Raw genomic sequence first — 105,907 nt, forward strand, 5'->3', positions numbered from 1 at the left:
TAAAATGGGCGAATCTGGCATTAGTCCAAATGCAAACAGTGCGCCAGAATAAACAGCCGCTCTTCTTACATTAACCAAGACAACACGTCGTTAGAGAAACATCTAAAATAATTCGTTTTCTTAATATTCTGACTGCGGCTTTATTGTCCAATAAAAGCAGTGCAACACAACACACAATGTAAGCTGCTAAACTAAAATCCAACGCACTTTCCAAAAATAAACAAAAAATCTTTTTACACTTGTTTGCATTTTCCTCTCGTTGCAATTAGAACATGCATGTCTGCTTTTATACAAAACCAAAAACAAATGTTTATAACTCCTTGTGTGTGATGTTAATAAGTAAGCTGCACTGGTTTCCTTCATTTTCATGCAGGTTTGATATGAAACCAAAGCGGCCTTCATCAAATTTAAAAATGCGCAACAACTTCGCATTAAAACTGTGCCACGCGTCGCAAACACCCTCTTTGGTGGAAATCTGAATAAAAGTACTCACGGATGCACTGAGACACAGGGGTATAAACACACCACAAATAATCGAACGAATATAAAAAATGTAACGTTGCCTCAAATCCTCCTAGAGCGCGAGCCTAGCCTTTAAAACTATTGCGGGTTGCCAGATTTATATCACAATCTCTCTCCAAACACGTTGGTGCACCGAGTCCACGCTCAAACCAACTCAAATTGTAAAAAAAACATTTAGAGCCTACATACTGAGAGCCGTTTCCAGAGGTCGATATAAATACAAATAACACGTTGAAAGGTATACACAGCCCAATCAGGCCTGTGGGAAGATATTTATTTGACTGTTAGTCTAATTAACCCATTTAAACACAGCTATGAGAGTACGTACATTTATATTTACAATTAAATACGAATTTAAAATGAAATTCTAAATTACACGTATTTAATTGCTAAATTGACGTGGTCACGTAACTAATTAAGGCTCTCGTTAAAAAAGTGGTTTATATCCTGTGACATGGAAACTGTTAATGCCTCTCGTTAAAAAAAATTTGTCATTTTAATTTCAGTGGGTTGAGGTGAAATATCTCTTCCTGGCAACACAGCTCGTTCAGGGTCACCTAAGGCAAACAGACCTCTACATAAAACACTAACCCTTTGGCTCACTAGGCCTTATGAGCTACAAGAAGGATAAATTTAGCTGGTTACATTTGTGAGTTCCCAGCCCTGGTTCCTAGAGGACATGCTGTAATACACATTTCTTGGTTTTGCATATGCATGCTGTGCATAATTAAATGGATTGGCTGCAAACTACAATATACATTCTGTATTTAGTACCATTAAGGGTTCCACTGAAAAATCATTAAAGGTTCTATGTAGAACTTAATTATCTGGTTAGTCATCAGCCTTGCTAGTGGTAAAAAAAAACACATGAAATGCAGGGGTTTTTTAACCAGAATCAGGGTTGAGAATATTAAATAACATTAAATATCTTACTACAGAAAATGACTACAATTAATAAGTAAACAAAGTCTCCTGGTTGCGGTGTACATAGAACTGATAGATACATAGAACTGATAGATAATAAAAATTGAAGCATTAATTTTAAACACAAACATAACACTGAAAGAAAAAAATAGTTTTCCTTTGCCAATTATATACAAGGGCTTTGTCATGACATTAGAGAAATGAACATAAAGTGATTCAGGGGATAGTATGGCTTAGTGGTTAGCACATTTTCCAGGCACCTGTAAGAATGGATAGTGTGATTCTTGCCTCTTACATGTTCTTATGTCCTTTGGGGATTTCCTCTGGCTACTCTGGTTTCCTCCCCAGTCTAGAGATGTGTTTTAGGCTGACCAGCATTTCTAAATGGTCTGTTATGTGTGATTGAAAACAAACTTGTTGGCAAGACTGAGGTGAAATTATAATTGAACACAGAGAGGAAGTAAGTTTATATCCATTAAGGTATGGTCTCTAATGGCTTCTTGAATTGTGCTTAGTGTGTACGTGAATACAAAACCAAGTTTCAAAGTTAATAGGCATGTCTAAACATTTTATACTTTGAATTGTTTTTTTTCTGCTGTCCTGCTTGAACCCTGATAAGAGTTATAAAGATCCATTTGTCATAAAAGTATTGGGGAATTTTTGTTTAAGTTTAATTACCCAATGTGGCCTCCAGGTGGCAGCAATTAACCAATTTAAAATATGGTTCGTCAGACCACCACTAGGAGCAGTAGTGTGTTCTTCAGTGTCACTTGGCTGTCAGTAATAACCAATGTTTACAAACGGTCTTAAATACACTAAAGCCTTCTTTAGGGGTTCTTGAATAGTTTAGTGTTCTTAGCTTCCATAAAAGGTTATTTTAGTATCTTAAGGGTTCTAGCTAAGGGTTCTAATTCAGTGAAATCAAGTCAGGATTTGAGTCTTTCAGGGATCATTTAGGGTGTAAAATTCTCTGTTCAGCTCCCTGATATCACATGGTTTGTAAACGGTACCAATGACAGCTGGAAGAACAAAACCCAGAATCAAATTAGACATGACAGACTTGCCCCAACTCCCCACTCCACAGAAACTGGCACGTGTCCCCATCAGCTTCCCCCAAATATAGATTAAACTGAGAACATCCTCACCCCTCCTTCCAGTCGTTACCCCATTGTTATCATGCAGTCCCACAAGGTCTTTCTTCCTCCCACTCAGCCTTAATATAATCTCAGATTTAGCATTTTTTACTCTCTGGAGGAAACATGCACACCATTTGTCTTTGTCCCGCTCTTCTCTCACATTGTCCTGTCTCTTTACACAACAATAAAAGAGTTGAGATGAAGATTGAAAGAGAAATTAGTCCCTTGACCGATAGCTTGGTGTCAATCTGGCCATGTGTTATAAGACTGTCCAGCCATGCAGTCAGAACCGCAGCAACAGTACTGCATGCGACAGGACGTCCCACTCAGCAAATGCATGTGACATAGCCGTTTTCTGAATATAATGAGTATTCAACAGACTCCTATCTGACAGGTGTCTCCCAACGGCAGGAGACTCTTACCACTAGGCCTTTGGATGGATGCTCATTACAACATGGCCAAGAGAAACTCACTGTCTGTTTATTTTTGCAAATGTGGTAGAGGAGCTAAATGCAGAACATGTCTATAGCAGGCCCTACCTTGTTGAGTATGTAGCCATTTCTGTATTTCCATATCATAAACAGTGTATATACACAAACAGTATTGACACTGTACATTATCTATAAACAATATAATAGGCTCAGCTTGCATAAGAGCATTAATATATAAGCACATACTGTATAATAGCCCTTATAAGCAGTACAGCCACACTCAGATGTAAATTACACCATTTCCCCACTGACATATGCAGTATTTTTATTTAAAACAAACAAAACTCTAGAGTCAAAGACTAATGCTTTTGCCATTAATACTATATTGTCTGTTGTAATAGATGGAAACGTAATGTGTATATATAAAATAAGTAGCTCAGACTCACACAATATCTGGAGCAAGTGTTTAAATCCGTGAAGCAATCATAGAAAGCAGTTCCACATATTATTTGCTGTTTTTCTGTTCTAAAAAGTACCACTGACCTCATACTATGCTAAAAGTGGGGATTGGTAATGGTTTATTTCGAGCAGTGGGTTGACATGAAGACATGGTACAGTATTTTAAGAAAGCATATGGTTTTAACCAACACTTGTGGGAGAAGCTGTAACTGGCCACATAGGCAGAAACATACTGGTGTCATTTAGCTTTTATTTTTTATTTTATTTTTTTTACACAATCTAATCATACACTTGCACATGCTTATTTCGTGGATGTTTTTTTTTTCTGAGAAACTTTCAAGTGGTCAAGTGCCAGTTATGGGATTGGAATTCAAATCCATCTGATCTCTAGTACCTTAACCAATGAGCTATCACTGACAACAATTTTTTAAAACTTGTAATGACTTCTGCTATATTTACTGGGTTTCTTAATAAATATTATGACAGATCAACCCAAATGTAGCCCTAAATGAAAGTTGTCATTAATCTGGTACTGAGTGGTTGATGATTGGGCCATTTAGCTACGGTTTGGAAGGCTGAATGTTCCTGGCAGTCAGGAGAATGAGATGATTTATGTACCACCTGCATGGTGCCCTGGTATGACCTGGCATCCTATCTAGAGTGTATTCCCATCTTGTGCCCAGGATCTAACCAAGATAAAGTGGATTGAATGAAGAAGAATATATGCATAATGATGAATACAGTATATGTGTAACAAAAAACTTTCTTATGTTCAGATGTTCAGATGTTTTGTATTTATTGTTTTTTTGTTGAAGGCATCATGCAGTCATTCATATTTTTTTTTGCTGTTCTTTCCAAACTCTGTTTAAAACATGAGCAGCATGTGCGTGGGAGGTGGAAGTACTAGTTTCCAATACCTGAGATGGCATAAAGCATAATATGACCCTTTCTTGTATTTCCCGGTGTCACCAGTTTACTAACTGGTCTTCATATCAATGTTTCTCTTCACTCTTCAGCCTGTTTGAATGCCGGCATCACAAAAGAGCCCGAGGCATGCTGGGTAAATGGGTCACTGTCTGTAGACGCCTTGTTTCTTTTCTGTTGCTCATTTTGTTTGCTCACCACAGCTTTTTGTTGGGTCCTGAGCTGTAACTCCTCGCCAAGTTCTGCTTCAATAGCAGTAACGTCCTAAGCAGAGTGTGTGTAGATGTGTACAGAGCCTTTATATCCTCACTTATCCACTCATTACTGCTCCTTCATCTTTGTTCTAGTTTTGTTCTTTTGCAACACAATACCACTTGCCAAATTGAATATATTCCTACACAAATCCAACGATCGGTTGGGAATAGCAGTCTTATTTGCATTTGTTAAAGATTAATACAGAGAGGATATGTAATAAAGGTAATTAGATTAAGCGTTGTGCCTAAGGGTATGACAGCAGTGCTCTGCCTCTTCTGCAGGCACAGTCAAAGCCCAAGCAACAAGTTTGGCTTCTTACAAAGGATTGTGTGCATATTTGTTTGAATGCCAAATCATGATTCCAGCTTCATTTTACTAAATAAACTTATCACATAGCAGCATCAAACTGTATTTGTGATGATAAAAATCTAGAAAAAGCAACACCAATCCATACACTTGAAAAATGTTTTGTCTTTCTTTCTTTTTTTTTTTAATCTTTGGTGGTTCCTGACCTGTACTTCTCAAGCAACATGAAACTACAGGACTACACAAGTTACCTAAAATGAAAAAGTTTTTTCATACAAAGCATTATGCAAGTCTTATTCATGTGTGTGACATTACCTGTGTGTGTGTGTGTTTGTGTGTGTGTGTTTGTGTGTGTGTGTGTGAGATAGAGAGAGAGAGAGAAAGAGAGACTGTATGGTTAAACAGTGAAATCTACATATAGATTAAATAGTTAATATATCACTATGATCCATGTATACTAAATCAACTGCACATGTCTTTTGTGTTAACCTATTCTATAAACTGCCCCAAATCAAGATAAACGTTTTGATTTTATTGCAAATAAAAGGTTACACGATGATTTCTGTGTTACATTAAATGACAATGTTACATTAATATAATAGTTATTAATGAGCTGTATTTTGCTCGCACTTAGCTGTTGATAACGTTACACACACACATTTGCCTTCATGAACATACACATTCACAATCTACTCTGAAAATATTGGAACAGCAAGTCCTTTTTTTCTTTTTGTTTTCACTATACACCAAAGACGTTTTTACATCTAGATGTATTAAACAACTTACAACATGGCACCTTTTGTTTGAACCCACTCGTTTTTCAAGTGAACACATATATTGGATGTAACTGACAGGCGTTTCTGGTTAAACAGGCGTTCTCTGTTAGTCTGATTGTGTGAACAGTTACTGCTGTAGCTCTGAATATCTACTCTTAGTAATAATAATAAGCAACCTCCACAGGACAGGGCAGGGGTGAAGCTATCACAATCCACTGTGGGAAGAAGACTTTTAGTGCTGCATTATATAAGCCATACCACGATATATGAACCACTCATCAGCATTAAAACTCAGAAGGCCAGATTAGATTTCATAAAGAAATCCAGAGATAAGTCACAAAAGGTCTGGAAACACAATTAACCTCAACCATAGTGAAGGAAAGTCCAAATTGTTGAAATAGAAATGATCTGGTCATGATCTAAAACATATGAGCTCATAGGTCAAACATGGTGGAGGAAGTGTCATGGCTTGGTCTTGCATTTCACTTCCTGAAGAGGTGACTGAAGGGAGAACCCCCCAAAGCAAACAACAACTGAAAGAAGGTGCAACACAAACCTGGAAAAAGAATTAATAATAATTAAATTAATGAAATTGTGTTTTAATTAATGAAACATGTTCTAAAATATTTAGAATGTGTCTAACTTGCCTTTTGATCTTAAACCAAAATAAATATAGAATATAGCAAAAACAATAGTTTTGGAAGGAACTGTATATTAAATATCCTGGAATATTCTCACATATTTATTTATCATAAAAGAAATACCAAAATAAATTTTAATGGCACGTCTAGGTCCAGTGCAAGGGCAAAGGGCAAGTCCAGGACAAAACCAATGGGTCTTTCTCAGCCACTCTCTGGTCAGTTGAGAAGCAGTCATTACTTTTGATTGAATAGCCTTGTAATGCAAGTTTTTCCACATAGCAAGATTATCAGGGCAGCATTGTTTCTATGCTGAATTCAACTACGTGAGAGATAAGAAACCTAACCTTCCTAAACTACCAAAGACCCTCATAACTAGTTATAACCTTTCAGGAGTCTATGGGGCAGGGTAAGACCACATTTTGGTTCCTCTGTTCCGCATCTTTCTCTGTCATGCTGAACTCTTTCCCTATATGTTTAAATTCTTTATTTTTATGTTTTGTTTTTTTATTATCCACTTCCTTTTTGTGCTCAGGCCACTGTTTTCCTGTATGCTGCTGTGTTGCTCAATATGTGTTGGTGCTATTATGTTAAGATTTAGTTAGAGAGTTAGAGAGATTTAGAATGAGAGTTTAATTCTTAATGTCAAATGAACCAGTAAGTGAATAAAATAATTGCTTGGATCTGATGCACAAATATGTGTATGGGCATGACAAAACTGTAAAGAAAATGTAATTAACTGTGGTTTTTATTTTTATTGCCTCAAGGTTTAGAATCTCTAGAGTGTATTGTAGTTTTTAATTCACTTATTGTACACTTATTGTTAAGGAAATGATCATCAGTGAATTGTGATAAACATATAATATATGTAACAAAACTTGTAGTGATAAAACAATAAAAATGTTTTGTGTCTAAAGGCTTTTGTGTCAAAGGGCAAAGAAACATATTAAGATTATTCATGGAGATATGCACAAATTTGATACAGAAATGTGTTTGAAAAACGTTGGTGTCTTTGTGTTCCACCAACTACTCAAGTTTTTTTAAGTGACATTTCCATAGTTGAATAATTTTGCATCACTTATATCCCATTCACAATTTTGAGATGCCAATCAGCCTACAGTGTATGTCTTGGACTTGTGGAGGAAACCAGAGTAACCAGTGGAAACCCCTGAAGCACAGGGAGAACATGCAAACTCTGTGCACACAGGACAGAGGACAGAGGTGGGAATCGAACTCCCACAACAGAGACACAGGGCAACAAAAAGACAGATATTATAATTTCAAATGATGGAAATGAATGAATGGCGGATTTGTTTCAGTGCAGATCTAATGCCTTTTCTCTGCAGCCATCTGTCACTGAGTTTCAGCCATATTTGCAGAGTTCCAGGACAAGGACACTGAGCTCCATCCATTATTTATCCTTCTTTATAATTCATAGTTTAGCTACGTGCTTCTGTGAAACGAGCTATCAGTAGGTATATGAACATAGTGAGCAGGTAACTTGTGCCTCTTTACTCCCAGGCAGCTTCAACTGTGTTAGATTAGTGCAGGGAGAAAGAAAGTGCAAAAATAAAATAAACAATTTGACAGGAAAGGAGGGGTGCACTACCAATAATTCAAAAATGAAAATTAAAAAAAAGTTATTCTCCCTGTTTTATTTATATGTATACGTGCAAATACAATAGCCCTCCTCCTCCCTTTACGCTCTCCTGGGGCTCGCCATTCAGAGGCAGAGCAGCTGCTCATCTGAAGAGAAAAAAAGGAAGTGGAGGTAGATGTAGGGAACTGCAGCGTGTAGGGAAGTCTGAAAAGTAAGGCCAGGAACAGGAAAAGGGGAACTCTGATATATTTACAATGGCTGTGTAGAGTTTGATTTCTATGAAGCCTATCCATAATGAGTATATTGCCCCTCCATGCTTATATAACATACACCCCATACTGTTATAGTTATAAAATCCCTATCATTGACATTAAGGGTACTTTTCATGTAATTTTGAGGTAATTTCAAACAGCTTGAACCAGATTCCTTGTGTGTGCAAAACAAACTTGGCCAATAAACCTGATAATCCAAATCGGTGACATTAAAGCATAAATACAATTCCCTGTGATTTGTTCAATCATTAATACTCCCAGTTAGCAGGAATTGTATTTTCATTGTGCAGTACAAACTTTATTCTTATAGGATTTTGTGAGGTTTATGTATTGTTAAGAATTCTAATCAAAACACACACACGTTTTCTTCCTGCAATAACATTTATTGATTAATCTTCAGTAACAGCTTTATTCCGGTGAGGGTTGTGACTCCTAGTTTTAGATCATTGCTGGTTTCTGAGATGGGGAAAAATAAGAGTTGATGTATGTCTTTGTTCTGTTTTAATCCAGTGTGTGTCTCTGCTGCTTGGCATCTGCTGATCTTCCCATAGTGGGCCTGATGGGTAATTTCCACAGTGCGAGGGGACCAGCTGATGAATGAAGGGGTCTAATAATGGAGACCAAATTCTAAGAATAATATGAGAGAGAGAGAGAGAGAGAGAGAGAGAGAGAGAGAGAGAGAGAGAGAGAGAGAGAGGGGCCGGGTTTTCTTTTTGTTTGGGGGTGGAGATAGAAATCAAGTGCACAGAGAAAATGGTGTCAGTTGATGTTGCATGTTTACAGAAATGGAAAGGGAGGTGTGAGTAACTAATGAGATGCAGCATCACCTCAATCTTTATTTATCTTGCATCCAAAACACCTTGCTGCTGAGGTCAGGTTCTATCCCAAGCAACAACAGTTTTCTCACTGCAAGGTAAATTTTCACCCAAACGAATACTAGTGCATTGTATTTATTTCTTTTTAAGTTACCTTTTCACACAGAGCAAGGTTCTACAGATCACTGAATATAAAACATACTTAGAAAATATAGAACATTTATGCAAAATCATCAGCAATGAGGAAATGTACAGTGTGGTAACTGTATATCTCAGATTATATATTCAGAGAGAGAGAGAGAGAGAGAGAGAGAGAGAGAGAGAGAGAGAGAGACAGAGAGAGAGAGAGGTTCAGCTCTGACTGAGTATTAGTATCCTGGGTTGGCCTTTGTGCCTCCTGAATACATGGAAAGGAAATGGTGATTAAAAATAGATGTTGTTCTATGAATACATGGTAGAAAGAATACAGTGGTGGATCAGTTGCAATTTACCAATCATAAACATGAAACAATCAATGGTAGCCTTAAAAAATATATAGAACTGTGTGAAGCATGTACTTGACTCATTATGCTATAGTTTTAAGACAGCTTAACAACATCACTAAAAAGTGAGAAAAAAGTTTTCTTTTCACTCTCACTCATTTTCTACCGCTTATCCGAACTACCTTGGGTCACAGGGAGCCTGTGCCTATCTCAGGCGTCATCGGGCATCAAGGCAGGATACACCCTGGACAGAGTGCCAACCCATCGCAGGGCAAAAGTTTTCTTATTATTGAAAATGTTACTTCAAGATATTGAGTAATAATAAGAAATTAAATATTTTACTGCAATAAAAATGGCTTTATGGCTTTTATATGTTTTTGCAAATGAATGATAACCTCAGCTCACAATTGGCTAATCTTAGCAAGAGGGTCCATAAAGTAGAGCATTTCTTACTGTGAAAATTTGACATGCCTAAAACACCAGAGGAAGCTCTAATTATATGTTTGAGGAGCTCTAGAGACTTCCTCTCTTTAATGGTGGCAGCATTAGAGTAAAATCAGACAGAGGAAGAAGCCCTCGGTTCTTTTTGAGGAAAGTCATTGAATACACATGGCAACTTGACTCTTTACAAACCAAAACAATAGTTGATAGCCTAGACTTATTTATTATGTTTTACTATCAGACAGTTAAATACTAGAGGGAAAAAAGAAGTTGATTGATAGAGCTGCTGTAGCCAAAAGCAATATTTATATCCCAAATGTGTATTACTTTAAAATACTTTAAAAGTATTTTAGAAGAGTATATTTCTAACATTTATAAAAAGAAGATGCTTCAAACTGATATTATTTTATAAACTAATAATGGCCTAACACTTTTTGACCATGCTCATTATGTCTCATAATAAAGAAACATCTGTGGAGCCTAACACACAAAAATACTTGCTAATATACATTAGATTTTTGAATTTTTCATTTCTTCTTTACCCACTCCGGTTGTATTTCAGCCTCATGCCCTGTGTTATTGTTGATAGGCTCCTAATTCAATGTGAAACTGATTATGAGAAAGTGGTTACTGAAGATGAATTCATTAATAACTTAATGAACCAATCAATTCTATGAATTTTATTGATACAAAGCCATATATAGATACAAATGAGAACGCTTTTTTGGCCCATATGCAGTAAAATATTTTCGTTGTAACAGCTTTTGTCATTGTTGTGATAGTCCAGGTTTTTTATGTTGTTAATTACACATTCATGGATCTGTCATGTCTCTCTTGCCTCTGGCCACAATTACATAGGCAGTATGGAAAACTGCATGTTTTTCTGTTCCATGGAAAAAAATCCTCAATAATAGCAGACCTCGAAAAAAATGACAGGTGATGGTAATTTGAGTTGATCAACGGTTGAGGTTGTTTCCCTCAAGGACTGAATTGCTTTGTTTACCTGAGTTCTCTGTTTCCGCCTATCACTGTTCAGTTTGGGTCTAGGTCACTGGAGTGCTTATTGTGCTAGACCCAAAGAGACCTGAAGATTTAAAGAATTAACTGCTGGCAAGATGGTATGAGTTTGGTCTAGACATGCCATTTTCCTCTAACTGCTCTTACATTTGAATTCTATTATGAAACTGAATTTCCTAACCAAGTATTCAAGTGTAATTCAATAATGAATGTGAAAAGAACATTTGCCTGGCTGAGATGAAATGATCTCAGACCAGAGTGGCAAGGTTTCTTCAACACTATCACGTCTATCCACAAAGACGAGTGTTTCATTAACGTAATTAACACTCTAAAGCCAAAAAATTGAATCACTATTTTGCATAATTGGTGCCACCTTTGTATAGATAAAAACCAGTGGCTGTGGATTAACCCGCTACCTTCCCATCCCCCTACTCATCCCCAACCCCACTATTCACAACACTGGCTTGTCTCCAATACACAATGGGAATTGTAGCTCTGGAGAGTGATGCTGTTTTCTATAGACACCCATTTCTACAAGCAGGATTTACTCTTCTCAATAATTATAGGATAAAGAGGAACTTCCCTGTGGTGGCTCTATTTTGGATTGTTTTTCCATCATCATTTTGGCAATTTTGTACATTTAACTTGTTATCTGATATTCAGAGCACCGAAAACTGTAAGAAATGTCCGTGTCCCCAACGTGTCCCATCTGAACATGCATTATATCTCATGTGCACATTTTATATGTTGAACTTTACGAGCACACTGGATATCTACTGCACTTTCAGTCATGGGTGCAAAGTGGCAAAACTTACAAACTCGTGCACTATATAGTGAATAGTGAATAGGGTTCAGTGTTCTGTCAGTTGAGGTAGGCCTCATGGACATGACGTCACCCAAAGAGCAGTTTCGGGTTCCCACCGCAGCTGTTTCTTGTTACCTTGGAAACTTGGCTGCGTCCTCCGAACTACAAAACGACCAATGGCTGGATTTGGGCTGTACTATGTCTTTAATGGGGGTGTACAAAATTTTGGGGCTCTTAAAGTTGAGTATTTTTCCTGCTTACTAATATACCGCTATTTTTACAGAGTAAAAAAAACTCGTTCTGGTATAGGTAGTAAATACATTTTAGCATAACGGTCCACATTTCCACCTAAATAAAACTGCCCGTGGTGGTACACTCCCTGCGGGAACTTAGCCGAACTTTTCATAGCCGGTGGCTTTAAACAAAATGTGACGGTTTTGTGCACGAGTTTATAACATAAATTATATTTATATAGTTTTTCACTGTTGGTTTATGCAGACGCTTCTGCAGCCTCTGACGGGTGAGATTAAGTTTTAATTATTAATGTTTTTCATCATCATTTTGTTGAATATGAAAATGACTGACTAGTTAATAAGTAAATAACGTTCAATGGCTGATGGCTTGTGAAATAAACAGTACTTATGTTGACACCCCAAGTAGCTACATGGTCAAGCTATTTATTGTATACTACAGAAAGTTTGGTGTCTGAACGCTGGATTTAGAGTATTTACACTGGCAAGTTTGCTTAAAACGTTGTATATAGAGTGAACGCCCAGTAACCTCAAATATTCAGACCTACACTGAGCTACACACAGGTCCTAGTTTTAAACATAATGTGTAAGTATATTGAAGCAGACAGAGTGGAGGAGAAGCTCATCTCTGCTCTTCCCTACTGGCTTTAGGCCACAGCTTTCTCTCAGGCTAACAAACACACATGTCTGTATTTAAGAGTCAATGTACTGCTTTCATATATTAGTTTTTATTCATTCATTCATTCATTCATTCATTCATTCATTCATCTTCTACCGCTTATCCGAACTACCTCGGGTCACGGGGAGCCTGTGCCTATCTCAGGCTCATTGGGCATCAAGGCAGGATACACCCTGGACGGAGTGCCAACCCATCGCAGGGCACACACACACACACACACTCTCATTCACTCACGCAATCACACACTAGGGACAATTTTCCAGAGATGCCAATCAACCTACCATGCATGTCTTTGGACCGGGGGAGGAAACCGGAGTACCCGGAGGAAACCCCCGAGGCACGGGGAGAACATGCAAACTCCACACACACAAGGTGGAGGCGGGAATCGAACCCCGACCCTGGAGGTGTGAGGCGAACGTGCTAACCACTAAGCCACCATGCCCCTCTTATTAGTTTTTAATCATGCATTAAAAACATTGCTTTTTTTTTGCATTTACTTCCATGACACTGGTACTTTCAGTTGTAATTTCAATGTTTATATGAAAAGTTAATCAGAACCAAACATTGAAGCCTTTTTTCCCCTTTAATCTTTAATCAGAATGCAATGAATTATAAACATCCTATATACACAGAGGTTGGGCAGTGTTTGAATATTTCACTGTCACAGTTATAATAGTGTCACTGGCCAAGTGTAAAAAAATATAGTAATGGACAGGAAAATTATCAGTTGCAGGTCTAGCTGACATGAACACATGTTACTCTGCAGTATATTATTACTTTATTATTACATTATTATATTGTACAATGTGACAAGTAATGACATTAAAAAATGACTGTAATCACACAGTCTAATTCAATTTTGTGACATTTATTTCAGAGTAAATAAAAAATCCTTGATTACAACATTGATAATAATTAAATATCGATAGGCAAGCTGTATGCTAATGTAAGATGTATAACCTACAAACACACTGTGTGTGTGTGTGTGTGTGTGTGTGTGTGTGTGTGTGTGTGTTTGTCTGTCTGTCTGTCTGCTATGCTTGAAAGGAGACAATAGTGTGGTTGTGGGACGTTAATGTGCAACCCATGCAGCCACAGTGTCAAATATGTTTGATATTGAAAGCTTTAGAAGAGAATTATATATGTAAATTCCTGTGTTTAGAGATTAAGGCTAACTTTGTGGCCTGTACTTGTACTCTGAGTAACCAGAGTTAAGTCTCAAGGACTTTACAGGCTTTCCTCAATCGAAACTGACCGCTATTTCATAACCTCAATATTGCTTAAATTATTCCAGCGATTTTATTTTATCCTGTCTGGGTTCTGACAGGAGGTCATTGATCACACGCTTATCTCTGTCTGCTTCTCTCATCTTGTTGCTCACTCCGTAGCAATGTTGTTATTTCACATGTGCTGATGACTTTGCTCTGAGCAGCTCAGTCCTGGTGCTAATGTCTCTGTTTTGGAGATAAGCCTTTATCAGGCCCTTGTGAAATGTTGGATATTCTGTGACACCCTTGTTCTATTCTCAGAGACTCCTTCTGACATCATGTTTACCAGCTCCCCCCCAGGTTTCTACTGACTGTAGTTCATGATGAAGGTTGCCTCATAACGCTACTTTCCTTGAGGCATTTTGAGCAGGTCTTAAAAGTCTACACTCAAAATAGACGGATCTGTGGGGATTCCAAGATTACAGTGTAGGTTACTCCTTCCATTCTTCTTTTACCCCTCTGGAAATGTTTACAGACACACAATCTCCTCCAGTACCTTATATTACCCCTACCCTAAACTACAGCATTTAATGAGCTATCAGTATTGTGGAAACGATTAAGGCCTGTTGGAATGAATATTTTGTATTGTAAAAAGAGCTTAATTCCACAATTATCTTCCTGGCTTCCTGGCCTTAGCTGCACCTTTCCCCAACACACATGAAGCCTGTGTTTTTAAGCTTCAACTTGCACAACATAACATAGCAGCTGAAAGCTTCTGGAAAGAGCTGTTTTTTTTATTTTGAACAAATTTTATCAAGAGTTAAAATCCTGCCCTATTATGTTCACCTAAAGTGTTTGTATAGTTCTACTCATCAGAGATGGAAAAACTTTATGACTAATTTTTTTAATTAAGGACAGACAAGATACTGTTGCTTGGACCCCTAATTAAATACAACTAATTAAATACATCTGGGGTTTCCTGTTGTCTATTGACTGGGTTAGAAAAAGTAATGTGGATTCTAAAGAATGCACAGATAATAAATATCTCCTGATAAACAATGGGATGACTTTGTGCTGACAGATTAAGTTGTCTCCTCCACAGCAGTGCTCACATATCTCAGACCTAATAGGCACTGCTTATTATGATGTGGTTATGACATAATTTAAATGCCCTTGTTCATGTGCTGACTTTACTCGTTCCAGCCATATGGGTTTAGTCTGGGAATGTATTCTGGAACCACACAAGTTTTTCCATTGGGTTTATTTTTCCTGATCTGATATACCCACGCATACATATGTAGCCTGTAAGTACTCTTAAAAAACAAAAGGTTACAAGTTCCATAATCAAAAGCTGTCAGCATTCAGGTGTGTTTGTTGCTTTTATGGGCCTTAAGGAATTTAGCCGTATGCCAGGGGTTCTCAAACATTTTGCAATCATTAACCTCTCATCTAATCTATTGAAATCTAAAACTTCAAATAGGTTCATTAATTAAATGTATGCAATAATATTCTGTCTATTTATCAGAGAAAAAAAAGCTTTCTGCATTCATTCAAGACAAGTAACCAGGCTAATATATAAATCAGAATCAGGTTTATTGGGTTTGTTCCAGCTGTTTGGTTCCAGCCATTTGTGACTCTCAAATGTACAGACATAAATATCACTATACTATACAAGACAATACAGACGGTGTGATACAATATAGACAGTATGATTATTAAATATGAATACAGAATATATGATTGAGTTATGTACATAAAGTGTGAGAAGTGCATGGTAGTGCAAATAACAATATTATGCAATATTATTCTTTTTGTGCAGTATGCAGCAGCAGTAGTGTGTGTAACATACACGGATGATGTGATTACTTACAGTTCTGTTAATGCAGTACTTATAGATATGAAGCAGGGAATATAATTATGGTGAGTTGTTAATCAGGGTGATTGCCTGGGGAAAGAAACTGTTCCTGTGTCTGGCAGTTTTGGTAAACAAAGCTCTGTAGCGCCTGCCAGAAGGGAGGAGCTGAAAGAGGTGTCCAGGGTGTGAATGGTCAGTAGTGATTTTTCCTGCCCGGTTTTTGGTTCTTGTATGGTACAAGTCCTGGTGAGTGAGCAGGGGCACCAGTTATTTTTTCTGCTGTTTTTACTGTGCGTTGCAGTCTGTTTCTGTCCTGTTTTGTTGCTGCACCAAACCAGATGGTGATGGATGTGCACAGGACAGATTCAATGACTGCAGTGTAGAACAGCATCAACAGCTTCTGTGGCAGACCATACTTCCTTAATTGATGTAGAAAGTACATTCTCTTCTGGGCCTTTTTGATAAGGAGTTTATGTTGCACTCCTATTTTACTTCTTTGGAAATGGTAGTGCCCAGAAACTTGAAGGACTCCACATATGACACAGGGCTGTTGGATATTGTGAAGGGGAGTAGTGTTGAGAGGTCTTTCCTAAAGTCCACTATCATCTCCACAGTTTTGAGGGTGTTTAGCTCTAAACTGTTCTGACTGCACCATAGCACCAGATGCTTCACCTCCTGCTGGTATGCATACTCATCACAATCCTGGATGAGACCGATGAGCGTAGTATCATTTACAAATTTCAGGAGATTAACAGTTGGGTCACATGAAGTGCAGTCATTGGTAGTGGAAGAATAGCAGTGGGGAGAGGACACATCCCTGAGGAGCCTCAGTGCTGATTTTACAAATACTGGAGGTAACACCTCCCAGTCTAACCTGTTGTTTCCTGCCTGTCAGGAAGCTGGTGATCCACTGATGGATGGAAGGGGGTATAGTGAGATTTAGTTTGGAGTTTGGAGTGGAGAATTTCTGGAATTATTGTATTAAAAGCCAAACTGAAGTCGACAAAGAGAATCCGGGCATATGTCCCTGGGCAGTCAAGGTGTTGCAGAATGTAGTGCAGCCCAATGTTGACTGCGTCATCCACTGAACGGTAGGCAAACTGTAGGGGATCCAGCATCCGTTCTGTTACAGTCTTTAGGTGGGCCAATACCAGCTGACAGGTCTGTAGTCATTCAGTCCAGTGATGGAGGGTTTCTTGAGGACCAGGATGATTGTGGAGATTTTAAAGCAGGAGGGGACCTCACACAGCTCGAGGAAGGCAGGAAATTGTGAGTACTGTCTTTGATAATGGAATGGTTTAATTTCTACCTTTGTTAGAAAGAAAGAAATTAATGCAGGAAGGAAAGAAGGAAGTAAGGACGGATGTGAGAAACATAGTTGTAGCCAAGCATGAACTGGGTGATTAAGAACTCACCTTTTTTTCATGTTTGTATTGGTGTCATCACTTAGCCTGCTCTGGTTGGCCCCATTAACCTGTGTGTGAATGAGTGTGTTTTGTGGTAGGAAACAGACACTGATGCACCTTTGATTTTGAAATTAATGTACACAACTCTCTGTATTTGCATGTAACCACAATGGAGAAACTATCAGATCAATTGACATGTATGTTTATTCAGATGTAAACCATCTGTAGCTTATTCTTCTACACTGTGTCTTTTTTACCCCTTTCCTGCTGTGCTCATTGTTTGTCATTTCTGTTTAATGGCCTAATGTGTATTCCCTGAGAGCTAATGTAGTAGTTTGAAAGGCATTACTTGTGTAATGTTTGCATTACTTGTGTGGAGATGTAAGGGGAGATACCCATGCGCAAAACAGTCTGGTGATCAGACAAGTGTGTGTGTCTGTGTGTGTTAGAGCCTAGAGCATGGTCTGTGATCTTCTGTATGAAAGATGGGTTGAAGCAGTAATCCTCCACCCAGAGTTTTTTTCTTTAATCCCCTATTCAAAGAGCCTGCCATTCCTGCACTGTTCAGATGAATAACTCGGTCTAAAGGCAGCAGGCACTGACAAGCTCCTGCAATAGGACTGGCTATAAACATCTCAGCAAGTTGTAGAGAGATGAAATTACAACCAGAGTGTGAGGAGGTTGGAGTTCAGGGGTCAGTGAAGCTTCACCTCCTGCACTGAACTTGATAGCATGGTGAGCAACTGAAGATGGAAAGTGTTGAAGTGTCCTGCTGTTATGTAACCAATTAATTTTCTGTTTTTGACATGCTGTAGTGACATTTCATTAAAACTCCACTGCTGTGTATTTTTCTGCTGTAGTGCTCACTGTTGCGGTGAGCTGTGACACGTCAGGGATGTTTTGTTCTGTCTGTCGTGGCTCCTGACACAAAGGGGAAGACGGGAGCTGCCAGCCAACTCCTCAGACAGAATTACAGACTTTCTCATTGATATCTGTTACTGTAGCCATGGGTATCTGTGATTTGTTCCAGTTGTGTGAGTCATATATGAGCCCCTGGCAATGACAGTGTGGGTTTCAAAGGCTACTCGATGAAGAGGAGCATTAAGACATTCATACCTGTACTTGACATATATGTGGAGGTTAAGGACTGCTTTTAACTGGCTACCTGGCTTCTAACTTACTACCTGGTAAATGTCAGAATTACTGAAATGGTTTAAAGCTATAATTCACACTGTGGGGTCTCCCAGGGGTCCATCATGCAGCTCTAGGATGTCCCTGGACTTTTTTAGGTTTGTTTTAATTCACTTGATGGTGGTGATTACCATCCACTTGTGTTAATGCTGTTATAATAATTAATTAATTATTATTAATCTACAAGTCAAAAGGTTAAAAAAAATCAACTTTAATCTAACTGCAGTTTAAAAAATGTTAGTAGCAGGATTAATGTGACGGTTCTGTTGTGTACCTCAGTGAAAAATTTAAAACTGAAAATCTCTGACTCAAATAAATATCAAGGAACACTCAACGAAATTGAAATCTGTGCTTGTCATCATTAGAGGTCCTTGTTATTTCTTTTCTTCTGAAAGGGGTTCCTGTTTGCAACAAGAAGTTTTTAGAAGCCGAGGTTTAAATGAATAGATTTGTCTTGAATGCATACATTTATATGCATTTCCTTCTGCACCCATATACATAATAACTATTTGGACATATCCTGCCCTATATTGATGAAATGACCAGTTTTGTGGAACATGAGCAGCTTTCTAGAAATGGATTTAACTGGTAAAGTACCTGAATTTTCTCAAACACACACACGCACACATACACTTCATTTTATCAGGTAAATCCTTAGAGAGTCTGGACAGGATTTCCTTGTAGCAACACTGCAAGTGTATTGTTTCCATAACTCTTCCCCAACTTCTTTGATGAAGCCGTCTAACTCTGTTGTATCACTTCCTTAACAGTAACACAGAGGTAGAAAGGTGCAGGACGATCTGGAAAAGACTGCTGAGCAATGTTTTGGGAAATGACTGCGTAGCTGTAGTGAGAAGATAAACAGAGACTGTGGAAATCAAGGGAGCAGTATGACTACAGGAAAAGTGGAGGTTTGGACACATGTTGTTGTAGTCCCTCTTGTCATGTGCCTACTAGGAAGTGGTCTTCCTGCCTGTACTTGAACAGACAAGCTGATTGGGTAGGCTGGGTGGAGTCGGGGAGAGCAAAAAGGAGGAGTATTTGAGTTCTCTTCTCAGTTACACGCTCAACTCGCTCACATGCGCTTAACAGCTTCAGTGTAAGGCAACATTCAATAACACTGTCTGCTCTCATAAGGACATTACTCTTGTGGTCTCAGCTGACAGATTTTCACACCTCCTTTGGTAAGTTGCTGCACAGAAAATAGACTGAATTAAAGAATAGCATTTACTGCCATGGTTTAAGAATATTGATGGTCAGATGAGCATGCATGTCTTAAAAGTTTTTTTTCTATTGATAATTTTACAAACTTATTTTAAGCAGTGGAAGAACTAGTATACATTGGTGTAGAACACTATAGATCTCACAGATGCCACAAACACTGTTTCCAGAAAGTTAATGGGTTTTTCTGTACGATCGTTGAGGGCTGAGTAACCGCTTAATGAGTGAGCCTAAGCTATTGCTCATTAAGCTCCACTTTACACGAGGTGACAAAAGCCCTCCGTCCTCAATCCAGTGTGTCCTTGGATTGTTCTCACGTGAGCCTTAGATTTTATTTTTTTGTTTGGCAGTTTAGATTTTTCCCATTTAAATGTTTTGTGCACTTCTTATTTCTTGACTATTTAGGAAAGATCCTTGATGAGTATTAACAATATCCAAAGAATGAGTCAGGATGAAGGAACTCTGTGTGTGTGTGTGTGCTTGTGTGGGTATATCTTCCTGCTCATATGGTCAGGAAAAACAAACGGAAGCCCTCTGTCACCAGGGCATTAGTCTCTGAGAAGCTCTTTATAAAACTGACTAAACCGGGTTAAATAGTTGACTGATGTTTGGGTGTCTTGTAAGTTTTGTGTTTTCAATGTCTATGTGTTTTGTGTTAACAGTTGTGTGTGTTTGTGCTTGTGAGTCTATAGTGAGACTATAGGAAGAAGTGGTTATGATGATTGTTGTGGAGATAGATAAAGACCATTCTCTAAGACTGCCGTGACGTCGCTGGGGAGCTTGCGACACTGCCATAGCTTTATGATTACATTTTGACTATAAATGGGATGTGTGTCATTACATGTGTGTAACATGTAAGAACATGCATCATTGTTGACATGAATGTTTTTTCTTCTAATGATGACATACAAAATATGTAATTTTGTGTCTATTCTTTAAATTTCTGTGGCTTTTTCTGCATATTTTGAGGCTTAGATGGTGAAGTGCAGAGTTTGAGCAGCACAATATGTCATTATTTTAGAATTTCTGTCACTGAGTTAAGGCTTGTGTGTGGAACCCATAAGCACTGCATTTAGAAATGACATGATGGTTTTATATATATATATATATATATATATATATATATATATATATATATATATATATATATATATATAGGGTCCAGAGAGAACATCTTGATTCAGAGAAGATGCAAACTTACTAACTGTCCTCTGATGGATCGCTCATCTGACTGTCTTTTCCAGTGTGGCTTCAGGTAACGTTACTGATGAAGAATGACACCCTGATGGATTTGGCATCACAAGAGCTGAATCAGATATTTTTATTTCTGAAAGCCTGGAACCATGTGATAGAAAAGAATGGGGATTATGAGCGGAATGTGCAGCCGTGGGAAGGGCATCAAGCTGGCTTATGTCTGCACAGTCAAAAGACAAGTAGAGGCTCTTGTTCTACTTATCAGAATCTGAATTCTAGGATCTTTTGTTCTGTTTTTTTCAAAGTGATGCATTTCCCCCCTAATATTGACAAATGCCTATCAGAGCTTTTTTATTCACACAAATGGTTGCATAGGGCAGGGGGGGTGTCGGACCTCCTGCACTTATTTGCTCCAATCTTATTAAAGTCTGATAATAAGGAGAGGCTGTAGCAAGAGGATCACTTTCTGCCATGTCTGTACTAATTTTTAATTTTCCAGTGACAGGCACAGTTGTGTTCAGTTCCACATGTACACAACGGTGTTCATGCTTGGGGCACAAAGATGAATGACAGTGAAGGCTGGATAATACTCTCCTCTGTGTCAGGATGCTTGTGGAATTATGAATATTGAGAAAGTCCCAAGGGCTTAGACTCAGGGGGCTGTGGGCTGTTGGGAGGACGTTGGGCTGCACACTGTTATAACTCTTTGGTGCTCTAATGGTCCTGTGTTCAAAGTTTATTTTGTCCTGCTGTTAGCGGAAGGAGTTGTCCTATTGTATTTGTGCTGCATATAAGAAAGGGCCGTTTACTGATAAAGAGACCACAGTAAAGATGGCTAGGGTTATCTGGTTGCCTGCTTGAGGCACCAGGCATTGGTTACTGTGGGAGTGGTGTGTGTGCGTGCGTGTGTGTATGTGTGTGTGCGTGTTCCATCTGGGGCATTAAAACTGTCCTTCATCAAGCACAGTAAAAGATGGAATGTCTCCCGTGGGAGATGTTACCAAGCCTGACACGCTAGTTTACACTTAATGTTACAGTTATAGCTTTCTCCACAGATCAATCTTAATTTTCAGTTAATGGGAAGGATAAAATCGGTAATTTAGCAGCTTTAACCCTTTAATGCTTGAAATGATCTTACAAAACTATGGTGAAGCTGTAGCAGATTCATCCATAATGGGTGTAACCTGGAATTCAATTTTGCATTGGATTGAAAAATATTTCTGTGTTTCCATGTTGGAGATATAGTAATAATTATGTTTTAAAGGTAAATGAAGTTTATTTCAGAAGGAAACACACCAAAGTGTGCAACACAGTGTGCAACACAGACCCACTGGCATAAAAAGTTTCAATGATCAGCAATAAGTGCTGAAGGCATAGCGTGAGGCCCCACAATGTAGCCTGATAGTTGACTGTGAGGATTGTGTGTAAAAAGGGTGATCAAAGTTATCACTGTTCTTGATAGAGCTAGTTACTGATAGAGAGAAACGACTCCTAAAGTTTGTGTTTGCATGAGAGGTCACATTCTCTCAGTCCTGCAGTGCATTCCACCTGGCTTTAATTTACACGTTCTCTCTCTTCTTGCTTCAGGTTTCATTAGCTAGCCAAAAAATGTGAAATTTGAAATAATGTTCCTCCTTAAGAGAGAGTACGGTAAGTTGAGGCTTGAAGAAAGTAGACATCAGCGGTTTGTTGGATGCGCTGTGTGTTTCCCAACATGAGGGAGTTGTGTTTGTTTTAAACAGAACTCAACAGAGAGAAAAGAGCCAATGTCTAGTCTGTGCCACTGCTAGGTCCAGATAATGATTCACGTGTCAATAACTCTCAAGAAACACACACGTACACACACATGCAGGAATACACAAAAACACACTTCAAACCAAAACAGCCATTCTCTCTGACCTTAGTAGTAGCCTACTAGCCTCTGTTGAAGCCATTTATCTATTATTTTTATTCCTCATCATTTAGACAAGGAATTCCCTTATAAAAAAGAAATATGTAAATAAGTAAGTAAGTAAGTAAGTAAATAAATAAATAAATACTGTTCAATTCCCAGCTGACATTGTTTTCTGCTACTTCTGCTTTTATTTCCTGTATTGTATTTTGTTATTATTGTTGTTCAAATGTCTCAGATTATGTCTGGCTTGCTCTCCTCTCCAGGCTATAATTGATAGAAATTGTAAAAGCACAAAGTCTCCTCATCGTACCTTATAATTACAGCATGCAGTTTCTCTCAGCTGGAATTTATGTGGTCATTTTTTTCACTCTGGTTGTATTCTGTGAGGTTGACTGATGGTATCCCACTGTTTTTATTGCTGATTTTAGTCCATGCAGTGTCACACTTTCCCTGTTCAGACTTCAGCTATAAAATTGTTGTTTTAATGTAAATTGGTGGTTCAAATAATATATACAATACTCATATATTACAGATGTGTTTTGCATTTTCTAAACATTAAGCTATTTCCTGGAAACAGACATCTACTGTACCATTAAGCGTTTAAATATAGGGATTAAACAGGAAGATTTAAGAGGTAGTTTTCTAATGCAGATGGAAAATACATTGACGTCTACTGTATGTTTGGGGAGCTGAATGATTATTACAGCAACTTCAGGAATTTGCTGATGTCCTTTTGTAAATATCTGACAATGGACAATTAGCATTTGAAAATGTTTTAGATTTTGGGAGAGATTATGTTCCTGTTAGTCCTGGATGATACTCTAGGCTTTTTTTTCTTCATCCATTCACACTTCTATAAATGCCCAAACTTGGCCAGTGACATCATGGACATTTCCACACAGTCCAGTTCATTCCTGTATGTTCGAGTCTGGTCTTGACAGGCTTATTATATGCCCAAGTCTTTACCTGTGTCTCTAATGTTCCTGGATCTAAGAGCAGTGATTAAGGTACATATTGCACAATAATGTGTGAATGTTGGGGTGGGGATATTTGCGAATCTTTTGTTTTTGAGTCGCACTTTTGAGTCAGTGTTTTTAAAACAAAAAGAGGAAAATGGAATAAACAGCAGTGAAAATAAAAAAGCTGAAATATAAATTTTATGTCTGTACATTGTGTATGCTACATTCTAATGGCATAGAGATGGTTTGGCATTGAATTGTGGTATTTGTGTAAGTCTTCCATGATGGTGGACATAAAACACTGAGTGTGTCAAAGGGTGTCAGGGTGCTAAGTTCGTGTCAATATGAGTGAGTAATTGCATGTTTGGGTCTCATCTCTCTCAACAGTTCTAGCCTGCCTGGATCCCCAGCAAATGCTCCTTCTATTAAAAGCCTTGCCACTGAGGGACAGCTGAACATATTTGAGTGTATATGTGAAGCAGTCAGTAACTGTTCACTCAGAGCTATCCTCAACTGCTTTTATATATTCTTTACCTCCACTGTTGGAGCTGCTCGAAGGTACAATTCACATACAAGTTCGGTTTCTATAAAGAAAATACACATCAGATCTGACATGCGTTTGTGTTGCTTTATTTGGTAATTAAATCCTGAGACTAGTCTTAGACTTTTGTACCTTGTACTCTTGCTTTGTCTCTCTCTTTTTATATTATATCTGTTTGTATAAGGATAAGAATGGCAAAAGAAAAGGCCATTGAGTCTGTGATATAGTTTAATTCTTCAGTAAAATAACAAAAGAGAAGAGGGCGGAATGGAAAGTGAATTGATTCTTGACTTTATAGGAGCCATGTGAATATCAGGATGAAGCGACTTCAGGAAATATACTGGAGCTGGAGTTTAGGAAATATATCAGAGCTGAGTCAATGCTCATGAACATTTTTAGTATTTCCAGCTCTATGTCAATAAGCTAATAATGTGACAGTAATGTGCTTTGTGTAGATAATACACAAAGATAATATACAAAAGGAGTGAAGGAAAAGTAAAGGTTTCATTGTTTTCCCTCAAACATTTTAATGCAACTCAACATAAAATATTGCAGCTGTTTCCTCGTCCCTTTCCACCTTTTTTGTTCTCTTACAAAGTATTTCATTTGAATGAAAATTCAGTAGGCGTGTTTGTTGTGAGTGGGGGTGGGTGTGTACAATGGTCTCAGCTTGGGATATTAGCCAACTGGAGAGCAAATCTGTCTCTCCCACCTCCTTTCTTTCCTCTTATTGGCTGCTTGGTGAAACAGCATCTGGAGGCTCTGAGAGTGGAATAGGAGGAGCCAGAGAGTGCATTAAAACCAAGTATCTGTCCCATTTACTCTTCAGTGCTCCACTGTGCTTTACATGTGTGGAGCTGAGGCAGAAAAACAAGTTCTTTCTTTCATTTTTTTTTGCAATTCTGAACATGTTTTTTCTTTTCTTTTCTTTTCAGGTCGCCTCGGCCTGAAAAAGGGATCCTCAAGGATTACAAACTCTGGGGGATTTTATGGGACAGTGCGCATGTGTGCATGTTTAAGAAAGCAGCCTGGGACGCTGTTTTGCCTGCTTCAGCATTGACTTGACCAACTGCACTTACTGTGGTGGGTCACTTTTCAGACTGATGTGGAATGCAACCTCTGGCGACCCCCTTCAACAAGTGTTCATTCAGTGAGCAGCGCTGGGAAGAGCAAGGATAAAAGACAGGAGGTGACACAAAAAAAGAGCAAGCAATAACAGCAGGAGCAGATCACTTGAGTTAGGGCCCTTGGGTGGGAATTGGACTTAAAGTCAAAAGGAACGTGCAAGAAAAGCATCAACACAAAAGATCAAGAGCTGGACATTTGGAAGAACCAGGGGGTACATTAGACCATTAGCCTCTGTTTCACCCATTTTTGAAGTGCTCACTTTCACATTCACTGACCTATACCCAACATGCCCGTGGAGACTCTTCGTCCATCAGATGGCCGTCTGGCTGGAACACCTTTTTCCTCAGCCATGCCTCTCAGAATCTTAAACAAGGGCCCAGACTATTTCCGCAGGGTTCCTGAGACTGGTGTACGCAAGCTGAGCGCTGTCGAGCGTCTGGAGGCCGATAAGGCCAAGTATGTGAAGAGCCAGCAGGTGGCTCTCACCAGGCAGGAGCCCATCAAGCCCCCAGTCATTCGCAAGCCACTGATGTCTCCGGCCATGATGCTGCACACACCACCGGCCAGAAAAGTTCCACGCAGACCCTCAGACACAGAAAACGGGGGACAGGGAGCATGCAGGGCAACACCTCTCAATCTGGATGTCCTGAGCAACCTTATTAACATTGCTGATGGGCCCCAACCCTCGTCCCCTACCCCTAACTCCCCCTCTTCCTCAGCCATGTCTGAGCAGTCATCAGAACCTCAGCAAAGTTGTGGATTTAATGGGCATTTTCTGCTGAAGCCTTCTTCTTCTTGTACTTCCTCTTCTTTCAACAGCCACATCCAGCCTTCTATGGCTTCTCCTGCTCCAGAGCCGAGCCACAGGCCTCCCCCTGTGCCAGCCCGAGTTTACAGACTCCCTGCACAGGGCAATTACAGCAGCCCAAACCCTGTGACAGTGCGGCGGGTCGATGTGCGGCCACAAGCGGAGATCAGGAAGCCCCAGAGGATGCCGCTACAGCCTCGGTCCAAACCTCTACAGCCCCAGCCTAAACCCAGACAGACCCCACATCCCCAGGCCCCACCCCCCCACATGCCATCCTTCAAATCCCCATCCCTCCCCTCACACTCTCCATCATCCCCCTGCCTACCATCCAGCCCCCTGTTACTACGAGCAGGCATGCTCCCGCCAGCCTCACCAGCCTGTACCCGCTTGTCCTCTGCAAGCTCACGGGGCTCAACGCGCAGGCGTCCCTCACTGCACCGGTCCAAATCAGACCTGAGTGACCGGTATGCACGTGCCAATGCTGACCTAGAGCGCTTCTTTAATTACTGTGGCTTAGAACCCAGCGAGTTGGAGGGTATGGGCATGGAGCATTTTGGACGTGCCAATTCTGAAATCGTCTCTATTTCAAAGCTGCGCAGCGTCAGCACACCCAGCTCTGAGTGTGGAGATGAAGGGCACGGTTACAAGGAAGAAGAAGATGATGATGAAGACGATGGTCCTCCAAGGCCCAGTGAACGGGTTCCCTACGGCATTTCGGTCATTGAGAGAAATGCACGTGTCATCAAGTGGCTCTACGGGATCCGACAGGCTCGGGACTCTCAAAATATTTCCAATGTATAGTTGCCTCAGTGAAACACCAAAACTGGTGAGAAGGAAAATAATGGGGACAGAACAGATCAAACATGCCCCATAATAATGATGTCTTTTTTACATGCAATATATTTATTATGTTTTTTGAGACTCTTGAAGATATTTGTATTTGTATATTTGTGATCAGTATGGAGTATTCTCTATTTGCCTTACAGTAAGCTCAAGGATATTGGTTCTTGTACATTTAATTTGTTACATTATTATAGATATTTTGTCATGACAGCCCGTTGTTGTTTCTTTTGGCTGTGTTATTTGGGCTGTGATGATTTACCTCAAAGGGAAAGAAGACTGAAACAAGCTTTAGGTTCTCTGCACATTGACTCAGAAAATGAAAGTCATTTAAAGCAATAATTAAAGTACTAGATACTAAGAGCCATGAGAGTGTGATTGAATGGATGACATTGACAGTTGTGATGAACACAGAAATATTCCAGCTGTTGTTAATGCTGATAATCAGGTACTTTATTTCAGATGTAGACTTTTTTGAAATCAAGTATACACTGATATAGAAACTGTGGCTTCCTATATGTCAAGAGAACAATTGTAAGGGCTTAACAAGGTACTGTTTCAGAGAGTTAGCACAGCTTTATGAGATCCCACAGTCACCCAGTGACAGACAGAAATGTTGCAGCAAGCCACAGCTAGACTTGGGTCTAGAATAAAGACAAGGACTAGGAAGCACACAATGTCTAGTCAGCATACATTACAATAAGACATGTTTATATATATACACACAGATACAAAGATGCATGCACTCAAAGGAACTTCTGCACACTGACTACTGGTCACTGTGCAAGAGTTGTTTCATCAGCGTCTGGTGTGAATGTTTTCAAGAGACAAAAACGGGTGTGTTGAGATACGGCACTAGTGAAGTGCAAGACTCGATGATACTGTGAAGGAACTTTGAGCAGCTTTAAACGTGTTCCTTTAAACGTCTTTTTAAACATGGCTGTGATTTTGTCAGCATGTACAAGCTTTTGTTAGCATGCATGCTTTTATGTACAGGTGATGTATGAAAAGCCATTTAGTAAAGCACAGACACAACAGAAAAACATTCCAGCGTTAATGTTCAAAAACAATTTTTGGGTTTTATTTTTTGTGTTATTATTTGTGTTCACACAGCACTATTTCTCCCTGTCATATATCATTTGTAAGATGGGTGCAAGAGGCTGATACGAAATAGCCTGAGCGAGTAGGAGATCAGAAATCTCAGATATAAAAACATGCTCAAATCTCTTTTCTGCAGAGATGAATGCTTGAGGTGGTGAGATAGAAATGTTACATTGATGGAAGTGTGTAGTAATGTAAACTGTAGTAACATGACTATCTATGGACAGCTGTTTTTCACATTTTCCTTCTGCAGTTTTTAGTTTCAATTTTTCACCAATAGTGTAATGTTACAACGCAGCAAGCATTCAGGGTTTGCTTGCTTTTTTGTTTGTAGTCTAACTTTTTTTTACATGCTTATTGTCAAAAGTAAATCACTTGCTAATATTGCCTGTGTAAAAATCACATAAATAAATTCACTTAGCCATGTTCTCTGGGCAATGAAGTATGACTGGGTTGTGTGGTCAGCCTACTAAGTCATAAAAGACTGAATTTCTGATGTCTTCTAATGATCTTAATAAAAAGAAAATGTTTTGAAAGAATATGTATATGCATTTACTACATATTTACATTAAATTACATTTTACTACCTATTAACCCTTTAGAAGCAGAAACTAATCCCTGCTAATCTTTTAAGGATGAATATTTATGCAAGACATAAATATTGCCTTGGTTAAAGTTAATTTATGAAATCGATCAAGCTTTGACTGTTGACACTTATTTTGAGCAAAAAGATACTTCTATTCTATTGAGAGAGTTTCTCCCAACATTACAATTCTACTTGTATGAGAGCTCTCAGTTTCTTGGGCATTTGCTAACACAGCTGTTTTAATTGATAGTCAAGAGTTGGATGTGAATTATTGATCTTTGAATTAAATTATTGCATATATTTATATTTTAGAGTCTCAAAATACATTATATATGAATGTCACCATTCAATTTATATAGACCGTGCATAAAAAAGCTCACTGAATAAATGTGTAATAAATCTGTGCCCGTCCTGTGTGACCTAATTATCACATTTTGAAACACAATAGCCTGTATTTGAAAAAAGAACGTTGCTTTGACTTCTTTGGTTTGAACTTCAAAGCTCTGACAGTCTTATATGCTAATGGTTTAAAGAGCACATTAATGAATTTATAGCACGATGTTCTTCATTGTATATTTCATGCCATCTCTGGGCTTTGTCTGCTGCTGTACAGTAAGAACATGGACACTGTGCTTTTCTAGGATTCAGTGAAGCTGCTGTGTTTGACAGCGAGAGATCGTCCCCAAGGCTGCTGGTGAGTTATGTCCTGCCTTCTGTATGGAAGAGTTGATGAGGATGAGAAGAGTGAGTGATGTGACAGAGAGGAGTGATAGTAGGAGTAGGTTTACAGAGTAGGTGTCAGTCTCTGCATAGCAATGAGTTTAGTCATCCTGGAATATGTGGGTTTGGCCTAAATGAAGAGAGAGGTAGGAAGAGGTGAATGTTTTTCCAGTATGACAAATGCTTTCCTGTATATTACTTGTTTTGTATTATTAAGCAAAGTTCAATTCACATAATTCAGATGTCAATAAGGTTCCTGCTTAAAGGAACATATCCAGTCAATATAGCTGCCCTAGCCTGTGTACAATTCTAAATGACCTATCAATCATGTGGCTTAACTACTCTCTTAGAAAGAGCGAGAAGGGAATCTGTTTGTTTTCTAAAGGTTTTTCAATATATATTGAGATACATATTATAAAAAAGATATTGTAATTAAATGTGTTAGCATTTACTGACTTTTGGTGAGTAGTTTTTAGTGAACTTTATGTTTTTATTATAACATTGTCATGGTGACATCATAGATCATGTTATGTAAAAGTGTGTTCGTAAAATTCAATTGTATTAATTCATTACAATAATGCTGCCATTACATGATTGTTTTTGTGTTTGTGTTAGATTAATTATTTTATTTTGTGTAATTATTATTATTATTATTATTATTATTATTATTATTATTATTATTATTATTATTATTATTATTAGTAGTAGTAGTAGTAGTAGTAATATTAGTTTATTTTGTCCAAGGCAGGGCCTTCATCCATTCAGCCTGGAGCTTTACATCATTCTGGACAGGAGATGAATTTATATGAACTTTAAGTTTCAATACTATCTAGCTTCACTGACATCTGTTAAAGTAAAATACCTGACTATAACTCTAAAGAGTTTGCCATTGGCTTCCCAAAAGTCTGAAACCACATTGAAAATCTAGGATTTTCTTTCTCATTTAAAATTGGAAATAAAGACATAGTTTTAAGATTTTGAGATTTTGAACTAAAAAAGAAAATGTGGAAATCTGTACTAGTTCTAGTTCAGTATTTAAATGTAGACAAATGTGTGATATTGACCATTTTGACCATGAAAAAGTTAGATTTTCTGTCTTGACCCTTCCACTGAGTGTGTTCAGAAGACACTCCAAACACTTCAAGATGGATTTTAGACAAACTTGGAGTCTGTGTCAGCTTGAGTGCACATACTGTAATTAAAGCAAAAAAGGTCATACCATATGCAAAGAATTTTTAAAAAATCAGGTAAAAATATCTAAGATTCTACTTTTTACTCAATATGTTGCTGATAATATCATTAATGCTGAAAACCGGTCAAAGTAAAGAAGACTGCTGAACAATTTCTTGAAAACAAAAAATTATAAAACAAAATTACAGCATTTTTGCCAATAGTAATTACAAATAAGTACACAATCTCTTTTACATGACAAGACTAAGCTGAGCAAGTACTGTAACTGACTTTCTTTTCGCAATGAATAAATATGTAATGAAGTTGAGGCAACACTTAAGCAAAGGTACGGCCCATTATCCTGTTTCTGTTGCAGACAGTACAGGAAGCAGCCTCAGTTGATGTATGTCGCAGCCTGACACACTTACACAGACTGTCAGGGGGTGTATAGTGATAATCTGATTAAGTGCATGGGAAAAGAAGGCTTGTGTGGATGTGTGGATGTCTGTATGTGGGATACATTCAGTTCAGTGTTTTGTAACAGACTTGGATTGTGTATGAGTTTGAATGAAATAACATTCAGCACTAAACACACACAACACTGTAATTGGTTTGTGTCAGGATCAATGTGCTAGAGCATCAGAACTGGTATATTTACAAAAACCAGGATATTGATGGTTATGTATCATCTCTTGTGTATCATCTCTCATATTGTATAAAAATAATGTTGCCCCCATGATCCCAGCCTCCAAACATTCTAAACCCGGTACAATCTAAGATTATCGCCTTTATTAGATTCTTTAGTCATCTACCTCATACCTCCACGTTTGGAATTTCCCAGAAAAGAATCAGAAGTTTGGATGAAAAAATCTGTTATGTGTAGATACTGTAAGTGTGTGAGTCATGGTATGAGCTCTAAGACTCCCTCACACATAACACACACACACACACACACACACACACACGACCCAAGAGCAGAAGGTCTGTGAGTGGAGGAGGTGTTCACAGCAAAGCCTGCTCACTCTTTTATTTTTTTTTATCTATTTATGTTTTTTTTTTGCTGTGGAACGATTCATGAGAATATTCCACAGATCTTGGTTTCACAGGATCCACAGGAAATTTAGAGAATTTTAGCATATGCCTTCTTAGGATTAATGTCATATAAGGGGTTAGCAATTGAGCAATAGGGTGACAGTTCTGTTTTTCCTGGACTTTAACCTCAAAATGTTGCTGTTAACAACACCATGAGTTAGAACTGCAATTTGAAATACCAAATAATGTATGTTAGGAGAACCAGTTCATAAAGCTGTAAAGTTGTAAAGGGGCAGTCCCCATCATACACATGCAGTATATACAAATGGTACAGTGCAAATCTAATCTAATACCATAAACAAAAGCTAAACACAGCATGAGGCAAACAGAAGTAGAGACAATATTCTTTAGTGAAAGTACGGATATTGTGTCAAAATCGTACTCATTACAAAGTTTTCAGCCAAGAAATTAACTCTTGTGAAAATAAAACAATCTCTACTTTTAAAGGTACATAGGATCAAATCTGAAATATTTCTTATCCAAAAGTGTTAGATGTTGATATGTTTTCAAAGCAATTTTGCTGTTTTTTGGTGCCTAAAAACACCATTCAATCTCTGTATGTTTGCAATATCTGAGAAAAGAGGCTAACTTAGTTAAATAGAGATAGTTAAGCTAATGAAGTTCATTTTATACAAGTTTTTGAGTACACCATCATATTGAAATAGAGGCAGGGCCTCAGGTTTGTCGGTCAAATGGAGGCTTACTGGGTTCACACATGGGTTGTGTAGAAACTACATTTATAGCCTGTGAAGGTCACAGCACACAAATTGGCATGACTATTGAAAATAACTTTTCTACACTGATGAACCTGCTTGGCTGATAAGCTGAAATGACTGGATGCTAAAACTGAGCCCATTCATTTGATCTGTAATGCTCAGTCATTGGCTGTGTGAAGGAAGACATCTTAAATACTTGCAAGATATAAATACTGTAAAAAGATTTTGGAGAACCAAGTGATTTTCAAAGTGAGGTTTTGTTACTGGATGCACAAATGCACATTGGTCATAAAGTACACTAATAGAAAGGAAATTTTATAATCACACAATCTGGTGTCACCTGGGTGATTATAAAATTTCCACACACTTTTCTTTGCCACCATCATGCCTGGCTTGCATAATTTCATCAAACATATGCTATGCTAAACAAGGGAATGCTTAAGTGCAGACTCTATGGTTTACAGGACCAGGACCGTTGTAAGATATACAGTAAGGTATATATATATATATATATATATATATATATATATATATATATATATATATATATATATATATACAGATATACATACAGTAAGATATACAGTAAGCCGTATGTCACGTCTAAAAAATGTCTAAAAAAGAGTAAAGATCTGGAGAGGGAAATATTTAATGGCATAGATAATGTCTGTAGAAGGCAAAGGCCAAAAAATGCATAATTGACCACACAATGACAGAGGAAACATTTCTTTCCTTTTCCAATGCCCGAACCTTGTGGGATATTTTTCAAAATCTTTTTGAGATGTGGTTTTTGAGCTGTAGTTGAGCTGGAATTTTGCTATTTCTGAGACCTGGCAACCCTGAGCCTGAGGACCCCCAAATGCATAGACATTTTTATAAAAATTATTATAGTTACTGTGGTTTTGATTGTTATTCTTGATTGGTTGAATTGGTTTCTTGAATTGCATAATACAAAAGACACTCAGAAACAACTAGGTCTATAATAAGAAATAATCTCAACTTGGGTCTAATGGGTTCTGACAGTTAAATGTCCAGGAATAAAATATCTCTCCGTCTGTTTGCAGAGAGCATAACATCCACCTCAGCTCACACGTCTGTTACATTTACACAGAATTTGAGCAGGACAAATACAATAGCACAGCTCTTTTGGCTCCATTTGAGACACAGTAGCCAGAGAGCTTTATTAAACATCCAGGCTGTTTTCCATAGTTGTCTATTCCTGTCATGTATATTGTGAGTTCTTGTTGGTTTTTAGCCTAGCCAGCTTTTCTTGTAAAAAGTTGAGTTGAAAATAATATTTTTGGCCTTCATTGTTTACTGGCAATTGCTGATCTCGGCTGTTTTTTTTTCGTTTACTGCTATGGTTTCTCTCTTGTAATTACTTGCATTGTTATTCTGCTCAATTCTGTCTTGTTGCCCTACTTTACATTTTCCTTTAAAATTTTTTTCCTACTTTTTTGTTTCTCCAGACTTCAAGTCTATGTGGACCTTCAGAAACACGTTCAGTTCACTGACACACATCCTCTTTGTATGATATGTCATGATAAACCAAATATATGCCAAACTGACAGCAGGTGTTTTCTTAGATAAGAGGGGTAGAATGAGTAAATGAGTGTGTGGGTGCCTGTGTGTGGGTGTGTGTGTGTGCACGTGTGTATGTGTGTGTGTGTGTGAGTGACAGAGAAAAACAGAGAGAGAGGAAAATGAGAATCTGTGAAATCAGTATATTCGCCATGCTTGTTGCATGTCTCTGTATGTGTACTTTAAAAACTAGCAGGTTAAAATGTTGATGTTTTCCAGTCCTAACTCTTCTCCTTCAATCAAGAACCATGAAATGCATTACACCTTCTGAGGTGACACTCAGCTACCTCTAGAAATAACTTGACAACCTTTATGGCTGCATTGTTTGCTCCAGCAGCATGTCGAACTTCAGCTAGACTTGGCCTGAACATTGGGCAGCTGTCCTCTGTGTCCGTCCAGCTTATGACCTGTGTGTCTGTACAGTGTGGGAAACACACACAAAATGAAGCATATACAGTCTACAAGATTGAGACAGAAACAGCCAAAGGGAACATTGAAAAGCAATTCGAGACAGAGAAAATGAGGGACCTTTCACAGAGTAAATCCCTTCTCTAATTAAACATGTGAAATCTAGCACACTGTGTGCTCTCGCTAATGCGTGGAAAAAGACTCAGGAATGCTCTTGCCACTTTGGCAGCCACATCCTGCTTCCCTTCGTCCTTGCTTTATGAAGAGATGCACACAGATATGCACGCAAACTGTGTGCAGAACTTCCTTTATAATGCGTGAACTATTATTAAATGGACTGTATGAACATCTTGAAGAAGATTCATATATACATATATACAGTCTGATCACATGTTTTTTTTCAACATTTCTTTCAGCATTGTGGTTAAATTACTGAAACTACTGATTAGCTATTTAGATCCATTTCACTCTAGCATCTTATGCCAATTCTGTTCATCATTAATGTGGCAGGATTAATTAATGTTTTTTCAAGCTATTTTTTTCAGACACTCATCAATCTGTTTTAAACTTCAAAGCAACATTTATTTTCACATAAATCATAAATCTACACGTTTGATTCAAAGCAAAACATGGCAACACTCACTGCATCCATACAGTATACCATAAACACACACACACATGTACATCTAGTCCTGTTCATTTGTTGTTCCTCCTCAGTCCTCACCAACTCTCTTCCTCTCCCAATCACGTTGTAAATGGGGATGTCATGCTGTGAACATCTTCAAAAGGAAACGTTAATGTCTCAGAGGCAATGCATCCAAACTGGGTCGTTCCAGCATGCAGAAAATTTAACATTGAAGAGACTGGCCAGGCAAAAAAAAAAAACAACAACAACATCAGAGTGAGTCAGACTGGTGTATGCTGTTTGAGTGTTTAAGACTGCCATTGGCCTGGCAGGTGGAGTTTCCCTCTTAGGGGAAAATGAGCCATAAAGTAACTGTAGCATTTCTGTAGCACTGCATGTGTCTTTTCCTATCAAGCCCTAAATAGCAACACAACTGTCAGAACGTAAAAACTAGTCAAGGAGGTAAGTCCTTTGATCAGCTTGCCTGGAAAAAAGTCTCTTGATCTATGTAGCTGAATCATAATCCTGCATGTCTGCATATTCATGAGCACTCAAGGTCACTGCTTATTTCCACATGTGCTAGTGTGCAGTACCATGATGATATATCTGTTCTACACATTACGCAGTGGAGATCTGCCCATGCCATCTGTTTTTCAGCCCAACTGCCTGTTTGCAAGCACACATCCCTATATGTGATACTAGCTTGGCTGATATTTGTATACACTGCTTATTGATGCCTTTTATAAGCTTTTTGTGGATGAATTATGGAGTGCTTCTGGATATTCACAGAACGCTATAGGGACTGGACCACAACATGGACTTTAGGAACAAGGATAAAAGAGGATCAATTTAAATATATATCATTCTTAACAACGGTCATTATCACAAAGGAGCTTCATAGACATCTGGATATATATTAAGATCTCTAATGAGTAAACCAGAGCAGACAGTCTCAAGGACAATCTCACTGAGCTAGAAACCTTGAGAGGAACTAAACTCATCCTATTCACTTCTAGGATTATAAATCCTTACTCCATTAATTCACAGCTTGACACTGTGAAACAGTAAAGCAGTAGAGCATGGTTAAAAGGATCATCACTATTGGGCATCATTTTTATCTTTTAAATCTTTCATAAAAGGTTTACTTTGAAGTATAAATTATACAAGTGAGCTTATCCACTGAAGAATGAGTGACACTTGTGCATAAACCTTTGCTTTTGGTAAGTAAAACATATCCTCAGAAATATAAGGCTATTTACAAGTGTACCTCTATACTGAGAAATAACTTCTTCCCCAGAGACAAGACTGCTCCGATTCAGTCCTCAAAAAAATCCTTTATAAATTGAATCTGAACTGCACCCAACAACTGTCTGAAACAAGTGGCTGGCACACACAGCAACATGACACCAGTAAGCTGTACTGTAACATGGAGGTGAACCGCGGTCACATTTGCACCTTGCACATTGAATCTCTCATCTGGACAAGAAACTGTTACGTGTCATTAAAGTTAATGATCATTAAGAGATCATTAGAGAGAGTGCACAAATATGGCTGACCAGGCCAATCTCTGTTTGTTATATGCCAGGAATCCAAGAAGTTGACAGAATCAGTAAGAGCTGAAGAGCAAATGATGTGGAAAAACTAAGCTCTATCTATCCAAAACTTTTTTGCTTCTTGCTAATTGGGCGGACCAGTCTGTCCACTACCTCACTGCAAAGCCTGCTTTTAGTTTAGTTCTGTGCAAGAAGCCACACTATAGAATACTATGTGACTGAAGAGGTGTCTGTTACATTGCTACTATAATAGGAACAATGACGGTCTCAAGAAACCTCTCAAATGAGATCACACTCTCAAGGCTTACACTTCTTACTCTCTTAGTATTATAATTTTATTATAATATTTGCTTCATTGCACTGATTAAATAATAAATAGTATAATAGATAAATAACTAAATAAAGATAAACAACAACTAGATAAACAACAAATGGCTTTTTAAAATGGCATATTAAATGATATAAACCTTTTTTTAATAAACATTTAATGCTAGAATTACAATATGGACATATTCTGACGAATAGTTTTTGGCACTTTTGAAATGGATTTATGTTTGATCTCATGGTGAACGCCTTCTTAAAAACACAAAAATGAACGGACTCGTATACTTCATATTGATCATTTCTATTTGTAAAATAAACAGCCTTTAAATACATAAAAGATGTTTGATCTTTTATTTTGACTTATTATAGATATAATGTGCATTTTATAAAGTATTGTGTTGCTCTCCTGGGTGAGGCTTACTTATAAACCTTGAGCTATATTAAATGCTTCTTTCAAAAAGCTTATGTATAAGAAGGGTCTCATTCATAATGGCTGACTCAAATCCTGTAGACATTCAGGTGGAACAAAGGAAGGTGTGGCATGCACACAAGAGGACTTTCAGAATTCTTAATACACACAGTTTACCTTTTTAATAGAGGCACACAAAAAACCCACAGACAGCCTGGTGGCATTTTGTCTTGTGGTGAAGAGCACGTGGTTAGAAAGCAGGAAGAGACTGAAATAACAGTCGGTGTGTACACTTTGGCTTCAGGACTAATTGTCTTGTGTGTGTGTGTGTGTGTGTGTGTGTGTGTGTTTAAGGTCTGCTTTCTTTCTGTCATGGTCTACATCTGACCCTCAGTATCACTAACGTCATAACGCAGCATGTTGAGTCTGCAGCATGTGTGTGGAGGTCAGCGGGAGTAAGACATGAGAGCATATTCATCACTGTTTCTGGATCCAATAAAGCCTCTTTGTGTTTCTTGAACTTGTTATTTTGTCATCCTTTTCTATCATCTGTAACAGCATACACACTGTAAATTAGATATAATTTAGAGTTTAATAGCCTGAAAAGTTATAAACTTGACTCTTATGGTTCAGTGATCTTGGCTCTGTGCCTTGTGGTTTTGTTGTTATTCATGAACAGACTGTGCTACAGAGAAAAAAGAGACTGGGCCGACAGCAGCCTTGTAACCTGAGGCAGAAACGGGAGAGGTGTGGAATTTCACCAAGGAGATTTGTGCGTGTTTGTGAGAATGATTGAACTATTGCTCAGGTACTGAAATTAAGTAATGACAAAGGATTTTTTCACCATTAATGGCGTGTTTTGTAATGTTTAATAACATACACCAGGAAACTGCACTAGCTCTTACTAGTTCAATCCACATCCATATTCCTGTCATGTGACGTAATTGAACTGCCTGCTGCCCCATGCCTTCGTCACGATGACGTGGAGTTGACCTAATTTCTGGATCAAGTTACTTTGGATCTGTGTAAAGTGAAGCCAGACCACATTGTGCTCCAGGTTCTTCTTTCATGCTGAGGGTGATACATTTCTGGGGTACTGATAATGAAAGTTCCAGTTTGTCTCCACACCTCCCCACCCACATCCTCTCAGTGCCTCATCTTGAGCACCAAACAAACACGGTTGTCTGCCCTATCATCAGGAGTTTGAATCCAGATGATGTCACAGCCATCCACAGCCAAAGCTCCAAGTGTTCTCTGTATAGGAGGGATGGCATTACTCTCTCTGATGTGTCAATCATAGCAACAGTAGCCAATTGTGGCTATCCATTAGCTCATGCAGTGGAAGGGTAGTATCGCTTCCCTACAAGTGTGTTACAGTGTCTGGCGATGTGGAGAACAAACCAGTTTGAAAAGATGATGGTGGCTGTCTTCACATGTCTTAGAGGAAGCACATGTTAGCCTTCACATTCCTTGTTCAATAGCTGATGTAGGATAGGGAAGAGCTGGCCTGTGGGTGGGAATTGGCAGGTGACCAAATTGGGGAGAAAAAAAAAAATTCAGAAGTCTTGCAATACTGGTGCAATGATGCCAAAAGATTACTGTATGTTGAAAGTTTCAAATCATTTTAATGGATGAATAATGTGTAAGAAATTGTATTATATAGATTTATAATGTCCGGGATCCTCTCTGGTTAATTAGCAGTTAATTAGCAGCATATGTTCAGGGCTTAAAGTTTTTAGAAGCAACACGCTATCTTATGAAAGAAATGGATCAGAATAAGATTCCTATCAGATTCCTGTGTTGCACAAGCCTGATTGGGCCTGTTTGTCTGGCTGCAGCTATGTATATCCTGCATGTCTGTGTGGCCGTGCCATCCAAACAGTGAAATTTTAGAGCCAGCACTGCATTCATAGCAGTAAGAAAAATGTTCTTGTGATCCTATCTTAATGAAAATCAAATCATTGACTCATTGAAAAATGGACTCCTTCTCGGATAAGGAGTAACTAAGTACAAACAACAGTGCTTTAAAATGTTGAGAACTGTTTATGTTTTGTGCAGGAGAGGTGTGGCACAATTTGCTTGTACTGTAAAAAGCTTTATAAAATATTGAATGTGTGTTGGAATGAGCCCTTCCTGGTATCTATTGAATATTTCATTATAAAAACATCTTTTCTCTCTTTTGCTCTCATCATTCAATATGGATCTAGGACAGGATGTCGTTTATAGTAATGAATCAACCAGGAGAATTCTCTAACAGTTGCACATCATGAAGACTGAACAATAGAGCAGACATTTTATGAGGCAGCTTGAGAAAACCTGATGGATTTCACTGTGGCTTAAAACATTTCCCAAAATCTGGTTTTGAACAGTAACATAATGACAAGATTATGTGGATATGGTTACTGCTGATGTTATAATGTAATAATAAGGGATAACTCATTTCACATGTAAACTGGTCATTCTTTTACTGTTAAGTAGCATGTGTTCATATGTAGATTAAGAAAAAGGGCCAAATTTAAAATATAGTAACATCCAAACTACCAAAATTGAAACAAGTGCAGATGACAGAGAGATGCATCCATTCTTCGTGTTTAGACTTAATAGAGGCTGTGAAAGAGGATAGATAGATAGATAGATAGATAGATAGATAGATAGATAGATAGATAGATAGATAGATAGATAGATAGATAAACAAACACCATTTAGTTAGACATGGGACACAATGTAAATGGGGAAGTTGTGGCCTAATGGTTAGTGAGTCTGACTCCTAACCCTAAGGTTGTGGGTTCGAGTCTCGGGCCAGCCACGACTGAGGTGCCCTTGAGCAAGGCACAGACCCCCCCCCACAACTGCTCCCCCGGCGCCACAGCATAAATGGCTGCCCACTGCTCTGAGTGTGTGTTCACGGTGTGTGTGTTCACTGCTGTGTGTTTGCACTTTGGATGGGTTAAATGCAGAGAACGAATTCTGAGTATGGGTCACCATACTTAGCCGTATGTCATGTCACTTTTCACTTTCAAGCTGTGGAGTGATCAACCTAGCCATCTCACACAAAGTTGTCAGACTCTGAATATAGTGTACGTGATGAGCAGTTGTATGACTGTTATATAAATGTTTATTGTAACACTGATCATTCCTGAAGAACAGCTGCTTTTTCTGACTGGAGCCCTTTCTCTCACTGTCCACAATAACAGACATACATACCCTGCCTTTAGTCTCAGAGCCTACAGACAGCTGTGTGTCCCAAATACAATATGTAAACTCATCCACAGACATACTATGGCTGGCAAACACATATCATATCAACAAGCCTTTTCATTCAGGCAGCTGAATTCTGACTTGGTGAAATGTTGTCAGGCTTAGGCCATTTTCACTAACATGCCAGATGAGTATCGCTTACAGTCAATTCAGTAGGCTGTGATAGTGGAAATAAATCCTATTTTACTAGTTTATTAAAAAAAACTAGACAGTGAACTAATATATTACTGGCACCTTTTAAGTAACATGAAAAAAATAATAATGACATACAATTAGTGATATTTAAAGCTTAAACCGGTTAAATCACTAGTTATTAAACATAAAATTCTTCTCCTTTGAAGCGTAATTTCTACCAAAAAAACTGTTTGTATTGGATCACTGTTTGCTGATATTTTTTGAAGATGTCTCTGCAGAGAATATGAGACTTTTACTGACATTTGAGAGGGATTTTTAAATAATTTCTGATATTTATTCTTAGGTTTGTGCATTAGAACAGCCCTCTGCAATTCCAACCACAGGATTTCAACAGGGCTTATATCTGGAGTCTAAGATAGCAGCTGCCAAATATTGATTTTGTGTTCCTACAACCTTCAGCCACCAACTGCATACCAGCCCCAAAACATTGACCTGCCATCATATTTTACATTAGGTGTAGGTGCTTTTACTAGCCAGAATGTTTAAACCTTTTTCTCATCTATTGTTGGTCAAAAAATGTAATCGTAGTGAATATGTTTTTTAACATATAATCATTATATTTGTCTGTGGATGGCACAGGTAGCATTGCTACATTACAGCATTACAGCTCCAAAGTCCCTGTCTCAGTTCTGAGCTCAGGTTACTGTCTGTGTGGAGTTTTGCATGTTCTCCCCACACTCTTGTGGATTTTGTGAATTTTCCAGTATCTTCTCACCTCCCAAAAACAAGTACATAGGTCTATTAGCAAATCTAAATTGCCCCTCTGTGAAAATGAGTGTGTGTGTGTGTGTGTGTGTGTGTGTGTGTGTGTGTGTGTGTGTGTGTGTGTGTGTGTGTGCTCTGTGAATGACTGGTGTCCCATCAAGGCTGTATTCCCAGCTCATTTTGATTGTTCCTGGGATAGGCTCTGGATCTGGTTTCTAAAGATAAATGATTTTTTTTGTCAGTAATATTAAAGGGTGCCCATAATTATGCACTTGACAAGATTTGACCCAGTGACTTATTTGCCCTAACCTTCCAAACCTCAGTCAGATCATTGCAAATGTGAAATTAGCTTTTTATGGCTTTGTTCAATTAAAATTTAAATTAAGTTGAACACTGCGCACACACAGCAGTGATTAAGCTCAGCATGGTCATGATTCATACCCCCACCCCACCCCAACCCCCTTCACATACATCATTACACACACTTACACACATGCACACAGTGACATAAAGGCATTAAGGTCACAAATGTCATCTGAGCTCTAATACATATGCGTTCAGCTTTAGTCCATGCACCTAGCAGCGCAGATGAGGTTCTCTGTGGTTGCCACGGAGACCCTGCTGCCCCTCAGCCATTATAGTGCATTTAAGGGGTAAAAGAGTGATTGCCCTGGAGACCACAAGTGGTATGTCACACTGAATCACCCTTAATATCCAAATATATAGGAGCAAGGTTAAATATAAAGCTAGCAGGGCAAGTGGCTCTGTGGCAGCAGGCCTTAAATTGAGACAAGAGGCTCTGAGTTTTGTTTAGTTTTATAGCCATTTGTTTTGTATGATACTCACTTACTTTTATTGGGTCTTTTGTGCTAGTAATTGCATCAAGGCTGCCAAGTTTTTATCTACTCACAAAGAAAGCTGTTATTAACAAGGGACCAGCAAGCCACTGTTGTGTTGTTTACACTCATGCATAGTTGTCCTTGATGTGACACACTGTCTCTGAAGGGCCGAGCCTTATCTATCCACATATTCATTGTATCCAGGGTTAGGGATAGAGTAAACATATTTTACATTTCATTAGGCACTACAGTTGTGCTGTCAATGTGTTTATTCTGACAGCACTTCCGTGTTTATATAACCCCCTGTAATCAACATTAGTATCAGAGTAGGACCTGTAAGCACTCTAACACCCTCAACCAGCCGGTTTAAATGAAATTCTCTAAAGCAGCAGTGAAAGGCCGGGTTGTTCTTTAGGAACAAAGAGGGGTTAACAGCAGGTGGCCTGCTGCTGGGTGAAGCTCAGTGTAAAACGCACTGAGTGGCTGTGAGCTTCGCTCACCCAGTTGTAGATTTACAACTCTCACTCTATCAAGGGAGAGATCAATCTGCCCTTGTTGTCCCCCTGGTCCCAGCTCTTCTGCTCAGGGTTTATGGCTCCACAAGAAATAAACAAGGAACCAAGTTTTCTCCTAACTCAAAAAACATTTGAAAAAAAAAGATCCAAGCTTCAAAGAACTTTTCCTCTCCTGAGAAGATTAATCACTTTCCAAGCTGCTGTTATCCATTCCTAAAGAGTACTGAAGAGCCTTAATGTAAACACCCCATCTAATAATGACTGTACTATGAACCTGAGTGAACGGTTGTAGACTCAACAGTTAGATATGCTTAAGCATTAGAGAAACAGCAGTATTATTCTTTTAATACAGATATAGGAAGCATATTATCCAGAGACAGAGGGATGAAAGCTGATTTATTCGGTCAGGAGAAAGACAGAGCGGGGCTTTAGACGGTCTTCGGTAAACCTTCTGATTAAAGTGTCAGAGTGAAAAACGACATAGACACCCAGGTCAGCATGAGGGGGTCAGAAGAGATATAAACAAACCTTGCACACAAATAGAAAAGAAGATTGAGGACTGGAAATGTCACAAATAGAAAACTAAAAAGGGTCAAAGTAGAGCAGGAATATTATAACTTCTTGTAGTATAAAATCTGTGGGTCTTTAAATAACTGATACACTCGTATTGATTCTACAATCTAAAAGAGAAAAAAATTACTTAGAACATAACATGTAAGAATCTGTATAATTGATCATAACATGTAAAAAGCTCAGTATTCAGATATTTATAGGTTTGTGGTATGAGAAAGTGAGCTCACTGAAACTATTGTGTCCGAAGCCAAGCTTCAATAACGATCAAACACTCAGAGGTCCTTTAACTTCGATGTTTAAGGAAATATAGTGTTGAATTTGAAATCTAAATAAATTTGCTAGATACTGACCACAAATATGCAAGTAACTATATTTTTACAATGTTGTTAAATCAAAATTTATGCAAAAAAAAAATTGCAAAAACGCAAAGTGTATAAAGACACTTGATCGTATGATCTAAAGATTAAAAAACGACACCCAACAACACTGTCTACTTGTGTTATGTGATATTGTATTGTGGCGTGTTTAAATGATTTGCTGTATTTTATGGTCTCTTGGATATCAGTAACGGTAAATATAAGAAAAGAAAATGATGTTGTGAGTTAATGGACAGAGAGAGAGAGGATAGTATTAACTAGAGTGCTGGCTTTTCAACACTGAGATAGTGGAGGAAAGGAGGACAGTAGTGACAAAGATAAGATGAAAGGCAGTAGAGGAGAGATAAAACCAGGCTGTTTCAGGATATAAGCAGGCTTCTTCCTGTTGATTTAAGCCTGAACAAGTCACTGAGCCCCCACACAGGCATCAAGCTCCTGAAACAGCAAAGCCCGGGAGAGTGGGGGAAACATCGCTCTTCTAAATAAACAATGATCATAGTTACATAGATAAGATCTGTAGATGTGAATTTTACTGACTTTTCAATTTATACACCGTTATTAAAGAGATCCCATTTTCTGACCTGGTTCTCACATTCATCTCCACGGAGTGTCTGTTAGTAATGGTAATGATAACACATCAGACCTGATTTCTCCTGATTTTTTACGCTTTTCAGAGTATACCAATATCATGAGTGTGCAATATTGCCTAGAAGACATGAATTACATTACGGTGATAATGGGATTAACACAAGAAATATGGTGCAGAGAGGTTATGATTTTGGGATAGAGTGTGTATTTGAGAACAGGAAAAAGAGCAAGTGGACATGGCAGATGATTTCCACATGGATAAGCAGTTCTAAACATTGCTAGAACAGATATTTCTCTGGTGGCCAGTTTAACTGATCATAAATGCATTTCACAGCCTTATCCATTTGGGCATCCACATGAAAACGTCTCCCAACAGGGACTGGGTGGCGTGTATGACATTGTAGCAATAGATACAAATGCAGAGTAATTTGGCTTTCCTCTTCTCTCTTGCACGTTTTACAATTTCCTGTTTAGAGAATCGCAGCCTTGCTATCTAAATGAAATGATAAGTCTGCAATTGGGTTGATTTTTATGTGCGTGTTGCAGTGCTTTACCAGATTGCAGTCATGTTTACCTCATTTTTGCATATCTTTGAGATGCATAAGAGTGTGTGTTGCAGGCCATCGCTTGTTTAGTTTTAGGTCTTACAGGCAGGTCTGGATTGACTGATCTACTTCCTCTCTGTCTGTTGGATTAATCGAAGCCGTCAGTCCTACTGCCAGTCCTACCTTACTGCCTTTCACCATCACTCGTTCATCATTCTGCTTCAATGTCATTGCACACTGACACACTAAAAACCTACTTCTGATAACTTACTTAAATGAAAACTGATTTAAAAAATTTTGATTGTACATGCGGGGGCACAGTGGCTTAGTGGTTAGCACGTTCGCCTCACACCTCCAGGGTCGGGGTTCGATTCCCGCCTCCACCTTGTGTGTGTGGAGTTTGCATGTTCTCCCCGTGCCTCGGGGGTTTCCTCCGGTTACTCCGGTTTCCTCCCCCGGTCCAAAGACATGCATGGTAGGTTGATTGGCATCTCTGGAAAATTGTCCCTAGTGTATGATTGCGTGAGTGAATGAGAGTGTGTGTGTGCCCTGCGATGGGTTGGCACTCTGTCCAGGGTGTATCCTGCCTTGATGCCCGATGACGCCTGAGATAGGCACAGGCTCCCCGTGACCTGAGGTAGTTCGGATAAGCAGTAGAAGATGAGAGAGAGTGAGTGATTGTACATGCGACATTAACAATTTCTACAGAGCTCAGTTTCCTGTGAGAATATACATAAAACATATCATTTTAAAATAGTTGAAGTTCCGGATGCCCAAACCACAGTATACACATAGTAACTTCATTGTGTTTTACAATAACATAGCTTTAGTGTGTTTGGGATCAACCAGAGACTTCATTATTCAGCTCGTTGTGGTTAAACTCGTTCTGTTATTTCACTGTAAGTTTCTCAGGCTTCCTCATTTAGACCTCTGTCTGGCAGCTTTTCCTGCATTAGTTGCAAATCCTCACAAGACTCTGCAATCCTGCATTGTGTATTTTTTATGTCCAACTCCAGACTTTCAGACCAAAACATATACTCACACCAGGTCATCCTTGGTTTATCAAAAGCTGTCTCTCAAATCATACAACGAGAAGGCTATTCATCTTGGTACACTGTGAATAAAGGGCGAAGTCGGAGAAAAGATTATTTATAATCAGGCTAATAGTTTTTCATTGCATGTTTTGCTTTTGTTTTGTTGATCTGAAAGGTCTCTCTCTTTCTCTCTCTCTCGCTCACACACACACACACACACACACACACACACACACACACACACACACACACACACACACACACACACACACTCTCTATACAGAGAGGCATGCTAAATGAAGAGTTTTCTGTTGCTCTCTTTTTTCTTTTGCAGCCAGTTGGCTGCTTTTTATTATTTGTATCACCTCTGATGTGTCCTGTGATGCACCCTGATATATCACTGATGTATCCTGTGTTGAAGGTACTTCACCCACTACTGCAATCCCAATTTTAAAAAAAAATGTAAAGTTCACCCCGAAACACATTCAGTATGTTTATATTGAAATATTTGTTTAATGAGCTGTCATTTTCAAAAGTTTTGTTGTCTCTTAAGCATAAAAGAGCACACCCAGCATTTTCACTGACTTTTAATGTCATATTAACAGAAAAATATAACATGAAATTGGGGAGACAGCAAACACGACTCAAAGCAAAAGAATGCAGTGCAGCTGTATGATGCAATTGTGCTGAGTTACAGCAGAGACCCAGCGTGGGTAGTCTACAAGATGATGAGCACAATGGCACTGCAGCACCAGCACTATTAATGTGAAAGTTCAAGCTTTGATACCTTATTTATTGAGTGTCCTGATGAGGAGCTGAGCGCATGACAAGGCTTATTTTAGGGAACAGGCACAGGCACCAGTACTAGTGACAAGGCAAATGGCATGTAAGAATCTGTAGCCCTGAATGAAAAAATTGATTTATTTATTTATCTATTTAAATTAGTTTGTTTATTTATTTATTTAATAAAATGAAAGAAAAATAAACTATAAAAGGATCACATGCTAATTATCAACATTAATGAAAATCATTAATCGATACAAGTTTTTCGTAAACATTTTTTTCCAAAACATTCTAGTGACAAACCCGGATGCACTTTATTCTCTCATCAATACTACAAATTACTTGTGTGAAAGTTGTGTTCACAAGCGTTGCACTATGAGGATATTTGTCGCTTGTCTATTTTTTTCTGATCTTACACCGACACCTACTGGTGTATGTCAGAACTGCACCTGCTGTTGTATTTTCTACTGGGTTCGGAACACAAGTTGTCAGTTCACTGTTTCCCGTCGAGCGGTCGGACCTAGCTGCAGTTTCACACACCAAAATGGCGTCACGGGATGATTCGGTGAGGGAGTTTGTTGCAGTTACCGGTGTTGAGGAGGAGAGAGCCCGTTTTTTCCTCGAATCGGCTGGCTGGGATTTGCAGGTGAAACAGATTAAAGTTGCTTTTCGTGTATTATATCTGACTGTACGTTCTAAGAAGCTGTCACGCTCAGTAGGTAGCTAATTAGCTAGCACATGCTAACTAACCGGCTAGTGAATTGTGCAAGTCATTGTTGACGGGAAACACCCTAAATTTGAGCATTTTGTCATTAAAATTCACTAAAATTCCTGATAAAATAAATCTGCTCTCAGAAGTACTTAAACGCTCAAGGTAACTAGCTTATAAACATCCCAGGCGTTATAGATTGCTAGCTGTTTCAGCTACATTAGTGTCGGACGGAGCTTAAAGGTACGTTAATAATTTGTAAGGTTCTTGACGTACAACAAATGTTCGCGTTTGAATGATGTCGAATACTGTAAACAGTACGAGCAAAGTGTTCGTGTCTCCTCAGCTCGCCCTTGCCAGTTTCTTTGAGGACGGAGGAGATGATGATATTGTGACTCTTCCTCAGCCAGAAAGCGGCCTTGCGCCTCGATCCTCAGGACCAAGGTAAAGGGAGCTGCAGAGCTACTTCCAAATACATCAGCTTTTGTCTTTATATTCTTATTGAATTAATTGGTTAAAAAAAACACAATCTACCGATTATCACATCTGTACAAAACGCTTTGTCTCGTTTGCTTCTTAGTTTTGTTTGTTTATGCATCTATGTATTATATAGTGCCTTGCAAAAGTATTCATACCCACTGAACCTTTCCGCATTTTGACATGTTACAACCACAAAGATAAATGTATTTTATTGGGTTTTTATGAAATAGACCGAAAGAAAGTCCCACATAATTGTGAATTGGAATGAAAATTATAAATGGTGTCCAAATTTTTTTTTTTACAAATAAATATCTGAAAAGTGTGGTGTGCATTTGTATTCAGTCCCCTTTACTCTGATACCCCTAACTAAAATCCACTGAAACCAAGTGCCTTCAGAAGTCACATAATTAGTAAATAGTGTGCACATGTGTGTAATTTAATCTCAGTATATTATACAGCTGTTCTGTGAAGCCCTCAGAAGTGTGTTATAAGCACTATTCGGACAGGACTAGTTTTACAGGGGGTCGTTGGAGAAATTTCAGTTTCACAGACGTACTTTGTGATTTTAATCCCGTCCGAATCTGCCATGTCTGTCTTTTTCTCACACGACCTGTGTAAAAATTCCAGAGCAAATTACCTACAGTTTTTCAGCAAAATCGGCGCTCCTCCCGTCTGAATGCGAATGTCTGTGATTGCCGAAAATGTTTTTTTCCAAAACGCGTTTTCTTGTCTGTTTTGGTCAGCGTGAACTACCGTATTAACCCTAGCGCACCGGTGTTCAAGTTTCTGCTTTCTGCACACCAATAATGGATGTAAATGTGTTTGCTACCCTACCCAAACCTTGTGGTTGTGTATACAATTTTCAAACTGAAACTGAAACGTAGGTTCGCTCCAAACAGAAATTAAACCCAATGTTTCCTCCCGACTCCAGTGTCGTGCCGCTTTCTTTTTCGCTGCCACTTTACTATTGATCGGTCATCCACGCATCCTGGACATGTGGTCTTGTGCAACGCCCACATGTAAAACACAGACACTCCTACCTCCGTAATAAACACAGGGATGTTAGTCCCGTCCGAATCCATACATGAAATGACAGAAGTCGGCTGAAAAAAAAAAACCTCAAACGTCGTTTGGAAAACTAGTCCTGTCCGAATAGGGCTTTAGAGAACGTTAGTGAACAAACAGCATCATGAAGACCAGATAACACACCAGACAGGTCAGGGATAAAGTTGTGGAGAAGATTAAAGCAGGGTTAGGTTATAAATTAATATCCCAAGCCTTGAACATCTCACGGAGCACTGTACAATCCATCATCTGGATATGGAAAGAGTATGGCACAACTGCAAGCCTACCAAGACATAGCTGTCACATTTTTGTTTGTGGTTGTAACGTATCAAAATGTGAAAAAGTTCAGTGGGTATGAATACTGTTGCAAGGCACTGTATATAAATAACACTATTATAGTGTTATTTATGTCTACTTTTGAGTCAACAACAGCTGGAACCAAATTCCTTGTGTGTGTTTTAGCCTGATTCTGATTCTAATTTTCCATCAAATAATAAGCCCCTTCGTTCCAGAGGCACTGACTGCATCATAGCTCTCTGGCCCTGACCCCAGCCTCCAAAGCTGGGATATGAAAAGAAAAGAATTCCAATAATAGTCGTCTGCTTAAAAATCCAACTACATCATCATCCACATAACCTAAAGCTTCTACAGCAATTCCATATCTAAAGGATTGGGGTGGAAGCCTGGAAACCTACTATAGCTGTGTCTCAAACGATGTACTTTTGTAATTGCACTCTGCACTTATACTACGCCTTATGTACTCTGAGTTCATTAATGTGAATCAGTTGCTAGTATCAATAATACTTTACAGATGATAAAGATAATTAGAAACTGATTACAAACACAAGACTGCTTGACGTTTGTCTTTTGATATTGGTTTCCTGATTCTCCTTTAATCTGTCTCCCTTTCCCTGATCCAGTTGTTTTTCAATCCTGTGCAAGATGTAAGCCTTAATTGTCTTATTACTTATACAGGCTTATTTTGTGTATGTTTTAATCTAGTGAACACAGAGTGACTTCCTTCAGAGACTTGAAGCATGAAGATGAAGAGGAGAGTGATGAAGAAGGTCAGAGGTCAGTATGTGTATATGAACCGTTGTCACTTGTGGATTATAGCACATCCAGTAGGTAAATCATTGTGTTTTTTTGTTAACCCGGAAACCAAAACCAGGTGTTGAATAGGTCCAGTGAAAAAAATTTTTTTTTCAGAGCACTTCTAAAGGTTTATCAGTTACAGGATAAAAGCAATTGCAGTTGGATGGACCATTTTTAACCCCATCTAAGCACGTTGTGCAGATGATAATCTCTGGAGACCTACAATTTAAACATTCTGCACTACATTCAGCCACTACACTAGAAACTGAGTGGAGAATTTATTACAGTGTGCTGTCAGCTCTTCTGTTGTGTAATGTAATGTGTGTAATGATGCTCTTCATCCCAGATGATTGAATTCTTTTCCTACAGGTTCTTTGCTGGTGGTTCAGAACGCAGTGGTCAGCAGATTGTTGGTCCACCCAAGAAGAAGAGCACAAATGAGGTGGTTGAGGACTTGTTCAAGGGTGCTAAGGAGCACGGTGCTGTTCCAGTTGACAAAGCAGGCAAAGGACACGGAGAGTCTAGCAGAGCTAAGGTATCATATACTCGTGTATTGGGCATGTGCTGTGAACACAAGGCAAGTGACAACAAACCGCATCATCATTAAATTGTACGCACACTTTGTAGCATATCTGGGCAGCACGTGTAAAATGTTAAATTTGCTTAAAAAGTATTTTTATTCTGAATAAAGTAATGTACTCCACCACTGCATACTTCAAATAACAGTCCAACTAATAGATACTGAAATTTGTTAGAACTTTTTTATTATAGATTTGTACTGATTTTGTTTGTTATTGCAGCCTCGGATCTGATGAGTCTTCACTCAATTTCTGTGTTTCTGTATCTTGTTGTTTTGGCCCTCTCCTGCAGGCATTTGTAGGAGGAGGATATCGTCTGGGTGTAGCACCAGATGAGGAGTCTGCCTTTGTGGCTGGAGAGAGGAGATCCTTAGGCAGTTCTCAAGATGTAAGTCCACAATCTCCTGAGCTACAGTATAGCTTGCGCGCAGGGTTAATTGGGGCAGTCTGTGATGTCTTTTTTGTGACTGTTGCTATGATGCAGGTACATGTGGTGCTGAAGCTGTGGAAGACTGGATTCAGCCTTGACGATGGAGAGCTGAGAAACTACAACGATCCTGGGAATGCTCTCTTCCTGGAGTCCATCCGCAGGGGGTGAGTTTGGGATGTCTGTTAATTGATTAAATAACTGTGTTCACTGGTTTTTGACTTCAAGTTTAACTACAAATACATCTGGCTTCTTACTGTGTAAACTGGCTTTGTGTCTCAGGGAGATCCCTCTGGAGCTGAGGCAGCGCTCTCGTAGTGGGCAGGTGAATCTGGATATGGAAGACCACAGGGATGAAGACTTCAACAAACCCAAGCTTGCCTTCAAGGCTTTTACTGGGGAGGGTCAGAAACTGGGCAGGTGAGAAAGTGCTCTTTGTACGTTCCACTTTCCGTTCAAAGGTCAGTCTCTTAATCAGCATTCATAATGTAAATCAAGAATACTCACAATGCATATGTGAGATTCTGAGCTGAACATGTGTGTAAAATAGTTTTAGAGTTTTATTTTTAACGTTTTCTGTCGTAGTGTAATTATTGAGTGTAATTACTTATGGGCATTGTTACCTTTAACGCTATGTGAAGCACTCTTCAAGGTAACTTCTAACAAGGTTAGAGGTTAACCGGTATTAATATGTTATATAAAACTTCAGTAAAAATGGCCACTAAAGGGTTCCAATCTAGAGTTTATCATTTAATCACAAGGGAACATACAATATATTCTGCATATCTTATCCCTTTTTCCCTTTTTACATCCAACTCTTAGTGCCACTCCAGAATTGGTGTCTGTCCCTAGAATGGATCTGGGAAATCAGGCTGCGAGTGAGGCTCAGGCCTGTGCGTCTATCAACCTGGACGAGTCGCAGCCCGTCACCAACATACAGATCAGACTGGCTGATGGAGGACGACTGGTGCAGAAGTTTAACCACACCCACAGGTACACAGTCAAAACCTTCTACATCAATAATTGCAGTCAGACTGGCGTTCATGTTCTTAAGTATTCAGACTTGTTACTTTTTTGATGTCTGCAGTCTTTTTTTTTTTTCTCGTTTTCAACAGTACACAAAACAGTAATCATAACCAGAGAGAAAAACAATGTAACAATGAAAGTAATGAAAGTTTATTTAGAGAATTCAGTGGAAGTTTCAGTATGTAGTTTTGAGACACTCACAGAAGTTGTGTAGCCACTGGGATGTTGCGTTTGACTGTGTCAGCTGCCACAAACAGACTTGCAGACTTGGGGGCTTTTTACACCTGGTCACTTTTACAGGTTTTTTGTGACTATAGAGATAGTGGAAATCACCAGGGCTTCTGTCTGAGCAATATAAAAAATGTAATGAACTAAACCAGGGGTCGGCAACCCACGTCTCCGGAGCCGCAAGTGGCTCTTTCATCCCTCTGCTGCGGCTCCCTGTAGATTTGGGAAATAAATATTTAATTTAAATTTATTTTATTTTAGTTGGTTAGTTTTTAAAACATGTAATTCTAAATTCTAAGATTATGATGCTCTTGTAACATTAAAATAAACCGTGTTTAATTTGTTTATCGCTCAAAATATGCGTCATAACTGCCGACTTGCGTAATCCGATACACAGAAGCAGACGGCACTTTTTGTTTGCTGCAGCCAGCAAGTTAAAATTTTGATGTCATGAATACGAAGAGGACTTTAGACATTGAACATTTTATTTGAAAGTAACCTTCACCCCTTGTTAAGGTTAGTTCAAACTGTTCAAAATATTTTTGTTTGCTTGCAGAAATAAAATTTTGTTTACTCGGTAGCAGTTCTATACTTTCCATAAAGGTAAAAAACGATATATGCATTTATCTTCATTTATCTTCATTTTAGATGTCAAAAGGGTTTTGTAGCTCCCTGTGGGATTTTTTCTGTGGGAAACGGGTCCAAATGGCTCTTTGAGTGTTTAAGGTTGCCGATCCCTACACTAAACGCTAGAGAAACATGTCTTTACAGACAGCTGCACACTTAACAATTATGTTTATGTGCAGAAACATTAATGTATTAAAACAGGACATGAATATAATATCCTGTGTTTTGAATCCCAGACGGATCTACTGTCAGAGCAGAGCTGACCAATCAAATTAGAGAATCATTCAATACTGTGGTATAGTGACATTCAGTCAATGTGATACAAGATAAAAACACGAGTGTGAACAAGAATTTGTGGGATGTTTTCCCCTGAGCCTTGTTACTGAAACTTATAATAAAGTAAAAAACAATAAGCAATTATAACCTGTTTATTTTGTTTTGTTTTGCTTTCCCCTCAGGGTCTCTGATATACGCCAGTTCGTGGTGAACGCTCGACCAGCCATGGCTGCAACAGAGTTTGTCCTCATGACGACTTTCCCCAACAAGGAGCTGACGGATGAGAGTCAGACGCTGAAAGAGGCCAACCTGCTGAACGCGGTCATTGTACAGCGGCTAAAGTGATGGCGCCTTCTAGTGGCTATGTTTTATCACAGCACTCTGAGTTTCCTACTCAACAGGGGACACAAGGACTTGAGGACTTCTCATTAATTTTTTTTTCATTCGTGATATTTTTCTCTTTGGCAGTTTGTGATGTTGCAGTTTGCATATGACAGATGGTGTTGCAGTTTTGCATATGCAGTTTGCATACGACATAATAGAGTTTGGGGGGAAATTAAAAAGTAATTCCTATCAAATGCTTTAATGGAAGGAGAGAAGAATAAAGTTTCCCAACAAACCAATTAAACCGAAACTGAAAATAAAGCGCTTTCTAAGAGTTTTCACCTCAATGTTTTTACCTCAATATTTCTTAAGCAGTTCTACTGTTTTTTTTTTATTTCAACTTATTGTCTCTTTTCTGAATGCAAGCTTGTCTCTCACCATAAACTCCAGTCTCAACTCATAATACCTTTAGCCTTACAACCCAACACCCACTTCAGTGGACATCAAATTGAATTGCTTCAGTACAAAGCTGATGGTTGTTAACACTAAAATAGTTTATTTTAAATTGACAAATGCACCTTATCTGTCTTGTTGCCTGATTAAATATGCTATCAAGATAAAGTAGCTGTTTCAGAGTCGGCTTTGCTGTGCTGTTTAAACACATCGGCAGCTATGATGTATTCTATGCAGCCACTTGTAGAAGTTGGAGACACTGCGTGGTTGTGTGGTAATTCTGTGATTAAAATCTCTCTGTCTACCACTGGAGAGAGCTTTTCTTAATTTTTACTGGATTTTCACAGGGTGATGTTCATTCCTGCAAGTAGTGCAACCATATAGTCAATTAAATGTTAAAGTAATCGCTTCCATAATAGTAATTAAAATGTAAGTAAATATCACCATTCATTAATGGCTATTAATACAATATTTGAGATTATTGAGGCAATTCACAATAGATTCTGATTTTCAGTTATCTCTATATAATAGTCTTATTCCACTTTATCTATTGGTTAACTAATTATATAAAGGAGAATTATATCTCTCTAAAAAAATAAGAAAATCTTTGCTGTGTTTCTAGTTACGAACAAGGTTATCAGACATCTCGGAACCATTGTGAAAGAGTGGGCCTTTGAATACTTTTACATGCTAAAGCAATGACAAAAAAAGCATTTTACTTGTATTAAATATAAATCTATTAGCTTCTGTTTGTTAGCATTTACAACAGGACATAAAGGATATCTAGTATATGCCACAGACACCATTTTGGTTCCAAAGAAAAATTTTCTCCAGTTATTTCACAGATCTCAATACAGAAAAGATAGAAGAAAAAAAAAAACAGATTAACTAAGGCATTGCCTAAGCATCCGTTTATACTGTAGTACTCTACAATTAGTATTAATAGATTGAGCTTGAACCAGACGACAAGAATGCTCCCATTCATACAATACAAGATTTTTAATTGAGCTCTATAGCTGGAATGTACACAGAGTGCAGATTTTTTACTTTTTTATTTATTTTTGGAGTGTGGACAAGTTAGGGGTTAGTTTTCTTGGTTGTGTGAGTACTCACAGAAGAGGTGGACGTTTCCTATAGCAGTTTCCTAAACATTTTGCTGTCCAGTTTGAGGTTGGAAATTCATTTGATTCCACCAGTGTGTTTGAAGGTTCTGGAAAGGGACCTCATGATGATGGTCTATTGGGGCTGATTAAATGGTATGTTGCTGCACATTGAATCAGCTAAAGAGGTTTGATATGGCTGGTTTTGAGGCCTAGTGCATTGCATTAGTCCAGCGTTGAGATAACAGCAGGGTCAACAATGGAGAGATACTGAGAGTGCATTTAACTGACAGTTTATTTATCATCATTGTTTCTTTTTTTTTTTTTTTTTTTTTTTTTTTTTTTTTTTTTTTTTTTTATTATGCAAACAGACAATTACAATATTTACAGAAGAGAAATTAGATGCAAAATACGAATACAAAATACAATATACAAAATGTGTGTGTGTGTGTGTGTGTGTGTGTGTGTGTGTGTGTGTGTGTGTGACTGTAAGTGTAACTGGGTGTGGGAGTGGAGATATATGAATGAAGGAGCATGTAGGGAAGTACAACAGATATAAAATGTGACAGTATCAACAGTAATAGCAATAATAATAATAATAATAATAATAATAATAATAATAATAATAATAATAATGAAAAAACCCAATTAATAAGAAATAATAATATAGTATTAGCAGTAGTAGTAATGATAAACATATTTACAAATATACTCATGAAGGGGAGGTTAAAGGATCAGGAAGAGGACAAATAGAAATAGTAGTAGTAATAGCAATAATAATGCTGATACAGCCATTAATAGTAATGATAATAGTAGTACTTATAATAGCAACGATAATAATAATAATAATAATAATAATAATAATAATAATAATAATAATAATAATAATGGTAATATTGATACAGCTATTAATAATAAGGTATTATAAAGCTGCTTCTGATACCCCTCATGGCCCTGGCATAGTATAGACCCCCGCCAGCATCATATTACAATGGGCTATCAAGGTGAGGTGCTGCCGGGTCCAGGGTCCCAAAATCCATCCCCATCCCCAGCCGTCCCACACATGCCACGCTTACCCTGTTTGTGTGTTTTTTTTTTGTTGTTGTTTTTTTTTTTTTTTTTTTTTTGTTTTTGGCTTTCATTGTTATAATCATGATATGTTTATGTCAACTAGTGTATAATGCATTAAAAAAGCATGGCGTGTAGCATGGAACCAGCCCAGTGCAAAGCCCAGGCCGCCATGCCCGCGCCACACTTACCCTATGTGTGTGCTTTTATATATAGATATTAGCTATTTATAAATATATAAAATACACACATATATATATATATATATATTTTTATTTTTTTTTTTTTTTTATGCTCCAAATGAATGTGTGCACACCTCATCTAATATGTGATGCATTAAAACAGCGAGACAAGTGATGGGCCAACCGGAGATAAGAAATCTCAAGCATAAGTACAAGCTGGAGGGCGAAAGCCCAATGCCCCCGGCCCCACATCACACCCACCCACAACTAATCAGAACTGCACATGGCATGGTATGCCACATAGTATGCCACATCCAACCAGGGTCCAGAAGCAGCGAAAAAGAGAGAGAGAGAGAGAGAGAGAGAGAGAGAGAGAGAGATTTAAATATAATCTTATAAGTATTTTATTTATATTTGATATTAGTCTGTGTAGCTGCCTCTTCCTGACCCCCCTCCTCCCAATCATGTGTGATTATTGATGGGATTATTGATGGTGTTTCATTGAGGATGGCTTCAGACAAAGAAGGTCACTGGATTCATGACTGTTTGAAGTTAAAGAGAGATGACCAAGAAGGGTGTAATTCTGATGTACTATTTTGAATGGAGGTGGACAACTTTTCCATGGAGATGTACTCTATTAATAAATTTTTCCAAGTTATAATGTGTATGGTGTTCCTTGATTTCCAGTTCATGAGTATAGTTTTCTTGGCGATAGTTAGAGCCACTAGGAGTAATTGACTGTTTGTACTGTTTAAATTGATTATGGATACGTCACCTAATATACAGAGGGAGGGAGATAGCGGGATGCGACACCCCATAAGGTTGGATAGTGAGTCAATAACATTTTCCCAGAATTTTTTAACTGAGGTGCAAAGCCAAATAGCGTGTAAATAGGTGTCTGAGGTATTTTGTGTGCAATGTGAGCATGTTTCTGAAGTAAAACCCATTTTAAATAATTTCTGTCCAGTTAGGTGAAATCTATGAAGTACTTTATACTGTATAAGTTGTAAGTTGGCATTTTTTGTCATGAAGTAGATATTTTTGCAGATTTGTGTCCAGAAAGCGGCATTGGGAGCAATGGATAAGTCTGATTCCCATTTAGCATTGGGTAGGCTTAATGTGTTGTCTGATTTGGATATTATTTTATATATTTGACAGAGTAGTTTTTTTGGTGAGGTTATATTAATTAGTTCTGAAATTGGAGGCGAAAGGTCTAGATTAATTGTCTGAGTGTCGATTTTTGATTGAATAGATGATTTGATTTGTAAATATTCCAAAAAACAATTATTCCCAATGCCGTATTTCTGGACCAAGTGGGAAAATGGTGCCAAGTTGTTATTAAGGAGGATGTGTTGAAGTTGTGTGATGCCCTTATCTACCCATGTGCGTAAGTTTAGTGGCTTCTTATTAACTATAAAATCTGGGTTATTCCAGATCGGGGTGTATTTAGATGGTGCAAGAGGGGTGTTTGTGATTTGATGAAATTTCCACCAGGCTGTCAGAGCTGTGGCTATTGTTGGTGATTTAAAACAGTGATGCTTTTTGATTGTCTGACTATAGAAAGGTAATTCTGAAATGTTCATCTCTTTGCAAATTGACTGTTCAACATCTTTCCATGTGTTTTCTGATGGGTTAGGATGAATCCATTTGTATATGTTTTGGAGCTGATTGGCCAAAAAGTAGTGGTAGAAATGTGGTGCTTCCAGTCCTCCTTGTGTTTTTGGTTTCTGTAGTGTAGTCAGTTTAATTCTTGGAGTCTTATTTTTCCAATAGAATTTAGTGACGATTGAATCTAGTGATTTAAACCAGGTGAGGGTGGGTAGTGCTGGAGTCATTGTAAATAAATAGTTTAATTTAGGAAGTATAGTCATTTTAATTACTGATATTCTGCCCATAATGGATAGTGGTAAATTCATCCAGCGATGAAGGTCATCATTTATTGTTTTAAGTAATGGAGTAAAGTTGAGCCCAAACAGCTCTGACAGCCTGGGGGAAACATTAATGCCCAAGTATGTGATATAGTTAGTGCACAAAGGAATAGGTGATGTCTGGGATGTCACATCCAAGCTGTTGGAATGTAATGAAAGTATGGCTGATTTACTCCAGTTGATCGAGTATTCAGAGATATTTGAGAATGAATCAATGAGTTTAATCGTTTCTTGTAATGAAGATGAGGGGTCTTGTAAATATAGTAAAATATCATCAGCGTAAAGACTAATTTTGTGGTGCATGTTTAGTGTTTGAATTCCTTTAATGTAGCTATTTTGACGGATAGCTGCTGCTAGTGGCTCAATGAAAATGGTAAATAATGAAGGAGAGAGTGGGCATCCTTGTCTAGTCCCCCGTTGCAGTGTGAAGATATGTGATGTTAGTCCATTGGTGATGACAGTGGCTAAAGGTGATGTATACAGAATTTTGATCCAATTAATGAATGACTCCCCAAAACGAAACCTCTCTAATGTGGAAAACAGGAATTTCCAATTGACCCTATCAAAAGCTTTTTCTGCGTCAAGAGTAACTATGATGGTTTTGTTTTTTTGAGTTGATGAATAATGCATCAAGTTAAAAAGTCTGCGTGTGTTGTTGGATGAAAGTCTACCTTTGATGAAACCGGTTTGATCTGGATGAATTATAGATGGTGTGACTTTTTCTATTCTATGAGCTAGTGCTTTGGCGATGATTTTAACGTCTACATTGATTAGGGAAATCGGGCGATAACTTGATGGTAATGTTGGGAAAACATTAGTAAAGAAATCATTGTTTCTTATGTCACAAAGAAATACTAGTAAAAATTATAATCCACTATACTCAGTTATTTCTAAGCTATATACATGCACATTGAATAATTGAAATAAATGAAATAATTTCTGCCTTAAAGAGGTTTTGATCAGGGTTTATTCATAAAAATACTTGACATGTATATAGTCTGCAAGATATTGCGGTACAATACATTATCCTATGAATGAAGAACAAATATTAAGTTTGATTTTGTTAAAATATAAAATTGATAAAATATAAATATACATTTTCCTGTGGCTGTTTTATATTTAACTCGACCAGGAGTGAAGAATGACGCTACTCCCTTTTGCGCAAGTAAATGTACATGATTCCACTCCACATTAGCAAAGGCACACACAACCATGCCAAAATAAAGCAGTAACTAAAGTGTCCTGAGCTCAACTTTCTGGGGCCCTGAAGGATTTCTTTGTTGTGTAATGTATAGATTAGTATTGCAGTCAATGTTGTGAGACCTGCAAGAGAAAAGTAAAGAAAGAAATGATTACACAGACAAGATTTCATTAAGGAGACTTCACGTTGACTTTAATTGTGTAGCTTGCACTTAATTGGTAAAAATGTTCTGTTTCCTATTAGTAGGGTCCAAACATCTGTAACCACAATGAAAATCTGGATTTTTTTTCACACAAAACTGAAAATTTTAGAAATGATTTAAAACAAATTGAATACCCATTTCCATGTACTAGACTGATAACCATATTTCTTAAATCCACGCTCAGCTATAAGCAGGACAACTTCTAAATGTCACTAATTTTACCTGCAAATGCTTGACAGACTCCTGTAAGGTAGAAGAGGCCTCCTTTTGACATGATAAAAAGCTGAGCAAGGAAAATAAGAAATGAAATAGAGCAGAAGACTGCAGATAAGACCATCAGGACTTGGACAGCTTGAAGCCACTCTGAAAGATAAAGTTTAACACTTACTGTGCTTTCAGTCAGTAGAATAGCTAAAGAATAAAAAAGATTAGTTTATACCCGTCTCTTCTAATGAAGCACAAAGCCACGTCTCTGTTTCATTGTCTAGCCTGCAGTTGTACCAGATGTCTGACTTCTCTGTGCTGCTCCACACCCACCATGACTGAGTCAAGCAGGAGAAACACACAAAACTGTAACCAGGGACTGAGAATCATAATATCAGAGTAATCTCTATAATCATTTCTGGTGTACATATGAGACAAACAAAACTGGTTTATTTCTGCAGGCAATTTTTTTAAATAAACAGATATCTGTGAATAGAAGCTTTATAATTTTTAACCTTGTCCATGGTGGCAATAAACAGAAGTGCCATTGTGAAGAGATGTAGCAGGGTGATAAAAATAAGTAGGATGGCCATGGTCCCTCAGTCTGTAAATAAATGTAATATCCTATTTAACAAATAACTTGCTGCTGGAACATAGGATATAGTTCTTTAAATCTTTTCAAACCATTCTCACAACATCCGCTTACTACTAATAAAATACTGAATTCTTCTTATCTTAAAACCAGGACAAGTAATAAATACATTTGCACGGAAGAGTAAACTGTAAGGCACTCCTAAGTGTTTTCCAGTCTCTGGACTTATCTAGATTGTGTTGATTCACATTTTAATTAGAGGGAGAGAAAACAGTTGATCGCAGTCATGTTCTACTTCACAGTAGATCATGTGGTAACATGGAAGCTTTTTTGCTGGCTCTTTTTTCAAGTTTAAGTAAATCAACTTCTGTTCCAACACTTTGAACATTTCTCTTAAAAGTAATACTTTTTACATTTTTCAAAGTTTATTTAGTATTTAATAAATAATATAAAACTGTCCATTTATTTATTTACCTTTATTTTACCAGGAAACTAAAACTGTCCATAAGACTTACAGTCTAATTGTAGAGCTTGATTTAAATAACTTAAAAATAAACAACTTAATATAATATACCAATGATGAAAAGAAGTGCTGGCTCACCTGCAGTGATTACAATCAACAAGACAGCTCACCAACTTGGAGGGGGATATCCACTGAGTCCACGGTTTCTTTTCCGCTACTGTCCTTCTTTCAGTCTGCACTTTATATTTGCTCTGGTTGTTTGTCGTTTCCTATTTGACAGGAACAACACTCCCTTTACTTCCCTGCACTCCCTCACTTCTACAAAAATAGGCCAGGCTTTTAAGCAGGCCCACCCAGCTAAACGAAGACACACGAGAGCATCCACACGTCGTTTTGGCCCACCAGAGTTCCTCTGCTGAGCTGAAGGGCGTCATCATGGTCAAATTGAGCAGGGAAGAGGAAACACCTTTATTAGGAAAATTACAGGAACAACTGTGTTTATTTGTTCTAAATTGCACCAGATCTGAATCTGAAAATGTGAAACTTTGTTGTTGTTGACTAATGCAAAGATGTGACAGTGAATCAGCAATACTGTTCTTCTGATCGTGAGTAATTTTTCATAAACTGCAAGCCTTTCTACTTACCACGTGATTTCGCTTCATTCATACTGGTCAGTGTTTACATTCCAGCGTGTGATCGCAGATCAGATACCCGGACACATTTGTTACTGTCCTTGGTGACTTTAACAAAACTAACTTCACATGCTTTGACTGTACTGACTGGGATGTACTCAAGTCTTCCACCAACATTCTAAATAAGTACAGATACAGTAACATCATATATAAGTTCTTGTGTGGATAGCTGTGTACCATCATGCACCGGAGTGAGTTACAATGAGGACAAACCCTGGTTTACAGACAGACTCTGCATTCAAGAGTGGGGACAGAACTAGGTTTAAAGAGCTACAAGTTTAGCAAGGCTGGGAGAGAAGCTAAACAGCTGTACTCTGAAAAACTACATGAGCAGTTTTCAGCCAGTGACTCTGCTTCTGTCAGTAAAGGGTTCAGACAAATTACTTACTGTAAACCCACCGCCCCCACTCTGCTAACTACTTGTGTCTAGACAACAGCTTGAATGAGTTCTACTGCCGCTTTAAAAGTCAATGGGACAGTCCTGTCATCACTACCCCAGCAACACCAGCTTTCAACACCAACTGCAGCCCATGAGCCTAACCACCCCCACCATAATAGGAGTTAAGGCCTCCTCACATACGTATACCTCAATGGCACCCCCCACCCCAGCCTAAGCATGGCTTTCTCCATCACAGAGAGAGATGTTAACAGAGTATTTAAGAGACAGAAAACACGCAAGTTGTGGCCTAATGGTTAGAGTGTCTGACTCCTAACCCTAAGGTTGTGGGTTCGAGTCTCGGGCCGACCACGACTGAGGTGCCCTTGAGCAAGGCACCGAACCTCTTCAAAACCCGGGGCGCTGCAGCATAAATGGCTGCCCACTGCTCTGGGTGTGTGTTCACTGCTGTGTGTGTGCACTTTGGATGGGTTAAAACATAGAGAACAAATTCTGAGTATGGGTCACCATACTTAGCCGTATGTCATGTCACTTTCACTTTCAAAACAACTGGACCAGAATCTGTCTTCCCATCCATCTTAAAGCACTGTGCTGATCAGTTGTCTCCAGTGATCCCAAACATCTTTAACACCTCACTGGAGATATGCCATGTGCCAGCCGGGATCTAATAACTATAGACCTGTTGCTCTGACATCTATGATAATGAAGTACTTTGAGCATATCATGCTGTCCCACCTAAAATCTCCTGGACCCCATGCAGTTTGCCTGCAGAGCCAACAGGTCGATGCATTCAACATGGGCCTCCAATTCATCCTCCAGTGCCTGGACTCCCCTGGAAAACCCTAGTGGTTTTCAGCTCTGCTTTCAACACTATCATCCCTTCACTGCTACATGACAAGCTCGCCCAGCTGATTGTGCCTGACTTCACCTGTATTAAAGAAAATATGTCTGACTCCCGGGCTATAAATACTGGCTCACCCCAAGGTTGTGTTCTTTCTCGTCTGCTTTTTCTCCCATTATACCAACAGCTGCACCTCCAATCACCAGTCTTTCAAACTTTTGAAATTTGCAGAGGACACCACCCTCATTTGGCTAATCTCTGAGGGGGACGAGTCTGCTTACAGGAGGATGAATAACCACCTAGTGACCTGGTGTAGCAGGAACAACCTTAGCTCAACGCTAAGAAAGCAGTGGAGATGGTGGTAGATTTTAAGAAGAACCCAGCCCCCCTTCCACTGTCATTCTGTGTGAGCTACCTGGGAGCTATATGGGAACCCTCAGCACCCAGGACTTCAAATGGGAGTTGAACATAAACTCTCTAGTTTAAAAAAGCGCAGCAGCAGATGTTTTTATTATATTTATTTATTTATTTACTGATGTACTTTATGCAGCAGCTAAAGAAGTTCAACCTACCAAAGACAATGATGGTGCACTTCTACACCTCCATTACTGAGTCTATACTCACCTCCTCCATCACCATTTGGTAGGCTGCTGCCACTGCCAAAGAAAAAAGCAGAATGCAGAGTGTCATTCACTCCGCTGAGAAGGTGCTCAGCTGCAATCTACCACCTCTTCAGGATCTGTACACTTCCAGGACCCTAAAGTGGGCAGTTAGGATTTTGGCTGACCCCTCTCATCTTGGACACAAGATCTTTGAGGCACTCCCCTCGGGCAGAAGGCTGCAGTCCATAAAGACTAAAACTTCATGCCACAAAAATAAGTTCTTTCCATCCGCAACTGGCCTCATCAACAATATCCATGACCCAGCATGGTCTGTTTTTTGCCACCTTGGACATTAACAGACAACCCCACCCACTGTTCATATGCATTACATAAACTCTCAGTGCTCTGACTATTATAATCCACCTTCGTACCTCAAATTGTGAGCATTTGCTCTGATCCACCTTTGTACATCCTGCACTAATGTACAGTTAATTTTTCAGTTGTAATGTGTGTAAAATTTTTAATGGAACATTTCCATTGGCCACTTTGCGCATCCTGCATTAGTGTACAATTAGTGTTGCTATTTTTATTTCCCTCTAATTTATGCTTAATTTTATAACCTTTGTTTCTAATATTTATCTGCTTCTTTATTATTACAATGCAAAAAGCACACCAAGACAAATTCCTGTATATGTAAACCCTACAATACCAGGCAATAAACCTGATTCTGATTCTGTTTATTTTTTTTTTTGCTGTTTAGCATTGCTGCTCTGCCTGATACACTCTAACAAGCAGCACTCACACGACCACCATATCAGTGTCACTGCTGTGAATGTGAAATGGTCCACCACCCAAAACATTTCAGGTCCTAGAGAGTTCCTAGTCAACTGAAGGGTGGAGTAGAGAGGATGCCAAATTGTGCATAGCGACAGACAGGATGCAGTCAGTAATTTTTTTACTTTCAAAGTGGTAAACAATTAGTAGGTGTATCTGATAAAAGCTTAAAGAATCAAGATCATCTATTTTAGGTGAACATTTGGAGCCAGCTTGCACTTACAGTATGAAGAGTCACATTTTAGTGCAGAAAAAAAGAAAAGTCATGTTTTGACAAAATATTCACAAATATTCTATATTCAGGATTATCCTAGCCATTAATTAGATATAGTGCAAACAAACATGTTCCCAACTGATTAGTTTAATTGTTACACTTTATGAAGAACACCTGTACACACACACACACACACACACACACACACACACTCAGACAGCAGAACAATGCAAATGTATTATGCAGATACAGGTCAAGATTCAGTTACTTTTTCATATATAAGAATAGAAATGAAATACAAGAATAAAGAAAATGTGTGACTGCTGTGCCTTTTTTATCATGGGACGGATGTTGGTATCAGATTGACTGGTTTGAGAATTTCAAAAACTGCTGATCTCCTGGGAATTTCCTCCACAACAGTCTCTGTGAGAAACAGGTCTGTGGATGGAAATGTTTATTGATAAGAGAGGTGAGAGGGAAAGATTGGTTTGAGCTGCCAGGAAGGAAATAGAAACTGATACAATCACTCTCAATCATTATATACAACTGTGGGGAGGGGGAAAACATTGAACCTCACGGTAACTGGGTTACAACAACAGGAGACCACATCCTGTTCCCCTAACCTCAGCCAAAGCCAAGAATCTGAGGCTATCATGGGCACACACTCATTAAATCTGCCAGCTCAAGATTGGAAAAAATGAAAATACCACAAATCGTACATTTAAGTCATATTTTCACATCGCACATTTTAAGTCTCAGAGATCATATTTTCCTCATTCAGAGGGTGATGTGAATAGTAAATGAAACTATTGATCTGTATCTGGATGATTTGATGCATTGCACTGCTGCCATATGATTGGCTGATTAGATCACTTCAGGAATGTACAGTTGTTCCTATTAAAGTGGACGGTGAGTGTATAGTGTAGAATACTAAGAAGTAAAATATAAGAATGGATCTATAGGGATCTTCAGTGGTTGTAAAGCACAAACAGCAAAAGGAGTTGTTGCATAAGAAGGGGTGGATAAGAAGGGTGGATAAGAGGAAATATAATTAAGTGAAAATATAGAGTACAAGATATATAGATAATAGATGTTTCAAAATCTTTAAAAACTTGTAAAAAGTTAAAAAATATATAAAATTGGAAGTATTCAGCCAAGAATACATACATGTGAAGAAAGAAAAACAATGCACTCCAGTATTTAATTTCATGTTTTCATGTAGAAAGTAACTTATTACTAAAACTGAACATGCTTTTATGAATTAAAAATGAAATAATCAGAAATAAAATATAGACCTTTACTCTATGTTACTCTATTTTATTACTCTAACCTAAGGGTCCAGAAAGAATATCACCTCAATCTGCTTTCTAGTACAGACGTCCTAAGAGGCCCTGCATTATTATATTTATTCTGTGATATTGACTTAATTTTCTTATGATCTCTGCATGTACCCCTTTTTAATATGTATTGAATTATTAAACAGTTACGCCTTTATTCTCATAAATACTGTCAAATGTTTTGTGTTAACTATTAAATTAATTTAAATTCATTTTAAATTCATTTAAATAAATATTTAAAATATTTTAATAAAATATTTAAATTAATATTGTTTTATTTTTATTTAGATTAACCGTGCTTTCAGAAACAGAGGGTGGATTAACCGCAGTAAGGTCACTGTATTGTCTTTGACGATAAAGATGCAGACATCACAGACTCCTTCTTAAGTGTCGGACACTTATGAGGAAGTTGTCAATTAAATGAATCCCTGATCAAAGTAAAAGCACATGCGATCATCCATTTTACATTTACATTTACAGCATTTGGTAGACACCCTTATCCAGAGCGACGTTCATAAGTGCTTAAATCTCTAACATTGAATACATTAATGCTGGCTCACTAAGTTACAAACTTAAGATACCATGAGTTTAAAACATTTGTTCAAAGTTACAATGAAAAAGTGTCAAAGGTGTTTTTTGTTTTTTTTTTGCAAAAGATAAGGAAAGAAGTGCTAGTTGAAGTGTTTCCTGAATAAGTAGGTCTTCAACCGCCGCTTGAAAATAGCCAGTGACTCAGCTGTCTGGACCTCTAGGGGAAGTTCATTCCACCACCTTGGTGCCAGTACAGAGAAGAGTCTTGTAGTATACTTGCCTCTTTCCCTGAGAGATGGTGGAACCAGTCGAGAAGTGCTGGTAGATCGGAGGGTGCTGCTTTACTGTGCTTTTGCTGCCTCTACATGTTCTTATGCAGAGATCATGACAAAACTACTTTGTTATGTCAAGATCATGAGAAAATAAGTAGTGATCACGACAAAACAACTTTTGTTATGTCAAGATAACGAAAAACAGCAACAACAACAACAACAAAAAAGAAAAAGTAATAATGCATGGCCTCTTAGGACTTCCGTATTGTAGGAGGCAAAGGAGTCACATCGTTAAAAAAAGTCTCCACATACATACATACATACATACATACATTATATATATAATATATATATATATTATATGTATGTGTGTGTGTGTAAACATATGTACAGTGACTAAATATAAAGGCTATAAGATACACATAAATAAAATAGTGCAGATGTATATAAAGCACAATACTGTATGTGTAGAGGATGAGGAGTATAAAAAAATACAATATGTAATATGTACATTGTATGTATAATTGTGCAGAAGTTATATACAGTATTTTTTACAGTGTTCTAACAGTGTAGCGTATAGTTCAGTAGTGTGATGGTGGATGGAAAAAGCTGTCCCTGAACCTGCTGGTTCTGGTGCATATGTTCCTGTATGTACTTCTTGACGGAAGAAGGTTAAACAATTTGTGACTGGGATGTAAAGAGTCCTTGATGATTTTGTGAGCTCTGCACAGACATCTGCTGTGGTGAAGGTGTTCAAAGGCAGGTAGTGATGCATTGGGCGATTTTGACAACCCTTTGCAGGGCTTTACGTTCACACGCAGTGAAGCCTCCATAACATACAGTGATGGAGTTGGTCAGGATGTTCTTGGTGATGCAGCGATAGAAACTCATTTGAATTCTTGGGGACAGATGAGCTTTCTTAAGACTCCTCAAGAAGTACAGGCATTGTTGTGCCTTCCTAACCAGAGCTGACGTGTTCTGGTACCAGGACAGATCTTTAGAGATGTGAACCCCCAAGAACTTAAAGCTGGAGACCCGCTCTACCTCAGTTCCATTGATGTAGACCTGGGGAACATCTCCTGTTTTTAGATTTCCAAAAGTCCACGATGAGCTCTTTAGTCTTCGTGGCATTGAGGGTCAGGTTGTTGATGGCACTCTATGCTGTCAGACTTCGGATCTCTTCCCTGTAGGCCGATTCTTCGTTGTTGCTGATCTGGCCGACCACAGTGGTGTCATCTACATACTTGATGAAGATGTTAGAGTTATGCAGAGGAGCACAGTCATGGTGAACTGGGAGTAGAGTAGTGGGCTTAGAACACAGCCCTGTGGGATGCCAGTGTTCAGAATGAGGGTTGAGGTCTGTTGGTGAGAAAGTCCAGAATCTATCTGCAAGTGGAGGTGCAGATACCCAAGTCACTGAGCTTAGTGATCAGTACAGTGGGAAGGACTGTATTGAATGCAGAGCTAAAGTCAATGAACAGCATTCTGATGTAGGTGTTGTTTTTATCCAGGTGGGTGAGGGCTGAATGAAGAGCCGTGGAAACTGCATCCTCTGTCAAACTGTTCGGGCGATAGGCAAACTGGTGTGGTGTAGGTGGTAGGCCCTCAGTGAGGTGATTCAGAACCAGTTTCTTAAAGCACTTCATAACAATAGGGGTTAGTGCAACTGGGCAAAAGTCATTCAGGCATTCGGCAGCTGAGTGCTTAGGCACTGGTGTGATGGTTGTAGTCTTCAGGCGTGTAGGAACCGTGGCTTGGGCCAGTGACAGGTTGAAAATGTGCCAGTTGTTCAGCGCATGCTCTAAGAACACGTCCTGGTATGCTGTCCGGACAAGCTGCCTTGAGTGCATCCATTCTGCTAAATGCTGAATAGACGTCCGTTGTTGAGAGTGAAAGTGAACTGTGAGCAGTAGAAGAGTCAGCGGTTGAGGTGAAATATCCTATGCCTTGATTGAAATGAGCAAAAAAGTGATTGAGTTTGTCTGGTAGGAAGGCACTGCTGGTTGGTTGAGATCGAGGTGTCAGTTTGTAGTCTGTGATGGTCTGGATGCCGTTCCGCATGCGTCTGGGGTCAGAGTTGTGGAAGGGCTCTTCTATGTGGTTTTTTTTAGGTATGTTTGGCTCTCCTGATGCCTCTTTTCAGGTTGGCCCTGGCTCTGTTGTAGTCCGCTGAATTTCCAGATTTAAAAGCAGCATCGCTTGCATTTCACGTGTTTGACGGTGGTGACATTGTCGATGCACGTGTTGATATGGTCCCAAACAGATGATCTGTAAATGTCCATGTCTGTGTGAGAGTCCACTGCAGTCTGGTGGCTAAGAACAAAAGTACCAAAGTAAATTTACTAAAATGTTTTTCGACGCCTGTGGATTAGTTAGTGCAAAGGTCTAGTAATTTGGCGTTTTCACCTTTGTTTGTAAGAGGAAGGAGACGGCACTTTATGATGAATAGATGAAAAGAGATGAAAAGAGCCAGGATTAATTAATGTCTTCCTATGTACGCTATTTGGAATAAGGGCGCGGTTCATTGACGCTCCTGGTCGGTAGGGGTCAGTAATGTATCTGTTTGCGTCATCCGGCAAAGACGTTATTGGAGAAAAAGAAAACATCGCGACGTCAAAGGAAAAACAATGGCGGCTAACGGGCAGCAGTCGTCTCGAACTCAAACAAGACGGAGAAATCGTAGCAAAAACATATTGCACAAGATCAAATATGGACAGATAACAGGCTTGGGGATGACCCATGGCACACAGGTAGGAAGACCATGATTTATATCTGTTGTTGTTGCAATCAAGCGCCTGTTCCGCAGATTTCGGACTAGCAGGCCGCAGGAGCCCCGAACCCGAAGTTACTGCTTAGCTAACAGCTATTTAAAACGCCTTAACAAACACATTTACCTCACAATATTGACATTTAGTTGGAGTTTAAACACATAACAAAGCATTGTGTGTGTGATAGATAACGTTAGCGTGTGGGATTAGAACACAGTCGTCTGGTTGCAATTCTGCTTTCGCTAACTGCTTAGCTGTTTTGCTAACAGTCCTGACATGTCCAGTGTTTCTCAGTTTGGCTATATTAATCTTAGTAGATTATAATAATAATAATAATAATAACACGTATTGCATACGAAATGTATTCGAGGTTTGTAAATAATCGCTTTTAGCTATCTTATTAATAACTGCATACATTGTTGCAAAGCGTTAAAGTCTACAAAAAAAAAGACTTAACGTTGTAAGCTAACGCCCTTAAGATTAGTTCCGGGTGGCACGAGTTAGTAACTTAGAGTTACTAATAGTTACTAGTCGTATCCAATAGTTACTAGTTTCCTTGTAAGCGTTTGTGTCTTGTTTAAGCATCTCCGTAAAATTAATGAGGTCATCTGGCCTTTAACTAAGCGCAAATTTCGTGCATCTACATTTTCCAAGTGATTTCCTTTTGTAGTTTGTAGCAGTGACTTTACTTGTGCACCAGTTGCATGATTGAGTGTTAATCATCGTGTCCTTAGATCCCAGCGGGTCTTCTTGAGGAGAGAGATAAGAAAGCTCGATGGCAGGGAATCCCACTACTGCTGAGGAAACTTCACAACTGCAGCCACATAAACAGCGATCTTTCCAAGAGCCACAATGTGGTTAAGGTATATATAACAAATCCCTGTTAAAAAAACAGATCAGCATAAATATTTGTGTATGATTTTTGTATTCTTTTGATATGTTTGATGTTCGCAAACCAATACTGTTTTGTGGTGACGTAGGAGCTGTCGTCACTGCTGTCCATGGAGGCAATGTCCTTTGTGACAGAAGACAGAAAGACACCGCAGGAGTCTGTGTCACCGAACACCTACACCTTCGACCTTTTCGGAGGAGTCGACGTGAGTGATGCTGTACACGAACATTTTGACATGTGTTGTAAGCATTTTCTCTGCAGGTTGTCACATCATCTCATCTCTTCGTCGTGTGTGACAACGCTAATCTATTTTCAATTCAATTTATTTCAGTTGTTTGTAGAGATTTTGATGAGGCCCACTCTCTCAATACAGGGGAATGTTCCCATTAGTAAGTACCAGTAATTTAACATCATTCAAAAATACCACACAAATCTGCATGCTGTAGTTGTATGCATTGAGACTGGCTTCCCAGGTGTTTTTAAAAAAAAAAAAAAAAAGTCATATATTATTGTAGTACGTGATAGAAAAACCCACTGAGAATGATTAAAAAAATGCTGGCCTAAACACGGTTACTGTAACTACTTCATGTGTACAGCCCAGAAACGATATTTAGTATTTATAAAACAATTAATTTGCTGAACAGAATTGATTTATTGAATGTTTAGAATAAAATGAAGAAACTTGTGCAGCCTTGACACTTTTTTCTGTGTTTGCAGTGGGTGATGATCTCATCAAGGACTGTTTAAGTGTTCTTTACAATTGCTGTATATGTGTAGGTATTTTTACTATTCCTTTCATTTGGATATGAAGGTAATCTTACATTTCTGATCACAGTTGGGAATGCAGACGTTTCTTTTTTGTCTCTTGCAGACAGAGGGCGTTACCAAAAGTCTTGCTGCAAGGGACGACTTTGTCATGTTTCTTTTCACTCTAATGTCAAACAAAAAGACTTTCCTGCAGACTGCCACACTTATAGAAGATATAATGGGAGTCAGGAAGGTAAATTAACATACTTGTTTAAGTTAAGGAACTTACCAAAATGTAACACACAAGAACTCTAAATCTTTATATTCTTAGGAGGTTATTCGACTGGAGGATATTCCCAACTTGGCCGGTCTGGTGCAGAGCTTCAACCAACAGCAGCTGGCTAACTTCTGCCGTATCCTGTCTGTCACCATTTCGGAGCCGGACGCAGGAATGGATGATAAACACACCCTTTTGGCCCGCAACGCTCAGCAGAAGATAACCGCGTCTCCCTCACGTGCAGAGAGCAACCAAGGTCAGGGCCACATGCTAAACTAAAAAGCATATTTTGTAAAAGTATCTTATTTACATAAACAGTTTTGAAACAGTCGTGCGTTTGAATGAATTATGAAGCTTCAGGAATACATGTTAAAATGTTTTCCTCCTTTCCTCACATAAAGTAGGATGAAATATTGGCCCTGGAGGACTATGGATCCACATACAACACAATAAACACACAAGACCACATCAAATGTAAAGATCTGTGAAACTTCTAAAAATGAATAAAACTAGAGTTTCTTGGCTGTCTGCTGTCCCTGCAGTTGCACTACTAAATATCCCGGGCTTCATCGAGCGACTCTGTAAGCTGGCTACACGGAAAGTGTCAGAAGCTTCAGGCACGGCTGCACTACTGCAGGAGCTGGAGGACTGGCACAGCTGGCTGGACAACGCTCTGGTGTTGGACGCTCTCATGCAGATGGCCATCGAGGAGGCTGAGCAGAGCAGCACAGGTGAGAGAAGAATTAATGCAGCTTTTCCATCTACAAGTTTGGGGGTGGTGTAGGGGCTGGGAAATGTAGCGTCACCAGGAAAAGTGTTCTAAACAAGACAGTGTTGGTTGCTAGATACCAAACGAACATCTCCATTAACTGCTACATCTGGAAAAAAAGACATAAAATGTTTAATAAAGTAGTTCACGAGTGGTGTTTGTATGAGACATGCTGTTGATACAGTCTTCAATGGAGAACCACGACAAACTGTTGAGCTCGCGAAGGGGGAGAAAAGTGAATAAACAAGTGAAAAAAGCAGGACTCGCCAAAAGCAGGACTGGACAAAGCCATAAAACCATACACTACAATATTTTGGACTTTGTACTCGGACACCAATCAGCTGCTTAGTTAAGCAGCAACATGAATTCAGAACAGCGTTCACTCTGAAAACAAACGCTTCAGTTTCAGTTGCTATGCTCTGTCTGGTTACATAGTCATGTTAACAATGCTAGATACTAGGGATGCACCGAAATGAAAATTCTTGGCCGAAACCGAAAAAGAGGAAAGCAAGACCGAAAACCGACACACCGAAAAATTATGGCAATTATTATTATTACCATTGCATTTATGGCTATGACTGTGTACTAACCTTACTAAAATCAAGGCATTTCAATTGCATAAATTAATATTAAAGTTTCAAAGAATAAATCAATTACAAATTATGAAAATATTTATTTATAGCACATTGCAACAATGCACAGGATAAAATAAATTAAAATTCAAACTTAAATGTTTAACTTAAATGCACTCATGTGTACATTGAATAATAATGTACAGGCCCTCTGGCCTACTGAAAGGTTGTAAAATTAAATATGTTCTTTCATAAAAAAAGTGCACTCAGAACAAGTGCAACTGCTTAAAGATACAACAGTATTTTCACTGTAGGCCTACAACATAATAGTGTATCAAAACAAAGACTGCCATAGCCCATATGTTAACTGTAGAACTTTAACAACAACAAATTCACCAAGAATTGCAGATGTGCAAAGTGGATAATAAATATTTAAACACTAGACAAGCCCATTCTACTTCTTGAGGTAAAGTGGCAGGTTTTTCTTGATGAAGAGTAGCTTCTCTGCTTTATCACAGTGAAGTCTGTTCCTCTTCTCATCGAGAACATGGGCTGCTTCACTGAACAGTCTCTCGCTGTCAGTGCTTGTGCACGGAGCACACAATACTTGCGTGCCAACTTTGCCAGGTCAAGAAACTTTGCAAGAAAGTGGCCGTGATTATTTTTCCAGGAGACAAGAGGGTTATCACTTCTGGGGATGGGGACTTCAGACAGATAACCATCTAGCTGTTGAGTGCTTGAGCTTGTCGCCTGCCTGACATTTGAGAAAGATTTGAGAGTGTATTTAAATAGGGCCAGTGCATAAATTAAATGTGTCTAATTTAAAAAATATCTAGCAGAAATATGGCTACAATCTGATAGTCACATAGAAGCCTAAGTCAGAACAGAATAAATAGCCTACCTATTCTTATTTGAGGTACTTAATTGAAGGATTTCAGTGAACATATCTGACAACGAGGGTGCATGCCCCTCATCTGGTGCAGAGAGATGTCTTTTTTTTCTGCGCTCTGATCTCCTTCTCCTGCGCTGTGCGCTGCTCCCTCTCTGTCTCCCTGTGGGTTCTCTGCATCCATCGCGGTCTGGATCATTTCTCGTGCACGCTGCTTTATTTATTGCTCGGAGGGGTTTTGCTTTTCTGTACCGCGTTCCTCTCATATTCAACATGGCGATCAGGATGTTTAGATTTTAGGTCATAGATTAAACCCGACGTGGAGAAAGTCTTTGCAGACGCACCCCCTCTTGAAATTTCGGCATTACATGTTTTGCAAATTGCCATCTTTGTGGGTCTTTCTCAGATATACTGAAATACGTCCACACCGCAGACATGTTGCTTCAGACAAGCACGTGCAGGCTGCGGTTTCTGTTTGCGTCATCACAACAAACTGTTTGGGCCGTGTTGTTTCGGTGATCGAAGTCTTTCAGCCGAAAACCGAAAATGCACAAAAATCCAAAAAGTTTCGGTGGCCGAATATTCAGTGTATCCCTACTAGATACAAACCCTCTTATGTCACCATTCATTTCTCAAGTCTGTGGAAACTTGTGATCCAGCTATGAGAACTGGGTATGGAACCAGAACTCGAATCATTTTGTTGAAAAAGATCTTTGCAGACATTTAGTATTATTCACATGTTTATGCTTGGTGAAACTGACCAATTAATTTTTAAGAAAATATTACGATTGGTTAGAAACAGAACCATCCACTGGACTAGTTTAGCTTTTGTGGGCTGGAAATAAGCGCACATAGTTCAGGTGTCAATGCCAGTATTACATCAGTACTAGACATAACTATTACAAAGGTAATTTATCTGCAATGTGCATCTACATTGACCGTGACAGTATGAATCAGCCATCAGTAGGTGGAGAGAAAATGTCTCTTTAAATCTCTAACTCTAACTCTAACCTCATTACTCTCTCTACATCCACCTGTTTTCCAGAGTCATCTGACGAAGGCTCGCTTTCGTCAAGTCCTCTTAGGCACACGTTGCCTCAATCTATGAAGATCGTGCATGAGATCATGTACAAAGTGGAGGTTCTCTACGTGCTGTGCGTACTGCTCATGGGCCGACAGAGAAATCAGGTGAAATGTTTAGTCAAGCTTCAAATATTAGTGAAAACCTTGTGATGTTGCAACTGCAGCTGGAGTAACAGTAGCTCTCTCACACAGGTTCATAGGATGCTAGCAGAGTTCCGGCTGATTCCTGGCCTGAACAATTTATTTGACAAGCTGATCTGGAGGAGACATCCATCTAGTCACGTTTTACACAGACAGAACCAGAATTGTGACTGCAGTCCAGTAAGACTCGTGTCCTTGAGCTTGCACTTATTATAAAAAGAACCATATCGACACTTGTTTTGTTTCATGTGTCCTGTAAACGGATGTTGAAAAAGTATTTTGATGAAACCGTTGCAGCTTTGGACCATGTGTAATATATTGGAAAGGGGGTTTGTTTTAGCTTGCATATGAGATTACAGTGGATGGTGTCACTTAGAAAACATGAAGACGGCTCTGGACTGCAGTCGATACGAACCATTTTGGTGCGATGGTTTAGGACTAAATGCTGTTAGCTATACGGCTGCAGCTGCCACAAACAGTATTGCACTCAAGTCTCCATTGGTGAACAGTTAATAACTTCATTAAAATAGACTTCATGTTAAAACCGGATTGAATTTCTTAGGTATGGCATTTTGACCAACTGCACAATGTTAAATTGCATATCATGCCTACTGGAAAGATTTCATCAATCAGATCCAATCTACATATCGTCGCTGTCGGGCGGAATCCTCATATCTCCAAAACCGTTATTTTTCAGGAAATTAAAAAAACGATGTACCTTATCTGCAGTGCACAGGGTTTAGTCCGCTTTGCAGTGGATTGTCTTGCGCTAAATTCCTGTCCTCAGACGAGCACCAGAACTAGCGTGGGTCAAGATGTTTTTTTTTTTATTTGAGCCCAGTGTTTTGAAGACATTTACCTCAGAAGACGTGTTGATTCGTTGACACAGTTGAAGTGTCCAATGGAGTTATGAGATTTGTGCTCAAGCTATTTTCAAGACTTTAGATTGGTTAATAACTTGTAAAAATAACAGACCCACGTGGGGACTGACCAATAGCATCGATATGTGAAAAAATATGAAATTGACCAAATTTGGACATACGAGGTTTCCGCCCGACAGCGACGATATTCATTAAATTCAATTTAATTATCGTTAGCATAAAGAAAATACAGAAAATATTACCGCTGTAAAAACACAGTACTAAAGGTAATTAAAACTACTGACTTGTAGTGCAAGATAGGTCACACTGCAATACTGGAAATAAGGCAGTACACGCTGCAGAAAAATGGATAAATTCTAAATATTTGAAACTTTAATTGTGAAAGTAAGCAGAGGTTACTGTAGTGTTACTGTATATGAAGGTGCATGTTCTGGTCTTGATAAACACAATTCAGAGTGATTGGGCAAAACCATTCCAGTATTACAGCACTTACAGATCTGGGTTACTGTTACACGTTTACTGTTACTGAGATGTATGAAAATGGCCAGGTGTAAACGTGTTCATAGCGTAGATTTACTTAGGGTTCACTAAAATCTAAAATACGTGGAGGCTTATGTTTACACAGGCCACGTTTTCTTCTCTGTTCAGGAAATCTCCTTTAAGATCCAGTTCCTTAGACTGCTCCAGAGCTTCAGTGACCACCATGAGTGAGTACTCTCTGAATGTTCATCATTTCCTTTCCACCTATCTGTCCTATGCTTTATTGTGTCGTGAATTTTGATTTGTGTTTTTAAGGTGCCAGTTATAAAATAGATTCAAAATTATATTTTAAAACAATGCATGTTTAAAACATGTTTTTTTTATTTGGTCTCAGGAACAAGTATCTTCTCCTGAATGGGCAGGAGCTGAATGAGCTCAGCGCCATATCTCTGAAAGCTAATATTCCTGAAGTGGAGGCTTTGGTCAACACAGACAGGTACTGAGGAAATAAATTCTTATTGTTTGCCTGTTCTGTCCTTTTGGCTGCTTTGCAACAACAATCTCCTGTTGTCTGAACACGCTTACTACAGGAATCTAGCGTGCGACGGGAAGAAGGGCCTGCTCACACGACTGATATCAGTCATGAAGAAAGAGCCAGTGGATTCATCATTCCGGTGAGTGCAACAATCAAATCGAATCTAACGTTTCACCAATAAAATGACCCGATTCTTAGATTATCTGTGCCACTCCTAATCTAATCTTTGTCACTCCTAATCTACTCTGTAGGTTCTGGCAGGCTAGAGCAGTGGAGAGTTTTCTAAGAGGAGCCACATCATATGCAGACCAGATGTTTCTGCTGAAAAGGGGGTTGTTGGAGGTGAGCGATCCTGACATTCTATATACGTTGTCCTTTAAACTTGCACATTCATATCCATGTATGTCACGAAATATGTTGTTGCCTATATTTAAACCCCCCCTCTGTGACCCTGCAGCACATCCTATTCTGCATCATCGACAGTGGCTGTAAATCACGTGATGTCCTTCAGAGCTATTTCGATCTGCTCGGTGAACTCATGAAGTTCAACATTGACGCCTTCAAAAGATTTAACAAATATGTGAACACAGAAGAAAAGGTTAGTGTGGCCTCCAGAGTAAAGTGCTTGATGTTCGTAGCCAATTTGAACACGGATTCAGTTTGTTCTGTTTTCAGCTGCTTCTCTTTGGAGGATATTGGAAATATCTGCATTTGAGGAAAAATCTGTGAAATGACTGTAGGCCTGATAACATGGCTACATAGATTTTTAACAATTTTTTAGATATATTTTATCTAACCACCTGTGGTGGGTTTATAGGTGACATTGTACAGTAATACCTCGAGATACGAGTTTAATTTGTTCCGTGACTTTGCTCGTATCTCAAAGCAATTTTCCCCGTTTAAATGAAATGAAATCCCATTAATCTGTTCCAGCTCGCAAAATTCCACTCCAGTTGTTTTGATTGTGTTTTGAATAAGAAAAATCAGTACCTGTATTTATAAATGACAAATATTGTATAAAAACATACAGTAATAAAAGAGAATGTTAAAAAAATAAACTGGTTTTACTTTACGGAAGATGCGCACGGAGGTTGAGGGAGGAGTAAACAGGAGGAATTTTGTCTCGTACATACACTTTCGCTTTCGTTCACTTACTCGCCACTGTACGCTCTTAATGCTACTTTATACTTAAATGGAACTTAACTAAACTTCATTAAAATTAGCAAACTTAAATCAAGCATCGCGTTAGTTCTGGCAGGCCACGTCGTCAAGCGTGCATCAGCTGTTAATCAGCTGTCCATGACGCGCACCAATCCGGTTACGACATCCATATTACCCGACAATTTTAATTCCCATTCATAGAGCCGCTCTAGAGCTTCGCTGCTGCTGCGATTTAAACTCCCTCCTCCAACCCGACTCCAACATGCCGGAACCCGTGTTCGTTGTACCAGTTGTACCAGTCATAAATCTCCACATATTTTTCTCTCTCTCTCTAATTATTTAATTATTCATTTATCCATTCATTCATTTGTTACTTTCCAAAAACGCACAAGCGAGCATATCTAATACTATGCACGATTAATGGTTCTGTTATACGGGGGTCTATTCGATTTTCTATCCGCCCTCTGTCCACGCATGGACGGACGCGTGGATTTTTGCCCAGAACAGAACCATACCGCCAACACTAACTGTGTAATCTAATAAATTCTCTTTTGACAAAGTGGTCCTGACAGAACTGAAATTCTCTTAACTTATCTGAACATAATTGCTACAATTTCTGTTTTCTTTACATTAATTTTGCTTAATTTTCTTCATCGCTTTTCTCTTCACTTGTTTTTGCCTTTTTTGTCACTCTTTCCGCACTAACATCTGCCGGTCGTTTTAATAAAAACCTGTCCGGTCAGCATATCGGATGTCCGGTGTAGTCGCACAAGTTCAAATTTTTTAACGGATCCAACGCTCAAAACGGATCGAAAATTATGGATCCGCAGATGGCCGGCACCTCACGCAGCGCCTTTGCGACTCTGAATGACTTCCTGTTTATCGGCCATCGTTTGACGTGTGCATTGGAAAGGCGGCTTTAACCGAGTGAGACGTGGGAAGCTGTGGTGGGGGAAACGGAGCACAGGTGGTTGTTGGGGATCTTTGTTTCCGCGGCGGCGGCTCGGATGCTCATATCTCAAAAAATTTGCTCGTATCTCAAGCCAAAAATATGGTCGAATCACAGCTCATATCTCAAAAAATTCGTATGTCAAAGCACTTGTATCTCAAGGTATCACTGTATTTGTTGGTTCCTAGTTATATCAGAATATTTTGGATTTTGCTAACAAGCTTACTGAAAAACTTGTAATCCAGTTATGACATAACATATTTTGTCATTATGGGAATATTGGTACTTTTTGCTGAAGAATAAAAACAGTTAAATGCTCTCAACACGATTGTTGCATGCACTTTGTATTATTTCAGTTTGAGATGTTTCTGAACCAGATCAACAGCTCACTCGTGGACTCCAACATGCTGGTACGCTGCATTGTTCTGTCCCTGGACCGCTTCGAAGGGCAGACGGAGGACATGAAAGGTGATAATGAGAAAATGAATAGAGCTGATTGAATGTGCATAGCATGATGCAGCTTTACACATACTGTGTTCCTCTCTCAGTGATCGAGGTGCTGTCCGAGTGCCGCCTGTTGTCCTACATGGCTCAAGTGGAGAATAGACTCTCTTTCCTCTTTAGGCTGATCAACATCATTAATGTGCAGACTCTAACTCAGGCAAGACTGTATTTTTATTTTGTTTGATTACTTTTAAGTAGTTGCAAGAAAATCTTCTGGTATCGAGGGTTACGCATTACAGCTCCTGTGGTGACCAATCTTATCACCACTTGTGTCTTGTTTTTCCAATCTTAGGAGAATGTGAGCTGCCTGAACACGAGTTTGGTAGTGCTGATGCTGGCACGGTGGCGGGGCAAGCTGCCGTTCTACTTAAGAGCTCTTAAGGAGAAGGAGTATGTTGAGAAATACCCCGGCTGCTTGCTCAACAACTTTCACCACCTGCTGCGCTTCTGGCAACATCATTACCTCAACAAAGACAAGGACAGCACCTGTCTGGAGAATGTAAGCAGTCCATAACTTCACACTGATGAAGATTAAGCTACTGCCATTGCCTCACTCTGATACTGGCATGAGGAGAAAAAAATAATGTTGGCCAATTCATGTTGTTTGGCTTCTAATAAGGAACAAGTGGCTATTGCCAGCTCAGGGTATTCCGGTCGAGATCCGAGCCAGATCCTTACCCTGGCTTGTACCTCGCTCAGCTGACCGCAATAACTTTCTATTCATGCTAATGTCATAAATATACTAATGTCAGTTGCTGTGAACAGATGATAATCCATCTGAGACTTCATGATAAACTAAGCTCTTAATGCCACTGGTAATTTCTTTTTCCATGCCTTTTTATTAAAGACTGAAAAGTAGCCCTGCATAGAGGGATATTTTTTTTTTTTTTTAAATTGGCTAATCCATTACTGTGTACACATTTCTTACTTACTGTATCTATCCTTTTACAGAGTTCCTGTATTCCTTTCACTTACTGGAAGGAGACAGTGACGGTGTTGCTGAGTTCAGATCGGAGCTCCCTCTGTGCCATAGCCACCTACATAGATGAGGCCTACAGGGACCTGGATAGAGACTTTCTGGAGATGTGAAAATGGTGACTTTGTGGTTGTGGCAGCAAAAGAAGGTTGTTAATGAGCTGCTGTTGTGAACATCTACAGAGCAACATGCAGCGCTCATTAAACAGGACTGCTATATAGGGTGTATGCATGTATGGGTGAGAGAGAGAATGAAAGAGAGAAGAGTGTGCTTGGGAAAGAGTGAATCATATGTTTTACCAGTGTGTTTGACTGTACTGCTTCTAATGAACCAGTGATTCTAAATTGTGTGTGCGTGTGTGGCAATAGAGGCTGGATGTTGTTGTCCAGGCCTACAGAGACACACACATTTCAGCTGTAGTCTAAGGGCTCTCTCCTCTTTTTAAATATTACGGGAATGTTGTAACCTGAATAAAAAAAAACAAACCATGGAAATGCCCACGAAGAGCCTATTTCATCAGCAAAAAAACAATAAACTTCAGGGCCAATGCAATTTGTCGGTGGTTTGCTTAGTTTCAATACTGCCTCTATATTTATGGATCATGTTTAGCTCATTCTTGAACTCAAATTCTAACTTTTCAGCCCAGTGACAGAACAGTAATTAAAAATAAAGATGTAACATGTTTTATCATAACTGTCTCATGATTACATAAACAATATTGTTCCCAAATGCAGTGAGTGATTGTGCGTCTATGTGGGGTTACATTTAATATATAAAACCTTAAATATTTTTGTTTCTTAATGGTTTACACAAAAAAAGCTAAAACAGTGTACTTGAATAGCGAGTTACTACTTATATATTTCTTGTTTATTCTGTTTGAATTTTATTGCATGACAAATAAGTATAATTAAACTAGTGAGGTCATTTAAGGTGTGGTTTTCATATCATGTTGCCTAGCCATCCGCATTTGTCTGAAGCCATAACCCAAAAGCAGAAAACAGAACAAATCCCAGAAAACATTAAAGAATTAAGCCAGTAATAGGCTAAAAAAGGAAAAAAAAACATATGCATGCATTGTAAGAGTTAAACATATAAGTTGTTCAGAATATCAGAATGAGGTAAAATTGGGATCTTGGCATGGTTTGAGCATTTTCAGAAGCTGCAGTAAACACAATTCAATTCTTTTCATGCAAAATATTCTCTAAGAGTTTACACAGTATGTTATAAAAATCTAGCCATAGATTAGCAGTTCTGTGGGCAGAAGCAGAAAGGCCAGACTAGTCTCAGCTAATGGGATGGTTGTATAAATTGCTAAACTACTCTTTACCATCCTGGTGAATAAAAAAGCAACTCCGTGAACCTTGAGGTGCAACCTTCAACCTTGAGGCAGATGGGCTATAAAATATATCAACCACATCGGTTCTACTGTTAGCCAAGAACAGGAATCTATTCCTCAATGTTTTATGTCTTGTGTTCTCTGTAATGCTCTTCTACTCAACATGATTGTAGTGTAACTGTTGAGAAAGGCAAGCTGGGCACACTTTTTTCTGTCTTTGACACTTTTTTTTATATATAGTGACATGCAAAATGTAAAATGAGTGCATTTTATTAGGCAATGTGCCCATGACTCTCCTATGAATAAAGTTGCTACGTAAGATTAATGAATGTAGAATTAAGTGTTAAGGCACAAGCTACAGGTTGCCTTTTAAAACTGATTAAAACAAATCTGCAGCATCTTCTATGGAAGCCTATAAGCCACATTTAAATTATGTCAAGGAATACATTCAGATAATGATAACGATACCAATGATGACTAAGTTTCATGCATCTACGGAACTGCTTTATTCCCTGATCTGGTGCAGTGATGTATTTTATGGCTGATGACTGACAAAACAATAATATTTCTGTGAACACAAAACACAAGTTGCCTTAAACCCACTGTAGTCATGCCTAGTTGATTGTTCTTATAATTTGGCAACAGACAATTAGAGGTTGTCTATCAGGAATCTGTCAACATCCAGAGCTTAGATATGGTGTTCTGGGAGAACTTGGATAAGTGCATTACTAATTGCATGCCTTATTCTCAGTACTGTATAACATAACTGAGGCAGAGATTGAAAAATGAGGGGATGTTGGTGTGACAGTGAGATAGGAGTGTGTTCCAGGTAACACATGAATCTCACACCATTACATAAGCTTCTGGTGTGAATGTTATTCTGATTAATGGTTAAGCGGTTCCTTACTGTAGTGGACAGAACATAAAAGAAATATACAATCTTATTAACATTCTTTAATTTTCAAAACATTGCATATATATGTCACACCAACAATTCTCTTTCATTTTGCTTTATTCAAAATTTCTAGTCATTTTTGTGCTCAGGCAGCCTTTGAAACATCTGCGAGTTTTGAAAAACTTCATTTTACTATATGAAAGCTCTACTGCATACCACAAAAGTTCTGATCTTTGCCCATCTACATTGCTAACAAGTAAGAATCCTTGGCTAGAGCAAAGTGAAAACCAAAAATTTAATCAGAAGCATGCTTCATCACTGTGTGAAGTCACCTGCTCTAAATATAGGAGCAATCATGGCTGGACGATATGTCTGTTTCATGAGAATTCATGAGAAATTACCAGTCGTCCATGTCTGCTCTGTCCTGCACTGTGGTAGATCTTTCTGAAATAGCTCAGGATGGTCTTGTCCTTTCATTTCACCAGGATTTGCACATTTTGGCCAATTTGTTCAATATCTATTTGGACCTTTTCCAGACCAACAACCAGCTGTTATGTTGAACTGTTACTGCCACATCATACAGATGACTATATACCCGTCGAGCTCCATTGCTTTTATTTGTTCATGCTACTTGGCCTTCATGTAACTTGCATACGTATAGATAATATATGAAGAGGATAAATATCTATGTTGATATTGGATTTAACCAACCCTTCATTGTAGTTAATATAGTTGTGTTGACATTACAGCTCAATTCTCAATTTTTTTTTCCTCTCAAAAAAAAAAATCTCAATTAGGCCTTTCTACACAATCTTCATCCACTTCAAACAAAAAGGCTCCTCCAGTGTGCCTGGATGTCACTCTTAATCCAGAGATTTTTACATTTGCTCTAATGGACTGTCTTGCCTATTTAACCAATCCACATCCTGAGTTCTCTGCTTTCTTTTGGAAAAAGGACAAGTTCAGAAGCTTTTTATTGCCATTTCAACCATGTATACCTGACAGTGCATACTAAAATAAAACGTTCCTCCAAGACTAGGGTGCTACGAAGTAGTTGTCCTAGCCACAGAAAGTGCATAGTGGGCAAACTAGTTCAAACAGTGCATAAAATAAAGGATCAATCCAAGTCCTATAAATGTATTAGTGTACAGTATGTTTACATTTACGGCATTTAGCAGTAAGTATTCTTCCTTTTCATTTGGGTACAAGTTTAGGAGTGACAGCCTCCTTTTTGATAGTGGAACTCAATCTCTCCTCCCCATTGTTCTAAATTAGCTCAGTGAGGCCAGCACCAAATAGGGTCAGACTAGCACACGCCATTGTGTCTTGTGTTCTATATCAGTAAGCCCATGGTGACACTAGACATGCCTGGAAAGTAAATCAATTCCGCATTGCTGGCATGGCATGACAATCAGAGACACTCGGTCAGAGGTTGGAGAGAGGTTGTTGATTATCTGCAACCCAACTCAATGGTGAAACAAGAGGACTTAATCCTCAATCACCTGAGCTGGCATCTCAGCAATGCGTATGCTATTGACAGCAACTATTCCTAACAAAGCAGTGAGGGTTATTTATAATGTGGGGATGGGGGTCATACTGGGAAAGAATACTCAACAACTGGCACGGGGTTCCTTTGAGCCACCACATGACCCACCACCACACCTGCTTTTGTCAATGCTATTTGGGGTAGAAGGGGTTTAACAGGCTTCTTTCAAAGGGGCCACACACAATCATGGACGCGTTTGTGGACACATGTTGGACACACGCCACATCACAGACTAAACATACCTCACACATTCCTCTCATAGCTCCTTAAAATTGCAGCCATACAAAAACACATTCAACTGTTAAGCACTATGATAAAAAAAAATCCAAATATACAATCTACATGACACTACATTCAATACACTCAATATTTCAGTATTCTTTTTCCTGACGCAAAGTTACCGGTTAATAATTTTGACTTAAGTATGCAAAAAATACTTGAAGGCTTATTATTTTCCTCAATCATCATAAGCAGAATTACTACAGCATGGCGGTAATCTTTGTTATCTGCTAATCGCTCATATCTTCTGCGTGATCAAGCAGATGAGGAGGAACAAATTCATGAACTCAGGGTGAAGAAATTATAGAAGGGAGAAACTTAGAAGAACAGATTAAGATCCATTTTAACCATTGTGTTGGCTAACCTGTATTGCATGTGGTTAGTATACAGCAAACTTAGAAGTTTCTCTACAATCTCATTGTCTCATTGTCCCACTGTACAATTTGTCCTTTGGAATAGTAGATGCAGGGTGCAAGTTTCAGTAGGTCTGCATTTCAGAAATGCTGTTGCATTCAAAGTTAGACTGAGTGCTCCTCTGGTTGGCCATCAGTTTAGGATTCTCCTGTGAAAATATGCCAAAAGTTCATCATTAGGAAATAAACAAAGCAACACTTTTCAGACCACAAGATGCAACTCCACTCCACTTGCTCTTACCTTGCAGAATCTTGGTGCTGCAGGTGAGAGTGGAGCCAGCACAGACTTAAAGTGATGTTCATGGGTGAAGATACCTAAACATCACTGCAAGTCTTAACTGCCTCGCTCTCCAACATCTTTTATAGGAATTATGGGTCCATGAAAGTGTTCTTAATTGTTTATGGCTCTATCGTCATGTAATACAACCATGCAACATGCAGCAATTTTCTAATGTTGCTGCTCTCTAATTGTCATTTTGCATCTGATTTGATCAACAAATCAACTCTGTCTTTCCAATTTCTGCATTCAACCTCAACTTTCTGTGCTGTAAATAACTGCTTAATCAGAGTGAAATGCATTTCCTCTTTTTCTTGCCTCAGCCTCTTAAAACAAGAATATATATTGATTTTATGAATTATATTGAATAATCATAGAATTTATTGTGAAATTATAAAAACTGAACAATCTTTTGGATGTCTAATTCTTAGCATATTTCTCTATATATAAATATTCTATATATATATATATATATATATATATATATATATATATATATATATATATATATATGATATAACTGATTTCTAAAAACTGCTCCAAATTGCTTAGGTATTTGTAGAATTTAGCATCAGGGTTTTGCTGATTTGTAGCTTATGCATTTTCTCATATTACACATACGCAGACGACCACCATCAGTGCAATAAAAATACATCACTGGGGATCACAATTATTTAGCAGTTATCATGACTTAATCTTACTTATACAGGATGAGCTCACCTAGTCAATGAGGTCAATGCAGGTCTAAGCCATCGTCAATAAAGTCCATTCAGTGCCACCTGTTATATTCCTCCTGCTCCAAGATGAACATGTGCTGGTTAAAAAAAACCTGCTTAAGTTTGTCAGTTGTGAAACTGATGTACAACTGCTCAAAACTGTAAAGAGAAAGAGAAACAGGCTAAGAACAGCACACATCATGCACATATAATGTATTTCTTTTATTGGAACCTACAGAATGTCTTGGTTATTCCTTATAAATATTTATAAATCATAACAAAAGATTACACTTGCTTCGGAGAGCTCAAATCCAGCCATTTCAAGTCAAGAGGTCCAATGAAGAACTTCTGAAGGAGGGATGTGTAGAGTGACTTACTGCTTCTGCTTACTGTTTAATTAAACATGCACTCATTATTATATATATATGTATGTGTGTGTGTGTGTGTGTGTGTGTGTGTGTGTGTGTGTGTGTGTGTGTGTGTGTGTGTGTGTGTGTGTGTGTGTGTGTGTGTGTGTGAAATTAAAAAGAAAGTGGACGTTGGCTTACATTCTAGCAAGTCATGGTGTGCATTGTCAGCAATGAAGCAGATATAATTTCAAGCATCTGAGCTTCTTAAATCAGAGATGTCAGCAGTAGTGTAGACTGGTAGCCATTTGTTATGGTTCTCTGTCACATCGAACAGCCGTGAGGAGGTCTGTAGGAAGGGTACATGGAGGCGAGGGAAGAAAAACAAATAAAACCACAGCAATTAGCAATATATATACATATAATAATAATAATAATAATAATAATAATAATAATAATAATAATTATTATTATTATTATTATTATTATTATTATTATTATATATATTATATTATAAATGAGCATTTCCTGCATTTTGCATTTATGTGGTATACATTCATCAGATTTATGCTTACTCTGTGAATATCTTCTTTACATCTGATTTGTTTTAATCTCCACATTGTGGCTTCCAACTGATCAGGGATCCAGACCTGCATCCTTTCTGCACAAAACACCCAGAGAAATGTCAGTAACTAAGAAACCCCTGAGAAAGATTTCCTTTATTCTTGGCTATTCTATTTCATCTTTTATTTCATCATATTAAATATATGATATGATGTATGATACCAAGCATTTTCTCATATATATTTTGCTATATAGCTACTGTGCATGTATATCAAACTGCAAAAACATATCAGATGTGCAAGGGAAAAAAAAAGATCAGCTCCAACCTGAAATAGCATAAAAAAAGCTGTGCCAAACAAAATGTATACAATTTGTATGTATGTTTTTGTATGTATACAATTTATGTAAATTATTACAATTTTAATATAACACTTTTTGTATAACTATTTGTTTTTCATATTTGCAATTTAAGAGATTTTTTGTGTTAAACTCAATATAAAAAAGCTGCAGTCCTGTGATCCTATTGTAGTTTATTTTGCCTGTAACTATTAAGAGAATGGTTCATTTTACAGCCTGGTCATTTTAAAGGAAATTGGTTAGGGTTAGCTGACACTCAAGGTTTCAGTATTAGTGCAATTATTGTATTTAAAAATCGAAAAATGCCCCAGTCTATTATTCTATTTCATTTGTATCTGTGTATTAAGAATGCAAACCTGGCATTGAATTCCACATGGTATTTCTGCAAGTCATTCATCACAAAGCAATGCTGTTTTTCCCTACAATTTTAAGGTTTTTTTTTAGTTTAGTTGTGTGCTTCCAAACGAGATGCACTGCTTGAGACGCAGATTGATGAGACAGTACCGTCCAATCCCTGCGCGTGCGCGTGCACAGGCCCAGGTTGCTTCTGCGCGCTCTCGAAGAACTCAATCAGCTCCATAAAGCTGGACGCAAGTAAACACTCCGGGACGCGAGACTGGTCCTCAAAACACCTGCACACATTTCACAGCACACATATCCAGGTCAGAGAGCATGTATAACACTTCGGAAAGTATGTCGCCTCTCTCATGAACAGCCTAAAAGTGAAAGACATGAAACGTTTGAATCTCTAAACAAATTCCCGCAGTATGTCAGAGATATTAGGAAATGCACGTGGGTACTGACCTGTGGAAGGCTCACGGTGGCTCGGCTTGCCCCAGGCGCGCTCTGACCCTCTTTTATTGTCTCCCTCAAGGTCAGAGTTGGGCAGAAAGGGGAGAAACGCGCGCGCGCTCTGACCCGCCAGCTCCGCGCTCATTGGCTGTGCGCGCGCACAAAAGGCCAGCGGCATTTCTATCTGCACGCGGACTATTTTTAAAAGCCGACTGATGTTCGCCGGTGCTGAACATTTCTACACCGATCTCTACATTGCAATCAAGGTTAAAGCAAGATCCTGACCAAACACGCTAACACGAAAGCAGCCACCAATTAGCGTGATGTCCTTTGCACAACGTGAACAATTCGTTTTGCACGACAAGCAATTTGTTCCCTTATTAGCGATATTTGAATGAAAGCTGCCTTCACTGCCTTTACTGCCTTTACTGCCTTCACTGTTCATGCATGTGTCTGAACTGAGAAAATCGAAATATTTTTATAGAATAAAATAGCTTATTATTGCATTCAGACCTATAAAATAACTCCAAAACCTTTGTAATACAGAAATAATGCAATGCAATGTAATGCAACGTAGAAGCTTAAATAGACTCATTATATTTTAGAGTACTATGTGTACAGTCTTATCTATAATAACCCTTACATCTTCAGTATTTACAAAGACCTTTACCTAGACCTGCAACTTTCACACACACACACAGGAGGAGAAACTACTGGGAAGGTTTTCCTCAGCATCTTTAACCACACAGAATATTTTATGACAAATACAATACTTCATACTGTGCATGAAAATGAATAGGAGAAATAATTAACTGTATATTTAACAGAGAAAACTGAAATAATGATAAATGTTAAAACTAGGTTAAGTTTATACACTATAAATTATTACATTTTTACATCTGTCTTATAAATATTCAGTCTTGTCATTGAGTTCTGTTTTTCTTCTGCAGCTTAGTTGGTCAGCTGCAATAATTATAGCATTCATAAATCATTAAATTTCTGAATTATTCTACTTCTTGTGCCACAAAGTCCTGATGCAGCACAAAAAATGTTAAGAGCATGAGCATAAGCCTTTGTTTCTTTATTTTAGCAAAATTTATGACTATTTTCCTTATTTTCCTTATTATTGTTGTTGTTGTTGTTGTTGTTGTTGTTGTTGTTGTTGTTGTTGCTTTTTTTACAATCATATTTATTTATTTCTTCTTATTATAAAATTGCATTAGATATGTATTGAGTAAAATAGCCTAATCTAAAAGGGTCTAAATATTTCACTCAGTGCATGTTTTAATTTATATACTGCCTGTTTAATATTAAGATTTTAGCAGTTTAGCAGTTTCATAAAATTATAATGCTTTATTACTTGCTAATTAGAAAGCACAAAATAGTATCACATATATGGTCATGTTTATTCAGATAGTTGACAAATCTGCCTGATCATCTTTATCATATAATGAAAACAATTTCCTCCTGATGGTAGATGGTAGCTCACATCCACAGGGTGTAAGTAATGTAATCGTGTTCACATGCAGATCTAAACCAGAGATTTTTTGTTGATGTGTTAAACAGAGAGAATATCTTATGGAAGAATAGTGTTCACTCCTTAATACAATACATAATTAATAATAAATTATGTGTTTATTAAGATTTATTACAATTATTAACATTTAGCAGATATTCTGGCAGCTCATGCTGGCTTGGCAACTTACTAAGGCACTGTTAGTTTTCTTTTAATTTGTCACTAATTTGTATCTATAAGTTGCTCTAGATATTATGCCCTGTACTAGATACATAAGGTAGGACTTGAATTTGGACACATAAAACATGGAGAAATAGATTATTACGTATTTCTCAGTGCATTACTGTGTAATGTCACAGTAATTCTCCTTTAAGGTAGAATACAGTATAATGGCTGGTGTTTACACTTAATCACTAATAAAACCTGAACCTCCTTTTGGCTGTTGGGGTTCCGAGGCTCTCGACCTTGATAGCCAAAGCCGAGATAAGAGTCCTGTAGCAGAGAGCAGAGCCTGCTGTGGAGGCTGAAAATAGAAGAGAATACTCCCAGTCGTGATGGTAGCCATTCCATGTGGAGATAGACATGTTCAGAGATAGACATGCTGTCTGGCATGGCTCTGTGGTTAAAGAGGCAGATGCCACTTCTGTTCAGTTATTATTGGTTAACAGTGTTTTAGTGTGTTCATTAAAACCCGTTAATTTATTTATAGATTAAGATTAAGATTTTAGCTTGGTACAGGAAATCAAGCGAATCCTAAGTTGATTTATAATAATAAATTGTTTAGCTTTGATTAACATTAAAAATATTCATTGTGTTTAGATGGACTATTAATCTGTAAATACATGGCTTCAGCTGTTAACAGCTGCCTTAGAGTAAGGATAGAGTGAGGTTTATTAGCTTTTATCAGTTTTTTTTCTTGTCCTTCGTATTGTATTATTATGATTACAACCATGATAATGAACATCTATCTTTCTAATTGTCTGTCTGTTTGTTTGTCTGTTTATTATTATTATTATTATTATTATTATTATTATTATTATTATTATTATTATTATTATTGTACTTGCTGCAGTTAAACCATATGTTTTGTTTATCTGTGTAAAATAGCCTTATTTAACTTATAAAATAACCTAATTATTAAATATAATAAGTAGCATATTAGACTTATGCTTATATTTAATGTTTTTATGGTTAATGTCTTAGTTTTATTTTGTAATTTAGCAGAATTTATTGAATATGTTTAATAAGAGGCAGTAGTCCTGATCTCATGTTATGCAAACCTTGAAAAAAAGTGATGCAATAACCATCTGAAATACAGACTTCCTGGAACTGCACATGGAGCTCAGCAGTTGTTTTAGATTATCACATACAAAGTTATTTCAACTGGGTTTAAAAGACTGAAATGATGGCCTGGGGCCCTATATGGCATATTGTTTTATATCTTAAAATTGTTATTATTATTATTATTATTTTGAATTGTATTTTACACCTTGAACTGTTCTTGATGCATGCTAATATACTTTGTTTTTTACTTTTATACTTCTTTTTTTTCTTTCTTACATAAAGAGCTTTAAGAAACCTTTTAAAAGTGCTGTATAAAAGATTATTATTATTATTATTATTATTATTATTATTATTATTATTATTATTATTATTATTATTATTGCTGTTTTTGTTATTACAATAACTGATTCTGTACTTTTTATTTTCAAAATGGTTTGCGTTTACTGGAGCTTTGAGTAACTTTTGACTTCCTTTCTTTATTTGTATACACTAATGCAGGTTTTGTTTAATATCCCTCATTAATCTCAGGTTAAATGCGCTGATAGTCCATGCAGTGCAGTTACTCAGCACACTGTGTGTGTATGTGTGTGTGATTGAGTGATAAACTAGAGAGATAGAGAGACTGAGTCTGTTTAACTTTAGCTATATCTAGGACCTCTAATCTCCAGCCCTCCTCCTGTATTAGTAATAATGTGAGCTAATCAGTCTTTTAGCGAGTGTCTCTCAGAATGAACATGCGTCATCACCGCCACCTCATGGCTCCAGTTCCAGGCTCAGCTGCATTGTGATAGAGCTGATCTCCCTGTCCTCCAACATCTTCTACCGCTAAAACACACACACACACACACACACACACACACACACACACACACACACACACACTTTAGAATGTAACCTAGATAAGAGCACCTGCAGCTGTTTGTCTATTTTAGTCATTGTTTTGACAGCGAAATGTCCACCCTCCCTATCTGAGCCTGACGCCTAAACCAGGACAATAGCCACTAGTGCGCATAAAACTTAGTAAGTAGATCCAGAATAGCACGGCCATGCCAGAACAATCTGCCACACAGTCAGCCCAAATAAGATGGACAGCACTAACTAGGTTTTGATTCTAGGCCAGTAGGTGTATTTATGCTTTTCAGCTACTATAGATAACAAATCTCCACTTTGGGGCATAGAGTCTGTCTGTTTATCATTTACATTAACATTTACATTTATGGCATTTGGCAGACACCCTTATCCAAAGCCCTATCAATCTGCCCATCTATCTATTCCTCCATCAATCCATGCAGATAGCTGTAGTTAGTTATTTAGATGATGCTTTTGTTCAGAGTGATTTGTGTTAACCAACTCCATTATTAATGTTATTTACTGCTGAAGCAGAAGTGCCTTGCTTGAGAGTACTGTGTAATTAGGGGTCATCTGGGATCAAATCCTTGACTTTTAGGATCAAGTATATACTATATACAATAATGTTTGGCCTGTAGTGTCAAACATATAAACTGCATGAAGTAACAGTACCTTACAGAATAAACAATCACAAATCAATTTGATCATTAAAATTGTAAATGAATGTAGAGCATTGATTGCTGGATTTGATTCCTATTTCTGCGATTTTGATTTCAGTCAGTCTTTGAGAAAGAATTATGTTGCATACATTTTAGGCTTTAGAGATTCAGTTTCAGTTTTTTAAAACTCCACATTTGTCAAATTACTATACATTTGTTACGGAAAGTCAGTTAGGAAATCTACTTTGTTCACATTAGAGGTATTCTTTATAACTTTAACAGTTAGTTAAAGGCAGATTTATTTTCTTGAATTAACAATATCATAATTCCAGTGTGTGAAAAGTTTGTAGTCACCAAGCTGATCATCTCTTGAAATATTTCTTGTTTAGAAGAATCCAGAAATTGATGTAATGACTTTTACTTAATTGGAAGTGCATTTATAGCATTATTTCAGGGTCTACTTTTATAGCCAGCGTTATTCACACCATGCTAAAAATCCAAACAAATCAGCTAAAACCTCAGAAAAAAAAAAAAATGTGGACCTCCACTAACTCAAAGAACTGAAAGAACCATGAACAACTGTATACAAATTTAACAACTTGGGACCAGATAGACATGGCATCTTTCAGGAAGGAGCTAAAAATAAACTAAATGAACTTTGTTTTAAATATTTTAAGTGAACCCCAAGACAACAACAAAAGAAATTAGTGAAGGATGCTTCAGGTTCCAAGCATACACATCCACACTTCACAACACTACACAGATGGAATCACTTACTTAAGTATGGATTAAAAAAATGAAGTTTGGTTGTGACCACCAGAATGAAAGCCTTTTGGTGTTTTACTCTAAAAGGTACTGGTGCACTTCACAAACTAGGAAGATAATCTTAATTAGGATGCAATACTGAAGCAACACCACATTCCAGCAGGACAATGATACTAAGCATACCGCCAATGGCTTAAAGATAACAAAGTGAAAGGTTTGAAATGACAATAACAAAAATCACAGACAATTTGTTGATTGATTTAAAAAAGCACACAGACTTAAACCAAGCGATGAAAATCAAGTATTGTGTAGAAAGGAACCCCAAGCATTTTAAAAGTAAACAGGAGGCAATGCCATCAAATACTAATAAATTACATGTACATTCTTCACACACCAAATAAATAGTTATAGATGACAATCAACAATCATTCACTTCTTTGTCTGTTTTTTTTTTCTGGATTACACAGAATAATCTTCTGAAACATGAAGAGAACATGCAAACTCAGTGCACACACATCAGAGCTGGGAATCAAACCCACAGCTCTGGAGGTGTGAGGCAAATGTGTTAACCACTAAATCATGGTATTCTATATGAAATCAACTTTGGGGTGGTAACACATCACGCCACCCAGACGTGGATAATTTCCCAAAGTGTTTAATTTCTCTTACACCATGATTTGTGAACAATTTTATTCAAATTAAATTACAGTTTCACAATTTTATAAGAACATGTCTGTTATAAAGCACTGACACTGAAGACTCCTTCCAAACTGCTAAAGGAATTTACTTCTCAGCCGTATCTATTAAAGCCATGCTGTTATAGAAAATTAACCCATGCTTTCTGATCAATTGGATTAGACAAATCAAGAGCAACGAGATGTCATTTTGACGTCTTATCTGTATATTAAACTGATTTGGGCCTTTAAGGTAAACAGGTTACCATTAACACCCCTAAGTTATGTGTGTATGTGTCTGTGAGTGTGTGTATGTATTCATTTAGAATAGGAACATTACAAATGATGTCCCTAGGAATGTTCCTCCTTGTGTAATGAAGTAATGAAACTTACAATGATGAAATTGTCAAGATTATGATTTTCTGTTTTTTAATGTAGATGAATATAAAGCAGACATTTGTAATTGCTGAATCATTTACTAATACACACATAGACATAAAATTCCAAAAGAATGCACTTATTTTATACACAGATATGTACATGACCTTGTACAGTTGCAGTGTTCCCACACAGACATGGTGTGACACTGCAGGAGCCTTGATCATAGGGAGGATATATGAGGAGAGGTCACTGTGCGGCTGCACAAACATAATGTGTGTTCATAGAGAGCCGCTCTGAGAGAAGGCGAAGCTTCAAAGAAGCAGAGAATGCTGGCGGTGTGCGGATGCCTCTGAGCTGTTCAGTCAGAAAGCCTCAAGAGACAAAGTCCACACCTGTCCCTTGTGACAACTGCTGCCTTCCTGCCACACACACACACACACACACACACACACACACACACACACACACATTGTCATACTATTCTTATGAGGATCTTTTATTTACATAATAATTACAGAATTAATAAGCTTCTGTAATTATTATGTATTTACATAATAATTACAGAAGCTTATTAATTCTACACCTAAATATTAACATCCTTTAGTTTTTTTTACATTTTTATTTATAAAAGAATAACAAAATAAATAATGTTCCACACCAAGATATGAAAACATAGACACACACCAACAAATCCAGTACAGTATATTTTAGATATCCACAGAACAGATACATTTGTACACTCTATAGTAACATTTAAATTGAATCAATAAAAAAATTAACTTGTCTGATGCTGACACATTAATCTATGAAGCAAAACGTCCTCATAGTAAAACCCACTCAAGCTGGCTATCAGAGTGTAAGGCTCAGAGGTTAATGTCTCTCTGATCATTAGTGTATGGCTGTCCTGTGTAGCAATGTCCAGGTGGTGCAGGAGCCGTGAAGACAAATGATTTTTCATTTAAAGGGTGTGGCTGTGAAACGTGCTCCTTCCTCTTCTAGTCCCATAGCGTAGTGATGTTGCAAGCCTACAATCCCACTGTAAGGCTGTTCAAGAATTCTGACAAGTGCTGGGGGCACGAGGCCAGACACTTGAGCAGCCATCTGTTTCCTGCCTCACTGTCTCTCTGCTGTATTCTTACACCCCTTAGATGGACAACACACACTCCAGCCCGGGCTGCATACCGCTCAGCAGCACTCTGCATGGCCTGACACTTAGCAGCTTGTTTTGAGAATAAGAAAACTGCAGGCAAGTATGCGTGTCTATGACGTGAAGATTATTTTGTCAAACCACAAGTAGGCAAACAAATAGATTATTTCTAAATGCTACATTAAAACAAAGATGTATATATAGACATACAGACATCAGTAACAATCATTAGTATAAACTGGTGTTACAGGCTCCTCTTAATTACAGCATCATATGTTATATCCCAGGTCCACCAATCTGTCACTGTTGAGTCCACCAATCTTTGAATTCCAGGTCCACCAATCTGCCACTGCTGGGCCCCTGAGCAAGGCCCTTAACTCTCAGTTGCTCAGTTGTATAAAATGAGATACAATGTAAGTAAGTCGCTCTAGATAAGGTTGTCTGCCAAATGCCACAAATGTAAATTAAATGTTATGGTACCATTGCTATTTGTTACTATTAATTTAATTAATTATTCACTGGATCGCTGTGTAAGATACCACAGACTATTTATCATCACGTCATGTGTTTATAAACATGTCAATAAAAAAGATGGTTCCTCTTTCACTTTAGTAGTGTTGTAAGTAAACAACCATCTCTAAAATTAAACTTACACAGGTATAGAAATTAATTGATAAATATCTTTGACTACAGAGTTCATGAAAGCTTTCTAAATTAAGAAGTTTCAGATAAAAGTTTAAGTGCAACAACTAAGACTTCCATTATGCACTATATGACCAAATGTAGGACACCTGACCAAGACACTTTATGTTGTTTGCTTCTTATCACCTATCTGTCTATGTAGAATATGTAAGAGGACATAGCTTACACTGATTTAAAAAGTATACCCCTATTACTCCTCCTCTTCCTCCTCCTCCTCCTCCTCCTCCTGCTCCTCCTATTACTACTACTGCTACTCCTAATGTCACTACATACTGCTGATACTCCTACTGCTACTAAAACTACTACTACACCTTCTACTGCAGCCTGTATTACTAATAATACTACTTTTGTTACTAATACACACTGATTCTAATAATAATGTTTTATTTATATAGTGTCTTTCTTACATTCAGGGTTGCTTTGCAAGATCCATGACAGAAATAACATGGTTAAAACAAAATAAGAGCTAAATAGAACAAAAATACAGAAAGTCCGATTACATTTTTAATTAGAAAACAAACGTGACAAAGCTGATCTTAAATCAAGATTTGAAATCAAGCAGGGGAAAAAAATAAAAATATATAAAAATAAATTAATAAAATAAAATAAAATAATAGTAAATAATAATAAAAAATAAAATACAATGAAAAATAAAATACAATTAAAAATACAATACAATACAATAAAAAATAAAATACAATTAAAAATAAAATATAAAATAAAATAATAAAAATTGAATTTATACAAGATTCCCAAAGTCTGAATGTGTAACTAGTCAGGCATGGCATTTGGTATTCTCGGGTTTACTTGTTTATATTTACACTGATGCTGTGAGGGTAATGGAGACGTTTTTAGCCTCCAGTTCAGGCCTGATAGATAGAAATAATCATACAGGCCATCAACACCGAGTCACTCCATTATCCAAAAACTGCATGAGGTCTATGATGCAGGACTCATATTTTGAAATTGCACTTTATTAGGCCACTGCAGTTGCTTTGACACTGTTATCGGTTGTCAGATTTAAGTTATTTCTCTGATAAGCTAAAACTAGCTCGAGTGCGAAATGGCTGGAAGAGACATAAGTAGAGAAGAAGCGTTGTCCAGACTGGACCAAAAACACGCCTGTCACATCCTGCTGTATGCAGATAGCAAAGCTAAACTCTTCGGCAAAATCCCAATTAAACATATCGTACTGGTAAGGAAGTTTTTATTTCTTAGTCTTATGTGGGATATGCCATGAAATTCAGTGAGATCCACAGAGAACACCAGACATAGGACTCATTTTTCACAACACGGACAGCCTTGTATTTTGAAATACCCTAAAATGGCGGTGAGGACGCCACAATAAGGCTTCCGTACTTTAGTGCACGTTAGTACCGTCTGGTGGTTAAAACGACAAAGTGCAGCCTTTATTAATAACCCCACACTGGGGTATTTCTGTACTGTATACACGATTGGCTCGAAGGTTTGTGTGCACTTATAGTTCCAGGCAGTTTAATCACCAATCTATATTAATGAGGCTCCTATAATACAGCTGTAACCATAGTAACATACAGTTACAGTTGCACACGCTATTGCAAACATTTCAAATTAGCCTACTTAAGCTAAATGCGTGCTTTTTACGAGTCATTTAACTTATGTGGTTGAATATGGAAATGTTGGTGAATTAAGTAGTCACGGTTCGTTATTAGTAGAGAAGGCAGCTCACACACACACACACACACACACACACACACACACACACTCTCTCTCTCTCTCTCTCTCTCTCTCTCTATATATATATATATATATATATATATATATATATATTTATACACACAATATATATCACTCTCTTTCTCTATACATCTCTCTCTCTCACTCTCTGTCTATCTATTTCTCTCTCTCTCTCTCTCTCTCTCTCTCTCTCTCTCTATATATATATATATATATATATATATATATATAAACAGTATATATATATCACTCTCTATCTCTCTTTCTCTATACATCAGAGAAGGCAGCTCTCACACACACACACACACTCTCTCTCTCTCTCTTTCTCGCGCTCTCTCTCTCTCTCTCTCTCTCTCTCTCTCTCTCTCTCTCTCTCTCTCTCTCTCTCTCTATATATATATATATATAAATAAAAATATATATATATATATATACACACACAATATATATCACTCTCTTTCTCTATACATCTATCTCTCTCACTCTCTGTCTCTATCTATTTATCTCTCTGTCTCTCTCTCTCTCTCTCTCTCTCTCTCTCTCTATATATATATATATATATATATATATATATATATATATATATATATATATATATATAAATATAAAAAAAAGGGGGCACGGTGGCTTAGTGGTTAGCACGTTCGCCTCACACCTCCAGGGTCGGGGTTCGATTCCTGCCTCCACCTTGTGTGTGTGGAGTTTGCATGTTCTCCCCGTGCCTCGGGGGTTTCCTCCGGGTACTCCGGTTTCCTCCCCCGGTCCAAAGACATGCATGGTAGGTTGATTGGCATCTCTGGAAAAATTGTCCCTAGTGTGTGATTGCGTGAGTGAATGAGAGTGTGTGTGTGCCCTGCGATGGGTTGGCACTCCGTCCAGGGTGTATCCTGCCTTGATGCCCGATGACGCCTGAGATAGGCACAGGCTCCCCGTGACCCGAGGTAGTTCGGATAAGTGGTAGAAGATGAATGAATGAATATATATATATATATATATATATATATATATATATATATATATATATATATATATATATATATATATATATACACACACACAATATATATCACTCTCTTTCTCTATACATCTATCTCTGTCTCTATCTATTTCTCTCTCTCTCTCTCTCTCTCTCTCTCTCTCTCTCTCTCACTGGGCATTTTAGAAACTCAAACAACTGTCATTCATCATGATACCATTTATTCATATACAATAATATTCATTCATTCATTGAACCTGCTTGTTTGTGGTAATTCAGTTATATATGTAAACATCTTAATTTAATCAGGGCAGAATTAAAATAATTTTAAAACAATGGAGTTTTTGTGGTCCATCATTTAAAAGAAAATGACTCCACTTGTATATGTAAACAGTTAAATTTGGTATAAAATTGTAGAGTGTAGTCGGTAGGCTACATCACACGCAGATAATGTGCCGTGTGCACTTAATGTCCTTCTAGAGCTATGCAGAGTTATTCAGCAGTGATTTGGCCTGTGGGAACACTGAGGTACCATCTGCCTCCAGGAGGTAGTGAGATGGCTGGTTCAGATGGCTGGATATTTTGACATTCCTCCAGGCACTCCTCAGCTACTGTCTGTAGTAAATGTCCTGGACGGAGCGAAGTTCCCCTCATGTGATGCACTGGGTAATTTGTACTACTTTAATGCTACCTGCAGGTTTTTATGGTTAAGATCAGCACGGTTCCCAAACCAACCGTTAACACTGCTAGTAAGGATGCCCTTGGATAGAATCTTTTACTGCGCATGAGGTTGTAAAGGTGTTGCTGTGTGTACCTTATAACTGGCCTGCTGTGCGGTGACCATGCGAAATCCTCAGTGATGAAGACACCAAGGAATTTATAACTTCATAACTCTGCATGCATTCATTATTTTCCTGTAGTCCATGATCAGTTCATTATTTATATATTTGTTTTGTGTATATACAGTCAAGAAAGTTTATTTCATTTCAATGTATTTTATTGTATTGCTGATGCACAATAAGTTTAAAGAAAGACAACAAGACTTAATATACCTTTTCACCAAACTGTCTCACAAAAGCATTGTTATTATTAACCAGTTGATGAAAGCAGTCAGATATCTACAAGAGCATAATTCCATAATTATGATTGTTAGCATCATTAAACTACTTAGACAACTTCATTACACAATCCTCACAATGACTGCCAGGGTTTGTGCTTCTTTTCTAGCAGATAAAAAGCAGTTATGACATGAAACAAAGCCTCGGGCATTGGTCACATGATTATGGGTAGAGTGAACGAAGCGCTGGGACAGTGTATCAAGATTGTATGGTGGATTTTGATACAAAAAGAATCAACGAATTCTGTATGAAGGGTAGAATCACTATAAGCGCTATATATTTGGATATATATTTAATCAATCCTTCTATTTGTATGGAAATCAAAGTCAAATCATTAGCAAAACTAATAAGTAGGAATTGAAACCACGTTTTCCCCAAAATGCTTCTGCAAATGTGGTCAAAACATAAAAATGAAACAAAATTCCACATCTTTTTCAGATGCAGATGCGCTTTGATGGTTTACTCGGCTTCCCAGGAGGGTAAGTTTAATTAAAGAAGCTACATAAATTCTAACCGTTTCACACTAAGAAGAAACAGACAAACACAGATTCCTATGTAAGTGAGCAATTTGGAGTTTTCAAATTCAAAAACAACAACTAGCAGTAAGGTGACCCATGAAGGCTGAGTGAAAATGTAATCCATTTGATGCAAATTAGTTGATCCATCCATCCATTTTCTGTGTCAGGGTCACAGGGAACCTGGAGTCTATCACATGGAACTCAGGGCACAAGGCAGGGACACAAGGGGCACAAACCGACACACATACACACGCATTCAAACTAGAAACAACCTAGAGATGCCGGTCAGATTACAACACAAGCGTTTGGAATGAGTGAGAAAACTGTAGTACCTGGAAAAAAGGTGAGAATCGTACCCACAACGCAGATGGGTTTCCAAAAAACTGCTTTCTGTAAATTACTTGGGATGCTCCCTGGCATGAGATATTACATCCAATATTCTCCAGGTATACAGATTCATCAGATTGTTTTCCAGCTAGATTATACTTCCTATTATTTTACTTTCTATGCTTTTACTGCCTACTGTCAGCACAATCATAAGCTCAGCTTTCATCACAGAAAAATGAAAGAGAAAGTTATAAACAAGAAGTCGGCTCTGGTTCCAAGAAGTAAATTAGATCTATAGCCAAATCTCTAGCAATACAACAAGTAAAAATAAGATGTCAAATATATATGCATTGTGCTTTATCCAAACAATCAGCTAGTTTCCAGATTGCATATGATTAAGTAGGAAACGTTTAATATAACGTACAGTATTTATCTTCAGTAACCTTAGTGGATTTGGAGCCTGTCCCAAGAACACTGGGTGTGAGTCAGGAACACAACTTGTTAGGATGCCAGGCCAATTCAGGCACCATGCACTCACACCTAGCACCAATTTACCTTAACCAATTCATGTACCAGCACGTTACATTGGTAAATAAAATACATTTTACCAAATAGCAACATTTACAGAAACCTAACCTTGTTAGATTGTGTAATTTTGTAACCTCACAATTACATTTTGATATTTAGCAAACAGCACCCTGAGTATTTTGCTATTAATACTGTATTATCAGATCTGAATGTTTGGGGCTTTACACCACCAAATAAAGCAGTATAGCAGTTGTGACATGGGGCGAACATTGCTACCTTTAAGTGTGATTGTAGATTAAGGTGTTCTGAAATGCTCACTGCAGGCTAGTTAAACCATCAGAGGAGAGTCTGGAGGCTGGCTTGAGCAGAGAGCTACAGGAGGAACTGGGGGCAGCGGTGTCCGTGTCCGTGAACGACTATGTGTCATCTCACCTTGCTCAGTCTCCTCCCCACCTCATCTTACACTTCTATAGCAAGAAGATTACAGAGTCTGTGCTGCTAGAGATCGAGAGAGCTGCAGTCTCTAATGCTGTGGATCACGGCTTTGAGGTAAATCCACAAGCTTTCAAATAATACTTTTTTTTTTCTTGTTAATGACCTAAAATCAATCTCTCTATCTAGGTGTTGGGTCTGACTAGAGTACCCCTTTATACCTTGAGGAATGGTGGTGGTCTTCCTTGGTTCCTGTCTCACTCCTTCATCAGCAATTCACGTGCTCAGCTGCTGGAGGCACTGCGGCGTTTGGAATTGGTGTCACCTCAGAATCTGGAGGAAGCGGTTAAAAAGGCAGAGGAGATGAGACACATAGTCAAATCTGATCCTCCACACTGACAAAATCTCTGCAAACTTCCTCATATCAAAATAAGCAGAACAGCCATAATGTTCCAGACATCTGCTTTCTGGATCTTATGTTTATGTCTTCATGTCATTTTGCATTAAAAATAATCAGAAGTACATCTTGTTGATCTATACGCCTGTTAAATGTGTATATATATGAAAAATCTTTTGTTTGAGATTTTCTGTTTTATTTTTTAAGGAAATAAACTTTTATTTTTTTGTGTTTTGCTTACACACACACACACACACACACACACACACAAACACACATACACATCCAGAGTGTTAATGTTTAATGTTAACAAGTGTGAAAATAAATAAATTGCTCATGTCATTTGTGTTTTATATTTTCTTTTAAATTGCAGACATTTCAATGTTGAAACATGTCTAATTGGAGACTAATGTCTTCACATGTTCTTTTCGAAAAATGAGTGTCGTTGGTTTGGTTTTTGACTCAGGTGTGAGCATGATGTTAGATTTTGTTCAGGGATGTGAAAACAGACATTTAAATCAGGTTGGAGATATGAAAAATAACTGTTAATGTTACTCAATTTAATCTTGTGGAACCAACACATGCATGTAGTCTTAGAACGTGTTAAGTACATTCAGCGATCAGTTTTTTCAGTGCAGTCACGCTATACATCAATCAAATCAGATTAGAGTAGTAATCACATCCTGTCAGTTTAGAACTCAATCAAAACAATCAATAAAGGATCATAACAGTTCATCATTTGTTGTACACGTGTCACAATGTAGTTATATACTGTATAAAACTATATATAACAACATTGTGACACAAATGTGTACAATAAATTTACATTTACAGCATTTGGCAATAAGTGATGAACTGTTATGGTGCTTTGTTAAACCACCGGACTACAGTGTCATATGTAAGCATCAATATGCTAAGCAAATAAGCAAAGGCTCACATAAATTGTGGTGTCTCTGTTGTTCTTTGCCAGCTTGAAACAGCATCTTTAGAAATGGGGGTTAATGTAATACTACAACAGAGTGCAAACCTGTTCACATTTCAGAGGTGATATTCTACTGCTTAATCTGTTCATAGTGAGTTCATAACACTGAATGTCTATGATTCTACAATTCTCAAATTGTGGTGATGTGCTTGAATTAGGAATTTAATTCTAAAATGTGACTTGTGCTAGAAAATTAAAATGTAGTCTATTTTACTCCAGACTAATTTGTTCATACAATATTAGTTAAGATGGATTTGGATTAGATTAGTTACAGTATGTAAAATTCTGTATGCTACAAATAAATAAATTGTAATTGTGGGTGAATGTAAAAGGTATAAACAATGAAACCTCCAAAATGACCAATCATCATTAAAAATTTGCTTTCTGTCTTGGGAAATAATGATTTTTCAGAATATGATATAGATGTTTTTTCTATATTTGTACATAGTCAATACACTGAGGATTTCAGAAATGTATCCTGTGTTAAGGTTTTATTAATGGTAAGCTAATGAATTTGAATGCAAATTCAAAATGTTATTGGTCACATACACAATCATACACAATATAACTATAAGTGGTGGAATGTTTTTTCCAGCTGTCTGCATCATCAAAATAGACCCAAATAGAATAAAAATAGACATATAATAGAATTTTGAGGAAATGTGGAAAATATATAGAAAAATATAAAAATGTATATATAAATGATAAATAAATAAAAAACCAAACTGTAGGAAATAGGCAAAATATATAGACATAAAGACAGAGCATGTGAATACAGATACAGTATGACTGAAATGAATTTGATGAGAAGAATACAGTATATTGAATTGAGTATTCTTGAAGTCTATATAGTTTATTCCTATAGAATATATAAACTAGATGTCACCAATTGTTATATGCTTTGCAAAACTCTGGTTGAGGTAGAGGGTGTTGCGCAGAAGACAAGTTGTATGACATGTAGGAAGAAGCTACTCCTCATTCTCTCTATGTTGGCCTTCAGAAATGAGAAACACTCCCCTGACTACAATATCTAAATTCATCCTATAGTTTAATATTCTGTCTGATATGCTGTATCACTGACGTTTGCATGATAAATCGTATGTTGTTATTTGTTCTGCAAAACTAGACTTGATTTTTTTTAGATATAAAACAATTCAACTCAATTGCAAATAATATCTTCATGATTATAAACCCTGATGAGTCCCAGGAGAGGACTGAGTGACTGTCTATTGAACAGTCTACAGAATGGCCACAGTGCTGCACTGTTGTGTACCAGAAACTAAAATCACTTTAAAATAATTATTGTAGTGAAGCATAATGACATGGAATGAAATAATCTGTTTGTATTAAGTACATATTTTACCTTAATATTTGTACGATACATAAACTGTTAAAAGTCAATCAAAGTTATTTGGGAAATTAATAATATTAATAACTGATTAATGCTTTTGTTTAAATAAAGCTGTCGTATTGTGAAGTCATCAATCCAACTAAATGTAAATATTTTGCATTTATATGTACCGTATGTTCTCACAGCTCCTTATGTACAATAGTCACACACACACACACACACACACACACACACACACACACACACACACCTACTAGTGAGAACACTATCTATGATGCTGATCAATAGAATTAGACACGAGTGTGCATCTGAGATTCGAAATGTAATGCAGTTTTCTTCACATCTTAACATCTTAAGAAGCCATGCTCTTGTTGAAAGCAGTGATCTGGGCATGAGAGAGCTTGCTATTCCACAAATCACAGTGTTATTTCTCTATTCTTATTCCATATACTTTTCTATTAGTTGTAGTTTAGACTTGCCTGAACTTGATTTTCTCTTAAGTGAAGATTCAGGGGTAACACGTCTATATTTTTTCCTGTTGGTTTCAGTTATTCTTGGATTTCACAATAAATGTACAAAGGGTAAATGAGCAAAGGTTATAAGCTGCTCAACATGTGGTTCTCTAATCTGCTCTGCATTACTACATTATCGACTCAGGCAATTATTTTGCAAACAGATGTAATAGCACACATGGATTTCTTGATTCTGTTATCTCAAGGCTTATCTTTCAAACTGATTATATCTGTAACATGAAAATGGCAAATATTTCACCATGTCTTTTGCCATATTACATTTCATAATAATTTTTCCTGCCATATACCAACTCAATACATGACAATATTTGTATTTGATTGTAATAATTAATAATAAATAAAGGTGATTTCACTTTCACAACAGTTTGGTGACCTTATTGTTTTTCTTCTTTGGATTGTGTATATCAGCTTTAATGGAGTGGTAATTTTGCCGCTTTCTGTCTAGTTGTATTGTGTGTGTGCTTAAAGCCAGAGTGATGAAGTAGGTCAGAGATAGGAGGACTGACTGACCAAGTGGAAACTGAACTGACTCCAGGGGAAAGAAACAAATCATGGGATATAGCCAGAGTGGGGCAGACGAGTTGCCGCTGACCATGTTAGCATAACGTTGGTGTATCTCTGTTTGTGTTAACTCAGTATGCATTTTAAGGCTACCTGCCAGGTTGCATAAGTGACAGATTTTGCTGTTCATGTCACATCTGATCTTGTGATGCCCTGCCTGCTTGCCCCCAGTCACTGACAGTGGAGTCATCTTTCCAGTCACACATGGGTGGTGAGGTTCATGTGGAGTAATCCTTGTTTCCACAGCTACTATATCTGTGTGAGTTTATTGACCATAATTAAAGTAAGGCATCTCATAAGATTGTTGAGCATTTGATTAGATATGGATTACTGTGACGAGTGCATGTGCATCTTTGGATCTTTTTTCCGTTTATTATTTTAAAAAAAAATCCATGCTGAAACACTCACATTGTATTGGGAGTGTATTGAAAATAGATCAAGAGCATTTCAGATTGATTTTTGAAATTTTCTGTATGCTTAGTCTTGTCACCACATCCTGAGTTAGAGTGAAAAAAGCAGTGACAGACACAGAGCACAGAGGAAGGAAGCAAACACAGGAAAGATGGGGGGGTTTAGAGAGTGTATAGCTTCTCTCTAACTCTTAAAGATGTAAGATCCGTAAGAGTTGCACCTTGTACGTTCCACAGAGTCAAAGAACTCCCACCTTGACCCCTGTTTTATCCAGGGAAGATGTTCATGTTGTGCACAAACAGAGCTTACTT

The 105,907-nt window shown here is 38.0% G+C and overlaps 6 protein-coding genes and 1 long non-coding RNA gene across 10 annotated transcripts in view; 4 read left to right on the forward strand and 3 right to left on the reverse strand.

Moving 5' to 3' along the window:
- Positions 1-629, reverse strand: part of LOC132862218 (cytochrome c oxidase subunit 4 isoform 2, mitochondrial) — a 2,261-nt gene extending 1,632 nt beyond the window's left edge. The window contains exon 1 of the mRNA XM_060894143.1: positions 494-629. The gene's annotated coding sequence lies outside the window, so the exon portion shown is untranslated. The remainder of the gene's footprint in view (positions 1-493) is intronic.
- Positions 630-19,449: 18,820 nt separating this feature from the next.
- Positions 19,450-29,068, forward strand: wu:fa11c10 (protein FAM110B). 2 transcript variants are annotated; one of them, XM_060894423.1, is made up of 3 exons: positions 19,463-19,577; positions 24,049-24,219; positions 25,138-29,068. In XM_060894423.1, exon 3 carries the CDS (start codon positions 25,617-25,619, stop codon positions 26,937-26,939), a length of 1,323 nt encoding a protein of 440 aa, XP_060750406.1. In that variant the 5' UTR covers positions 19,463-19,577; positions 24,049-24,219; positions 25,138-25,616; the 3' UTR covers positions 26,940-29,068. The 2 variants fall into 2 exon arrangements, with proteins under 2 accessions (XP_060750405.1, XP_060750406.1); XM_060894422.1 differs by lacking the exon at positions 24,049-24,219 and having other exon boundaries at positions 19,450-19,577.
- Positions 29,069-47,160: 18,092 nt separating this feature from the next.
- Positions 47,161-54,270, forward strand: nsfl1c (NSFL1 (p97) cofactor (p47)). The gene is made up of 9 exons (XM_060894273.1): positions 47,161-47,321; positions 47,731-47,828; positions 49,932-50,003; positions 50,394-50,559; positions 50,895-50,990; positions 51,087-51,196; positions 51,312-51,449; positions 51,852-52,022; positions 53,369-54,270. Exons 1-9 carry the CDS (start codon positions 47,220-47,222, stop codon positions 53,529-53,531), a joined length of 1,116 nt encoding a protein of 371 aa, XP_060750256.1. The 5' UTR covers positions 47,161-47,219; the 3' UTR covers positions 53,532-54,270.
- A 4,920-nt stretch (positions 54,271-59,190) lies between these two features.
- Positions 59,191-61,192, reverse strand: emp3b (epithelial membrane protein 3b). The gene is made up of 5 exons (XM_060894014.1): positions 61,042-61,192; positions 60,364-60,452; positions 60,084-60,186; positions 59,867-60,007; positions 59,191-59,564 (listed from the first exon to the last, which is right to left on the reverse strand). The coding sequence occupies exons 2-5, from the start codon at positions 60,439-60,441 to the stop codon at positions 59,389-59,391; spliced, it is 498 nt and encodes a 165-aa protein (XP_060749997.1). The 5' UTR covers positions 60,442-60,452; positions 61,042-61,192; the 3' UTR covers positions 59,191-59,388.
- Positions 61,193-69,182: 7,990 nt separating this feature from the next.
- Positions 69,183-80,976, forward strand: trpc4apb (transient receptor potential cation channel, subfamily C, member 4 associated protein b). Its single transcript, XM_060893859.1, has 19 exons — positions 69,183-69,373; positions 70,126-70,254; positions 70,372-70,488; positions 70,615-70,672; positions 71,001-71,056; positions 71,155-71,283; positions 71,362-71,563; positions 71,850-72,038; positions 74,583-74,725; positions 74,813-74,941; positions 76,291-76,349; positions 76,517-76,618; positions 76,713-76,796; positions 76,909-76,999; positions 77,115-77,255; positions 79,124-79,235; positions 79,316-79,428; positions 79,564-79,770; positions 80,223-80,976. The coding sequence occupies exons 1-19, from the start codon at positions 69,251-69,253 to the stop codon at positions 80,358-80,360; spliced, it is 2,322 nt and encodes a 773-aa protein (XP_060749842.1). The 5' UTR covers positions 69,183-69,250; the 3' UTR covers positions 80,361-80,976.
- A 1,548-nt stretch (positions 80,977-82,524) lies between these two features.
- Positions 82,525-88,048, reverse strand: LOC132862763 (uncharacterized). 3 transcript variants are annotated; one of them, XR_009650051.1, is made up of 7 exons: positions 87,782-88,048; positions 87,482-87,609; positions 86,632-86,717; positions 86,258-86,405; positions 85,999-86,098; positions 85,714-85,868; positions 82,525-84,865 (listed from the first exon to the last, which is right to left on the reverse strand). It is a non-coding gene; the product is annotated as an uncharacterized LOC132862763 (long non-coding RNA). The 3 variants fall into 3 exon arrangements; XR_009650050.1 differs by having other exon boundaries at positions 87,334-87,609; XR_009650052.1 differs by having other exon boundaries at positions 87,482-87,693.
- An 8,684-nt stretch (positions 88,049-96,732) lies between these two features.
- Positions 96,733-102,056, forward strand: zgc:103759 (U8 snoRNA-decapping enzyme). Its single transcript, XM_060894954.1, has 4 exons — positions 96,733-96,941; positions 99,995-100,035; positions 101,253-101,478; positions 101,551-102,056. The coding sequence occupies exons 1-4, from the start codon at positions 96,810-96,812 to the stop codon at positions 101,758-101,760; spliced, it is 609 nt and encodes a 202-aa protein (XP_060750937.1). The 5' UTR covers positions 96,733-96,809; the 3' UTR covers positions 101,761-102,056.
- Positions 102,057-105,907: the final 3,851 nt, after the last annotated feature.

The sequence above is a fragment of the Tachysurus vachellii genome, chromosome 19 (genome assembly GCF_030014155.1).
Source record: "Tachysurus vachellii isolate PV-2020 chromosome 19, HZAU_Pvac_v1, whole genome shotgun sequence".
Classification (NCBI taxonomy): Eukaryota; Metazoa; Chordata; class Actinopteri; order Siluriformes; family Bagridae; genus Tachysurus; species Tachysurus vachellii.

What these genes read in the sequence shown, in the direction of transcription:
- nsfl1c (XM_060894273.1), top strand. Translation starts at nt 47,220, where the DNA reads ATGGCGTCACGGGATGATTCGGTGAGGGAGTTTGTTGCAGTTACCGGT. An exon ending in AGTGATGAAGAAGGTCAGAG is followed by an intron (nt 50,004 to 50,393) that starts GTCAGTATGTGT and finishes CTTTTCCTACAG; the next exon opens with GTTCTTTGCTGGTGGTTCAG. An exon ending in GAGGGTCAGAAACTGGGCAG is followed by an intron (nt 51,450 to 51,851) that starts GTGAGAAAGTGC and finishes TCCAACTCTTAG; the next exon opens with TGCCACTCCAGAATTGGTGT.
- wu:fa11c10 (XM_060894422.1), top strand. Translation starts at nt 25,617, where the DNA reads ATGCCCGTGGAGACTCTTCGTCCATCAGATGGCCGTCTGGCTGGAACA.
- zgc:103759 (XM_060894954.1), top strand. Translation starts at nt 96,810, where the DNA reads ATGGCTGGAAGAGACATAAGTAGAGAAGAAGCGTTGTCCAGACTGGAC. An exon ending in CAATTAAACATATCGTACTG is followed by an intron (nt 96,942 to 99,994) that starts GTAAGGAAGTTT and finishes CATCTTTTTCAG; the next exon opens with ATGCAGATGCGCTTTGATGG. An exon ending in TTACTCGGCTTCCCAGGAGG is followed by an intron (nt 100,036 to 101,252) that starts GTAAGTTTAATT and finishes TGCTCACTGCAG; the next exon opens with GCTAGTTAAACCATCAGAGG.
- trpc4apb (XM_060893859.1), top strand. Translation starts at nt 69,251, where the DNA reads ATGGCGGCTAACGGGCAGCAGTCGTCTCGAACTCAAACAAGACGGAGA. An exon ending in GGCTGAGCAGAGCAGCACAG is followed by an intron (nt 72,039 to 74,582) that starts GTGAGAGAAGAA and finishes CCTGTTTTCCAG; the next exon opens with AGTCATCTGACGAAGGCTCG. An exon ending in ACAGCACCTGTCTGGAGAAT is followed by an intron (nt 79,771 to 80,222) that starts GTAAGCAGTCCA and finishes ATCCTTTTACAG; the next exon opens with AGTTCCTGTATTCCTTTCAC.
- emp3b (XM_060894014.1), bottom strand. Translation starts at nt 60,441, where the DNA reads ATGGCCATCCTACTTATTTTTATCACCCTGCTACATCTCTTCACAATG. An exon ending in TTATTGCCACCATGGACAAG is followed by an intron (nt 60,187 to 60,363) that starts GTTAAAAATTAT and finishes TGCTTGACTCAG; the next exon opens with TCATGGTGGGTGTGGAGCAG. An exon ending in TGCTTCATTAGAAGAGACGG is followed by an intron (nt 60,008 to 60,083) that starts GTATAAACTAAT and finishes TTTATCTTTCAG; the next exon opens with AGTGGCTTCAAGCTGTCCAA.